Below are 121,896 nucleotides of genomic sequence, written 5' to 3'. Positions count from 1 at the left end.
CTTATTGCCCCCACAAACCGGGTCCTCATTTTACCCACCTTAGAAAGGATGGAAGGCTGAGTCGACCTTGAGCCTGGTGAGAATTGAACTCCCAGTAATTGCAGGCAGCTGGATGTTAAATGCTGCCTTAGTAGGAGGCATTAGCCTCCTACGCCACTCAGGTGTATGTTTAAAGGATCCGGCAGTTGAAAGATATTTGGTGGCAAACTGATTTCCGGAGACAAAGAGTTTTTTAGTTGCCTCCACCGCCTTTTCCACACAGGAGAACTAGTGGTTTGTTGTTGTAGTAGCAGCAGCTGATTAGGAGCGAGTCCCCGGACAGCCAGGGGGAAAACACGTGCGCGCAAGACTCGTAACCCACGCGTGTCTATAATTTCCCCATCTCAGGTTCCGCCGACCGAAATCTCAGCTGCGAAGCGTCTTTTGGAAACGAGGCGGGGCCTCCCTCGGTTCCTTCTCCTCCTTTTCCGGGAATGCTCCTGCTGCAGTAAACTGGGCTGGGCTGAGGGGAGTGGCCGTCTCCGGCGGATCAGCTGAGCGCTCGGACGAGCCAAGTCCGGAACCCCGACAGCTGGCCCCGTCTTCGTCCACCCCACCCGCCCCACGCCGAGAGGCCAAAATCTGCGAGCTTGGGGGGGGTAAGAAGCGAGTAGTGCACCCGGACTGAGGAGTGAAAGGGGAGGGGGGGGGTCCTGCTTCTGGCTGTCACTCTTCCCTCGCGAGCTGTGTGCGTGGCATAGCTCAGGTGGACGCCGCCCCGCTGCAATCCCGAGAGGGGAGGATTGGGGGACCAAAAGAAGCGGGGTGGGGGGTGTTGGCTCTCTTTGGTGGAGGTGGGGGGGGTGGAGGGAGGCAAGATAAGCGAAGACTCGCTGGGCGAGTTTCCTAGCTGAGCACTGAGGCTGCTGCGCTGGCCGGTAGTTCCGCATTTCCTCCCCCCCCTTACATTGGGGGAGCCGGAGGTTAATCTGCAGCCCTCCTCCTGCCTCAAGTAGCCCCCCCTCCCCGCGCTTCGCCGATCCTGCCCCGCCATATCCAAGGATCCATATCCTTGGATATGTTTTACTCCTGCGCTTCCCCTCGGGGTTTAGTCTCTCTGCCTGCTTTTCCTGCCCTTGATTTCCTGATGCTGTGGAATTTCGCCTCCCTTTCCTGCTGAGCGGGAGAGCCAGCTCTGCGCTGCCGAGACGGGTTTTTTTTGTGTGTTTGTGTGTGTTTTGCAGCATCCCTGAGAGGCGAGGAGCGAAGGGATTAATTGCGGGGTGCCTTGTGCCTGAGGACTGTTGGAGGAGGCCCGTGTGGTTGACCGCCAGGCAGGGGAAATTAGCCCCGTCCTTTCTGGCTTTTTTTTGCTCAGCGCCTCGTTTCTCTGGGCGGAGCGGTCATGTGAGGGTGATAATATTGGGAAAATGTGATTCTTTATCGGCTAAAAGCCTTTGGAGGAAGGGAAAACGGGATTAAGCCTGCCCGCGTGTAAACATACATCCGTGCATGGGTATTTTTTTTTTACAGGGAGTCTGAGTTCTTGTAGGTTGATGACCCTGCTGCTAAAGTCTCCCTTGTAGAAGTTTGGAATAGATAACATTGTTGGTACAAAGAAGCCAAAGACATGGAGAAAATCTAGCTAAATGCTATATATGCTATAGCAATGTATTGCTATAAAATACACTGTTAGTACGAAGAGGCCAAAGACATGGAGAAAATCTACCTAATGCTGTATATACTATAGCAATGTATTGCTATAGAATACATTGTTGGTACGAAGAGGCCAAAGACATGGAGAAAATCTAGCTAAATGCTATATATGCTATAGTAATGTATTCTATAGCAGAGGTCTCCAACCTTGGCAACTTTAAGACTTGTGGACTTCAAGTGCCAGAATTCAAAGCTGGCTGAGGAATTCTGGCACTTGAAGTCCACAAGTCTTAAAGTTGCCAAGGTTGGAGACCCCTGCTATAGAATGCATTGTTGGTACGAAGAGGCGAAAGACATGGAGAAAATCTAGCTTAAATATATGTGATCCCCAGGAGTGGAAAACACTCTTAATGGTACATGATCAATCAGTCATGAAAAGGCCCACACTTCTCAATTTTAAGTGAACCGGATTCCTTTTACAGTCACCCTGTCATATATAGGTAGGGGGGCTATATACTATAAAGGCTTTGGGTTTGTTTAACCATGGTTAATTAAAGTTGCAGTTGCCTGGGTTCACAAACCACCCCATGGCTTAGCATGTTAAATGAACCTTGTTTAGAAAAACTTGGTGTGGGTTTGGAAGGACCAAGGACTATGCAACTGTAGGATGTTGAAAGAGATGAGATAGGTATCTTTTACCCTCCCTGCCATTGTTTTTCACATGGATAAGAATTAGATTCTTAGATACTAAGATTCAGATTGCCTTAAAAGAGGCAAGACTAGTAGTAGGAAACAGAACAAATCTTTTTTAAATTGTTTATATATATAGGTGTATTTTCTGAATGTAGCTCATTCTTGTAACTTTACTCTTTCCAGTGAATGCTGTTAATCAGATCCTTTGGTTCTTCCTTGGAATTAATGCTTTCCAGTCTAGACTGCAAAGAGTGAAGTTTGACAACCTCATTCTGCCTCTTCTATCCCTACGCAAAACAGGGTGATTGGGAAAGTCTGCAGTGAAACTCTTTTGAGAGCTAATGTGCACATCTGTCAATGTAAAGAAGATTAGAAAGTGAGAAAAAAGTCTTCTGGGGGTAAAACTAGTTCACTTATTAAATTCACAATTATTTAAAATTAATAATTGGACTTGTTTGATTGGAACACAAATGTTTGAACCCAACTATACTATATTTGTGACATGCAAACCCAGCCTCTAGTATAAATTTATAATTAAGCATGTAACCCAGGATTAACTTAACCCTTGTTGTGTCTTTGGGGGGGAATTCTGTGGTGTTGGAAGCCTTATATTGTTTTAAGAGGAGATTAAACAAAAATCATGGCACAAGGTTATCAATAGCTCCTAAACTAGTTTGACAAAGCTTAATAAGCCCTTGCTTTTCAGTGTATTATGTTATCATTTATTATGATTGATTTATTGTATATATGTGTTTTTATATATATGTTTCCCCGAAAATAAGATCCTGTCTTATATTTTTTTGAGCTCCAAAATAAGCGCTTGGCCCTATTTTTGGGGAGGTCTTATTATTTTGGGGTGCATGGAGCAAGATGGGGCTCCTCTTATATATTTTCTCAGGTTTTCGCCGGTGTTTGTATGTAGGTCTTTGGTTATTCGGGTCTTCTCCCACGTAAAATTGGAAGTGTCTTGGCGACGTTTCGACGAAGTCTCATTCGTCATCTTCAGGCTGGTGTTCTCGGCTTCGTGCTTCCAGGAGCAATTGCAATTGCAATTGCTCCTGGAAGCACGAAGCCGAGAACACCAGCCTGAAGATGACGAATGAGACTTCGTCAAAACGTCGCCAAGACACTTCCAATTTTACGTGGGAGAAGACCTGAATAACCAAAGACCTACATATATATATCTGTGTGTATGTATGTATGTATACACACACACATACACACACACACATATATATAAATAGTAGTAATGGGTGCATCTTAGGTCTAGGATCAGAAGCAGTAAGTTTCTCATTGCTAATTGCTGGAAGGGCTGAACCACATCCTCCCTGTGTGGGAAATGAATGCTGGATTGACCAGAAGAGTTGCTCCTAGTTTCCTAAGCGGAAAAACAGGTTAGAAAAGATGCAAATAATCATCCTCCATATGGTTTTCCTCTCTTTCCATTTGTAGTCTTTTGAGGGCTTTTGATTCTTTTATTTTTCTAAAATCTGAGTGGAAGAGAAATTTCGGTTCATTTTTGCTGAGATGCTGTTTGAAAATTTAAGGAATGTTTGCAAAGTATTTAGGTAAGTACTTAAGTATTGTCAAGATCAAGGCTTAGTCAGTTTGGCATCTCAACTAGTTATTTGAATAAACTCCTCTGTTGAAAATTTGTACATTGCTGTTTATACATTTTCTCATCAATAGTGTAACTAATATTAAAAAATTTTTTAGATTGACAGCAATTCTAATTTGAGTTCCATTGAATAATATTAGGGACACCAAGGAATTGTGTGTGAATTTCTGCCGATTGTGCAAACAGTTTGCACAGCTAAATTTTGAAACATTAGCTGTTTTCATCAAATGATATTAAATTATAATGTGGTTAGTTTCATTTTGGCTTGGTATGAATCCACCCATACTGTTTTATAATGCATGATTTATAGAGTCATGTGTTATAGGCAAACCAGCCAACTGGAATTTATTTAGCAAAGTGCAAATAAATGAACAGTGGCATTACACTATCTATGAAGTCAGCCAAGGAATAGTATCTACATTTGACTTTGGTTGAGGCCCACGAATGTAGATGTCTTCCTCTTGGAAGACCTCTGAAGCGGGTTGGTGATACCATCCAGAGCATCATGGAAAATGTAAGTGCTACAGGGATATTGGCAGAAATCTCACATTCCTGTTAATCTTCAAAGGGAAACTTCTGTAGGATCTCAACTGCCCCATTAATGGAAGCTGCCTTTCAAATCTCAGTGAGACAACCATCCAGTATATTTGCCACTTGAGATGAACTTCAACTTTATAAGCCTTCTTTAAGTTCAGAAAAGTCTGGTGCCTAAATATTAAAACATAAATCTGTGACTTTAAAATTTCCCAATATATTTGTAAGATAGTCCATCAGCAAAATATCAGTGGAACAGCTTGCCTCCAGAAGTTGTGGGTACTCCATAACTGGAGTTTTTAAGAAGAGATTGGACAGCCATTTGTCTGGAATAGTATAAAGCAGAAATGTCAAATTCACGTCATGGCATCACATGACGTATCAGGACTTTTTTCCCCTTCACTAAACCGGGTGTGGGCGTGGCCACCACATGACGCATCCAGCCTGTGGGCTGGGAGTTTGACAGCCCTGGTATAAAGTCTCCTGCTTGAGCAGGGACTAGAAGATCTCCAAGGTCCCTTCCAGCTCTATTATTCTTAGTTAAAATACTTTAGTTGCTTTCTTTTTTCTAAAACAAAATCAGAACCTAATCCCCGCTTTAAGATAGTTAACTGTGTAAACAACATTTTGCTGATGCTTCTGGTTGTTGTATAATCACAATTCAGTTAAAGAGTTCTTTGTAATAATTAAGCTAAAATGAATATCTATTTTTAAAGTGCGCTTGTTTCACTCAAGTAATTTGCTGAATTGCTCCAGTGAACTTATTAGACTTTTCCTGAGAATTCTGGAATGTTACATATTGAACAGTCTAGTCCAGGGGTGTCAAACTCGATTTTGCATCAGGGTTGTGTTTGACCTCGGAGGGCCATGATGGGCATGGCCGGGGGGCATGGCCATGGTGAATGTTTGACACAGGCTCAAGATGCATTTTTTCCCCTTCTTTACTTTACTATAACCATTTTCCTATCTCTTCTACCAGATACTACTGGCAAACATTTATTACCTATTTTTCATACTCCACTAAACTTTTTATTTCTAAATTTATACCCTATTGTTTAATAGTAAATCGCTTTTCCAGGCATAAATAGCATAAATAACATGATAATACAAGATCTAACAGCAGAGGTAAATTTCCAGGATAGTAAATAGAAATGTCTGTCAATTATAGATTGTTGATTGTAGATTAAATGGGCCTACATTATGTAAAATCTGACGTTAAACTGTAGCATTAACATAGGATATTGCTTGTTTTCTATCCAGATCAGGCACTTACTTTGAGGCCACATAATTGTAATCCAGTTCAATGCCGCCCTGCAGCACTCTACCAGCCAAAAACGGGGCCTCGCACGGCCCATTTTTGGCCAGCAGAGGCACTGTGGGCCGATCTTTTGATATTTCCAGTCTGGCCCCACAGGCCAGATTTAAGCACCCTGTGGGCTGGATCCAGCCCGCGGGCCTTGAGTTTGACACCCCTGGTCTAGTCAGTACTATAGTATGATTTTAGGGATTTTATGGATTTACTACTTTTATTCCAGATTTCCTTTTTAAATTGGCTTTGGCTTCTAAGATTCTGAGAGGAATTATTAATCAGATTTGAAAAGATACCATGTTTTGAAAACGTTGAAAACCACCAGGCTGCAAGTGTACATGGTACACCTGAAAAGCCTTAAATGTAGATATGGGTTGCTTACAAAATGGCTGTGGAACTTGTTTTAGGTGTGAAAAGACTGCATTCATGCCTGACGATCAGAAGTATGCTGCTACTGTCTCCCTATAGCCATGATGACGAACCTATGGCACATGTACCACAGGTAGCACACAGAGCCATGTCGCCTAGCACGCTAGCTTAGCTCTGGCACGCATGCGCGCACTGGCCAGCTGATTTTCGGGCCTTCTGAGCCCACCAGAAGTAGGGAAACAGGCTATTTCCTGCCTCCAGAGGGCCTGGGGGGTGGGGAAGGCCCATTTTTCTTTCTCACCTGGCTCCAGATCCTCTCTATGCATCTGGAGATGGCGAAAACAGCCTTCCCCGCCCCCTCAGAGGTCCTCCGGAGGCCCAAAAGGCTCTGGAGGCAGGGGACAGCAAAAAAGTCACTTCCTGTCCAACCAGAAGTTGGGAAATGTGCCGTTTTGGGCCTCCAAGGGGGTGGGGAAGGTTGTTTTTGCCCTCCCCAGATGCATAGAGAGGATCTGGAGCCAGGTGAGAAAGAAAAACGGGCCAACTGGGGCATTGTGTTCCAGGAACTGGGGGGGGGGGGGTTGTTGCAGGCACATGCACGGGGCGGGGCACATAGAATTATGGGTGTGGGCATGCGCATGTGCACGAACCTCCCCCGCCTCCTGGCCCGCAATTGCAAAAAGGTTAGCCATCACTGCCCTATAGTATATAGAAGGAAATGTAGCAAGAGTAAATTCAAAAGGTATGGGGGATTAGCTGGTTAGTGGGATTAGTGGAATTATGATGTTATCAAGGCCCACACAACTGATGATCAGAGATCAAAGAAGTGAGACATTACTAAGGAATCCTTATGCTAATTTTGGGATAAATGCAAAAACTTGGAAGCTGCAGAAGGAATGTATAAGTTTCATTATATTGAATCAGAACCTTTTTGGATGATTTGAAGTGTCCCAGATTTCTTGGCCTCTGTTGAATTGTGATTTATAAGATGAATTGCCAATGGACTTGCTTAGATCAGGACTGGCCTCCCCACAATCTTTCATAGAGTGAAAGGCGGAGAGCACAGTTGAGAAATATGATGTTAGGCAGTGAGATATGTATCAATGTGAGAAAGGTTGCTCCACATTTGTTGAATTAGAGAAAGCACGTAATAAAGTGAATAGCTTTGGATTTTGGAAAGTTTTAGATGGAACTGGAGTGAGTTGCTGAATTCAAAACAAGACTATATGAGAGAAAAGCAAGTGAAAATAAATGTAAAACTTGAATACTGTTCAACAGTCAACAGGAAGGATAGGGCGTCATGGTTGTTTAATGTATTTATGAATAAAGTATAAAGGATGTCGTGATTTTAGAAGGGGACTGGGTGTGCATGCAACTGCGTGATCTTCATATTTATAATTGCTGTCATATTGTTGGCTAGCTCCTGAATAATTTGGAACATATAGTAGCTTGCATGATGCCAAGAAGCATTTAGATCTGAGAATTAATGTACCAAGAAGGCAAGGTAATTGGATATGACAAGAAATGTAGATCAATACAAAAGTGAGCGACCGGAATAGAAGAAGTGGTTTGTTCAAGGAAACTGCATGAAAGATTAACTCTCATAACAAATAATTGGAAGAAGTACCTAGTTGTTGGAGAGGGAGAGGAAGACTGGGAAAGATGGAATTTTTGAGTACTTGAAAATGATAGAGATGGAAAGTCCAAAGATGGAAAGAAAAAACCAATTGTATTGAAATGATGAATGGATATAGTGGAAACAAGGGTGAACTGCAAAGATAGAAAGGTATATTTGTAATATGCCACATTTTTGCTATTTCTTTATTTTTATTTACTTTGCTTTTTACCACAGTCCTTCATTTCCTCACCTTATTATATGTTGCTTATCCCAAAAGGGAATAGGGTGATAGGAATGGTGGTGGGTTTTATTTTAGAATAAAAATATTTTGTGTTTTTAAAGAAAACCTGCTGATTTTTCAAGATTAATATCTTACACAATAGGATGAAGGAAACCCTGACCTAATGAGTTCAATAAGTCTCTGGGAAACTTCTTTTACCTCCATAAGCCAATTCTGCAGAAATTTGCTAAAGACTGAAAACAAAGAAAGAGGAAATACCACCATGTGTAAAGATGACACTGTAGTAAAAGGAATTGAAAAAGAACTTAAAAATAGGTTTTAAAAATTGCAGCTTGTATCTTTATTGTGGCTTCTGCTATTATGTTTTTTTGAAATTGGATGGAAGGCTTCATAATGTTCTTATTCATCGGTCTTATACCTTCTTAGAAATATCTCAGCTACTTCTTGACATGTTTTCATTTATTTTTAAACGTACATCTGACAAATAGGTTTTAGCAAAGCTTTTTATGTACATGGAACAGGTAAATTTGCAGAGATAAACCTTCCTGAAATAGGCAAAAACAATTATGTTCTCTTTTATCCTTCATGATGTCTGAGCATTATATAATTCACTGAACCTGGAAGATAACAATTTGGGGGAAATTGATGTAGAAAGCAGAATAACAGAGTTGGGAGGGACCTTGGAAGTTTTCTAATCCAACCTCCTGTTCAAGCAGGAGACCTTATATCATTTCGGACAAATGGCTGCCCAATCTCTTCTTAAAAGCCTCCAGTGATAAGTACCCACAACTTCTGGAGTCAAGCCATTCCACTGGTTAATTGTTCTCACCACAAGAAAATTTCTTCTTAGTTCTAGGTTGGATCTCTGTTTGATAATTTAAATCTGTATTAGATGTGTATTTGTTCAAGCCCATCTTTGTATAGAAATGAGTTGGTCTTCTCTACATAGACAGTTTTTCAGAGTTGTGTCTTCCTTCCCCATCTAGCTGTCCTTATTTATTAGTGTGATTCTTTTGGGATTTGCTGGAAGTCTTAACTGTCCTCAATGTCTCATTCTCCTGAACTCTCCTTTTGCTCCCTTGCTAAGCTTTCATTCCTCCTTAGGGGTGCAAATGCCAACATGAAAGCAAATCTTTCAGAAGAAATGGGAAAGCCTACGAAAAATAAACCATATGGAATATGAAATGTAACTAAAACAGTAATTTAACATTTCTTTTAAAATGTTACAGCTAGTAAAAGGAAAGGAAATTGTGTACCAAATTATTTTTTTTTACATGGGAACCCAACAGTAATATTTGGGATTCTGGTTATGCAGATGTACAGTATTTATATATTTGGGAATTTGTTACTGTCTGTGGTGATTTTCAGTCTTCCAGGTCATGGTTGTCCCAAAGGTGCTTTTTCAAAAGGCAACTGGACTTTTTTGTTTTTTCCTGCAAGACGTTTCACTTCTCATCCAAGAAGCTGCTTCTGTTCTGAAGAAGAACTGAAGAAGCTTCTTGGATTAAAAGTGAAACGTCTTCCAGGAAAAAACAAGAATGTCTAGTTGCCTTTTGAAAAAGCACCTTTGGGATATCGGTTACTGATTTCAAGAAGGATTGGATTATTCTGATTGTAGAAATGTAGGAGATTGATAGCTACACATTTTTACCTTAGGTTTTTTATGTTTTGGCTAATCTGAAAGTGGAGGATATTCTATTATAGATTTTTATTATAGAAATATCCAGTAATGTGTATTTTTGGAATGATAACATGATGCACATATGTTTTATTCAATATGATATATTTTATTCAAATTAAGATGTTATGATGTATAGTATTGCTGTTATTATTTGTATTTATAGTTTTTGTTTTGTACCTTTCTTTTGATAATCTAAAATAAGATACTATTATACTATTAAATAACAGTATTGATATTGAAGAGAGTTGGAAGTAATCTTTATTTTTTTGTTATTCTTGTGTTTGTTTTTAATGTCAAATTTTAAACATTCCCTGTTGTTCCCATCTCTCATCTTTTCTCTTTTGTTGTAATTTTGTATTTTAACCTCCCCCCCCCATTATTATTTTTTTAGAAAGGGCTTCGTTAATGTGGGTTCTACAGCACAGTTCCTCATTGTGCATAAATCCTTAAACTGTGTTTGTTTATTTTCAGGTGTTGTTGCTTAGTGGTCCCTGAACTCTATGACTTTAGTGGGGTTATAATACACCATGGAGTATAATGCAAACACTGCTGGGGATGCTAACCAGCTGGCCCAACGTATAACGTCTAATATACAGAAAATCACACAATGCAGTAAGTTAACTACTCATATTAATGATTTTTTTGACTGATGCAAATTTAGAAACTTCATTTAAAAGAGATTTTAAATGTCCACAAGTAAATAGCATGCTGTCATTTTTGTAATACTTGACTTTATTAGTTAGGCAGTGATATTTTGTGCTTGTTGGGTGGTAAATGTTTGGCACTAGCTACTAATTAAACCTCTTGATAGTCTTATCTAAAGTATATATTCTGAGTGGTGAAGAATTAAGAGTGAATTCACCTTGTGTAATGTTTTTATGCTAAGAAAACACTGCAGTGGATAAAATTGGCCTAGAAAGATCCTTTCCCCACGTAGAATCTGAATATATGCCATTCAGTTTCCTCACTTAATTACCTGTTATTAAACCTTCTGGGGGGAGGGGGGAATTAAAAGCAGAAATTAGTTTTGCTGTGTTAAATGATGAAGTGCTAATTCAAGACAGGTATTCATATGTAAAAAGTAGAAAAAAGCAAAGCTCTTGTTAAAATAGAAGTATTGCAAGAATGTTTATGCTTCATATTAATTGGTGAAATGAATGTGATAAAAGGTGTCAGTATGAGATTTACACTTTTTATCCCCAAAACCTAAAGAAAATTAGCAGTGCACAATGGATAACTCAGTTTTATTTGTTTAGTGCATTTGGCTTCATATGAATGTAGATCCAGAATTTTATAAGAACAACACAAAATGTATATTATATAATGTTTTAGCGGTTGAATTTCATGAATATGTGAATTAGATTTCTACAGAAATTTGCTGGTGTTTGTGCTAAAGTTTTCCTGATGGTGTTTTCCCAATTCCTAACTGTTGATTCAGTTTGCTTTTAAGTACCATAATAGCCCAAGTGCTATTTTATGACGGATGTGCCCCAAACAGTCAGTTTCAATTGGTCTCTTCACCCAGTTTGAAGCAAACAGATCCAGGCAGAGGTATATTGTGATGAGTGATAATGGAGAAGATGTAAGACTATCAATGGCAGCATGTAGCAATTAGAAGAGGTCAGGAGAAAAGAAAATGCTCTCCATTTTAGTTTGTCTAGACCAGGGCTGTCAATTTGTGGCCCACAGGCCAGATGTGTCACGTGCTGGCCAGTCCCACGCCCGGTTTAGCAAAGGGAGAAAAAGTCACGATATGTCATGTGACGATGCCGTGACAACTCAAATTTGACATCCCTGGTCTAGACTAAGCACCATTTAAAATTGTCCAAACAACTGAACCATTTTCTGTTTTGTACCCTCCTCTATGTTATTACTTATTATCACCCAACTCCAGTGGATTCTAGCACATAACAGTATATCTAATTTACAAAATGTGGATTCTCTTCCAGTGTGGAAATACTCAACCAGATTTGATGATTGATAACTAGTTTTTATGAGGATCTGGTAATTTTTAAGAGACGTGTTTTTCAGCATCTCGGGCTCCAAATTATTATATAACTTTGTGATTAAATGTAGTAAGGAAGTGGAGTCCCAGGAGGAAGGGGTTGCATTCCAGAGGAGTAAGAGGCAACTCAGTCCAGATGTCATGTGTGAGAAAAATGCCCCTCCCTAGCAGTTCACAGCAGGGATGGGTTCTACTTACCTTTACTACCGGTTCGCAGCGGGGTCGCGCACATGCTTGCTTTGCTTGCACGTGCGCATGCGCAGAAGCATTTTGATGACATCTGGATTGGTGGGAGGAGCCTCCCACCGGTTTTACTACTGGTTCTATAGAACCGGTGCGAACCAGGGGCAGCCCCACCACTGGTTCACAGAGTATATTACAGTTCCAAATCGTAGAATCCTCAGTCTGTCAAAACTGTCTATAGGAGTGAAAACCATAAAGAACTCAGCTTGGGAGAATCACCATGTGCCATTCTTGATTTTGGGTTTGACATCTTAATGCCGATAAACTTCTGTCTATAAAATTACAATTCAACATTTGGATAACAAAGATCCTCTTTTGTGAGCTCATAAATAAATCTATATAATAGAAGAGTTGCAATAGTTGTAAGATTTTTTATTTAGACATATCTCCTTTTTAAAAATGGGAGTCCTTACGTTACCAGTGTAACACCATTCAAATGGAAGAGGGATACATCTTGGAAAACCCCAAAATTTTCAGAAATATAAAGAAGTCTGGTCAATTTAATCTGCAACAGGAGTAGGCAAACTGTCAGAGTTGTCTGATATTACAGTTTTTGAAATCTCATGCTAAATGACTGCTTTGCTTTGTTTTTCTAAAGGCATTGCTTTTCTTCACACCATCCTTTTGAATAGACACAATTTCTAATGAAACAATGTCCCTATTTAAAAATCTATACAAACCTTGGTTGTTGTTGTTTTAAAAAAATCATCTGTGTTATCACACACACACACACACACACACACACACACACACAATCCTTACTACTTGAATATCCTTGCTTCTTTTCCTGTTAAAGATTGGCATTCAACCATGTTGCTACCCTAGATTTTTAAAGCTGTGAATAATTTTAGTGAATGCTCATTAATTCCATTCTAAAACTATTGCAGGCTTATTATGCATATGAATAACAAGAGGAACAATGGCGCTTTCAAGAATAGTAGAGAGAGCAAACCAAGAGTGGACTGATCTGGATGGCATATTGAACAAAAACAATTGTTTTTTATTATGAGATTAAGAATAGCTTGCTCCCAGGATTATACATTTGTTCTTCCTTCTCCCATGTGGCCAGAGAGATATTGGAAAGCCTTCACTACAGGCTAAAATTCATCACAGCTCTCCAAGTCATTTGAAATAATTAAATGGAGCAGATAGTTTGTTTAGTTGGTAGATATAAGCAGAAGTGGGCTGCTGGGGGTTTGCAGGGGTTTGGGCGAACCTCTAGCTAAGAGTCTGTGCAATTCAGAGAACCCCCAAATCCCACTCCTAGCTGGCCCCACCCGCCCCTCCCAGAAGTCCCCACGCGGCCTGTTTTGGATGCAGGTAAGTGCAGGGTGCGTGCAGGGCACGTGCGGAGGCTCAGGGAGGGCAAAAAACGGGCCTACTGGAGGTTCGGGAAGGCCAGAAATGGGCCTGTTTCTGTGCGCACCCTCCAGAGGGCCTCCGGAGCCTGGGGAGGCTGTTTTTGTCCTCACGGAGGCTTGACAAAAGCCTCCAGAGCCCAGGAGGGGCAAAAAGCCTCCCCCCTGCTGTTGTGCAGAAGGCCGACTTGGCCACGCCCACCATGGCCACGCCCACCCAGCAACCAGGCAGAAAACTCCTTGCTAAAATTTTTGAAGCCCACCCTGGATATAAGCAAACTCCAACCACAATTTATGAATCTGATTTGTGATCACTTATTATAATCAACCAGTTTAAAATTCAGTTGGCATGATAATTTGTGGTTAGCCCAAAACAGAATTGAACCTTTCGGCTTTCCTTCTGACAAGCTTTCAGGACAATATGAGGAAGTTTATGAGATTGTAAATCTTTTCAGAATTAATTTTGAAGGTGCTACAGAGAATTCTACTAACAGGAATGTCTCCCCTAGTAGAAGTGGAGATTTGCATTCAGGCTAGGAACAGGACTTCCTGAACTACACAATTGATACACAATGAAGCATTTTTAAAATGTCTCTTTGTGAAGTATGTTCCATACTTTGTGAAGTATGTGAAGTTTAATGGGTTACTCAAAATGCAAACATTTTTCTAAAACTACACTTCTGAGTTATATCTCCCATCTGATAATAAGGACTGTCTGCTCCATCTAATCTGTATGAAAGCATTTATAGAGAGATAGGACCAAGTTTTTATCACTTGATCATTGTATTGTGTCAAAAAACCCACTGTGTTTCTTAAGACCTTCTGAAATTGCCAGATACCTTTTGATGTATATGAATCAGTAATCTGTTGCTCAATAGTAGAGTTAAAGTCCTATTTTCCAAAATAGCCAGTGACAAGTTAGTCCTGGAAAGTTGAAAAGCTTTGATATTAACTTTGTCCTTGTTTTGAATCCTTATGTCAAATTAATTAATTAATTTGGTCAAAGGCTGTTCTGATTGCCCTACATTGAATTCAGAGGAGCATTGCTATAACAGACCAGTATGTGACCTTTAAATATTATTTCAGATAACACAATAACAATTTAGCACTGTAGCATGCTAACAAAAAAAGAATAGACTAAAAATTACTCTCCCATGGATACCGACTTTTCAAAAGGAAAAGCATGTGTGATGTGTGACTAATTTAGTGTCTCAAGTTTTTAATCCATTCTAAAATGATCATGTTAAAGTAAAAGGTTTCTGAACACATTAATATACAGTAGTGGCCAAAATTGTGGAAACTTTTTGGGAAAAGTGTATTTTCTAAAACTAGCTAATAACACCACTTTTTGGGGGAGGAGTACTATAAAATTATATATCAATGGAAAGATAAATTAATCACGAATGTAATGCAATAACTTTTATGAAGGATTTGCTATTAGAATAGCAGTTACAGTATAAAGAAGAAAAGTGAAACACGTAGAAAAAACGAGATATACAAAAATTATCACCATGTCAGTTAATACTTAGTTGGGTAACCTTTAGCATGAATTATGGCCTTACAACGTCTTCCCATGGAGTGAACCAAGTCTTTTAGTTCTGCAGCTGCTATAATTTGAAACCAAGATTGAATGATTGCTTCTATTAACTGGGTTTTATTGCTGGGTTGCTTCTGACTAACAAGTTTCTTTAGACGGCGCCATAGATTTTCAATTGGGTTAAGGTATGGACTATTCCCAGGCCATTCCAGTAGTGGAATATGATTATCTTGAAACTCAAAAAAAAGTGATGTTATTAGTCATCAAACCTCAAAAATACACTTTTCCCAAAAGATTTCCACAATTTTGGCCACTACTGTACTGTGAAGGCCATGAAGAGTTGTCACATTTCTAGTGCTGCTTGTTCCAAAGATTCATAACCATTGAAGCAAAAGCAGAACAACTTAGAATAGAATAACAGAGTTGGAAGGGACCTTGGAGGTCTTCTAGTCCAACACCCTGTAGGCAGGAAACCCTACACCACTTCAGACAAATGGTTATCCACTTCTATTGTTCATTTTCTTAATTAAACACACACACACACACATCCTATCCAACACTAGCTGGACAGATTCCATTTGAGTTCCAAGTGCATTGAGAAGAGAGAGAGAGAACATTATGCACAATATGTTTATGGAGATTATCAATCATCAAGATCATGGTTGTCCCAAAGGTGCTTTTTCAAGAGGCAACTGGACTTTCTGATTTTTCTTTGGAGATGTTTTGCTTCTCAGCTTCTGGCTGGAGCTGAAGAAGCTTTTTGGATGAGAAGCAAAACGTCTTCAAAGAAAGAACAGAAAGTCCAGTTGCTTCTTGAAAAAGCACCTTTGGGACGATTATGCACAGTACTTCATTCTTTGCTATGGCTGCAAATGCCCTGCACTTAAGACATCCATCAAGACTTGACCATTACATCAAAGTTTAACCAGTCCCACGTGGACATTTTTTTCATGCCTCCTAGTACCGGTACTTTCACATCAAACTGCTGTTGCCTGATTCAGTTTATGTGGGTACTATCTCTTGTTTTGAGAGCCATCATCTTTTGTTGTGGAGTCCCGTTATCTTTTTCTTCTTTGATCTCTTAATTCTCCATTTTCAATTTCAGCTGAAATCCTCCTGAGCAATTCTTTCTGCCTCTATATCTTGCTTTGAATTTGGCATCTTTTATATGTGTGTAACAAACAAATGTTTACAAACGAATGGTGTAAAACTACAAAAAAAAAAAAAATTGTTCCATGGCTTTATATGTAATGGTTGACATTACATGCTACAGACAATAGCAGTTTTAATACAGTTTTAAAGAACTAATCTTCGACTTACGACCACAGTCGAGCCCAACATTTATGTTGCTAAGCGAGATGGTTGTTAACTGAGTTTGTTGTTAACATCGCAAAATGACCCTGGGACACAGCAGCCGTCATAAGTACATGTCAGTTGCCAAGTGTCTGAATTTGGATCACGTGACCACGGGGATGCTGCAAAGATCCTAAGTGTGAAAAACAGTTATAAGTTCTTTTTTTGATGCCGTTGTAACTTCGAACAGTCCCTAAATGAACTGTTGTAAGTCATTTATATATACACTACCTGTATATATTTAAAAGTATTTGTTAAGCTTGATTTGCTCTACCACCTCCTTTGCCTTCAACCACATTTTATTTAAATCAGAATTGTCCCATTTGTTTTCATACGTTGATATGTAAATATTTATCAATGTGACTCATTCTTATTTCACATGCAAATAACATCCAAACTGCTTGGGAGATTTGTTGTTTATGTGTGGTGAAATTGTGGACAGAAGACAAGATCCTTTCCACTGAAAAAGCAATTTAGTTCTGACATTTTGAAATTCAGCTCCCACTGGCCAATCATGTAGAAGCTCTAGTTCAAAATATCTGTATCTAGTTTGCACTAGAATCGATTGCCATTTATTTATTTAGGTTTGTAAGGCAATCCATCTCATTGTCATGACTCTAGGCTGCCTTTTTAAATTGCTGTGAGCTACCCAAACAGCATAACAACAAATATGCAATTGGAAATCAGGATAAAACTATAAACAACTATCAAAATCCAACATCAACTCAACTACTTCACAGGCTCCACCATATATTCCATCATTGTGAGAGAGTTTGCAGTGCTAAGCATCTTGGATGGTAATAATAAATGAAAGGAAGGCATTGTTACATGACAGTTGCTTTGAGAAATGATAGGGCATGTAGTGTCTTATTAATCTACTCGTGTGGGACCAGCCAGCATCACCTATGATTAGGAAGAGTGGAAGTTGCAACATCCAGAAGTTAAGACATCTAGAAGGCAACAGTGTTCCTCCCTGATTGAGGAACATAGAATGACATTGGGTTAACATAAATCTGATTCATGTTGATCAATTGGATCTCCTTAATTAAAAATATAATAGAACAAAGTTTGAACCTAGCCACTAACAGTTCCCACGCTCCTCCCACTATTCAACATTTGAATTTGTTCCTTTTTCAACTTCAGAACTCCAAAATTGGGAAAGTCCTTGGGTAGGAATGACAGGGTAAACACAGGCAATTAGATTATGCTGTTGACACAATTTTGTATCTAACCTTACTACTGTGATTTATTAACTTCTGAATCATTCTAGATTGAACAAGATTCAGTTCAAGGGTCATGGAACACTTAGCATGGAATTGACACAAGGAATTTATCTTTAAAAATCCACACGAATCAACGAAACTATGGTTCATTTGTATTTAAAATGGAGTAAGATGGATGGTATAATTAATTTCCCCTTAATTGAATAGTAATTTTACTTCTGGTCATAAAAATATTATAATTTTTATAATTTTTAGTTAATAAAATCTGCTCTTAAACTATATATATAGACTTCGTGGCAATTAAATTTCATCAGGAAAGAAGAAATCAGTAAAATTAAGGAGGCAAACCAGACAGGAAACATGACCAGATGAGCTATTTTTGTAAAGCTATATTAACAGAATCATGCAAATGTGAAAGTACAACTTTCCTACCATCTTTACATCCTAAGAAACTGGGGAGGGTCTTTTCTGAGCCTCTTGCTCTGCCCACTGTTCAACTCTGGGCTATGTTCTCTCTTATCTGACCATTCCCTTGGCAGCATCTCTGTACCCCATAATTCAAGGTCTTTCCCACATACCATTATAGAATGCTTCTTTACATAATTCTATTCCTTGGGCCTTTTAGCTGCCGCTGATAATCTGCTGTAGTTCTTATTTTATAAAATAAAGATGAACATATTGATTAGGTTCACATACCTTGATGAATCATAATGCATTGACTGAGGGTGTAGTAAACTTCAATTCCTATGGTTTACAGCTTAGTGTTATAGCTTATATGCATAGTGTTATGCCAACCCAGGCAATTATTTACTACATTAGTGCAATATGTGAATTTGGTCATTACTGTTGATAATAACCTATTAAGTGGATCAGAAGACACAGGAAACTTTATTTTATAAAATAGCCATATTACTATCTAAAATACCCCAAACATATTTCAATTTGATTAACAGTTTATGGTTTAGAAATGTCTTGGGTACTAACTTAATGGTTGCTATTATGTGTAGTACAGGAATAAAATGATGATGATCTTTAATGTAGAGTCGTCTGGTACCCTGAGGATCATTAACATCTTTTAGAAGTAACATTATGAAACTATTTTTCTCTCTTTATCTCAGTGCAGAACAAAGGAATAGTAATGATGTTTTATATGTGATGAACGTCAAGCCCTCATTCCTTAGAAGTTTTTTCAGTTTTATCTGTAGGGTGTAGTGTGAAAGTTTATGAAACTTCTCTGGAGCAACAGTTTTTAGATTGACTTTTAAGGACTTTCATCCTCATAGTTATATGCTGATCAATAATATTTTGCTGCTTGAGTTTCATAAGGATTAAAACAGCACTTCCTCTTCTTGCCAAATATTTCATCAGTGTACAGTATGTGTCAAGCCATTTTAGCCCTAGAAGGACATGGTTTTAAACAATCAGCATCATTTACAGTAAAATTAAGCGCTTCCACCATTTCACTTTTCTTTCTATATTCTTCTTGATGTACTTTTGAGTACAATTCTTGCACTAGGTGATGCCTTGATCATATTTGTAAGCAAGGACTGGCTTTTGCTGCAAACTCATTCTCTAGCCATGCTAACTTGATATGATGGGGGTTCAAGACATTTGGACTACATCAGACTGCCCACCCTGTTCTAATCCAGCATAGTTCTTTGAATTTTTTTAACCAATAAAAGCATAATTGGCTTGCTGAGTTTTCTCCACTTTAGCGGCCCATCCAATGTCTCAAATGCTAACGTTACACAGTAGAAGTCAGGGAGAGAAAGGGAGAGGTATAAGAATATAGTTTATAATTTATTTTCATAAGAATCTGGCTTTCAGTCAACCTTAACTAGATTCACTGTATCTAATTAAAACCACATTTTCAATCAGTCATAACATTTCCTTCAAGTCAAGCTCTTCTCCTGGCATCCTTGTTTACTTGGCAACATCTGGGAAGTACCGTAGTTTGCCATTGCCATCTGGCTGTTCCAGCTTCGCCTACACTGCTGATATCACCTGGAGATCTCCTATCCAAATGCTAATTGGGCTCTAACCTACTTAGTTTTAGAGCCTAGACAAGGTCAGCACCTATTTGTTCACATCAACAAAGAGACTGCTAAACTAACAAATAGAATGTTTCCTTGTAATTTAGCCTAATTTTATTTTTTTTTAAAAAAATTGCTCTGAATTTATTTAATAGAAGTTTATATTTCTTGGGCAAATTTTGACATGGAATTAATCTCTGAGACTGGAGAAAAATGCCCATCAGATGGCAATCACCCAGAAAATGTGCTAATGATCTGTATACCAGTGGTAGGCTGCTGCTGGTTCAGACCGGTTTGAACGAACCAGTAGTTCTGACCAGCGGCTGGGCCCGCCCACCTGCCCTGGTGCTATCACGTCCTATATAATCACTGTTTTTTTAATGCAGCACGCATGTGCGGAAGATAAGCGAGCATGCGTGCTGCTCACATTTTCGGTTTCAGGTGAACTAGTTGTTAACAGTATGTGATGCCCACCTATGCTGTATATCAATTCAGACCACATTGAATATGGGCAATCAATTAAATAAATGTAACATCCTTCAAAGATAGGTGAATTCTGAATGATAATCTTAAAAGCTAGGGTGTCATCTTATGCATTTCAAGCATTTTCAGTAGTTCTACAAATCATTTTTATATATTTTCTCTACCACAATCTCTGAACTCTTTAAGAATTAGTTTAAAATATTCTGGGAGGAATGAATACATGTTTAGCAGTCTTAAATTTGTTATTAACCTTCTTCTTTATTTTCATCTCGAAGGTGGGTGGCAAATAATAAATAATTTAAAATTTAAAAATACTGTAAAGCTGAAAAGACTTTAAATTCATATTTAAATATGAACTATTAAAATCCTGCTAAATTTGATTTTAACCATAGCACAAAATATGGTTAATGTAGTTTCACAAACCTAGGATATTTTGAACAGCATTCCCCACCCCTATCCCCTTGCAGATCAAATATTCTATGGCTTGGCACAATGATCCTGATTCATACTAATTTTCCAGGATGTATGTTAACCATGTTGAATTCTTGAGTAAATTTATTCTGATTCCCTCTGCCTTCAGTGTACCTGTCTAGTGTTCAAATTTAACACAGCTGGTCAGTATCAGTTTGGGGAGGACTACACCAATTTCAGGACTGGAATAAGTGAAATCTAAATTCAAAAGTAAAAAAGATTACTTGCAATTGATAGAGGTGTCCTTTCAATTTAACCATCCCTTTATATGTGTGATTACAAAATACAAATATTTTCATTCTTGATTTCATGTACCAATTGATGTATGTGGAAAGGGTTAATTCTAGTGAGCATATCCCATAATTTTGTGTACATTTGGATGACGTTTTAGATTTTTTAAGATAGGATTCCTAATCACAACATTAGGTCATCTCCACACACAATCCTTCTTTCCTTTTGTTAAATTATAAGTAATCTCTTTACATTTTAGGGGCTTGAGAACTAGATTCAAAATCTTTATTTGCCAATATTTGTGACAAATATCTGTAGTATAGTCATTGCCTGAAATAATACAGAAAGGAATCATCTGTACCTTGATATGGATTTGGGGCCCTTCTGGTCTATCTGTTTTGATGTACATCTCTTGTTCTTTTAACATAAGATTGAAGATATGGAATTATTGATATCAAGTAAGAATTTTCTTAAGCATTTGGTGTTTGTGTAGCATCAGTTCTACTTAAAGTGCTAAAAGATTTTTAAAATGTGATTTGAAAAGGTTCAGCTTTTGCTGGTTCAGTTGTTACCATTATCTATTTTATATAGTGTGCATGGGTATCACAATAGTTGTGTTGAATTTGGATTTTCCCCAACCCTGTTAACTGGTATGTATTTCTGAATTTTCAATTAGGGATTCATGGCATTGTAGTAGAACTGTACCACTTACAAAATCTCTTCCTCTTCCTCCCACCCCCAAACAGCTGCAGAAATACAAAGAGTACTGAATCAACTTGGAACCCCACAAGACACACATGAATTGCGGCAACAGCTGTAAGTGCTTCATGAGATGACCTTTCATTGGGTTGCATTGTAAATAACTTCTCAATAAGCGCTGGGATCTTATCAAAGTGTTCAGCATCTTGAAAACATTTGAGAACAAATGAGAGAGGGAGGGAACGAACATTTATCTGTTTATTGACATGTTAATACATCAAGTATATTGTTGGCATTGCCAAACACCCGGATGGAAACAAAAAAAAACCCTACTATTGAGCTAATAAAAATCATCAAATTGATTCAGAAAGTTTGAACTACATGTTTGCTACCTTCCACATTTATCATTGAATGTTACAATCAAACTGCAACAAACTCAGAATGAAGATTTTGTGAGCCTCTCTATGTGTATAAATACTAAATTTCTTTTGTGGAGTTTATGTCACCAATTTTGGTCAATTATTCTTTTTATGAAATGAAATCTGCTCCAGCACTATTCAGTTCTCTGTTCTTCATTTGCATTGAACTAAAGCCAGGAGTTATTTTGAATACATTCAGTAATAAACATCTATTTCCCAAAGGTTTATCTTAAAAACAGTTGACAGTGATACAGTAATGTTTGTAAAATAACCCAACAAGTCACCTGTAACTTTCTGTTCTAGGCAACAAAAGCAGCAATATACAAACCAACTTGCCAAAGAGACAGACAAATACATAAAAGAATTTGGAGTTCTGCCTTCAATAAGCGAGCAGGTATAGGAATGTAATGTTTGTATAAACATTTTGTTTTTTTATAAAGTTGTTATTCTTTAAGTCTGTGGTATGTGCTTGGAACCATTGATTCCTGAAGCAAATCCAGCAAAATATATTAAAAGAAGTTGGTGTATTTGTCATAATTAAGAAACTACATATTTCTGAACTGTTTGGATTATAAATTGGCCTGCTGATTATAATCATTGTAACAAGACAAGCTGTAAAATTGTGCAATCATCATATTGATCTTATTGGGCCTAAAATATACCCAGAACTGCAGTGAGTTTTTGGAGTTGACATATAAGCACTACAAGACCTGGTGGCCTAGAGTTGGAGCTCTAGCCTCACAATCAGGAGGTTGTGAGTTCGATCCTAGGTACAGCCACATGTAGGGTTTCCTGCTTGGGCAGGGGGTTGGACTAGATGACCTGCAAGGTCCCTTCCAACTCTGTTAATCTGTTACTTCATTGGTATATGGCACTAAGCTGAATTTGGAGCAAATATTTGTTGCTGTTTTATTTGGAATATGCAATTTTGTGACTGGTTACAAAAGAAAACATTTGCAACATAGCAGTCTAATAATAACCCTATAACAAATATTTAGAACTATCTTCATATCATAGTCTGTAAACATAGGCTAGGTTGCTATCTTGGTGAATTAAAAAGGTCCAGAATAGCTCTGTTTTTAAAAATTGCCTTTTTTTGGTGAGTACTTTTCTCTAAATGTGTGTTAAACATGAGAGAAATAAGGGTAAAGATTAAAGTAACCCCAAATTCTGAATACTTAGTCCAAATTTCTGAAACAGCAGATTTTCCATACCTGGTAACATCCATCCAAATTCCTGAATTTCAGCTAGTGTAGTGAATACCCTGTGTCTGGGGTACATCACTTCGAGAAAGGTCTTTTTGCCACATTATGGAATTGTAGAATTGCCTCAAGAAGGAACTTTTCTTCCTAATAGATAGGAAGCACACAAAATGAAAAACATGTCTTGTTTAATGTTTAGGATAAAACACCCAAATTGAAATGTCCCATCAATTTCTTTTAATTGGTTCTGTTCTGATGGGATAAATCTTGAAATTCTTTCAGAGATACCAATTAAATTTAGGATAAAGGCTGCAAAAGAAGGTGAAATGGCAGGCCATGCTGACTGCTACTGGACAATGTTGCTGAAACATCCATGAATATAGTGTGTTTTTAAAAACAGTTTGTAAAATATCAAAATAAATCCTCAGAAGTACCAGAGGAATACAAGTTTACTGTCACCCACTGAAAAAGCAGTTTGTTCAGATTAGAATCGTTATTGGTAGAGCTGAAGCCTTTAATTTTCAGCAAAGAAGTATTTTTAAGTTCTTCAAATAATTCCTGAACTACTGGAGTGACATATTAGTAGGACAGAAGCGCTAACATCTCAGCCGGTTTTTACTTAGCAGTTCTTCTTGCCTTCAGACAATCAGGCAGATATGCGCAAAATATACTTTCAAATTTTTTTCCCGTGAGACATTTTCTTAAAAGTTTTCATAAAAATGCAGCATTGTTTTGTTTGTTTGTAATAGCCATGTTATCCTACTAAGATCAGATATCAGGTTTGGCATGTCTCCTCCCCAAACTTTATTGTGATATTGTAAATGAAGTTCTTGTTTGAACATGTAAATGAATTGCTTGTGTGTGTGTGTGGTGTGATACTATTTCTTAACTTCAAGAATAACACCCCAAGAAAACACATCTCCTATGAGCTTTAACTGCAGTTCATTATCTGAATACAGGCTTAAGTTCCCTATAGCATAGAATCTTTTCAAAACAGCAATAATTTACTTGGCAGACACTCTTGTGTAAGTACTTTCATTTTCTCTTGGTATTTTTTAACCCATTGCTTTCTTCTCCATATTCTCTTCCACCTCATCCTGCCCTTCCTAAATTAATAGCAGTAATTGCCAACTCCTGCTTTGACCAGGCTGGAGAAAGAATTTTAACAAATCTTCACATAAAAAAAAAAAAGATGTGAGATTGGACTTTAAACCCTTGAAATGTGGATGTATTATTCTGAGATCAAAACAGGTGGCTGAAATGTTTTTCACATCCCTCGTGATAACTATTCTCTTGGGGGATTTTTATGTAAAAGACATATAGCATAACATTTGGTTTCATTTTGTTTGGGCTGTAAATAGCCTCCTGTGCTTTTGAGAAAGGAGAAGTTAGGTTATTCAAACTTTTTCATTTAAGTCCCTCCAACACACATGTGATAGAAACAGATGTTCAGCTTATCAGTGAATTATGTTTAATTAATTAAATGGTTAGTTAAAACAAATTTATATCACCACCCAACTCACACATAGTTGACTCCAGGCAGTTTACAACATATAAAAATCCAGAACATAAAAACCTATAATAGCAATAGCACTTAGACTTATATACCATGTCATAGTGGTAACACCATTCCTGCGCGAGCTGCACTGGCTCCCGGTGGTCTTCCGGGTGCAATTCAAGGTGTTGGTCGCCACCTTTAAAGCGCTCCATGGCATAAGACCTGGGTACTTACGAGACTGCCTTCTGCCTCCGATAGCCTCCCATCGACCAGTACGCTCCCACAGAAAGGGTCTCCTCAGGGTGCCGTCGGTTAGACAGTGTTGACTGGCGACCCCCAGGGGGAGGGCCTTCTCTGTGGGGGCACCTGCCCTCTGGAACGAGCTGCCCCCGGAGATTCATCAGATTCCCGACCTTTCGCCGCGCCCTTAAAACACTATTATTCCATCAAGCAGGGCTGGCCTAAAATATTATTTTAATGGGTTATTTTATTTTAGATTATTGGCCAAACTATTTAATAATTTTAAATTGTTTTTAACTTTTATATTGTTGGTTTTTATCTTAGCTGTACACCGCCCTGAGTCCTTCGGGAGAAGGGCGGTATAAAAATTTAATAAATAATAAATAAATAATAATAGTGCTTTACAGCCCTCTCTAAATGGATTTACAGAGTCAGCATATTGCCACCAACACTCTGAATCCTCATTTTACTGATCTCGGAAGGATGGAAGACTGAGTCAACCATGAGACAGTCCGGATCAAACTCCTGGCAGTGAGCAGAGTCATTCTGCAATTCTGCATTCTAACCATTGTGCCACCACAACTTCCTATAACCTTTACCCCCATGGCAGCAGCAATCCAATCCAATAATCAATTGCTCCTTCTTTATTTGGTCCCCAGGCCCACTGACAAAACCATGTTTTTAGGATCTTGGGGAAAAGCAACAGGGTGGATTGTTGATGTTCCATAGAGAAGAAGTTACCACTGAAAAGGTCCTTTTACCATGGTCCCACAAAATGTACTTCCAAAATCAATGGGACCCTGACTTCTTGAATATATCTTGCATTCCTATTTACCTATCTACCAGATGTAGTACGTAAGATAGAAGGACTGGAGCCAAAGAAACCCAGGTTGAATTATATACTTGTCAGTCCTCTTCTTGATGACTTTAGTTAGTTCTCTGCCCAAGTTACCCCCAGATGCAGCGATTAGAAGCAACTTCCATGTGCATCATCTTGAACTTTTAAAGCACGGATGTCAAACTCGCAGTGTCACATTGCCGTCACATCAGAGGTGGGTTTCTTCAGGTTCTGACCAGTTCTGGAGAACCGATAGTAGGAATTTTGAGTAGTTCAGAGAACCGGTTGTAAAAATTCTGATTGACCTCACCCCCATCTATTCTCTGCCTCCCAAGTCCCAGCTGATTAGGAGGAAACAGGGATTTTGCAGTAACCTTCCCCTGGAGTGGGGTGGGAATGGAGATTTTACAGTATCCTTCCCCTGCCATGCCCACCAAGCCACACCCACAGAACCGATAGTAAAAAATTTTGAAACCCACCACTGCGTCACATGATGTATCATGATGGTTTTTATCTCTTTGAGGAGCTGGGGTGGGTTTGGCCTGCGCATGACGCATCCGATCCTCAGGCTACTAGTTTGACACCCCTGTTCTAAAGAAAAGGCAGGATATACATGTGATTAATAAATATTCTAAGTAGTTTGGGATAGGAGCTACCAGAATATGGATACCTTTGGGTAAGTCACAATTACCCAAAATACATGTCTGTTTGAACTGGTTTGGCAGCCCTTAATAGCTGTCCCCATGTCCATTTAAATGTCTAAACATTTATACTTATACTAAATAATTATACTATACTTATTAATATCCAGAGATACTATAATAATAGTTGTCATAAATAATAATTATCATCGTTTAACAACCGCATAATCCCTTGTGGGGTGGAGTTTTAATGGCCAGATGCCCTCCCTGTCACCAATGCAGAGTTTTATTTAGCAGATATATTCTCAGTGTGCCCAGAGAGAAAAATATCTGCCTCTATCTAGGATCGAACTCACAGCCTCCTGACTGTGAGGCGAGAGCTCCCTCTAGGCCATTGCACCACTCTATCTTGTCATAAATAATGATGGTGAAGAAATTATTTTACTTGCATTTTAATGTGAACTTCATTTCCACTTCTCTATATTCTCTTTAATATAATTATATCCACATATCCCCATTATTCCACATTTTGCAATGCAGTCTTGTAAAAGAATGGAAGAAAATTTGTATGTGGGGAATGTGTATGAAAGTGAACACATTTTTTTTCTGCAAAATTAAAAAGAATTGCAAATAGGTACAAAATATTAATGATTTGGGTTTTGTGCTTCTTGGCTTCTTTTGTTTTATTAACTTTTATAATGTTGTAATTGTTTTTATTTTAATTCAATTTTGTTAACCACCTGAAGTCACCCATTGAAATGGGCGACCATCTAAATTGGATAGATGGATGATTAGATTAGATTAGATTAGATTAGATTAGATTAGGATTAGATTAGAGATAGATAGATAGATAGATAGATAGATAGATAGATAGATAGATAGATATCAGAGATATGAGTCAGAAGAAACTGAATTGAAATCAACATATTGTATATATGTACTTTTACATACATATACTTATTTAAATTATATATTTTATAAAATTACATAAAAAGAATTAGGGGAAGATGATTGCAGAATATTTTGTCATAGTGGCTGAATTTTTAAACATTCAGCCACTATAATTATAAATGAATTTTGACATTCATTTTAAAGAAGGGATTTGATTTCCGTTGGAATGAGACATGGAATTCTATAGGACAATTCTTTGCTGGGTTTAGACATTACGTTATTTGAAGAGTAGAACATGAATAAAATTAAAATTCTCCAAACTTCAGCAGATTAGTTAAAGAACTGATTGGCAGCGAAATTATTCAATGTATTTGTTTGCCTTCTTTGTTCAGCGACAGAGAAGAATTCAAAAGGATCGACTAGTGAATGAGTTCACCACAGCGCTTACAAATTTCCAACGGGTCCAAAGACAAGCTGCTGAAAAGGAGAGAGAATTTGTAGCAAGAGTTCGAGCCAGTTCTAGGGTATCAGTAAGTATAATTAATTAATCTACACTTGCACTAATTCTGGAAGATATTGAAAGAAATGGAATAGATGATACCATTTTTTTTTCTCATTACAACATATGTTTTAGAGTGCATGAAGTACAGTATTATCTGTGCAATCTGTTACTAAAGTCCATTTAGGAAATGCAATAACAATTGGTCAAACGCCAGATCTTCTGTAATCGCAATAAATTATACATTAGATAAATAGTTTGAGACAAGAGGAAATAATAACTTGAGAGATTTTGTTATGTCCAAGAATCAAGTCAGATCAGAATATAGTGGCATAGTGGCCCCAAAAGGAAGACACTCAGCCTTATTTTTGTCAGTGTGTGTGAGATTTACAGACACCTGAATAGAATAGTTAACACTGTGTAATGTGAAGCTATATGATACCCTTGCCTAAGTAAATATTTACACTAAGATTCTCTCCATATTTTTTTTCTTCTGTTCAATCATATCTGATTCTTAGACACTAGCCAAGTGTCTACAACAAGTGTCTAGACAAGTCTCTACAAGTTTTCTTGGCAACGTTTTTCAGAAATGGTTTGCCAATGCTATCTTCCTGGGGTTGAGAGAAAGTAACTGATCCAAAGTCACCTAACTGGCTCTGTGCTTAAGGCAGGACTAGAACTCTTAGTCTCTTGGTTTCTAGCTCAATGCCTTAACCAATACACCAAACTGTCTCTCTAATCATTGCTTTTGCTATATTTTTCTACGGAGTTGAAGTCTGCATTGAGCAGTGAATCCTAAGCCATTATTACTGAACTTGGAAGTGTATTAACTTTGTCCTTATTTAGGTGAATTTAAAACCAATAGAATATTTTATTCTCCTGCAAGGTCCCAGGGGTGGCCAAGAATGGGTTAAATTGTCTGTTTCCTGTTGAGACTGAGCTGTCTGTTTCTTTTAGCCACGCCTCCTGCCTCCACATTCCTGCCCCAGTTTCAGCTCGGTCTTAACCTGAACGAGACATTTCAAAGCATTCCTGGTCACTTCTGATCTTTAGGATCATCAGCTTTATAAAAAAAATTCTCCTTTTCTATTTTTCTGCCTTCCTTTAAGGATTAGAGGCGGCGGCTGGCTTTTAAAGCTGCTGCTTTAAGGACTTTACAGTCCTTGAGGGCTCATTTATTTTATTGGTTCGATTTTATTGGTTCAATTTATATGCCGCCCTTTTCCGGAGACTCAGGGCGGCTTACAATGCGTTAAGCAATAGCCTTCATACTTTTGTATATACCTGCTTAGTAGGGCTTTCACCACCACCCCCAAGCAGTGTTCTTTTTTATACAAAGTCAGTTTATTGCCCCCACAAACCGGGTCCTCATTTTACCTACCTCGAAAGGATGGAAGGCTGAGTCAACCTTGAGCCTGGTGAGATTTGAACTTGCAATAATTGCAGGCAGCTGATGTTACTTAACAGTGCTTTAGTCTGCTGCGCTACCAAGGCTCATTTTCCTCGCTGGAGCGAGAGGGAGTCCCTGCCTAGTTTTGGCTAGGCATACTCAGTGGCAGTGGCCTCAAGAGAGGCATGGAATCCCTACCCAGCGGCTGCTGGGCATACCTAAGAGCCACAGCGTCAGTGGAGGCCATTGGAGTCCCTGCTTAGTCTCAGCTAGGCACACTCAGAATTCCCTGCTAGTCTGATTGGCTTTAAGTCCCTGCCTGGTCTCGGCTAGGTATACTGATTGCAGGAGGTTTTGGGCTACAGGAGTCTGCAAACAGTTTGTAACCGCTGCATTTTTCAAATTGCAAAATGGAGGGAAGAGCTACTGGGCATAGAGCAAGAAGCAAGGTTCCAGTAATTCGAATCTGGCAACTAATGTTGCAGTGCTTCCAGAGGCCACTTCCCTAACTGGGGCTCAAGGGAAGCAAAAACATTCCAAAGCTTCTGAAAAAGATGCCAGCAGAAGACATAAGGCTTTGGAAAAACAATTTCACAGAACAGAGAAAGATCAATCCCAACACCTAAGAACACCGCTTAGGGGGGCCGAAAGCCCTAGTAAGCAGGTATATTCAAAAGTATGAAAGCTATTGCTTAATGCATTGTAAGCCGCCCTGAGTCTCTGGAAAAGGGCAGCATATAAATCGAACCAATAAATAAATAAATAAACACGCCCATGCTAGGGCTGAACAGGGTACTTCTCGCCCAGCTTCTTCCTCTTCTTCCTCTGAGAGATTGCTGACTAATCAGCGTGTAATTGTTCCACCCTTGTCACCAGAGGGTGCAAGTGAGGCTTCCTTTAACTTGTCTCCTAATACTAATGATTCTCTTGTGCAAGATTCTGTTTTCTGCCCAGCTTCTGCGGCTGCTCCTATTGCTGCTGCTACTGCTATTGCTGCAACTCAACATTCAGCTCCTCGAAGAGAAGTGTCAGCCACCTTCACACGGTCTGCAGCTGGTTTGAGACAAGGTGAGACCTATACTTCTGATTTACCTGCTGATCTCAAATTGCTCATTGCGCAAACTGTTTCTCAAGCAATTGCGGATAAATTGAGCAGTATTTCCAGGCCTGTCGCCCCTCCAGTTGAGGCTCTCACCAGTCTTCCCCATGGAGAACATTTGGCAAGAGACCTGTCTTACAGGCAGGAATCCCAATCGCATGATAAATCTTCTGATGGCGAAGATTCACTTATACAAGAAGGGAGGCAAGGAGTGGTAGATTTATCGGAGGATAAAGGGTTAACACCCGATGTGCCGGCCTTTTCCGGCCTCTTTCCTCTTGCCATGTTTAAATCTCTTCTGCACAAGGCACGTGTGTGACAGCAGGGATGGGGTTAGACCCCTCTCTCAGCTCACCAGGACCCACAAATCCCAGTGACCTCCTTTTCTCCAAGCTGGCCACTGTACAGGAGGATGTTCCGGCTCCACAGTTGTTCATTGATGTGGTGCAACAACAATGGGTGCTACCAGCATCCTTCCCAACACCAGGCGGTCTTGACCGTCGGTTTTACCAGCTGGCACCAGCATTGGAAAACCAACTGCTTTTCCCCACGGTAGATTCTCCAGTAGCATCTCTTGTCTCCCCCTCATTGGTGTCTGGCGATATAGCGGAGGGGCTGAAACCAGAGGATAAAAAAGTGGAATTGACATTGTGCAAGGCGCACCAGTCCTCAGCCTGGGCGATTAAGACCGCATCTGCAGCCTCATTTTTTAATCGCACTTCGTTACTGTGGTTCCAGCAGATGCAACAGAGGGTTCCACCCAGTGAAATCAGGCTCCACCAGGACTTGAATAAATTGATTGCAGCAACACAATTTTCTGCAGATGCAACATTAGCTGCAGCTAAGTATGCTTCTCGATCTTTGGCCTCCTCCATCACATCAAGGAGGATGCTCTGGCTCCGCAATTGGCAGGCGGATGCCAAGTCCAAATGGTGGTTGGCCTCAGCCCCTTATACAGCAGGCGCCCTCTTCAGGGAGGCTCTGGATCCTGTATTAGTTGAGAATAAGGACAAGAGGAAGGTCCTGCCATCCTCCCTTAAGAAGGGCAAGAGGCGCACAGCTCCTTATTATCACAGATCTTCATATTGGCCTGATTCCAGCTCTTCTTTTCAATGGTCTCAACAACCTTTTCCTCAATGTTCTGACCGCCAAACGGATAGGACAGGGTTTCGCACCCAGCCTAGGCAGACCCTCCAGAGCAAATGGCCTTTTCGAGGGGCAGGAGATTGTGCCTTTCGTAGATGACTACATGCCAAATACACCCATTGGTGGCCGATTGGCTCTTTTTGCGCCCCAATGGGAGATGATCACGAGGGTCCTCAATACAGTGAGGCTCGGCCTCAGCTTGGACTTCCTCTCCCTTCCTCCGAATCACTTTGTTAGCTGTTCGGTATCCTAAAGCAGCGAAAAAGAAAGTCTCCTGGAAACCGCCATCCAGCATTTGCTGGCAATTCAGGAACCGAGGACCAGAAGGGTTGGGGGTTTTACTCCACCCTGTTTATGGTTCCAAAGTCTTCAGGGGGATGGAGAGCAATTCTAAATCTAAAAAAATTAAATTTGTATCTGGTCTACAAAAGGTTCAAAATGAATTCCCTAACCATCATCCTAGAGGGAATTCGGGAGGGCAACTTCCTGGCATCGATCAACCTTACAGAGGCTTACCTCCATTTGCCAATCCTCCCAGCACATCATCAGTATCTCCGCTTCTGCTTCAAGCAGTCTCACTACCAATACAGGGCCTTGCCCTTCGGACTAGTGTCGGCGCCCCGGGCCTTCACCAAAGTTCTGGCAGCGTTAGCGGCTTATCTACGATCAATTCCTATTCATCTACAATGCTATTTGGATGACATTCTTGTGCAAGCGTCCTCCTTCAAGGAAACCAGGGAGGCGTTGCAGACAACAACCACCGTTTTACGACAGCACGAATTCTCCATGAACTTTCCAAAGAGTCAGCTGGTTCCGGCCACGAGACTCTTACACTTGGGGATGGAAATCAACAGACTTGGGACGGGTCTTCCTTTCCCAGGACCGCAAGGACAACCTGACATCCCTGCTCAGACAGGTAAGAGCAGAGTGTCGGGTCTCCATTGCCCTATTAGCATGACTGTTGGGGATGTTTGTGTCATGCATCTCGATAGTGCCTTGGGCTCGGCTGCATGCAAGAACCCTTCACTGGTTCCTGCTCCCATACCAACGGTCAGGCAACAGCAGCTCTCAGACCAAGGTATGTGTTCCCCCAGAGATGTTGCTCGCCCTCAAGTGGTGGATGTCTCCAGCGCTGGACAAGGGCTGTCTCTTCCCGGAGTCCAGTCGCATCACGATAACATCAGATGCCAGCCTCTTTGGCTGGGGGGCTCATCTTCAGGACTACAAGGCTCTGGGCCGCTGGATCCCAGCAGACCTGACCCACAACATGAATTGCCTGGAGCTTCGGGCGGCACACCTTGCCCTTCGCCACTTCAGGACCTTAGTACAGGGCCTGTACTTATCATTCAGTCCAGTTAGTTCAGTCTAGTACAGTTCTCATTCTTATGGACAACGTCACGGCCAAGGCACACATAAACTGTCAAGGAGGCACTCACTCCAGGAGTCTCATGACAGAAGCAGAGCTCCTGGGGAGGTAGGGGGAAAAGCATTTGCTTTCCCTCAACGTGGAGCATATTGCGGGGGCGGCAAACACTCAGGCAGATTGCCTCAGCCGGTCCACAATAGACAACACAGAATGGCAGTTATACCCCATGCTCTTCCTGGAACTGACAATCAGATTCAGTCAGCCAGTAGTGGACCTGTTTGCCTCTCAACAAAATGCTCAGCTTCCCAGGTATTTCACCAGGTTCCCGTCACAAGGGGCGGAGGAGACCAATGCCTTACGCAGCCCTTGGCCAAGCGGCCTAATTTATGCCTTTCCACCTCTTCCGCTGATCCCAGGTGTTGTCAGGAAGGTAATTCAGGAGAGGGTGGAACTCCTCCTAGTTGCCTCTCACTGGCCCAGGTGCCCATGGTTTGGAGACCTGGTGGGCCTCTCAGTCTCCCGGCCCTGGAGGATTCCTCAGAAGCGGATATCACTCAGCCAAGGTGCCTTGCAACATCCAGAGCCCCAGTGGCTCAACTTAACCATTTGGCACTTGAGCGGGGACTCCTGAGGAAGTGTGGGTTCTCTTCCAGGGTCATTGTAACCGTCCACGCCTCTCGCAGACCTTCTACGAATCATATTTACGATTCCACATGGGTAGCATTTATTACGTGGTGTGGGGCTAGGGATCTCAACTCCACCTCTGCTACAGTTTCACATGTTTTAGAATTTTTGCAGGACGGATTGGACAACAACACGCTCCGCAGGCTGGTTGCAGCGCTGTCCACGGTCTTACGGTGTGGGAAGAGGACATCATTGGCCCATGAACCTATTCTTATTAAGGGAGTTGCTAACCTCCGACCTCCGGTGGTCCATCGTTACCCCACATGGGATTTATCTCGAGTTCTTCAGTCCTTACATCGGCCCCGTTCGAACCTTTGCATACTGTGAGCTTGCACTTCTTAACATTTAAGGTGGCGTTTTTGGTGGCTATCACCTCTGCCAGGCGCATTTCCGAACTGGCTGCTCTTTCAGTACGTCAGGATTTGTGTATTTTCCATCCTAATAGGATTGTGCTCTGGATGGATCCATCATTCATCCCTAAGATGAATTCCATAGGGCTCAGGAGATCATCTTGCCTGATTTCTGCCCAGGACCTTCCCATGTCCTGGAGCGACGATGGCACACCTTAGATGTTAGGAGGGCTCTTAAGGTTTATATTATGAGAACATTACAGTCTCACAGGACAGAAGCTCTTTTTGTATCTTTCCATCCCTCATCTACAGGTTCCAAGGTGACCCCATCTACCATAGGCCCTTGGCTGTGGGCTTGCATTGCAGTGGCCTATCAGGTTCAAGCCTTACCATCCCCTAGGGGGATTACAGCCCATTCCACCCACAGTGCTGCCACATCTGCAGCATGGGCTACGCAGGCCTCCATTGAGGACATCTGCAGAGCCGCCATGTGGGCTTCCCCTTCACCCTTTATTCGTCATTATAAGATTGATGTCTGTGCCTCAGCTGAGGCATCGTTTGGATGAAGGGTGTTACAACGTGTTCATGGGGAGGCTTCAGGCTCTGGCCAAGCGGCTTCCTACCCGTGAATAGGGGGAGGCTTTGGTAAGTCCCATTCTTGGCCACTCCTGGGACCTTGCAGGAGAATAACTGTTGGTCTTACCATGATACGCCCTTTCTCTGCGTCGTCCCAGGAGTGGCCAAGCCCCACCCTCCTTCGCTTGGCCTGTGATCCGGGAACTAATGCATAAATGGTTTGAGTTGTCTTTACAGCTACGTCCTCACTGAAACTGGGGCAGGAAAGTGGAGGCAGGAGGTGTGGCTAAAAGAAACAGACAGCTCGGTCTCAATAGGAAACAGATGATTCAACCCATTCTTGGCCACTCCTGGGACGACGCAGAGAACAGGCGTATCACGGTAAGACCAACGCCTAATCTCTTCATCCCATACAATCTCCTGCACCTTCCCCTCTCCCCTAAAAAGGAGGATTGGGATATGGGATAAAACTGCTGCTGTGGATGGAAAGGATAATCTAAAATTGGATCACTCTTGCACTGATCCCACAATATTTAAAGGAATGTCCCAACCTTCTCTGATCCTGAAGGGTGTTCAGGATCACGATAATCAGAAAAGGCAATTTAGTCTTTAATCTGCAAAGAGTTCCTATTTTATATTACCATTGTAAGCAGTTGCAGCTAACCTTATCCCGGTTGTTTCTCCTTGCGCATTATAAGATCTGTCTGATATCCTAGACAGATATCCACTCTTGTTTTCTGAAAATAGAAAAATAAAACATTCCCAACCCACTCAGATGGCTAATCTCCAACCTCCGAGATATCCCATTTCTGTTTTGCCTTCATTCTCTGCCTTTCAGTTTTTATTATCACAATGCACATATATTCATGCGTATTTTTAATCAGAAAGATGTTCGGTGCATATATTTTTTTTTTGTCTTTTAAATTTTCTGTATTAAGCCAGCGTCTAAATCACATTTATGCTTGGATTTGGGCATCGCACAGTGTTGGATGCTTGTGGTACACAAATCTTCTAATATCAGATTCTAGAACTACATTTCCCCCTTGATCTCTTCTTGTTATATCAGAGTTTAATTTGGAACTACAGTTCAGTCCTCCAGATCTGTTCTTTTATCTGATTAAGTGCTGAACTCTTGCTGGTGAGCATTGAAGTACATTTGACTCCCCTTCCAAAGTTGTAATTTGTTATTTTTATATCACTTGACAGGGTGGTGCAGAAGACAGTTACAAAGAAGGAACCCTTGTATCTTGGGATAGGTAAGAAAAATGATAGAATATAAAATCATCACACTTTAAAAAAATTAAAGTATGAAAAAATCCCTGTATTTAATTTTATCACAATAGCAATAGCACTTAGACTTATATACCACTTCATAGTGCTTTACAGAACTCTCTAAGCAGTTTACAGAATCTGGGTCCTCATTTTACTGATCTCTGGAGGATGGAAAGCTGAATCAACCTTGAGCTGGTTAGGATCGAACTCCTGGCAGTGGAAGGCAGGGTTTTGCCTGCAATACTGCATTCTAACTGCTGCACCACCATGGCTTCTTATTAGAGATATAAATCCTTGCATCTCTAATAAGCAACAATAGTACAATAGGACTGCAATTTAAATGCAGAAACTCTAACCAAAATGCATCTCAAAATTTGTTTAAAAGAAGTCTTTAAGAAGTATCTTGTAGTTGGGATAAAAAAGGACACTGGACTTCTTTCATGAAAGATTGAACGATTGGATTCTTAATAAGTAGAAATATTTTGCTTACACCCATTACTTACTTAAGCCAATAAACACATACTGGGACTCCCAACCAATCAGAATGAAAAGGTGGAGCCATCCCAGAATACCAGCACCAGATTTGAAATTCCAACGTCAGTTAGTGCAAAATGACTACTGGCATAAGCCTGATGATGGCAGATGGGATTCTGCCGAAACGTCGCTTCTACCCTTTTAGGGATATATCCACAATTACACGGGAAGAAACCCGAAATATTAACTATACACACATACATACCCGTGAAAACTTACATAAACATATATATATATATATATATATATATATTCCACATACAACAGCCTAATAGTGCATAATGTACTATGTATGTGTAATGCATAATGTGTCCTGTGTATGTTTAACCCAAAGCCAACCTCAGACCCAAGTACTAGATGAAGAAATCACAGAAGATGACCTTCGGCTCATTGAAGAAAGAGAATCGGCCATTAGGCAGCTGGAGGTGAGCACTGGCTGGTGAGATCAAGAACAAGATGTTATTTATTATATTACCCTGTTTCCCCCAAAATAAGACATCCCCTGATAATAAGTCCAATCAGGCTTTTGAGCACATGGCAATAAGGCCAAGTGCTTATTTCAGGGTTCAAAAAAATATAAGACAGGGTCTTATTTTGGGGGAAACATGGTATGCCCATGAACAAGAGCTCGAGATGGAACTTGTTGCCCTTTAAGTTATTAGTTCCTATAATTAATGAATAAGTACTCCATTACTCAGGACATCACATATTTTCCTTTACAAGAGTTTAAAGTTTGCTTTTTTCATGGATACCAAAGTGCCATTAAAATGGTCTTTCATAATCTTGAATCTTGAGGATCTGCTAGGATGTCAATTCCCACTGGAAGTTAGAGTCTGATTCCTAAGACAAATGAATTTCCCCAGTTTTGGGATAAATACTGCTATAGAATAACCTAAGCATAATCCACACATTCAGTAGAGAACTTGCTAAGACAAAAATACACCCATTTGTACAGTAAAATCCAAAATCTTTGAATTTAATTAAGGCTATGGAACCAGAGGTACTAGATACTTCTGTCCCCTTTATTGTTGTATGATATAAACATGAAATTCTTCTAGAATACTCTTCTAGTATTCTAGAAAGGATACTTCCTGAGTATTCTTACTCAGGATGCCTGTGATTTTTAAATGATTTTATTGGAAGAATTAAGCCTAAAATTTTATTTTTAAAAAGGTAGGAAATTAACATAGTCACATTGATGCTTACATTAAGCATTTAAAACACATTCATTCTACTTTGTACTTCGTGATTTTTTTCATTCTATTTTTGCTTTTAATTAAACAATATGCACACAAATGTACAGAGGTTGCTTATGCTTGTGATATTGATACAGGTGACACACACACATACATAAACAAAGACATACCATATTTCACTGTTATCGATGTATAATCTCTCTTAATGAGCAATCCATTCATAGTTTTTAATCCTACCCTTTAAATTTACATTCTCCAGTGGTGGTTTTTCTACTTTTCTCAAACATACCATATTACAAATTGAAAATTGCTTCCAAACTAGCTGTCTCATCAAAACATCTTCATCCTATGGCTGTTTCCTCCCTTCTTTCTACTCTAAATTGCTTGCGGTTTATTTCTGTGATTGTATTGTTCGGTGTTGAACATTGTTTTAATACAGTTTCTTTCTTCATAGTCAGACATTCTTGACATAAATGAAATATTTAAAGATTTGGGGATGATGATTCATGAGCAAGGAGATGTGATAGGTAAGCGAAGGTCAACGTTTTGAGATCTTGCCTTTTTGCTGCGTTTGGGCATGCTAATTATATTGTATTAGCTTTTACAAGTAAAAATGTTGTAGCATTTGAGAAAAATCTAGAATTAATTAGGAAAAAGACTTGCATTAACAGGAAATTCGATACACCAGGATCTGAAGCAAGATTGATTTAAAAAGCTTAGTTGCCTCATGGGCCTTGAACATGTTATATAGCTAGGATGAGAGTTTTAGCTCAAATTACATGGGAGGGGCAATTGGTTATGGAATGCCTTGTTCAATTTCAGTATAATATCAGCTGTCATGCAGGTACCATCATGTACCAGCAGGTGCTCCATTTCTTTGGGAATGAGAATATTCAAGAGTTAGAATTGATTAAATTGTTCCCTAGAATTTTTCAGGATTACCTGAACCTTTACTTCTTGTAGCTTTACCCTACAGAGAGTTCAGATCAGAGAGTTAAAATGGTGAGGATGCATAGCAGAATTGTTAGAAGTATTCTAGTTTAATTAGAACTTAAAAAAAAAAATAACATGCACAAAATATATGAGCAATATATGAGTTTTTTTAAAGTCTCTTTTATTACATGGTTTATACATAGTTCATTTTATAAAATAGTTGCGATTATAATACAGGAAGTGAGATCCATAATAAAAAAGAATTACAGTATATTTGAAACTGTGCTTCAAAATAAGAACAACAACAATGGACTCTACTAAAATGCCAGTCATTTATAGATTCTTTTTCTCTCCACCACCCATAATTTACATGTATTCAGCGTAGCTTCTCCTCTTTTGAAGTGTTTAGTCTTTTTCTCTATCTTGATTCCTATTGTTTGAGACAGAAAACGCACATTTTCTTGGTATCAGGATACTGTTATTGGCATTTCCAGTAGCATCTGGTGCAAGTACTCCTCGACTTATGACCACAATTGGGACCAAAATTCCTGTTGCTAAGGCAGTTGTTAAGTGAATTGTGCCTTTTTGCCATGGTTGTTAATCACTGTATTTATTGAGTGAATCATATGTTCATTAAACAAAGCCAGTTAACCCCATTGACTCGATTTATCAGTAGCCAACTGGGAAGGTGATCACGTGGACCACAACCATTATACATACCCAGTTCCCAAATTTTGACCATGGGACTGCGGGAACAATACAACGTTTTTTTGTTTTTTTTTTAACATTTTATATTTTAAATTACTAACATTACAAACAACATGTACAATATTTCACCCTGTGCTATACATAAGAAAGGAAGATTTGGTTCTTCGGATATATCCTCATGATCGCCAAAATCCACGTTCTCGGGGTACAGGTACCGAAGCATCCAATTTTCCCAGTGCATAGTCCACAAATGGTTTCCAAATTTTCCAGAAAATGTCTTCTTTATAGTCACCATTTCTAATTTTAATATCACATGTCATTTTATCATTTAAAGCTAATTTCCACATTTCACAATACCATTCTTCTATTCTAAAATTCACATCTAATTTCCAATATCTGGCTATTATAATTCTACCCATTATAATCATAATTCTAATCAATTCTTTCTCATATTTTGTTGGTTCTATTTCCTTAATTAGCAACAGTAATATAGTTTCTGGTCTCAATATTATTGCTTTCCCCATCATTTCAAATATCATTTCCTCCAATTGTTGCCAAAACTTTTTAACTTATACAACGTTTATAAGTGCAAGGACTGGTCATAAGTCACTTTGTTCAGTGTTGTCGTAACTTTGAATCTCACTAAACAAATGGTTGTAAATTGAAGACTACCTGTATTGGAAGAGATGTGGCTCTCAGTGGCTTAATGCTCATGTTCTATGTGAATAAATAAAATAGGTACCACTTTGGTGGAGGGGACGAGCTGGTGCTCCATGCAGGCAGTCAGATTCCTACCCTCTGAACCTTCCTGGTTGCAGCATCCCATATGCAAGGGAACTCCAGAGAGGGAAGGGACTGCTTATTTTTCTTCTTGTGCAAAGCCAGGTTGCCCTCTTGTGGAACACTATGGGAAGTGTGCGAGCATTTCTTATAACAGAGCCGGTACTTTGGCAGCCAAACTACTAGTCTGCAATTGCACTGTAGTTTCCTGGCTAATGTAACAATGCCATATGCTAATAATAATAATACCTGTATTGGAACATGTACCATTGTCCTTGCTTTTAATTTAATATCTTTTCAAATAATTGTTCTTAGGATTTATCTCCAAAGCTACAAAATGGATCTAAAAATATACAGTCTCAGAGCAAGATGTTTCTGCATGCATGTCAACTGTAGAAGACAAATTGTAATGTTTTTTTCTCCTTTCTCAAAGATAGCATAGAAGCTAATGTAGAAACAGCTGAAGTCCATGTTCAGCAAGCAAACCAGCAGTTGTCGAGAGCATCCGAGTACCAGGTAAAGATTACCATAAGCAAAAGTACCACAGATAATTCTCATTTAGTAACTGCAATTGGTTCTGATGACATAGTTATTAAGTGAAATGGGTGCTAAGTGAACACGTGACACAGAGAGGAAGAGAGAGAGAGATGCTACCACATCACTGCTTGCTGCTTTTTCATTTAGATAAAGTTCTGTGGGGCCTTTGGTGCCATCTACCTTGATATTTTTCTTGCAGATGTTTCATTACCAAGCTAGGTAACATAATCAGTGAAACATCTGCATGAAAATAACCAAGTTCAAAGAGCACTAAGGATCCCTCCGTTCAACCCTAAACTACAAATATTCTCTTCTACAGATAACATTCTCTAGTATAATAATCTGGTACCTAGCATATTTCTTTGCCTCTTTTTGCCCTCTGGCAAGGCAGAGAGATTGTTTAAACAAGCTATCTCTTCCAGAGCTGTTTTTCTTGGCAGGACAATGCAACCTTCAAGAGTGCTAACTGCAAGATGACAAACTCAGCTTTGTGATCTTAGATGATTAGAACCCACCAGCTAGATGCAACTTGCCTGAAACTGACCAGACTTTAATCAGTTTCACACCAAAGGCTTTTCTTCTTGTAAATGTAGGCATTGGTTAGAAATTTAACTTTTTATTACCATGGTAAACATGGAGTGGTGCGGTGGCCTAGAGGTGGAGCTCTCTCCTCACAATCAGGAGACTGTGAGTTCAACCCTAGGTAGTGACAGATATTTCTCTCTCTGGGCACAATGAGAATATATCTGCTGAACAAAACTCCATATTGGCGACAGGAAGAGCATCCGGCCAGTAAAACACTCTGCTAGCTCCATTAAGTTGCCCAGACTCCACCCCGCAAGGGATTATGGGGTCGTTAAATGAAGATGATGATTACCATGCTAAACATGGACTAAGAGCTTAAATTTTGCATTTCAGATTAGGCATACTTTTGCACTTCTCCTGGCTTTCCAAGGCAATGCTTTCTTGCCTTGGAGGCCAAAGTTTTGATGTAAGCCAAGAATCTGTGTAGTCTGAATTTTGTCACTGCAGCTCAATTGCCTCTTCTTCCTTGAGCTTTTCAGCTTCAATAATTTGTCTCGGGACTGGCTGGATTGCAGGCAAGCAATGGTAGTTAATGATTTTACTGCATATTAAGGACACAATTTGCTGCATTACTAGCCAGAGTAATGCACTTATGTGAAGTTTTGTAAGTGCAGAAATCCTTCTCAATGACAGAATGCTATTTCTTGGGGAAATATAAACACTCCATTCAACTTTGGTTACGGGTAGTTCCTGTTTAGTGTCTGCCTTGTTTAAGGAACCATTCACAGTTATGATGGTGATGAAAAAGTAGCATTATGACCAATTTGTGATCCTGTAAAGTGAAGGAAAGATGAAGGAAGCTCATAAATGCAATCATGGTTTTACTTAGTGACTGTTTTTCTTAACAATGAAGTTGTCAATCTGAAATGTGGTTCTTAAGTGAGAAGTGCCTGTGCAATTATATTATTGTGCCTTTCATTTGTGAGAGTCCCTCAATGATTCAGCTATTTAAAAACAGTTTAACAATTCGCAGTTAACTTGCAGTTAGCACTCTTGAAGGTTGCACTGTCCTGCCAAGAAAAAAACCCTTTAACAATTTGAACAAAGCAATTGAAAGGCGAACAGCAGTAGATGCAAGCATTTTGTATTGACGTCAGCACCAAACTTACAATAACACAGTTAAAAAATCAACTTAGAGCATAAGGTCATAAGGTGTTAGATTCAGCTATTGCTATTTCACACTTCAGGTTACAAGTTGTGATGCTTGTGTGACTGAACTATTTGCCCTTTGAAAAACTCCGCCTGTTTAAAAGGGATGAGCTGGTGTCACTTTTCCTCTCAACAGTGTTTTTTCTATGTAGAGGCTTCCCGTACTGAGCCACATTGCCCCCCAGCCTTACAAGACAAGATGCACTTCGCAGAGTTGTACAAAACAAATTGTCAGTAACCCACAATTGCCAGTGCCATACTTAAACATTATGCCATACTTATCAATTGGAAGGCTTTAACTTCAGGAACCCCACAGTTCATACTAGCACAGCAACTGTACAACACTAACATTGATGTAAAATTCCAATGGAAAGTAAATTGGATTATCGATCATCCAGATTCTGGGAAAAAATATATCTGACCTGGCACAAAAATTATGTTGTGACCTAGGCTTCCTGAGTCATTAAAACACACGAGTAGTCCCAAAAACCACTTTTATTGCAACAGTTGTGAATTACGTTCATTCACAGCCGAGTCCCAATTAGTTGCAAAAAGTCCTCTGGGAGAAGTCCTTCAGGATAATCACCAACCTTTATCTCCCTTGACACTCTGCCAAAGACTACTTGGCAAAGCCACACGGATTCCAGAATCAAACAGAGATGCCGACTGGGAACAGAATTAACAACTTTGCTTTTCTGCAAAGTGCCCACGTGCCTTTGCTCCCCTTTTAAGCCTTATGGGAGGGGCCAATCATCTCTAGGCCTTACTCCCGAGTTGTCCCTTTTGTTTTAACTGTTCGTGCCTTCTGGCTGCTCTGCACATGCGCACACTAGGAACAGGCTCCTCCTCCTGTTCCTCAGGTTCCTCTGCCTCTCTGCTGTCCAACTCTGGAGGCTCCGGACTCCGGCATCACTCCCAGATGACCCTGACCCCATCTCTCCCTCCGACGCAGAGCCTCCTCCGGGCCTTCCCCAGACTCCAGGATTTGCCCATGTTCCTCCCCAGCCTCCTCACTGTCCAACTCCGCTGCCAGCTCCGCAGGCTGCTGGTGGACCACAACAAATTAGTGGATTTTGATGCTACCCACCAATGCTGGAAAACTCCGAATAGGATTCTCAACCTTGCATGGCATCTGTCAAAACTGTCTGTTTAAATGAGGCAGAGTATCTTCTCCTGAATGTGTCTGTGGTGCTCCTTGTCAGAAACTGGATTATTTAGTGACTAGCTGCCATTTGAGAGCTTATGAAGAAGGAAAAGCAGATTTTCTCCAACTAACAAACACTGTGCTTAATTGGATAAATGGCCTAGATCAGGAGTATCAAATTCAAGGCCCAGGGGCTGGATCCGGCCCATGGGGTGCTTAGATCTGAGCTATGGGGCTGCCCTGGAAACAGCGGACTGGCCCACAGTGCCTCTGCCAGCGAAAATGTGCTCCTGAGCTCTGTTTTCAGCTGCAACAGCCTCCTGCACCCCTCTGCCAGCTAAAACAGAGCTCAGGAGGCCGTTTTCACTGGCAGAGCACTCGTGCCACCACAGGCGCTTTCGACATGAGTGACGTCGAGCTGGCCATACCCACCCTGGCCTCTCAAGGTCAAACACAACCGTGATGCGGCCTTCAGTGAAATTGAGTTTGATACCCCTGGCCTAGATATTAATATATAGAAGACTTGTTCCATTCTCATGAACCAATGTATTTCAATTTAATTAATTTAATTTAATTAATTCAATTTATATGCTGCCCCTCTCCAAAGACTCAGGGCGGCTCACAATACATTTTTAAAAATTATTATAAAAAACATTAAAAAATTAAAAACATTAAAAACATTAAAAACTCATTCACACCATTCATGGTCGGGTCTCGCCAGATCACAAGAGCGAGATCAATGGCCCCAGGCCTGCCGGAAAAGCCAGGTCTTCACCGCTTTTCGGAAGGCCAATAGGGTGGGGATGGTCCGGACCTCAGGAGGTAACTGGTTCCAGAGAGCTAGGGCAGCCACAGAGAAGGCCCTCCCCTGCGGGCCCGCCAGCCGGCATTGTTTAGCTGACGGGACCCGGAGGAGACCAACTCTGTGGGATCTTACCGGTCGCTGAGAGCTATGCAGCAGAAGGCGGTCTCGAAGATAACCTGGCCCTGAGCCATGTAAGGCTTTAAAGGTAATAACCAACACCTTGAATTGTGACCGGAGATCGGAGACCAATAGGGAGCCAGTGCAAAGTTCAAAGTGTAACCTATAACTTATATATAACTTCTTGAATTCCTCATGCCTTACAAAATCAACTACATATTTCCATCATAGGGGCACCATAGTATTATGTGCTCCTTTTGTATAGTTTTACTACTGTTATCCATGTACAGGTAGTCCTTGACTTTACAACATTTCGCTTAGTGACCATTCAAAGTTACAGTGTTACTGAAAAAAAGTGACGTACAATTTTTTTTTTCACACAACCATTGTAGCATCCCCATAGTCACATGATCAAAATTTGTATGTTATGCAACTGGTTAATATTTATGACAGATATAGTGTCCCAGGATCAAGTGATACACCTTTTGTGGGTTTTTTTTTTTTTTTTGCAAGCAAAGTCAATGGGGAAGCCAGATTCACTTAACACCTGTACTCTGTATCATATGCTAAAAATATAAATTTGTGTAGAGGGAATCTAGGGCATAAAGGTCTAATATTGAAACAGGCAAAAGCAACTCATTGAAGCACTCATTTGAGAGAGCAAGGGGATGATCGCATATGATCAAATGTGTGTTTCTTTGGAAAGTTAAACTAATAGTATCCTTTTTTTTCTTCCCCCTCATTCAGCGCAAGTCCCGGAAGAAAATATGCATCCTCATTCTTATACTTGTAATAGGATTAATTGTCCTTGGGCTAATTATTTGGGCAACAGTGAAGACATAGGATCTAATTATTTGGGCAACAGTGAAGGCATAGGATCAATTACCCAAGAGGCTTCTGGTCATGTACCATTGTGAAAGCTGTTCAGTAAATGATATGTCAAACTTGATAATTTCTGCTTTATCGCATTTTTAATCCAAGAGTGCTTTTTCTTGGCTTCTGTATTAGGATTAATTTGAAGTTATCACTTATATCTAATTCACCAATATTTAACCCTGGGATAGGCAAGTTTTTATATAGTACCTCTCCTTTGCATTTCTTCTCCTCTGGGCCAAACTAGTTGGAATTCTGCATACGAGGACAATTTTAGCTCATTGGACCAAGTGGGTCAACCTTTTACACATGGATCAAAGGGGTTGTGCATGCAGACTATCAGTTGCCAATTTAAAATATCAATTTAACTGCAACTTTATCAGAACAGGTGTTTTTTTTTTTTTTTTACAAAGGCTGTCTTTCTGATAGAAATGTTATATGTCCCGTCTTTGAGATATCATGTCTCATCATTCATTGACTCATTCCATTAATCAGAGAACTGTCTGCCCATTTAGTTCACTCCGTGCCAAGCTTAGTTCTAATAGGTTCTTGGAGAATGCCTCTTGTCATTTTCCAAAATGCATTTTTGCTGTTTTTCTTTTGCTTAAAAACTGTGTTTTTCTATTGGCACATGTTTGGTGTATAAACATGATACTGGGTATCAGCAAGCCTGACCAATTCTCATTGAACCAAAAAGCTTGGGCAATGTAGATTCGTGTGTGTAACTTTACAGTTGTGACTTTGGGACACTTAAAACTAGTTGTTTGCACCTTAATTTATGCACTCCTTAGGTGGTTGAAGTTTAAAGTCTATGGGCAAAATTAGTGTGTATAGCTGCTTAACTGCACATTTACTGCAAATGCCCATAGTTTGCACTTCTCTCTTTGGAGAACTATTGTTAGTTATGTTGTGGAACACAACTGAATGAGGCAGTGGGAGCTCTGTGAGTGGATTGAGTCGTGGATATGAAATCCTACATTCCTGTGTATATTTGTGAGCCACAGGGTCCCCAATGAGTGGATGAAACTTGTAAACTGGGAGCGAAACATATTCAGATCATCTGGCTCCCTATTTGCATGACCTCAGATTAAAGGGTAAGATCTTGCGTAGAGCAATCAATAACGGTTTGAATTATACTTGAACTACTTCAATCAACTGCCACTATGAACAGCAGATCTTGTATCCAATTTTTAATAAAGCAATTAATCCTCTTTTTCTCATCATGTAACTACTTGGGTACTAAACCTTTTGATTTATGAAGAATTACATACAGTTTAATTGTCTCAAGATTAAAGGTTTTTAAAACTGCTTTTTTGGGTGCCATTTTGAGATAACTTAAATTTGAAAATTTGTTATTTTTGCCAGCTAATCAGTTCTTCGCTTTTTTAAAAAATGTATTAAATTGTACTGTATAAATTAAACTTATTAAATTACTGTATAAATGTTACATTTTTTTGTACAGCAGTTTGATAGAAAAGCAGCATTTACAGTATGAACTCTTGAGACTTAAGATTTTGAGGGGGGGGTGAACTAAAGCCAAACCTGGATGATACCATCTAAATAAAGATACCTTAAAAAGTGAAGCTGTTTATGTTTTATTGTTATATCTTACGTGTAACATTTTGAAAGGAAGTAATCATACGGTGAAACAAACTCCAGAAAAAGAACACCAACAAGGCTAGTAAAAATAATACTGCATCATTTGAATTTACTACAATTGTCCTGCTGGGGGTAGTGTTGTTACACTGATTCTCGTTTATAAATGGGTTTCTGCCATAAGGCAAACCTCTTATCTCAATGGACCATAGCAATTTAGATAAACATTATACATGCAATATTTCCCCTCATGCAGGGAGTCAACTACAATTCTGTTTGTCATTTTATAGAAAAAGATGTAAAAACTATATCACTAAGAACGATCTTGTCTATATTTTGAGCCTTGGGTGAACCAGAACACATTTTGATTGAGTTCCCTGAACAAATATAGGATTGCCTAGAAAGTTAATCTTGCATTCTGCTTACTATGGCCCAAAGATACATTACTAATTATTTCTGACACTCATGATGTCACCTCTATTTCATTCTCCACCCACTGCTGAGGCAATGTAGAATCATCATTAGTTGTTTGATTGTGGAAGGGATAACTAACTCATTTCTCAACACAAAACTTGTACAGGCAACATTGGGCACCTTGGAGACGTGTGTGTGTGTGTGATGTGATCTGAGACTGTGATCTGCTCAAGTCTAAATGGCCATTTAAGAATCTACCTTCCTGTCCAGTGACTGGCCAATACAAGTTTACATCCATTTTGTTTCAGCTATGTGAGAGACCCTCCCTTTAACTTCATTTTTCCCCCTTGTATTCTAGGCTTTATAAGTAGGAACATATACTTAAAGGGAGGCTAGTACTTTAAGAATCAAAGTTAATGTACTGTACCCTTAGAGGCCTCTTTAGGTCCAGGGCCAGCTTTAGATATTTTGATGGTGTAGGCAAAGACATATTCTGACACCCACTATAGCTTGGTTCAACTACTGATGAATTCCTAAATCATCATGGGATTGATTTATTTTTTAGCTTTATGCTAAAGATTTTCAGCCTTAGATAGTTTTTTTTCTCCCTGTGACATGTTCATTCTATTTACTGTCTCACCCAATTTGAATTGCATCACCTGCGTTCATAGGGCAATAATTTTGCAAAATTATATTTGATCCTTGAATGGGGTCACTGCACAGAGATTGTGCCATTACCACTTTCTACTTTTTTTTAATGTGTATGTCGGAAGTCTTTAACTTTGGCACCCCTGCCAACTGTCTAGGTTGCCATAGACCTAAAACCAGCCTTGTTTTTCAAGTCACTTTAATACATTGAGGCAACCTGTTGAGGCATGAAGTGCTAGCTAAAGGGCTGGGTGACTTTGCACCAGTCATTCTCTCTCAGCCAACCCTCCTCACAGGGTTGTTCTAGGGAAAATAGGAAGAGGAAGGAATATGAAGTCTGTTCACTGCCTTGAGTAGTAATTCTCAAGGCAGTGAACAGTAACAAAGGTGGGATTTTAAAAAATCTAACAACCTTCCCCCCCCCCTTTTCAAAATAAATTGTCTTTTCTGCTGTATCAAACATGAGAGGGAAGAACATTAAAGTCACTGCCAGGATAAACCATGTGCAATTCAGAGTGAATGCATTTCAGAGAACATGACAACGGATCACCTCTGGATGACTTGAGCAATAACGCAAATGAGCATGTCAATCTGAATTGAGTTCCTCCATCAACCAAAATTTGGTTGACTTTGGTGTACCCTAAAAGAGAGAGGGGGGCAAATGAGCTCTGTTGTTTCCAGTTGAAACTAGAATATTGGGGAAGATAGAGGGATACTTGCCATCCAGAGTCCCTTTGGATAGCGAGATAGGCAGCATATGCATTAAGTAAATAAATATTTGTCTATTGTTAAACTATTACTGGTGGTTTTGATAGATGGCTATCTCAAGATGCAGAAAAGCTCTAGTTGTGGATTTTTTTAAAATAATCCCAGTTCTGATTTCTTTAGCCAAACAATTATATCGGATACAATGACATTTATTTTGGTATGAAGGAAAAGCTTCAAAAAGTCCAACATTATCATAAAGTTTGGTTAGAGAGACCAGAATGCTTCTGCATATAATCTCTGGCATTCCTTGACTCCTGTCCTATTTGATTTTAATGTTTTTTTTTTTTATTTATTTATTTATTTATTTATTTATAAGAATGTCCCTTGGCTCTTTTATACCCATGATGTCATAACAAATATGGTGGATTGCTATAGCCTGCCAATTAGGAAACAAAGTAAATGAAAATTCAGGATTGTTAGAATATCCAGAACAACCCAAAAATATGGCAATAATCAACCTCATTGTCTTCTCTTAATGTCTGGTCTGTGACTTGCCACATGCACCAAGCAGCCATTTTTGAAAATCAGCAAACCCCTGAAGTTTATAAGGACACAAAGCACACTTTTAACATTCAATAGCTGCCAAAAGTTGTGTGGCACTGGATTGTACAAAGAGATTCTTGTTCCTTTACAACAGGGGTGTCAAACTTGTATTGTCACAGTGTTGTCACATGACATATCACAACTTTTTTCCCCGTCGGTAAACCGGGTGTGGACATGACCAGCATGTGACACAACCGGCCCACAGGCCGCGAGTCTGACAGCCCTGCTCTACAACTTCGATTGAAGAAGTGACTGCTCCAGTATAGTATAGTTCTTCATCCATCACACCCATCAAGGAAGAAATCCCTATTCTCAAGAAATTCAAAAGTCAAATTTGAATATTATTTTAGCAGTTCCAGTTTTTCAGACTGATATTTTGTCACCTGGAGAAAAATATTCCAGAACTTTATACCTTGATCTGTTTCTTAAATACAAGCTAAATCTATTTGTAACTACTAGTACTTGCGCATGAGTCTTTAACTTAGATAGTAAACCCAAGGATTGGCTCCCGCTACACTTTTAAGAGCACACAATTGTGTCCATTGTATCCATTGCTTAGGTAGCCTGGGGTTTTTTTTTTTAATGATTCGCTGAAGCCAACAAGATAGTTGCTTGGCCTTTGCGTGGCTTTCCACTGTAGAGTTTTCACTCTGAATGCCTTCCACATATGGAAAAGTGGAATAGTGCATTATATGCAGTCCTTTCAGTGACCTGTGCAGTTCAAGGAGAACAGTTGTCAATATGATGCATTGTAACATAGCCCAGTCTTGTTAAGTCTTCTGCTATTGTCATTATTCTGCCATCCCATGGGATAAATATTGTTTGCACACCTTGTACTCATCTAAGAAAGTAATATTTGTGTGTGTGTGTGTGTGTGTGTGTGTGTGTGTGTGTGTATCTTCTGTAGTTTGGGAGGTGGAAAGAAATGAGAACTGCAGAAAAGAAAGTATATCTTGTCTGTACAAGGTATTTGTATCTTGTGACCTAAAAATGTTGTGTCTAAGCAGCATCTGAATCCAGAGGTCCCTAGTCTAAATCCAACAATATTCACACAATCATCTATAGGCATACTATAACAAACAATAAACTAAAAAACTAACCTCATATGTCTCCCAGGTTTTTCTCCCATTTTCTATCTTCTGCAATTTCAATTGCAAGAACTGCTTCCAAATGACTATATTTTTTTTCCCCAGAATACTTCCTTGGTGTTTTCTTCTGCATATCCATGATCAAAGAACAATCAAATTGCATCATATTCATGATTAGTTTACAGTTTATAATATGAATGAGGAATTAAGGTTGTTGTTGTTTTAAAAAACCATTTGATTTCAACACAGTAAAGCCTCAGACATTGCATTTTAGTTCTTTAAGAGGAATTTGCATCTCTTTGCTTAAATTCCTAGCCCTTAAGTGTAAGAAGACTAAAACGATGGGATATCCAAATATTTTAGCCTGTATAAAAAGTATTGTAAAATGTTTTAAGTATCTTGCAACCCCAAGAAATGTCCACGCTTGCTTGAAGATAGTCAGTTTTAGATGAAGCTATGAAGCTAATGGTATTGACTATTTTTAAGAGAAAGCAGACCTTCTAGTGCACTTAAGGTCTCAACATGAAGCATGGCATCAATGTGTACAGGAAAAAGAATCGCATGTGGTTGCATATTCTTTGAACTTTGAGGGCAGGGAGGTTACAGAGATGTTTTTTCTTGCTGCAGTAATTACTGAAGCAAAAATAATAATCATTTCAGAGAGTGTTGTGTGTGTAGGCTTCACCTGTAGAAACACAAAGCTTCCTTGTATCCTGGTGCATGGGTGGAGTTAGAATAAAATTCTATGGTCTGAAACAGTCCTTTTTCTTATGCGTTGTCTGTCAAATTGCAATCCAGCAAAAGCAGAATTCACTAAGGTGAATCCAAACTCAGTCAGCGGACATGGTGGCTTCTGGATATATAGTGCACAGCATTTAAAGACAGATTATCACAATGAAAGTAGAACACTTCAAGAGTTGAAAAGGTGTTTATTATGGGTATTAAAGCCAAATGGCTGGTTAAATTCCTAACTTTTTAAGCACCGGTGAAGTAATCAGGATTACAGCCATGCCTTACTCCAGTATTATTCCTGTTACTTAGGATGTAAGTTTTCTTTTTTCTTTTGAATCATTTCTTAATTGTTTTTTGTTTTTTACATTGCAAGTACAAACTCTGGAATGGGCGTGTATATTTGAAATAGCTAACAATTAATAAAATGGGATTAAGGGTGGGCAGTCAGCCATGATCAAAATTACAATATAATTCAATTTACTTTAAGCTTTGATTCAATGAATATGTATGTGTGTATGTACAGGAGTTCATTGAAACTTCACTGATTATTTGAAGGCACTGGATTCAACAAGTTGATTTCAAGGTGGAATTTTTGTTGAAAGGCAACACAAACAACAATGGAATGTGTAGATGATTAAAAGTGAAACGCAAATTGAGGAAATGTAAAGTTCCTCCTTATTGAAGTTGCTGTAAGTTTCTGAAAGACTAACCTTAAATTATTACTGTTTTAAATGAAACCAAATAAGCACATTCACAAGGACTTGAAAATTTTGCTTTGGGGCGAAAAAAGTAATTTGGCTGAAATAAGTGGACAGGCGCAATGGTATGTGGGAATGGCCTTGGGAGACAGAGGGAAAAGCAGCAGCCAGGACAGATTAGAGGCAACGTAGCCCACAGGAGGAATTGCAAATGTCTCAGAAGTGACCCTCCCTGCTTCTTGGGCTGTCGAGGCAATAGGGGAAGAAATGTACTTTCAGATTTCCAAAATTCTATGAATGTAGCCCTACAACAGGGGTGTCAAACTGAAGGCCTGGGGCCAAATCTGGCATGTGGGGTGCTTAGATCTGGCCTGCAGGGCCACTCCAGAAACAGCAAAGGACCACCCCGCGGTGCCTCTGCCAGCAAAAATGGAGATCGGGAGCCTCTCCCGAGCTCTGTTTTTGTTGGCAGAAGCTTGCAGGAGGCTGTCACAGCTGAAAATGGTGCTCAGGAGCTCGTTTTCACTGGCAGAGCGCTCAGGCTACCATAGGCGTCCCCAACATGAGTGATGTCGAACTGGTCACGTCCATCCCGGCCACACCCACCCTGGCCTCCTGAGGTCAAACACAACTCTGATGTGGCCCTCAATGAAATCGAGTTTGACACCCCTGCCCTACAATAAAGCAGAATTAGTTTATCTGGCCATGCTTTTTAACTGGATTGCCTTGCAAGATCAATAATAGGTGAAAAGGTACCTATAGGCTGCTTCACTCCAAGAAGAAAGGCAGACAATTTAACTCAGAAAAGCAAAGATCATATTTCAAGGGTGGGCTGGTGAACTGAATATCCTCGACTGTAGTGGAATGAGGGGTCAGCAAGCAAACAAGCACTTTAAAATACCTCTACTGCAGATGCCGATAAATATATGCAGTTTGAGCACAGATGCTTGCTTCTTTATGCAACTGTTTTGAAAACATGTTGCAAGATTAAAGAAATAAATCTAACAAAAGCATTTGTTTCGTTAGAAAGCATAATAATAGAAATTGTTAGCATAAAAGCTTAAAGTTTTGGTGGTGGACATTAAAACCGTAAAAGAAGAAAAACCAATCAAATCCTGAAAAATCTCTTGAGAATCAGAAGGGAAAAAGGGAAATGAGGCAGATGTCTACCTGTATTACTTCCAAATGTTTTCAGCTTCAGGCAGAGACATATATAGAGATAAATGGTTTCCCCAATCAAATAAAGCAGATCTTTTATATCTCATGATGGAGGAGGAACTAGAAATGAGGGAGTAGACTGGCTTTTCTTTGAATTTGTGTAATGGATGGCAGCTTCTGCTCCATTGAGGCCCAAGTTTTCAAAACCACAGATCCTCCATATCAGTAGTGGGTTTCAATTTCGTTCGCTACCGGTTTGTGCTTCTGCGCATGTCCAGAGACATCTGGGTGGGTGGGCGGAGCCTCCCACCACCGCCACCACTACCAGTTTGCCCGATCAGGGGCAAACTGGTAACAACCAACCACTACTCCATATGCAAGTAAAGGTAGCATCCACAATACAGTCAGTGTGGGAACCGATGAGTGATTACAGGCTGGAGTGGCAAGACTGAAATCAGACCTAATACAAGTTGAGTCCCAAATCTGAATTCTGTGGAAATTGTAAAGATCAGAGAAAGGAAACTGATTTTGCCATCCACTATATTTGCAATTATAAATTTAATTTTATCTGTGGTTAAACCATTTATGGTAACATGCAAATGCAAATACCTTCAAATACTGGGAAAGAATTTCCTCTTTCTGACTCAGAATTTGTTTTCAGTTTTCAAACTTCAGAATTCTTCCCTGTAAGTACAGCAGTCAATGTTGAATGAGATGAATGTGGCCTTTTAAAGACTTGTTACATTAAAATATATTTGATTCACTTGACCCAATGCTCTCATATGTTCACACACACACACACCAAGGAAATACAATGTAATGATGTGAAATCTCAACCAGTTTTGGGGTTTTTTTTAGCAGCCTTATGTCCAACATTGGTGAGGATTTATATGCCACCTAAGAAAAGAGCTTTTAAAGCACAGGAGGAGAAAGGGAGAAAAATGCATTTCACTGAGAAATTAAGGATGACTTTGACACTGGATTTCATAGGCAACAACTATAGTTGTCAGTCACACCTGCTGTAAATTCTATGGGACTGAAATCATCTACAAGGAACTGAACTCATGGATCTTCACACTTCAGATGTGGTGAAAGAGTGGGTTAATCTGAGGGATATAAAGCTATTAACATTGGAAGGGCATGATCTGCAATTGGGATGGCAGTTATTTCCAGAGGCATCATATTAGAAATGCATTACTGCTAGCATGGACCAAAATTAAACAACAACCCTATTTGAAAGTGCCAGTATAATGGAGGCATGGATATATCCCAATGTCATAAATATGGACAAAATTATAAGATATAAGGACATATTAAACGAAAGGGGAGAACTAAAATCAAAACAAGAACTAAAAGGATTAGGGATTGACCTATCATGGTGGCCACAGTTGCAGATAAAATCCAGATATGAAAAAGACAGGCAGGAATATGGGTTTTATAATGAACCAAATGAACTGGACCAGATCTTAATGGGAACAGATCAAAAATTAATCAAGAGGATATACAGTTACTTATTGACTTACAAGTTGGAAGAGGAACAAGTAAAGGAAGCAATGATAATTTGGGCTAAGTATTTTGGTTACACAATAGATTTGGACACGTGGCAGAAATTATGGAATAGAAATCATAAACTTACAATGTCAACAGTATACAAAGAAAACCTCTATAAAATGTTTTATAAATGGGATTATTCACCTGCAAGATTAGTGAACATGTATAAAAACAGGTCTATTAAATGTTGAAAGGGTAATCAAACACTAAGCTCATATTACCATATGTGGTGGACATGTCCCAAAGCAAAATAATACTGGAAGAAAATATGCATATGGCTAGAAAACATCATAAGACAACACATAGATTTGAAACCTGAGACATTTTTGTTGGGCATGCTTCCAGGAAACTATAATAAGGGTAATACATATTTGGTTTTACATATCCTAACAGCAGCTAGGATGGTATATGCACAATGTTGGAAAAACCCAGAAATCCCTGCAGATGACATTATTATCAAAAAAAATCTGAAGTGTGCAGAGATGAACAGGTTAACCCTAAAAATTAAAGGAAAGAAGATTCAGATTATTTTATAACATGGGAATTATTTTACACATGATTAAATGACAGATATTGAGGTTAGAGGAGTGGAATTGGATGAAATAGGGTCTACATGAGAAAGAAAAACAAGCTATTATTTTGCTGGTTATATAATTGATACTTTGATGGAAGTTACTATATGTTGTAAAAATGATTGATATTATTGCATATTTGTTTATACATTACTGTATATTTGTTTATATATATATGATTATAGTGACGAGGATGATGTTTATATGTTAACACCATGGACACCTAGAGAATGCACTGCTCAACATAGAAATGGAATGTATGATATAAAACAATAAAAAATATTTCAAAAAAAAAAAAGAAGAAGAAGAAGCATGCCCAGATAAACTAATTCTGCTTTATTGTAGGGCAGGGATGTCAAACTCGATTTCATTGAGGGCTGCATCAAGGTTATGTTTGACCTCGGGGGGCCAGGGTGGGCATGGCCAGTTCAACGCCACTCATGTCGGGGACGTCTGTGGTAGCCCGAGCGCTCTGCCAGCGAAAACGGGCTCCCGAGCACCATTTTTGACTGTGACAGCTTCCTGCAAGCCTCTGCCAACAAAAACGGAGCTCGGGAGAGCCTCCCGAGTTTCATTTTTGCTGGCAGAGGCACCGCGGAGTGGTCCCTTACTGTTTCCAGAGCGGCCCTGCAGGCCAGATCTAAGCAGCCCATGGTCTAGATCTGGCCATGGGCTGTGAGTTTGACACCCCTGTTGTAGGGTTACATTCATAGAATTTTGGAAATCTGAAAGTACATTTCTTCCCCTATTGCCTTGGCAGCCCAAGAAATAGGGAGGGTCATTTCTGAGACCTTTGCAATTCCTTCTGTGGGCTAAATTGCCTCTAATCTCTCCTGGCTGCTGCTTTTTCCTCTGTCTCCCAAGGCCATTCCCATATACCATTGCACCTGTCCACTTATTTCAGCCAAATTACTTTTTTCGCCCCAAAGCAAAATTTTCAATTCCTTGTGAATGTGGTTATTTGGTTTTGTTTAAAATAGTAATAAAATAAGGTTAGTCTGTCAGAAGCTTACAGCAACTTCAGTTAAGGAGGAACTTTATATTTCCTCAATTTGCATTTCATTTTTAATCATCTACACATTCCATTGTTCTTTGTGTTGCCTTTCAACCAGTGTATATCATATCACAATATCTAAAGTAATATTGGCAATTCTGTGTGGGCTAAATTATAACATTGTTTTAACGTGCCTAATTTATCTCACATATTACATACTGGCCTCCCCTCTCTCAAGTAAAATCAAGACTCCCAGATAATTCTGGGTAGCTTACTGTTTTAAAAATAGGAACAATATAATATTCTTAGCATGATGAGTTATTTTTTCTGGAAGCAAAACTCCTTTTTCCTATGGAATATAGCAGATTCGTAGAATTGGCTAACAATAAACAGAACTGTTCTGGACAGAAGTGCCCTTCCAATGGATCAGACCAACAATCTTACAGTACTCTTCTTCAAGTTTGTTCCCTATTTTGATTGTACTAATCTTTCTCTCACTCTTTCTTTCTGCTTAGTGGCTCATTGCAATTCAAAGCGAGTTTGAGAGAAAAAGAAACTAAGCTTCCAATCAGACTTGGAAACTAAAAATAATAGACATATTAGAAAATTGATCATTAGGAGGTAGGTTTCACATGACCAATTTCATTCTTTGGGGGATTTCTAAGATGGGAGTAGCCAGATGTTATTATATGGAGGTCAAGCCCTCTACCAGGAAATTAGAGATCTTTACATTTGAGTTCATGATAAACAATGCAGTTGCTTTAGGAGACACCTGCATCTTAGTATTTAGCAGATATAGCAAAGGAGAAAAAAAAGGGGGGGTTCATGAACCCCAGAACCAGATGGTTTAAAATTGGCTTAATGCTATAATACTTCCCAAAGTGAGTATTAGATTTTGGGCAAATACGTTATTCTTATAAATATGTCATGTATGATACTGTAACTTTAATTGTGTACAGAATAGAATAGAATAGAATAGAATAGAATAGAATAGAATAGAATAGAATAGAATAGAATAGAATAGAATAGAGCAGAGCAGAGCAGAGCAGAGCAGAGCAGAGCAGAGCAGAGCAGAGCAGAACAGAACAGAACAGAATAGAATAGAATTCTTTATTGGTCAAGTGTGATTGGACACACAAGGAATTTGTCTTGGTGTATATGCTCTCAGTGTACATAAAAGAAAAGTACATACTTTCCTTAACTTCAATCTCTTTAAAAACCCTTTGCTTATCTTTAGATGTCAAAATGATGATTTTTTAAAATACAGTTTTCTACAAGAGAATTGTTGCAGCTATGGATTTGGCAGGTTTTTATAACTGATTTAATTTTAACTGATTTTTAATTTAAATTTTACTGTCAATATTAAAAAAAATATTTTTAAAGGCTTCCTTTTCCTGACTCTAGCTCTGTCCATTAAAAGAAGAACTGAGCACAGAAAATGTAGTAATTGTTGATTGTATCTAAAGTAGGTCTTTCAAAGCTCTCACTGCAATGAGAACTGCCTAAACTTTCTCTCTCGCACCCCTCCCTCACTCCCTATCCTGGTTTCCTCAACATTGCCAACATCTCCCATCATCTCTATTAAATGAGGATTATGGCAGCTGTACTTCAACACCTACCAAAGGTGCCACGCTGAGGAAGATTATCCTAAATCATCATTCATCTCAAGCCAAATGAAATATTGTAGAGCAGATAATGTATCTTTGGGGATGAACAACTAAGGTTGGCTATTTCTTTGCTCAAACTTGCAGCAACCCGAGAGTCATCTGGAACAGGGAAAAAAAAATACTGAGGGCTATAATTACTTAACCCTTTGTTGCCTGCAATTTTTCCACTTAAAATTCCTCAAGTAATTGTTAGGGAGCAAAAACTTTAAGAAACTTTTAGCCCAAACATGGGAAAGTAATATGTGTATGCTGTCTTGGCAAGGTTTTTGTCTTTAAACATTTTGAAATAAAAGCATGCAATCAAGATGTCCTTTTTCCCACTTACACAGAGAAGTTTCCAATGGCTTCCTTCCTTCCTTCCTTCCTTCCTTCCTTCCTTCCTTCCTCCCTTCCTTCCTTCCTTTCTCTCTCTCTCCTTTCCTTCCTTCCTTCTTTCCTTCCTCTCTCTCTCTTTCTCACTCTCTCTCTCTCTCTCTCTCTCTCTCTCTCTCTCACACACACACACACACACACACACAAACTAGATGATTCCACATCTGTAATGGCTAGCAAATTGTGTAGGTTTTGCCATTCCTAACAAAACATCATGATTATTTAGCTGTGCATCTTAACCCAAATAATTGGCATACTTAAGAAATGGCAAAATTACAAATTGAACTATATGGCTGAGCCTGTAAAAAAAAAAAAAAAGCAACCAGCTGAAGTCTGTACATGTTTAAGGTTGTATTCTGAGCAAACTATGATCATGTTAATTGGCCAATTATCATACTTGTATAATTAATTTTTTAAAAAATGGTATCTCAGTCTCATGATATATCCAGGAGTGATTTATGTTCACTTTTTTTAGTGTATCAGGTTATAGAAAAAATGCTTTTAAAAGCCTCTGACAATCCCAGTTGAGCCGCGAGATCATCAGAAGCTTTTTTTTTTTTACTTTTAAAAGCATTTTTTTCGGCTGAAGAGGTTGTAGGAAAAAATGCTTTTAAAATTAAAAAAACCAGCCTCTGATGATCATGCAGCTCAGCTGGGCATGGGGGGGTGGGGAGTGGGGCAGGGATTTTTGCTACCGGTTCTCCGAACCACCCGCCGCCATCGCTACCGGATTGGGCAATCCGGTCCGAACCGGGAGCATTTCACCCCTGATCTCTATGCATTCAGCAACTCTACTTATTCAAACATCCACTACAGTATGGGTAAGATTACAGATTCCATATATACAGGAACTTTCTGACATATATTCAAGGGGAAAAAAGCAACAGCAACTCTAAACTTTCTCTTCCCCTCCCACCATAAATATTATCAGTTAAACAGGTAAAAACAGGGTAGGATGAACATTGCCTGTGCCTTTGAGGGCTGGATGTGTACATGCATGCACACACTCGTGCGTAGTCTTATACCTGTCAAACTTATTTGCCATGCTCCAAGCAATATTCTTATTTTGCAGCAACCTTGCTTTAGAATACTTGTTTCCCAAGGCAGAGCGAGCTCTCTTTCGCAGAAGTGTCCTTGGAAGACACGCAACAATGGAAATGAGGCAGTCTTTGAACGTGATCCTTAGGATGAGGTGGGATATGAAGAGAGGTAGAAAAACATTATGATTTTCTACATGATGATCGGTCTAAAGAACATTGGAGAAATCTGGTCAAGATTACATAATTCACTAGGAATGAAGGATCTAGTGATGTTTAAGCTTGAGAAGATGGGATTGAATTGGGACAGCGTGACAGCTATCTTTAGGTACCTGAAAAGCTGTTCCATGACAGGAAGTGAACATCTGTTCTTCCTTGTGTAGGATAGGGGAAAAAAATGGAAATTTGAATATCAGGAAAACAATTTTAACAAAAAGAAATGTTTGAAAAGTTGAATTGATTAATCAGAAAGGCAGAGGTGTTCAACCTCAATCTTCTTTCTTTCCATTTGGAATAGCAATGGCATATTATTTTCAGGCAATTTTAAGGTAAATAAATGCCTGAAAGATTTGGGGGAAAAAGTCTTAGTGGCAGGCTAATTCCAATTTACTTGCCTTCAGTAGTCTGTGTACACAGATTTGAGCCATAAGAAAATTGTGCACACAAAAAGACATACATATATGAAGAAATCTATATTAATTGTGTGAAATATATATAATATATTTCAAGATATATATATCTTGAAACATATATTTCAGATAATTAATCTAGATTTCTCTGTATATGTATGCACATGGAAAAATCTAGATTAATTATCTGAATACAGACACACATATACATATATATATATATACACTGCTCAAAAAAATAAAGGGAACACAAGCAGAAGACATCCGAGATCTGAATGAATGAAATAGTCTTATTAAATACGTTGTTCATTACATACAGTAGTTTTGTGTTCCCTTTAGTTGTTTGAGCAGTGTATAAACTACTGTATGTAAAGAACAAAGTATTTAATAAGGCTATTTCATTCATTCAGATCTCGGATGTCTTCTGCTTGTGTTCCCTTTATTTTTTTGAGCAGTATATGAGAGACATATATGTCTCTCTTTGTGTGTGCACAATTTCCTTATGCCTCATACATATGTGTATAGTGTATTCTAGAAACTATGGTTACTGTGGATAAATGAACTCAGAATATATTTTGATTATTTAGATTTAAGTAGTCGTTCAATATATCCTCTTTAATGGGTCAAATGTATTCCCCAGAATTCTGCATTGCTCATACTTCTAGCAGCATTCTAATCCAGTCAATATTTTACAGAGTTTCCCTTCATTATCTTGAAATTTGCCCCTTTCACTTTTATTCAGAGATTTTTTCCCTCTTCAATGGATACAGTTCTGCAAGGCTTGCTAGCATCTAAACAAATTAGCACATAGGCCTCTGATGGAAATACACATTTTAGATCTAGGAAACAAGTGCGTGGAAAAAGCCTGCTGGCTTGAAGGCAATGCTCTTTGAAATGCTCGGGGGACACTCAAGTTTCAGAAACATGTTCAGAACATCTGCTCCATTGAACTATGAGCTGTGGATGAAGGTGTTTGAGATGAAGTCGTGAGGGCCTGCAACAGGAAATGTTTCAGATGAAAATGTCTACACAGCACAGCTTAGGAAAATTTCCAAATAGAAACCTAAAAGAAACCTAAAAGACAAATTGCAAAATTGTGACTTTGTATCTGATTCCAGCCCTTTGGCATTTGAATCGTGTACGTAAGAGAAAAATTCCTATTGATTTCTGAGAACTGTCTTCTTTTCATGATTTATTTTTCTAAGAAATGGTTTCATCTTTTTATTTCTATTATGACACTACTGATTGGTTACTTGAATATCCTGCCCATTATTCAGCTACAGACTATTCCCTTCTCTTAAAACGTGCACTTAAATCCAAGACCTCATTAAGGCAAATAATAATAAGTAACTGATTCACCCAATTGACTATATTATTTTATTTGGAAGTCTCTTCTGCTTTCTTTTGTTTCCCTTTTTCCAGCAAATCCATTTTTATACCCAGAGATTTGGCTGGTTTGTTTAATAAGAGATGTTTGTATTAAAACCTTCCTCTTGATTATGATTGCATGGTTACGCAGCTATGACCTACAATTCAGGACTGGCCAAAGATTAAGTTTATTATTTCTTCAGGCTGCTGGGAAGTCAAAAATACCTTACTTTCCACAGTAGAAGAACTCAGCTAGATATCCTAGAATGTGTCAAGATGTTTTCCTAGTTATGGCCTTTAATGATCTTTAATAATGGAAACTAGGAAAGAAAGGGACTAAATGAGTCTTCTTCCCTACCTGTAATAAATAAAATGAGACGTTACTCTTGACATGCAAAATTCTTACATCAGAAATAATATTTCCTATTATCAGACATCCAATTGCAAGCATGTTAATTAGGGCAATAAATACAGTCTGTTTGGAGCTTTCTGGGTACAATTTCTTTCACGTCAGTTTTATTTCTGATTATTTCCTGGGCATCTCCTTCTAAGTTTCTTTCAGTATAGAATGAGTTTCCCATTGGCCTTTTCTAGAACATTTTAAAATTTCCAGCCTGGCATGAAGACTTCAGACTGCCTGGATGAGAACTCTCTCATTTAAGTCAGTGGTGGAATTCAATTTTTTTTTACTACGGGTTCTGTGGGCGTGGCTTGGTGGGCGTGGCAGGGGAAGGATTCTGCAAAATCTCCATCCCCACCCCACTGCAGGGGAAGGATACTGCAAAATCACCATTCCTTCCCCATTCTTGGGGGGAAGGATATTGCAAAATCTCCATTCCTATCCCACTCTGGAGCCAGCCAGAGGTGGTATTTGCCGGTTCTCCAAACTACTCAAAATTTACACTACAGGTTCTCCAGAAGCTGCCGAGCTTGCTGAATAGCACCCTTGATTTAAATACTAAGGTCTTGTTCAGTTTCTGGGACCTGATAAAATGCTTTTACCAGCTGAAACAAAAGCAGAAATGAATTTTAAAAGTTTTTTTTAAAAAAAAAAATATGACACTTCATACATACTTGTCTTTGGGTCCTAATTTCAAAACTGACTTGAACTTATTTGGAAGCCATCCAATTCTGTTGGGGTAAAAAAAAAAAGAGTTTGGTAACTCTAAAATTCCATTGTTTAGTAGACAGATTTTACTACTCCAATTAATTAGCAGAAAAAATAGCAGTATATATGTATTTATTGATATTTACAATAGAATGTAACTTCAAAGTTGATGATGATGGCAACAGGAGGAAGGGCCAGAAAATGTTATTAACATTTCAAAGCATTGGTTTTGACCTATATTCCATGGCTCTGTAGCAATCATTTGTCCAGATAGAATATGCCTGGCCAGCATGTACATGCAAGATCCCATCCATAGGATAATTCAATCAGAATCAAATCTCAAAGCAATCCTTCTCAGTTGTGGTCTTCATGCATTGGAAATGGACCTGGTATTTTTCTATCAGTCTTCAGCTAGGTAGTTAAGATAATTTTGTCTGAACAAACATTGAGAGTTTGACTTCTCTGAGTTGTTTTGATTACTTTGTTTTTAAACTCTATTGTAAACTGCTTAGAGCTCGCAGCCCCTTGAACAGCACACTTAAATTTAGCGCACTTCACAATGGGGAAGACAGTGTCCCCTCCTCCTCTTGGAACCTATTATGATATGGAGCATTGGCCACAGCCGGGCCAGTGTCTCAGGGCGGAGAGAGTCATGCATCTCCCCGAGCAACCGAGGTGTATGCAGCACCAAGAACTGCTGGAGGAAGCACCCGCAAGATGAGAGGATAGTACAAGGGCGCTTCCCTCTCGCTCTGGAATACGGAGCGAGTCTCCATCCTTGCCATCGCCCTTACCTTCTCAGGCCATGCAAGGAATGACTGGGAGGGGAGGGCAAGGGGTGGGGCCGGCCAGCCGGCAGGGAGCCACAGCAGGGGGACAAAAGAGCCACATGTGGCTCTGGAGCCACACATTGCTGGGCTCACCTGGGCTAAATCATCATAAAGCAATTTCTTAAATAGGTTCAGCTGCAAGATTTACAGAACATTATCATAAGAATAGTAACTCAATAATGTGCTGTTAAAACAAACTTTATTTAATGTGGTGACAAAGATATTGTTTTGTTCCTTCTTCTGACAAGGCAGTTGATCCTGATGGTCTCTAGAAGAAGAGAAGAAAATCCTACTTCCAGTCTGGTGGAGCAACATACATAGGAAAAAGAAATGGTTGCAGTTGACTTTCTGTTTTCTTCTTTGTCCATCTGGTCTAATCAAAACTACACCTCTATTACGCAATTGGTGCTTTGTGAATTTCAACAGCTTGCTAGCCCTTGGGTTCAGCATTTGCTTTAGAAATTTTCCAAGATGCTATCAGTTATGATTTCAACATTTGTTTGAATGACTGGAAAAATAACTTTAAGGTAACTCTTCTATGTCTTAGAGAGTAAAAATTGATTATACATAGCAGCCCTTTCTGGTGCATAGAATTTATAGCAGTATCACATAATCTTCTGCAATACCAAGAGTTGTGGTTCTACCAAGAGCCTTGGTAGTACAGTGGTCTAAGGCACCCTGTTATTAAGCTGGTTATTAAGACCAGCTGCCTGCAATTACTGCAGGTTCGAATCTCGCCAAGGCTCAAGGTTGACTCAGCCTTCCATCCTTTCTAAGGTAGGTAAATTGAGGACCCAGTTGTGGGGGCAATAAGATGACTTTGTATAAATATACAAAAGAATGAAGGCTATTGCTTAGCACATTGTAAGCCGCCCTGAGTCTCCGGAGAAGGGCGGCATATAAATCAAATTAAAAAAAATAAAAAAATAAACATTGCTTTGCTTGAGTTCACCCTTTGAATTTTCCAGTAGTCAAATATAGTGTCTGAACTTTCAACATTCTTAAACTTTAACATTATTCAGAGTATGGTTACATTAAAAATTCTTTTAAAATGTATTTGTATTAAGAGTCTCATATATTTTATACACATTGCATAGAAAAAAAAAAAGGTGATGAATAAACCACTTTGGTATCCATTTTCCTAGGTAATTAAAGCTAGAAATGAGCACCTAATTAGCAGTTAAGATGAGTATGCATAATCAGTATTTTTCACAGGATTTTTACTTAAATCTTTTGGGATGCAGGTTTCACTCTGTTATGACCTGTCTTAGTTCTTAAGATACAATAGCATAAAATGTCAAAATAAGAAATGTTTCCACCCTGTATAATTGCACAATATGCTGTGACTTGTCCAGACTGCAGTTTACCTCATGGTTAACTCAATGCTAGAATAGTGGTAAACAGTCTGGATGGTAGCCCAGCCAGTAAAAATGGTAGTGGTTATGATTTGATTCGTTTTTTGGTATTAAGAGGTTTTTATTTTTTATTTTTTGCTAAAATCTCTCTTCTGAATCACCCTGATTATGCCCTAACCTGCTCATCAGCTTGTTGGATTTCCACAGAAGGAATCTGGCATGCCAAATCTCTGAGCCCAGCATCTGAAGAAAGTTTCTCCTTGCAGAACAAAACTTAGGGAAGTTTCACAGTAATGCTACTGTGTTGTCTTCTTCCATCACAGGCCCTTGCTCTGCTTCTGCTGAGCCTTTGAACCTGTCAACCTTGTGAAATAGTCCAGATAGGAAATAAACCCAGATGAACGAATTCGAATTTATTCATAGAATCTCACAAGTCTGAAAGAGTATTTCTTCCCTTGTCACTCTTACAGCCCAAGAAACCAGGAAGGGGCTCTTCAGAAACATTTGCCATACTCACAAGCTATGGCTCTTCCCCCTCTCTCTGACAGTCATTCCCACATGCCATTACACTTGTAGCCCTTATAATAGCATAATGCTTTTAATATTTACTGTTTAAAACCAGTTTGATTCTAATTTAAGATTGACTGACAGTGAGAACAATCAACCAATGGAACAGTTCACCTTCAGAAGTTGTGGGAGCTTCATCAATGGAAGCTTTCAAGAAGAGACTGGACTGCCATCTGTCAGAAATGGTGTAGGGTCTCCTGGTTGGGTGGGGATTGGACTAGATGATTTACAAGGTCCCTTCCGACTCTGTTAATCTGTTATGGTGCCTAATCTGTTATAATTCAGTATGCAGACTGATGTTGTCTTCAAGAGGCAATGAATCTCCTAAATCTTTCACCCCCCTCTGGGGAAAAAAAAATATTCAGCCTAGCTTTCCTGTCTCTGCTTAATTTCACCATTTTACAGGTTTGTTCAGCAAAGCGAAGCGGCAGGTAGCCCCTGTCCCTTGAATTGGCAGCAAATTGCGTTTAATTTTTTTTTTTAAAAAAATTATTATTTGCTTGCCAGGCAACAGGAGAAGAGCTCGTAGGATTTTCTGCCTCAAGGTGCCAAAATAACTTGGCCGCCTTATTCGGGGATCAGGCTTACGCCCCGTGATGTGCAGGAGGAAAATGATAAAGATGCCCTGTTGCCCTGTGCTTTAAGAAGCAAAACAAAGCCTCTCTCAGCCCTTCCTCAGCAACTGGGAAAGAGTTCCCAGCGTCAGGACCGGGAGAAAAGGGAAAGCTGCTTTTGCTGAACAAGCTGCTGAACTCTCTCCAGAATCGAGGACGGGCAGCCAGCCTTTCCATTGGTGGGCTATCCCGTCCCATGTTCCGCTGCTGCCCGTTTTTCCCCTCTCAGAAGGTGGCTTCTGCGAGTCCTTCGGCTCCCGCTCGCCACCCCGTCCGCTTCACGTCTAGGTTTCCACCTCCAGCTGCGCCACCCCGCTCCTTCGCTCAGCCCTCGAGGCCAGGCGAGACCCCCCGCCAATGAGGAGGCTCAGCGACTGGGGAGGCGTGAAGAGGCGGCGACGGCAAGAGCGGCAGCTTCAAGCCGAAGCGCAGCCCGGGCCCTCAGTAAAGGGCGCGCTGGCGCCAAGTCCGACTCTGCGTCCTGGAGCGCGCGCCGTGGGTAAGATGCGCTGCTGGCGGCTGCCGCTGCTGCTGCTGCTCTTCTTCTGGGCTTTGCCGCCCGTGCCCGGTGGGCGCCACTACCCGCACAGCGCCATGTTGGACGGCTCGTCCCGCTACCGGCTCTCGTGGGCTCACCAGGGCGACACCATCGCCTTCCGCCTGGAGGTGCGCACTCGAGGCTACGTGGGCTTCGGCTTCTCCTCCACAGGAGCTATGGCTTCGGCGGATATGGTGGTGGGCGGCCTCGACCGGGGCAAGCCCTACTTGCAGGTGAGTAGCGAGGTGACGGGGGGGGGGGAAGAGAGGGGCCGTGAGAGGGCCACCTCCTCTTCTCCAGGCGAGCCTAATATTCAGTGATAACTCCTGTTTCCACCTGAAGTTCGTTCATAAAGCTTAATACTTGAATTGGACATCAGAGCAGCGGTGGGACATCCTTCAATTCCGACTTTTGAGTTTGAGTCGGCTGGTCCAGCAGCCTCCCTCAGTATGTTTATTCGTTTAGTATCAAGCAGATTTCGAGTGGAGTTATTTAAACGCACACATGCATACAAATCCAATAAGTTTCTGGCATGGTCAATAAAAAGACAACTGCTACATTTGACTTTTATGATGACTCCCCCCCTCCTTCCCTTCCTCTCTTTCCTTCCCTCCCTCCCTTTCTTTTCTTCCCTCACTCCTTCTCTCTCTCTCTCCTTCTTTCCCTCCCTCCCTCCTTCTCTCCTTCCTTCCTCCCTCCCTCCCTCCCTCCCTCCCCCCCCTCAATTTCTTTGCAGGGAAGATCATGCAATCCTATGCTACTTGTCCCAGAGAAAGAGTGAAAGCCATTTTTAACAATAACAACTGGCTTCTTTTATCATTTCCTTGTATCAGTGATGCCTTTCAGACTTCGCTAAGTCTGATTGCAAAGTGACCAGCATGCCACCTAGCAAAGCCACAACGACAATGGAAGGGTTCCTGTCCATTTCACATATCAACAGGCAACAATTTCATCCCTTTTATGTTTTCAGTCAGTAAAGATGCATTTCAGCTTTATCTTAGTATCTTGAATTACACACTTCAGCATTTAGATGATATTTTATCATCATGTGCAAGGTTCTCAGAAGTAAGGGAGAATATAAGTACTGTTAATAACCTTTGTGCTTTGTGTTTGCACAACAATTTGAAATACTGTTGTTTGCCAAGTCTCTGGTAGTGGCCCCAGGGCGAAGGCAAATTAATTGAATAATGTCTGCCTTTCTTATTTAATAGTTAATTAGCATTCAAACTTATAAATGATATGGTAAAAAACATATGTGGACTGAATGAATGCATAATTTAATCTCTTAGAATCATGTAGCTGTGGAGTTGGAATCAACTACAAACATCATCTAGTCCAACCTCTGTTTTTAGGTCATAATATAAAGTACCATGTAATCTCTAAGTATTTATTTAAATGGCTCTAGGCAGAAAAGTAGCAAATATAGATGCAACTTCAGATCAATTCCATACTTAGTGCCATGATCTTTGGTTATAGTTCAGTTAGCAGCTAAATTCTACCAAAATGAGAGAACCTTAATCCTACCTTAAAGACAGTTGCATGGTTATGTATTTTGATTGATATTTTTCTCCATGCAGTAATTAAATACATATTTTTGTTCATAGTTTTAAGTGGGAAGAGCTGGTTGATTGGATATACTTCTAAAAAGTGAGATTCTCACAAGAAATCCTAACATAAAGTGAGCAAGTAGAACCACCTGGACAAGCATTTTGTCTATCTAGCTCTATAAGGATATATAAATATAAACAATAAATAAACAAACAAACAAACAAACAAACAAACAAATAAATAAATGGTAACTCTAACTTAGACCCATAGCATTAGGATGTATATTAGTTGGCATTAATGAATTGATTTTTCTGTTTAGTATCTGCAAATTTATCTACATTTTGAGTGGTATTAATGATTCCTAAAAATACTGAACAAATAACAAACCATCAGGTATTAGCTTCTTCAAAAACTACAGCATTTAAAAAGACATATGGCATAGAAACTAAATTCTAGACTTGTGAAAAATTAACTTTTAAAGGAAAATATATGCTGTTTCCTTAGAAATGTCATCTGAAAGTCAGATACTGATACAATGCAGCAGTGAATTTTGGTTCCTCAGTCCATCTACTTCAGTGATTCAGCTCTGCACTGAGTGCTCACAATAAGCTTCCAGATGTTTTCAGAATAGGAATTGATTATAGTGTCTTTTTATTTAAATATTTAATCACATTTTCTCCTTAGTTATATGTTTATTTCTATCCTTAAGTCAAGCAACTAGTTGCAATTGCTATTTATAATGTCATCAATATCTGTGGTGCTTTCCTTGTTTCAGTAGAATAAAAAAGACAGATCTCTGGTTCAGGGTAATTGCAGGTCATATCAATTCTGAAATAAAATATATCACTGAGTTGCCCAATTTATATTTCTGAGATGCAAGTTACCTTTTTAAATACAATAATAATAAAAAAAAGATCTTCCATTTACTAATAGAAGAAAATGTTTTCCTTCCAGTGTTCATGCTGGTTCTAGAGGACTTTCGTTGCAGTCAGTTAGTACAGAAATATGACTAGAAACCATGAGTTCTGGTCCCACCTTAGACATGAAAGCTGGCTGGGTGATTTTGAGTTAGTCATTTTCTCTCAGCCCAATTCACCTCACAGAGTTTTATAGGGAAAACAGGAGGAAGGAATATATGTTCCCGCCCCGAGTTGTCAATAAAAATAATAAATGTGGGATATAAACAAATAAATACATAAATATGTATACGTGTCTGTAAATTTTGGTCATTTATGACCAGATAATGGGTTGCTACACAAGAAGAATGTAGTTGATGCACACATAGAAACACAAATAGATACATACCAATTACATAAACAAGCCAGAATGTTCTTTTAAAAGGAATCTATTTTCTAGGTATCAGCAAAGATTCTGATAAAAACATAAATAATACTTTTTTGTGGGGGCTGTTCATGTTGTCACTATATTCTACCTGAGGTTACTGCTTTAAAATTTGCTAGGATAGAGTACAACTTAAAGGATTCTTCTGTTGCCTCCTGCAAATAGATCAATCAGGTTGAAGGGTGCAATTACGTTGTAAAGACTGAAACACAAAAAGGATCTTTCTAAAGGGCTGACACATTCTTCAAAGGTATGGCTGAGAGGGAGTGAACAGAGGATGATGTATTAATGATAAGCATTCTGGACTACAGAGTGGGAACCTAGCACTGCTTGGGAAGTGTAAAATCCATGTTTAAACAGCAGGAGTCTGTCAGATTATCACTATCATTAAGTGTTGTACCTTATGATTCTTGATGAACGAACCTTTTGTTTTATGTACACTGAGAGCATATACACCAAGACAAATTCCTTGTGTGTCTAATCATACTTGGCCAATAAAAAATTCTATTTTATTCTATTCATGTGATTCATAGGTTTGTGAACTGTATAACAAAGAAAAACTCAGAGCTGAGCAAACAGAAAAATACTATGAAAGTTTATAGAGCGATGTACTGTATAAGGCCAATCAGGAGCACGTTTTAAGGTCATTATGTGATGCAGATTGGTGAGGTTATTGTGAATATGTTAAAGTATGGAGAATCCAACCCCCATCAGTGCAGTGATGGAAAGATGTTGGCTGGATAAATATAAGATGCTGGCTGGATAAATATGGGTGCTGCCTCAGAGAAATTGCTCAATCTGTTCAGGCTTGTAGTTATATTATGCATGCAATATTGCCAAAGTAAATTTTTTACAGACTACTTGCCACAAGAATGCTCAAGGCAGCTCTAACCTTTGCATCTTTTTTTTCTTTTTTTTTTACTATTAAAAAGCCTTTAGGGCTTACTTGCACACTCCTTGAGTTTTCATTCCGCAGCTCCATACTTAACCTTCTCTTTCGTTGTCAAATCCTCTTTCTTTTGGTCTGGAATTGTGCATCCCTAACTGTAGCTCCCAGTATCCATTTTGCAGAGAGTAATCCTTCTTTATGAATGCGGGTTTTGTGTGATTTATTTAAGAAGGTTGCATTGTAAGGGCCTTCTGTTGAACTCTAACATAAAAATACATTTGAGGATTATTTTGTGAATAGCTCTTCATTTGTATATGAAAAATGCTATACTCATCACACTCACTAGTTTGCTGGTACCCCAAATAAAGAACATCTGCTTATCAAATACAGTATACGCATGGAAATCATTTTGATGTTATTAAGAGTAATCGGATTTTAAATAATGAAAAGCCGTGAATTGAACTCTGCTGTTTTATAAACATTTGACAAAGTTTTTAGCAAAGAAACAGAAAGATAGAACAAGGAGAAATGTCACAGTGGCATACATTTTAAATATCACCTGGTGCTTGGTTATAGATACTGCACGCCTTTGGGAAACTCACTGTATCTTTAGGAATCTTTTCTGGCATCTTAGCGTGAGGTTAAAAAAAGATTCTTAAAAATTCAGTGTGTTCCCCAAAGGCATGCAATATCTACAGCCAAGCACCAGCTAAGGCATGTTAACACTGCTCAGCTATTGGTTTTTTCTGCTAGTACAAGGGTCTTTCTGGAAGAAGTCATCATTTGTTATGCTTTCCTGCATATGATGTTTAAAGAACAGATGAAATACAATGCATACACAGGTCGTTCTTAACCTGTGAGAGATCTTGGGCAGTTTGGCTGCAAAGGCAAAGTCTTCTGCTTAATTTAAATGTATCCAGCTTGTATGTTTCTAAACATGATGATATTCCTTAATCACTCAATTCTTTTTCTTGTCAATTCAATTCAATACTCTGCATCAGACCCACTATGTACTGTATTTTGGAATTACATAGAATTTCATATTTGTAATATTGTAATAGTAAAATTGTGGTTCTCCAGACATTCATGTAGTGGACTTTGGATGTAATGGTCGAAAATTGTATTCAGATCTCACTCCAGAAATAACAAAGATCTACAACAGAATGGAAAATGTAAAAGAGTGCAGAGAAGAGGAACCAAGATGATTAAGGGACTGGAGACTAAAACATATGATGAATGGTTGCAGGAACTGGGCATGACTAGTCTAGTGAAGAGAAGGACCAGGGGAGACATGATAACAGTGTTCCAATATTTGAGGGGCTGTCACAGAGAGGAGAGACTCAAGCTATTTTCCAAAGCACCTGAAGGCCCGACAAGGAATAATGGATGGAAACTGAACAAGGAGAAATTCAACCTGGAAATAAGGAGAAATTTTCTAACATTGAGAACAATCAATCAATGGAACAGCTTGCCTTCAGAAGTTGTGGGAGCTTCATCATTGGAAGCTTTCAAGAAGAGTCTGGACTGCCATCTGTCAGAAATGGTGTAGGGTCTCCTGCTTGGGTGGGGGTTGGACTAGATGACCTACAAGGTCCCTTCCAACTCTGTTAATCTGTATCTGTATCTACATCTACCATTCTATTTATGCTCTTCAAGACATACAAACTACATCTATGGGAGAGACTGAGAGCTGGGAGAAAGGCAGGTAATGCACTAAGTTTCTCATGGAGGGAGAGGAAATGAGCTAATTTGAGTGGATTCAGAACCAGAGAAGAAGCAAAACATCTAGTAACCAAAGATCAAGTTAAGGAATACCAGTCTACTGAAAAAAGCTACTGTATGTTCCATGGTGATGCAAGATCACAAAAGAGGAGAATGACACAATGAAGAATCCAGATAATCTGTGCAGATTTCCATAGGGAGAAGAAGACTCAATTCTATCTACTTGGTGGAGATATCTGGAGTGAAAAGAAGACACAATTCTGTCTATCTAGTGCAGATATCCAGGGGGAGAAGCAGGTATGAATTTCACAGTTCTAGTAGCTGTGAAGGGCTGCCAGCTAAATTTAGTTAAAGCCCTTGATTAACTCTTTGGGGAATTTAGTTGCAGCTACATTTTAAGCTTGGCTGTCATGTTAACAGAAGCAATAATGTTGTAGAGGAGAAAGTTAATTTCATAGTAGTAGAGCAATTAGGCCACAAGGCGATTCACTACATTCCGTTGAACACAGGAGGAAGCAGAAAGTAAAACCCTATTTGCATACCTTACCTGAATTCCATTTGCATAATTAACTGGCAGAAAAAGTCAGTCTGATGCCTATTGTTACGCTAAAAATAGAAAAAGAATTTTCATTATTTATTTTGTCTGATCATGTCTAAGAGGTTCTGGCCCAAGTGATTTCCAAACTCTGCCCAGGCAATTGATTTAATTTATATTATTTGCATCAATTTACATCATTTATGTAAAATGATACAAAATGAAACTTTAAAAAAAACAACAGTGATGTAAACTCAGATTTATTGGTCACATTTTCCTTCTTTAGGTCCATTAAACTAACTTGAATAGTGAATCAATAACAAATAATCCTGACTCATTAAAACAAAATTCATGTAACATTGAAATAAAATAATGAAGGGTGTTTTAAAAATAGACAGTGGAAAACTTCCAAAGAATCTTTCAAAATGATGACATCCAGGGTCAGCAAATGATGCCCACTTTGGAATATACTTGGTAGAAGTGAAGTTTGTTAGTTAACTAGTGAGAGAAAATAATTTGGATTGCTCAGTGAAAAATCAATCTAATGTGTAATTAAATGGCAAATTCTGAATTGAGGATTATTAGGAAAAATGTAAAATGAAACTCTGAATATCACCATTTATTCTCCACAGATTTCTATCAGTTTTATTGTAAATTATAGAAGCAAAACAAAAATATTTGAAAAACAAAAAATATATTAAAAAGAGTCTTAATTAGAGAGATTATAGACTGAACGTATGCCAGAAAGGAAACTCTTTACCAACTTCCAGAAAGTTGTTAAGGAAACATGAAAACTGCTTTTCACTAAACAGATTTCACATTTAAATGCTGGTACCAAAAGGCCTGTTCCATAGCTTTAAACAAATTGATTCAGAAGTTGAACAAACAAGGACCAATTCATAAATAAGAAGCAGCCTTTCAAATATCCGGGTCTTAGATGTTTCAGTGCTTTAAATGTCATCACCACAAATACTATTTAATGCAAGTAATGTAAAATTGCTTTTTGGTTGAAGTTCACTTCTGGTAATTTACATAGAGACATATAGACAGAGTTTTCTTGGTTGATCGTGAAAAACTAAGCTGACCAGATTGATATAGAAATTGGTATATCCAGAAAGATCAGGGCTGTAGGGTTAGTCTAGGAAAAGGACAATAAAAGGTTCTTTGTACTGTTGCCAAGAAAACCACATGAATGTGTTCATTAAGTGACCAGCTTAATGAAGTCTTACACTTAGGCAAGAAAAACAAAAAGTACACATATAGACTGGGTGAAACCAGGCTTAATAGCAGTAACTGTGAGTGGGATCTTGGCATCTTAGTGGACAACCAATTAAATATGACTCAACAGTGTATGGCAGCAGCCAAAAAAGGCAATGCAATTCTAAGTTGCATTAACACAGGGATACAATCAAGATCAAGTGAGGTACTAATACTACTCTGTAAAGCCTTAGTAAGACCACACCTAGAATACTGCACCCAGTTTTGGTCACCACACTATTAAAAAAATGTTGAGACTCTAGAAAGAGTGCAGAGAAGAGCAACAAAGATTATTAGGGGCCTGGAAGCTAAAACATAATGAAGAATGGTTGCAAGAACTGGGCATGGCCAGTCTAGAAGGCCCAGAGGTGACATGAGAGTGTTCCAATATTTGAGGAGCTGTCACAGAGAAGAGAGCGTCAAGCTATTTTCCAAAGCACCTGAAGGCCAGACAATGGATGGAAACTGAACAAGGAGAGATTCAACCTGGAAATAAGGAGAAATTTTCTGACAAGTGAGAGCAATCAACCAATGGAACAGCTTGCCTTCAGAAGTTGTGGGAGCTTCATCATTGGAAGCTTTCAAGAAGAGTCTGGACTGCCATCTGTCAGAAATGGTATGGGGTCTCCTGTTTGGATGGGGGTTGGACTACATGACCTACAAGGTCCCTTCCAACTCTGTTAATCTGTTAATCTTAAACTATCAAGATCAATTAGAGACATCTTACTTTTGCATTCTATCTGGCAACAAATTGGAAGTCAGTGCAATTGAGGTAATTTATTTTCCCCATATGAAATTTATAGTTAGCACAAAAATTGCTGCATTATGGGCAAACTGGAATTTTTGAATATTTTTTCAGAAGCAGCCGTATGTAAAATGCATTGTAACAACTGAAACAAGAAGTAATTAAAGCATATTGTATGTTGTTGTAAACTGCCCAGAGTCACTAAGATGGGTGATGTAGAATTGAATAAAATAAATAAACAAATACTTCTACTTAACTAGGTTTCTATTCTCATGGAATAGACGACATGGGTGCGTTTCAGTCACTACCACCACCTGAGGCTCTGGATCATGCCCAAAGAATTTTCAGTACAACAAATAGGTTTTTGATGGGATTAATTTTTCATTCAGTCTCCAACCCATAATTTGGATTTTCCCTGAATGAACAGAGTGGGTTTTTTTTTGATGAATCAGTATGAAGAAAGTATGCAGATTTTGTCATAATTAACATACATTCCATTTATATTTTACATATATTTATATTTTTAGTAGTTTTTTTGAATGTGTAAAATCCCAGTAGCCATTTAATGGACATTTAGCTCTGTTAGAAATCCTACATTCTCAAAACCTTTTACTACTTTATTTTTTAAAAATTTTTTGGATAGGTAAGATACATACAATTTTGCATAATGTGGAGAAAGTTGGCATACATAGTCTGATTTAAAATACTGGAATGTAAAAACATATGAAACTGAATGGAAGATTCCCAGTAAATAAAATAAATTATTTTACATTTATTTAAATGCATTAAATATGGAATTTATTGCCAGATTATACAGTGAGGTTTAACTTTGAATAACGTTAAAATGGGTCTATATTCACGAAAATGCTTCACTTGTCATCCAAGAAGCTTCTTCAGTTTTGAAGAACTGAACTGAAGAAGCTCCTTGGATGAGAAGCAAAATGTTTCCAAGGGGGAAAAAAATCAGGAAAGTTCAGTTGCCTTTTGAAAAGCATCTTTGGGACAACCATGATCTGGATGATTGAGAATCTTCATAGATATTCACTTATATTCATGGAAATACACTATGGGCTGCAAATTGTGGAAGCTAAAAATAACTACTGATACCAGAGTTACTCACCAATTGCTGGAAAACAAAAGAAAGGGGCATTTCAGTTTACACCCTGCTATGAGCTTACAGTAATAGGATCTGCATCTACTTCACCATTGCAAAAAAGAATGCTGGTTTACAGTGATAGAGGATGGTATGATGCTACATAGATTTCTTTACATTCATAAAAGTTTCTTACTTCCATACCAGGGGTGGGTTCTACTTACCTTTACTACCAGTTCACAACGGGTTCGCGCATGCGCCTTGCTTCTGCACATGTGCAGAAGCTTCTGCGCATGCATAGATTGCCAATGATGGCATCTGGGGCAGTGGGCAGGGCCTCCCGCTGGTTTTACTACCAGTTCTTGCGAGCTGGTCCGAACCGGGGGCAATCCATACCCAACATAGCAGCCGCTGTACCAGTCCAATAATTAAAACGTTGCTAGCATAAAGGCTTGCATGTAGCATACAATTGCTTTAATCAAGGTCTCAGATAAACTTGGTAAGATTTTATGCTAGAGAGCCCTAAACAGTATTTTCTTATTACTGACTTCATTGTTAAAAGAAGGCAAAATCTACTGTAGGTTGCATGGATGTAGAGGATTACTTCTCTGTATAAACACCTGTTCAGGCCTATGAAGACAGCTGTCATTTTTTTTTCTCAAGGTTTCTTGTGCAGCTGTGCTCTCATTTTTTTAGGGCTAAAATAAAACTTATTTGCATCTTTTTTGCTACATCCTTAAGAAATTACTCCCTGCCATTTTGTATAGCAGTAATCAGAAACCATATCAACTGCAAATCCTTTTTTTAAGAGAACAAGTGCAGGGTCACAGCATTTGAGAAGCAATTCAGCCTCAATGCCTTCATCTATAAGAAATTATACACTAGAAATTTTATGATCTGTAAAATCATCTTACTATGTATTCCTGCAATTTCTAAATGACTTCTATTGAATGAAACGTATCGGATTCATTCATTCTATCCAGCAGCCTAGAATTGCCTATAGTAGGGTGTGATTGTATGTGAATGTGTGTATATAGGTTGATTTCAATAACTGCTACACAACATGTTAACTTTACCATAATAGAGATAGCCGACTTGCAAAATAGACAGCCCAATGTCTTCCAGATGTTTTATCTTCCAGCCTATAAAATGAGGACTGCAATGAATGAGAATTGTTCAAAATATCTGGAACGCAATGACCCAGGTTGCCATGTATGGACCCATGTTATTGAGCATCAAAATGGTGATGACAATAAATATTCCATTCAAGATAATATATAAACTGAGTTTTTGCCTAATTACAGGTAGGTTAAAAAATAGATCATGTAACAAAAAGTGGTTGCTTATCAGGGAAGTGACTAAATTTCAAACAAAAACTGTTGTGTCTCTGAAGTTCTACCAACCAGTGGTGTCATATAACTGCTGATTACTTCAGCTAGTATGATGTCACATTATTATTTATAAAAACAAGCTTGCAATACAATTGCTAAAATAAGTTCCTTACCACAAAGGGCTGCTAGATATTTCATTTTGCCCATAGATTTCCATTCTGTTGATTTTTGGGATTGATCTTGCCTATCTATTCTTGTCTTCCACTTACTGTAGCTTAAAAGCTTTGGGAGTGGAGACATTTACAGCAGTATCCTTTTATTTACATCTAAAAATTAAAAAAAAGATACATTTTAATTTTACTCAAATTTCTGTTAAAAAGAAAACACTCCTTTAAACGGTAGCTTTGCCACCTCCTTAAAACATCTGCAAATTTTATATCTCTATATGGTCACTATGCAAACTAGAAACAATTGCATAAAGTTCTTAGAAAACTCTTGGAAAGGACATTAAGCAATGTTATCATCCTAATCTCAAGGGAATGTGTTTTTGGAATAGCAATCACAAAAGTTGCTGAAATTGTGATGAACTGGATGGTCAAAAAAGCAGCTGCACTTTATAACACAGAATTCAGAGGTGAAGAGGTTAACGATAGTACATTATTAATGCAGCTTATTCCTAATATCGTCTTTTGCTACAATGAGGACTAGGATAATCTGTCCTTGAAACAGCAGGGAGACTCTCTAAAACATTTCTATAGTTTGACAAAATGAGGGGGTATACAATATCATATTCCATTTTAATGTTTCCTCTCTAGAGAGTATATATTAGGTTCACAATAAGTGGTATGCTTATTTCCTTATAAATAAGTGCATGGGAACTCAGAAAATGGATTTAGAGTTACAGTAGAAATATCATATTTCTTGATTTTACCCACCACCCAATAGAGAAAAACAGTAAAAAAGTACACACACAAAAATAGTGCATATATTATGTAGTAGCCAGAGAAAACCACTATGAAGTCATGTTGAAAGTGTGTAATGCAGAGATACACTATTTTTACAATTTGTTCTTGAGGATCATATTTTTTTCAAATATATGTTTGCTAAGTCCACTAATACCCTTACGGTTGCAAAATAGATACCTTTTTAAGTAAGGGTCTTTTATTATATCACAGTTATTGAATGTGGAATTTATGCAATGTTAATTATATTCAAAAGGATAGATTAAAAAAATAATTAGATTTTCACTCATTGGTTAATGTAAAGTATTTATTTGGAGAATTACAACACATTCTTTATACATTCTTTCCCACAAAATTGAAAAGGTTGTGGAGTTCAGAACATTTAAAAAGAAGAGCAGCAGGATAATGTTTTGATTTCTATCTTCAACAGGATTGCTTCACAAATGCAGACAGGGTACTGAAAAAAGATTCTCAGCAGGATTACCATCTGGAGTATGCTATGGAAAATAATACTCACACAATACTAGCTTTCAGCCGGCAGCTTCACACTTGTGACCCAAACGACAAGAGCCTAACGGTAAAGGGAAATGCTAAACCTAATGATGAATCTAAATTAGAAAAAAGAATGAAGAAGAGAGCTTAAATATTAGCTTCTCAGTCTAATCATTATGCTGATTATGCCATAATAAACAGTCTGTATTGCTGTATGTACTGATTAGGGTAGATACAGTTTAAGTGTCTCTTCTGATCTGTAATTCAGTGAGAGTTTATTCTGTTGTGGGGGCACGATGGCTCAGTGGTTAAAGACACTGAGCTTGCCAGCTGAAAAGCTGACAACCCAGATTTGAAACTCGAGCACTGCATTATGAGGTAAGCTCCTGTTTTTACCCCAGTTCCTGCCCATCTAGAAGTTCGAAAGCATGCAAATGTGAGTAGATAAATTGGTGGGAAGGTAACAGCATTCCATGTGCCTTGGCGTATCGTTATGCTTGCCACATGACCATGGAAGTTTCTTCAGGCAACCCTGGCTCCTTTGGCTAAGAAATGGAGATGAGCACAGCCCACTAGAGTCAGAAACAACTGGACAAGGGAACTGGGCTGAGGGCTGAGGAACTTTCTGGGACAGAATTTGAATATATAGACGATGTGGCAAGTTAAGAACAAAAGTTATAGGGTCTTTGAAGTCTGTTCTAGATAACAGCCTCACAGCCATACTAGCCTGTGTAGATTATGCTATAGCAAACCAAATGGAAGGTTACCTAAGGAGAAATTACTTTTGTATCAAAATAGTTTACAATAAAAATAGCAAAAAGCAAAATGTAAAATTAAAACGGGGAAATAATAATACCATTCAGATTTGAAACAATATACATTTACAATGTGTATTGATATAGAAGTATGATCAGTAGTATTTGAAACATGTGACCCATCAGAGGTTTCTGAACTTCTGAACCAGTGTTCTTCAACTTTGGTCATGCTAATAGCAACTATAAGCAATTCTAAATATCTAGAGGGTCATATGCTCCCCAAACCTTTGCAAGATGGAAAATATATTCAGTTGGCTATGATTAGATTTCTCTTTACATAACTCAGAAGCAGCTTTCTTTTTTTCCAGGAAAGCACAGTACGAGTAATATGGGCCTATCATGACAAAGACTTCAAATACGGAGGTCAAAATTACCATGGTTCTAATCGTGGAACGAAGAGTCTTCGTTTATTGAATCCTGAGAAGAATGCTGTAATCCCTCCTTCCCTGCCATATTTTGACTTGGCAAACCAAAACGTAAGTTACTTGGGTTAAGTATCAGTGTAAGAGGGACAGAACTGTATGCTGAATTGCCTGGAGGAAAAACAAACTTCATATTATATTAGTCTTTTCTTTCCATTTTATTAAGACAGGTGGCTATACCAGAACAAGACACGACCTATTGGTGTCAAATGTTTAAGATACCTATCCTGCATGAAAAGCATCATGTGATAAAGGTATGTGATCTAGCTAGTGATGCATACAGAGCTTTCTATTCGAAATTCCATTTCTTTCATGATGTGACTAACACATAGTCTTGGAAAAATATACTTTAAGAACTAGAGCATATTTATTGATCTGTAAACAATCAGCATTGTTGCAGTAGATTTCCGTTCTTACGTCATGCCAATGGTCTAGTCTTGAATCCTAGCTAAACATGTTTTTATAAAGAATTTGACCTGGTACTTTTAGGGAAAATGATAGCGACCAACAGCTTCTTCTAATTTGGATAAAAATTTGGAGTTTTGATGTTGCTGAAAAGTTGCTGAAACAGTTATTTCCCTGGTTTTATTTTCAAGACATTTCTAAGACCAATGAACTGTGCTATTGTTAACTTCATTATCATTTCTTTAATAACATATATTGATTGCTAAATATTCATTGATTTGGAGGGAAAATATTTATTTCAAAGTAGTTTTTCTGCTAAGAGGACTCTTGCTGTATTTAAGTTTTGAAATCAAGCAAAAAGTAGTTCTAAGTGCATATAGAAAAAAAATCAGTCATTGATCTAATTTTTTTGCTATGGAACTTCTCAATTCACACTGATGCCAGTAATAAAATTTTTCCCCTTTTTGCTGTTACCTCAATAAGAAGTGGATGGAAGCCAATTCCCAGTCACATTTTGCATAAATCAGGGATTTTTCCATTAATTATTAGGAATACGGGAGTAGGATCCATCTGTTATCCAAGTAAGAAGCATTCTCCTGTATATATAAATTTGATAAATAAATAAATAGGAAGTATGGGAAGCTGCCACTTGACACAATGTACTGATTCAATGAAAGGGAAGACATACATTTATTTTGTTACCTTCTCACCCAATCAAATTGCAACAATCTTTACATCCATATTTGGTTGCAACGTGGTCACTGATCTTCCTTTAAAATCTTGAGTATTTCCTGTTGTGCAGAACTGATACAGCTCTTAGCTGAAATCATGTATTGCTATATATAATTTTTTTCTGAGCATATATGACATCTCTGAACACAGAGGTTTGTTAGTCTTTCTTGAAAACTCAGAATAAATTGTGGGTGTTTTGTGGATACAGGGTTCCCCAATCCCCAGACTGTGGCCCAGTACCAGGCTGCAGCCTAATGGGAGCTAGGCCACATAAATTGTGGGCCGGTATGCGAGCGTGCAAACTCCATTTGTGTTAGTAGTGCACACGCGTGTGTGAAACTATCCCCTCTCCTCCCCTGCCACCACTGCTGCTGCCAGTCTGCAGAGCCAGAAAGGTTGGGGACTGCTGCTTAAATACATTATTAGGGATTTAGGGTTAAAAATCTTATGGCAATCCATAGCTACCGTATTTTTCGGAGTATAAGACGCACCTTTTTACCCCCCAAAAGGGGGTGAAAATTTAGGTGCGTCTTATACACCAAATGTAGCCCTGCCCACCCACTGGCCTCCACCCTTTGGCCTGTGCCTTGCAGCAGTTACCTTCTTGCAAGCAAACAGCAAGAAAAAACAGCCCCTTTCAGCTTCAACATAGGTTAATTAGCACAAGTTGATTAGATTGGCCTCCTGACTCTCAGCTGATTTGCTCTCAGCTGTTTTGTGCAGGGCTCTCCTGCTTGTTCCAAAGAGTGCTGGAGCAGATTTTTTTTCCCCTAGCTATGCTGAAAAAATGAAACTGAAAGTAAAGCAGGCTCTTTGCTGCAACGTGACAAAATGAGGCAGAGAGAGATTTCTTTTTCTTCACCAAAAAAAGGTAGGTGTAAACAATGGGAAATTTAGGGCAAAAGAGGAGAGTTCAAGATTTGAAAACACAAAAGAAAAAAAGCTCTATTTAACTAGGGAATTGTAATAATTGAGATACTATTAATTGTATATTGTGTTGAAAGCAGAAATGGTTAAGTTGTGGTTTGGAGGAATATATGGGGGAAATTATTTGGTTTATTATTATTGGTAAATATAATTAATTGATTTGTAAGAAATTGGATTGCATGGAAATTATTGGAATATTCATGTTCATATTGATTAATATACAAAAAAGATAGTGATAACTAATTGATTTATATAAAAATGTTGAATTTGTATTAAACAATTGTAATATTAAATAATTAATCAATGTGAGGATGGATATAAAAATAGATGACAATGGGAAGGGGTATAATATAGAATAGAAGGGAAAAATTGAATTTGATTAAGATTAGAGATGAGAATGAAGGGTAATATTGGTTTTTTTAAAAAAATAGATGAGGAATAAATATGGCAAAAAGGAAATATAGAAATTGTAAATAATTGAAATGACTAAACACTGTTTAAATTTGTGAACCAGCCAAATACTCTGTTCAAAGAAAATACATTGTATGTTTGTATGTGTGTTTGTCTAAAAAATTTAAAAAAACTTTTTAAAAAAAACAACCAAAAAAGGTAGGTGCGTCTTATACTCCGAAAAATACAGTAATTCGTTTTTCTTTTTTATATTTATTTTTATTAAAAAATATGTTTATAAAATTAACAAAACAATACTTAAACTTAAACTTTAAAAATTAGAAAATGATATCCCCCAAACAAACTGAAAAAGAAAGCAAAAAAGCTTTATAATATACCTTATGCTTTATAATTATCAATAGCCACTGGTTTACTGTACTAATCAATATATTACTATAATATGATCAGCACAGTACATCATTATAAAATTCTACAAAAGCTCTACCGAGTGCCTTAAACATTAGAGCAAACTAGCTTCATATATTCCTTCTATCATTCCTTGCTATCATTCATGCCATTCAAACCATTTCCTGACATCAGGAATAATACCACATTTCCAATTCCTCAATATGATTCTTTTTGCCACACCCTACCCATAAACCATTTCTGAAAAAAATCAACATTACCAGATTATTTCATAGATGGATTAATCCATTAATATATTAGTCCACAAATAAATTAATCCTATAATACTTCAGTGGAAACAAGACAACGAGCTGACTTGGTTACAACATTCCTTAATTTATTGTTTGTTTGTTTGTTTATTATTTATTTATTATTATTATCTATTTTATTTATTATTAAGCTAGAGAGAATTAATATTTGATGTAAATCATATGTCCTACAGTTTTTGGCATTGGGTGCTTGATTCCTGTCTCTTTAAGCCATAAACTGAATTATGTCATAAATAAAGACTCATGCTTTAATGTAATTTGGCTAATAATAATAATAACAACAGAATAACATAGTTGGAAGGGACCTTGTAGGGCATATAGTCCAACCCCCGCTGAAGCAGGAGACCCCATACCATTTCTGACAGATGACTGTCCAGTCTCTTCTTGAAAGTTTCCAGTTTCCCACAACTTCTGAAGGCAAGCTGTTCCATTGGTTGATTGTTCTCACTGTCAGTCGATCTTAAATTAGATCTTAAATAAGAATCAAACTGGTTTTTAAACAGTAAATATTAAAAGCATTATGCTATTATTCCTTATTATTCCTTAAACAATGGTTTAAGGAATAGAAGATCAATGAAACATTACCAGCATGGAAAAAAGAGGAGAAAAAAACGAGATTCAAGCAGATATAAGATATCTTTCAGAATTATTTTAATTATATGCTTTCATTTTGAATGAACAGCCCCAAGATAAGATGTTGCTAAGTACATAAAAATTCTTTGTAGATTATGAAGTTTTACAAATTTAGATCTGAGCTATATGCAGTCTTCACATAGTAGCCAATACCTCGATATGCAGGGAAATTTGATTTGTGGCTAAGTATGGTTTTGCATCATATTGCTTTGTTTACATAACTGATGCCAGAGGCAAAATTCCTTGCATATTATTTTTGCTGACACATAGTATTAAAGCCCTAGGTGTTCTAAAAGACAAGAAAGTACAGGCCTATATATATTACACACTCAACTCAAACTTTTCTAAAAAGCTGCCTTTGATTCTGTTTCATTTGATGATTGGAGAGCTTATTGTTCTTCTCTAAAGTAATTCATAATTGCAATATGATGATTGGCTCTCCAATCCCTTTCTTGGATCTCTATTTATTTAAATAAACACATGGAAGGTATAATTGCATGATGCTTATAGCTATAGACAAAGGGAATTCATTAAGATGGAATGGATACATAGGAATCAACTGAATACCTGTATGAACAATTTTTAAAAGCGTTGATTCCTGTTTGGGATGTGCTAACTCTGGAAAAAATTATGGTATTGTGTCTTTGGCACATAAGGCATGTGTATTGAAAGGTTTTTAGTTTCCTCGTTCCCTCAGGCATAAAGATTTTTAGTTCCCTAATCAAGCTTCAGGAATAAAGAGATAACCGTAATTAAATTAAGAAGAGATGCCCATGGTTAAAGATTAAGAAGCTCTCCCTGTTGTGTGTGTGTGTGTATACACATCTGCATAAATATTTACACATTTAAATACATGTTCACACATACACTATCTAAAAACTCATAGTCTTTAAAATAAATGGGAACAATAATTTGAAATCTGTACCTTTAATTAAATATTTTATTGTTTTTCTGTTTTAACAAGTTTTTTAAAAAATCATTTCATGATGTTTCATTTGTCAGTCTACATTACCTTGTTGAATCAATAATTTCTTTTAAAAAAATTAATGGATGCTAAAAGCAAAATCGTAATTTCATTTTTTTGTGAGATACAGTGTATGAGGAATTCAAGTTTCAAGGAAATATTTTGACTTGCCAGATCATTTTCAAATAGCTTTTTCAGTTAGCACTTGATTCCAGATTGAGTGATTCAAGTCAAGAAACAAATTATTTTCCTTTCTCTGATTTTAAAAAAAGAAAAAATGTATAGAATATGATTCAGTAAAAAGGCATTTATCAAGAACTTAATTTTGTAGCCCAAAATTGCAAAATTTCAGATGCCATGACTGAAAAATCTGATCACAAAAATCTAACAAAGTTTACATTGCTTACAGGAATTGATACCTATTTAGATCTGGTAAATTTCCAAAATCAACAGATAGCATAATTGCTCTTGGTCCTATTCTGTTATCTTTAACCATGCTAATTACACTTATTTAGTAAAGTTTTGGAAATTGCAAGTACTTATTATTATTCAGTTTTCAAAGAAATCACTAGGGTCCTTATTTTCTTTTAACTTTCTATTATGTTATTTATTCTTTCATAGTCTATTCAAACTCATTCTACATTACCTTTTAGAGTGCAAATAAACCCCATGGAAAAAAATACATATGGTAAATGAAAACTAATTTTCTTTTAGATTAGATTACTCATAGGTCAATTACACAATTCAAATTATTTGGGATCAGTTTACTCCCTGATACATTAAAAATTAAAATGTTTTTTGTTACATTTTAATATTTACTTTTTCACCTGCTTGTGGGTAATTTATCTTCATGTAATGCCACAAGACTGTTTTTCTCTAATTCAGTTAATTCTCACCTTTCTCTTTACTGTTCAGTGCATTTTTGCCCATATTATAATAAACTGGACTCTGAGTGTAGCTTGAATTCTGATAAATTCATGAAGACATTAATATATTTTGCTTGAATACAAAACTGGGTTTATTTCAGATTTTTGGAAATTATTCTTAGATTTCCAATCTAGTCTGCTCCTTTGGATTCTGTTTCCCATCCAATAACTAATCCTGTCCAATTTTGCCAAAGTTTTTGAGATTAAGTTAATTCAGGTAGGTATTCAAAAGTACTTGGCCCTTTAGTACAACAAATGCTGTTCCCTAGCTTTCCTTGTGCACCACCGCTGCACCACCATCCTTCTCATTCTTATCCATAGCTTCTACTTTTTATTGTTTCTAACCCAATAAAAAGAAGTGGAAAGACATTTTATAAAGAATCTTAGCTCCTGCCTGTCCATCAACAGGGCAACCCACTGAAAACAGAATAAAATAGGACCAAATTTGGAATAGTGGACAAACCTGACAAATGAATGATTTAATTAGAAAATGAGCAGAGAATGCAAGGAGGGAAAATCCCAAACATTCTCTTTTTTGTTGTTGTTGCTGTTGTGTTTTTACAATTAAACAAATTTTACTCACATCTTATGCATAACTGTGACCATTTACATAGCATAACATTCCAGTTCAAATACATTCTATACATTTTTACTATACATTTTAATTCTACTTCTATTTTGTCTATTTCTTTTCCATTTTTCTGTTCTCAATCCAGTCGTACCACTTTTCCCATATTGCGTACTATTCCGAATCTATTTGTCCTTTCAATTGTCAACTTGTCCATTTCTGCACAATCAAATATTTTTTTAATTACTAAACCTTCGTAAGATGTGTTTGTATTTCTCCAGCATTGTGCAAAAGCTATCCTTGCTGCAGTTATTATATGTAAAATGATGTATATTATTCTTTTTTCATATTAAATCCCAAACATTCTCATGCATCCACATAGGCAGGGTTTCTCTTCTTGTGTGGTGTTTCACCCTTGGGGAAGTACAGACAGAGTCCAGGAAAGGTGTGAAGAATTTTTAGTTGTAAATCCACCTCTCCCAAAGTTTTCATTGTATTGTTTTCATTGTTAATTTGTATTGAGATTTTGGAGAGAGATGTATATGAAGATTTCACTAAAGATTCTTATGATGGCAAAGGTTTAGAATCCTGATATTGGGGAAGTAGTTCAGCATGTTGGCAACTGCTCAGTTCTACACTGCTCACAGTTCTTCCTTCCTCCCAGCCCTCCTTCCCAGTGTTACACATACCTCTTGAGTCCCCATGTGTACATATACACATGAACAGACATACAACAGGTGGAGAAATGCACACATCACTCAGAGATGCAACACACTCTTCGGTACAAAAAAGAAAATACAGAAATGTAAACATCAACCCTGGGCCACTGGTGGCAAAGCATTAGAAAGAAATCTGGACTATTCTGCATGCTTTATCTTATTCTTCTTTTTAATTTCTGCTTCTGTATTTCCTTTGTCTTACTACCTTATCTGTACTGCTGCTTGTGAGAATGCATCTCTAACAATTTCTTCTAAATGTACAATGATGCTAACCCTAGTGTTGAATTACAGAAGAGGAGCAAAACAGAAAAAAATCCACAACTGTCCCTATTTTTAATGCTTTGGGGTGAATCATAATGCAAACAATGGCTATTTAGAATTCTCCCCGTGAAAAGATTAGTGGGCAGTCAATCATGTAATATATATTGTATACTTGATATGGATCAATTTCGTCTAGTGTAAATGCAGCTGGAATAGGGGGCCCTTTGTATGTTACCCTAGCTTTGTGGGAACCATTGTTTTTATGGATGACTCTTTTGCAGCTGGGGTAACTCTTTCAATGACATAAATACTGGGATGCAAAGGCACTGATTGCATGACATTTCCCTTGTATACCCTACCAACATCAGGAATCTCCCAAATTTCCATTCATAATCTATATAACTGATCAATGTTTAAACCATTTAAACTTCTGAGGTGGTCAATAATTGTAATTATTAAATATACTGTTAGCAGAAATGTGTTTGTTTTTTCTGACAGAAATGAAATAAAATAATTAAGTTGGTTGATTCCATGGATTTTAATAAGAATTTCAATGCTTGCATTATATTTGTGACACTGTTTTAGTGGTTTTGCTTTATATTGTGTAGATATACTACATGTATATAATTCTTATATATTTCAAGATGCAGGTTATCAATGAGCAGCAATACAGTATAAAACAGATACTATGCTATTCAGTTGTCAGTTTTGCAAGAAACATCATAATCCCACATAATTAGAGATACAATTGTATTTCACAGAGGTAAACCAGTGCTAAAATGAATTTTTTCCAAGATTATCAAAATGTATTGAAATATTACTATAGGTAACTGATTGAGCAAGCAAGCACTCTAGGTAAACATTGATTTTCAGATAGGTGTCCTTTGCATTATTCTTACTAAAACAATCATTCTCAAAGACTGATCACTGGTGATGTGCAGATAATCAATGGGAAGTCTTTATGGCCTCTCTATGTTTATTTCCAGTTAACTTCCCAGGGCAGCTTTCACTCAATCCCTGTGTTCACTGCAAGTGAATTGATTCACAAAAATGCATCAGTGGTTGAAAGGTGGTTCATTGTAAAATAGGAGTGATATTGCAAACAGCAACATGAGTACTAACATTCATAAAATTGTTAGCGGTGAACAGGCTTTGAATCTCTATGTATGAAGAGGGAATACAACAATGATATGAGAGAGAGAGAGTGATATATATATATATATATATATATATATATATATATATATATATATATATATATATATATATATATATATATATATATATATATATATATATATATATATATTAGTTAATTGTAGTTAATTTTAAAATCTTGTATGAAAAGTCGATGTTACAAAATTTTTACTCATTGATAACTGTTAAATCAAAATCTTTATTTAGCTTTTTTGCTGCCTATTTTAAATACTTTGAGTTCTTAAACTTATAATTAATTTTTCTTTTGTTCAGACTTATAGATAAAATTTACCCAATGACTTTTCAAACTTGTTGTTCTGAAGATCTCTAATAGTTTTAAGATGCAATTTTCAAAAGTGATTAGAAATATGAATTTTTAATGCACTAAATCATTATAATTGTGCAGAAGTTGTACAACATTTTTTAACTTCATAGACAGAGACTCTGTAACAACTTTCATCTCAAGAGGTGTAAACTTGAGGCAGCCTTCACCAACCTGGTGCTTTTTAGAAAAATGAATCTTTAAGAGTTCCCAGCCAGCTAACTGGGGACTATGGAAGATGCAGTCTAACAAATTTCAAGGTTAACAAACAATGAGTTACGGAACCAGCTTCTCTTATTAAGAAAGCCTCTTATAGGACATCTTACAAAATGGCATTAATGACTCTATGAATGGCCTATTACTACTCTTGGCTCTTCCAACTCTGACCTTATATAAAAATATGGCTTTCAGTAATCATGAGCTGACTCAGCTTAATGTTCCTATGTCACAATCATGTTATTGTGCAATTTTGTTCTTGAACACATTCTTTAGTTAATTAGAGTGTTGGAGAGACACTAAATATTGCCTAGTGCTGTAAGAATTATAAATGTGCACACACTTGAAACCCTAGGAGAAAACAGTGAGAAGAATTCATTCCATCCCAAGGATTGAACTACTTTCCAGAATTTCTGGGCTCTGCATTTTCAGACTTAAAACAGGAATATACTGATCTTAGAGTACAAAGGTCCTCCTTTTATGCTCTTCATTCTCACCACTTCCTAAATTTTCTCTTGATAATTTTCTTTTCAAATATGAATTAATTGTCTTGCTGCAATCACTTACTTCTCCCTACTTTTTCTTCACATGTACATTCATTACTAGATTTGAACTTAACTGTGGTATAACATCATTTTATATCTTTAACTCATGGTTGTTACAGGCCATCAAAGTCATTATTAACATTGCCTCTTGTATACTAAGTTGTCTGGAAATCTGTGTGGGCACACTAGTAAAAAACTTTTAGATGTCTTAAATTTGATTTTTCTGTCAGCTATCCTACCTCATGTGTGGTAAAGTGCTATAAATATCAGGAATGTAAGTGGTTTCTCATTGAAAAACAAGTTAATTAATCAAAGGTCTTAATTACTTCTGAAAACATGCTTACTGAGAAGGCAAATACAGGCTCAAAAACATTTCAGTGAGAAATCATACACAATTTGAGTTTTAGTTCAACTGAAATACAACTCAGAAAAGAGAGGAAGATCCTAGCTGCATAAATTAAGAAAATATTTGCAAAAACTACTGAAATACACACGTCAATGATTTTCTATATGAATACATGCCATCTATAATTAAGATGATAAAAGGGTAGTGTTATAAAAAAGTAGCAGCTTGATTTTCAGTGACGGGAAATGCAAGATCCGACAAGACCAGTTGTCAATGTTTTATTTTGAATATTTATCTGAGAAAGTGTTAGTGTGCGGGAGGGGGGGTGTTGGCCTACGTCGGGATGGAAAATCTAGTACTGTAATTTATTTGTAAATCTAAAACCAGGCCTAATGTAGCTGTGAAGGCCAAAAGGTGGGTTTGATTTTTACCATTATTTCATCTGTGAATATGCATGAACTACAAAATTATGTCACCCACCTAGTGGGTAGAAACTAAGTGTATAGAGACTACAGGTGAATGTTCTACAGGTAGTCCTTAACTTATGATTGGAAACTTAATGACCATTTGCATTTATGATGGCTATGGCCCCCCTGTTGTAAACAGTCACACCATTTCCCTCCTGTCAAGATTGTTGAGTTCACTTAAAAACTGGTCATGTGGGCACCTCTATTTACAACTGTAATGACTTATGACTGTATTTCCAATCTCAGTGGCACTCATAAATCGAGGACTACCTAGCCTATTAAAAAAGTAAAACATGCACTTGAGGATCAAACTATATTCATTACCATCTGAAGGACCTGTTGTACATATTACAAATAGCTCAAGAGGTGGAGAGTAATACAGAGAGAAAACTGGGGACTGCTATGTCGCTGTCTTCTTAAATCACACATGTATTTGTATGTATCAACCACACATAATCTGCCTCAATTAGTGCATCTCTCTTTGGAAGCAAGCTGTTCAATTCAGTATGGTGAGTTGTTCTGCATAAATGAAATAACCTATTGAGATTGGGCTGATTTCACTCAATTGGCCATTCCTTTTGTGAATCTGATCAGAGTGATACATCTGATGCTTCTCAGTGGAATTCTCCTCCACATGTTTAGATGGATTGGACTGAGAGAGAAAATGATTAGCCCAAAGCTACCCAGCAAACTTTCATGACTTAAAGTAGGACTAGAACTCACAGTCTCCTGGTTTCTAGCCTGATGCTGTAACCACTAGACCAAACTTTCCTGGGGAATTATGAATACTTTCAACATTGCTTTCTAAATGCAGAGAATTTGTCCCTAATACCTAATTTGGATATTTGACTGAAAACAGAGAAGCAATTCAGAAATATAATCTGGAGAATGCCCAATTTTGATGACCTTAAATCTCTTTTTTCATATGGCTTATTCTACATGTGATACAAACTAGAAATGCATGTAAGATTAATGTAATCAAGTGCCTATATGAAAAGTGCATCTGAGATATTCAGTTGTAACCCAAATATGAATTATGTAAAAGGCAAGAGTTGCTTTACTTTGTATTGTTTGATAGTAACAGTAGACACATAGCTAACCAAAATTTGTGAGAGCTACATGCCTTTCTGTTGCCCTCCACTTCATTCTACGGTATGCTGCTACTGAATTGCCTTTAAATCTATGAAGATAGAACAGATAGATGTTCCTATGTTATTCAGGGTTTTCCTAGATAATGTTTCTTTAATTTTTTAAAAAAACTGGATAAGGATGAATATGAATAATGTTCCCTTATAATTTATAAGACTGATTATTAAAGTGACCTACAATATATATTTTTTTTAATTTGATTTATATGCTGCCCTTCTCCGGAGACTCAGGGCGGCTTACAATGCGCTAAGCAATAGCCTTCATTCTTTTGTATATTTATACAAAGTCAGCTTATTGCCCCCACAACGGGGTCCTCAATTTAACTACCTTAGAAAGGATGGAAGGCTGAGTCAACCTTGAGCCTTGGCGAGATTCAAACCTGCAGTAATTGCAGGCAGCTGGTCTTAATAACAGGGTGCTTTAGACCACTGTACTACCAAGGCTCTGTATTTTTATAGATTTTATAGTAGTATATGCTGGAAAATTCCTATTTGTCTCTCTCCAGTTTTGCAAGTCACTTAAAAAACTTTATATTTGCATGCAACATAAGATAGGAAGTTTGGTTTTTACTACTTGTCCCAAGTGTCTCAAGTAGTTAAATAATTCATATATTTATTATGATTATTATGAATATGATTATTCTAGCAATCAATAGTGCTAGTTTATAAAACCTACAAAATGATCTCAAAGAAAGACATTCATAAAACCTTTGCATTTGGTGGGAGGGAAAGAGATTTTTCTTTTAATAAAAATATGAGCAGGCAAATAATTATTAGAATCTTGATGTTCAAGGAACTGGGAATGAAAGCATATGAATAGCCAACTTTAGTAATGAGTCATCACTTTGAAGATAGTTGTTTTTTAAAAAAAATTGTGGCAAAAAGCATAACAAGTGTTAGTGTCCTAAAGAGGCAGGTGGCTGTTGCACAAGTTTGGATAAGTGTCCCATTTATTTCAAGCAGAGATCAGTAGAACATTCCCATAACCTTTACACTGATTCCTTTCTTATTTTGTTTAGATGTTCTGAGCTCTTTTGGATTCTCACCCTTTAAAAATTCTATTGCACATCATGTGTGGGTGGATTTGTTTATATTTCCTCCACCATAGCATTCAGTAACAAAAGCACCATGCATTTTATGGCAGCTTGACTGCAGCTTTCATCTAAGTTTGTTCTTTTTCTTTTCTCTCTCTCTCTCCCTCTCCCTCCCTCCCCCCCCTCTTTTGGCTCATATACATTTTATTTTATACAGGAGAGCGTGAAGGATTAGAAAATAATGCCATGCTGAGATGCAATTAGAAATTAAATACTCGGCATTAAACACTGATTGCAGTGCTGTTTTGCCTACATATCAAGCAAATTTTAAACTTTAATAGTTCAGACAAACTGAAAGATCTGGGAGCCTTAGTCTAAATCCTTTCCCAGTCCCCAGAATTAAGTGATATTACAGAGGTCTTGCTATCGGTTCTAAAAACTGCACAATTTGACAGCATCATATCTTACCTGTATTTCATATCCCACTTTCAGTATGCAACTCTGTCTTAGAGTTAGGGTTGTATCCAATGCTTGGACTACCAATTGTGGCCCTTCCCCTCCAAAAATGGGAAATATGGAAGTTGTAATTGGAAATACATGGAAATGTCATTAGACTAAGGAGAGGGGAAGAAATATATAACAACCAGAATGTCACTTTGAAACAATGCTTAAGAAGGAAACATAATTTCTTTTTGTTTATATGTTGTATAAATGTTTGTTGTGTGTATGTCATGTTATGTTTTTTTAATATTTATACTCTAATAAAAATTTAATTTTTTTAAAAAAGAAAATACATGGAAAGTATTGGATTAGGTTTAGTTGACTTAATATATAGAGTCCCTTGGATTTCAAGGAGATAAAATCAGTCAATCTTAAAGGAAATGAATCCTGACTGCTCTTTGGAAGGAGATACTGAAGCTGAAGCTCAAATACTTTGGCCACCTAATAGGAAAGGGCTGATGAGAAAAGACCCTGATGTTGGGAAAGATTGAAGGCCCAAGGAGAAGGGGACAGCAGAGGATGAGATACTTAGATAGTGTCATTGACTCAATGAACATGAATTTGGGCAAACTCTGGCAGACAATGTAGTATGGCGGGGGGGGGGGGCTGGCATGCTACAGTCCATGATGTTGTGAAGAGTTTGACAGGACTTACTGACTGAACAACAAGGATGTTTGTGCAGTTTGCATTTTGGCTTCTTCATAACACCATTTAAGCATTTTGAAAAATTATAATTGAAAATAATGAATGAATGACTTAATATTTTAATTAGACATGCTTCAAATGTTTCTAATATTCCCTTATTATATTGACAGGTTGAACCACTCATTCAGAAGGGTCATGAAAGTATAGTGCACCATATTCTTCTCTATCAGTGTAGTAGCAGTCTGAACGACAGTGTTGTGGATTATGGCCATGAGTGCTATCACCCAAACATGCCAGATTCATTTCTCACCTGTCAAACAGTCATTTTTGCTTGGGCTATTGGAGGAGAGGTAAGATCAATTCTTATTTAAATGTCTTTCTCAGATAATGCAAATATTTCTTCAATTCACACTTTAATTTTGGGGAATGTGTAATTGCATGGGGAGGGGGGGGGGTTGGCAGGATTTTGCCATTCTCTTCTTCCAGAACTCTTTGAGTTCTTAGTTTAGTCAAAAGCTCTGAACTTCCGAAGTGGTTTCCACAGCCGAGTGCTAGCTAGAGATACACACCGCCATTTATTTTCTAAAATTAAGCCAAATTTGGCACAAGTTTGAATTTACAATAAATGTTTTTAAAGTTTTTTTTATTAGTTGGAGTGGTTATAGAACTATTATATCCTTATTTTAATTGGGGAGCAAACTTGATGTTTTGAAAGATAAACAAAATCAAAATCATAACGTAAATGTATTATACGTAATGTAATTGACTATTATTTTAAAATGAATATTTGTACTTTTTGCTTTACCGCATCAATAGAATAATCAGTTAGGCTGGAGGTGGTAATATACAGGTAGTCCTCCCCTTACAGCCATTTGTTTAGTGACTGAAGTTACACCAGCATTTTAAAAAGTGACTTATGATCATTTTTCACACTTACAATCATTGTAGCATATCTACAGTCATATCATCAAAATGTGGACATTTGGCAACTGGCATGTATTTATGATGGTTGCAGTGTCCCAGGGTCATGTGATCACCTTTGTGACTCTCTAACAAGCGAAGCCAACGGGAAAGCCAGATTTACTTAACAACTGTGTTACTAACTTAACAATGACAGTGATTCATTTAACAACTATGTCAAGAAAGTTTGCAAAATGGGGCAAAACTCACTTAGCAACTGACTCACTTAGCAACAGAAATGGCAGATTCAGTTGTCAAGAACTACCTGTAGTGGGTGGTCGAAACTGAATAACGTTAAAAAATATTAAATACGCTTGGCAGGTTTTTCTTGGCCCTGTATTTGCTCTTTTAGTATACAGTATTTCCTTGATACAGAAAACTGTTTCTTAATTTTCATCTTTGCTACCAACAAGTATGCATTTTTAAGTAGAATAGTAATGCTCTTTCATTGACTTTTCAGTTTTCTTTCTGTTTATTCACTTGTTAAGTGTTTGTTTTTATTACTGTATAAAGCCTTTTAATAAGGGTTTTAATAAATTATTTTTCAAAGAATAGTAATGCATGATTACCAATTGTTTTCTGTTGAATGATGGGAAAACATGTCCATATAACATAGAAATGTTAACATATAATAGTATAATATAAATAAATCTACCAAACTGGAGCTAAATATGTGCTCAGAATAAAAAAACCAAAATCACATATATGCTTGCTGCTAACATATGCTTGCTGTGATATGAGCCAATTCTAGGAGATTTGTTTTCTGTATAAAATTATATCAGTAAAGCTACATATAGTTAAAATGAGATTTAAATGTTTATACCATTGAATCTGTTTACTTATGTTGATATCTTTCCAATCTCAGGGTTTTATCTACCCTCCTCATGTTGGCTTATCCATTGGAACAGCATTAGACCCTCAATATGTGCTAATGGAAATCCATTATGATAACCCTTCATATCTGGAAGGTATGTTCCCTCACCTGTTAAAATGTGTTGAATGTGTATATTCCTTACAAAAACATGTATCTTGCCAGTTATCTAAATCTGATACAATTGTACTTCCTTAATGCCAACATTCATAAATCTAGACATGAGGATTTTAAATGGGATATTTAAAATTAAAATCATTACTTTTGCACTCCATTTGAAAAGAAGGCAGGAATATTTATCTATTTTCTAAGATAGCTAGCTAGCCTTAGGCTCTACAATCTGACAAGTCTGTTTGTTTACTTTTGTGCCTTTAAGTCTTTCATTTTTTGGGTAGCAACATGGAAAAATCAGGGGTGGGCGTCAAAAATTTTAGAAGGGGTTCTCTGCCCGGTTGCTGGGTGGGCGTGGCCTAGTCGGCCTCCTGCACCACGGCAGGGGAGGGCGTTTTGCCCTCCCTGGGCTCCGGAGGCTTTCGTCGAGCTTCCGGAAGGGCAAAAATGGCCTCCCCAGGCTCCAGAGGCCCTCTGGAGGCTGGAACCCAAATTTCCAGTAGGCCCGTTTTTTGCCCTCCCTGAGCCTCCCCATGCGCCCTGTACTTACCTGCATCCAAAATGGGCCATGTGGGGACTTCTGGGAGGGGTGGGGTGGGCGGGGCCACCCAGGAGTGGGATTTGGGGGTTCTCCGAACTGCACAGAATCTTAGCTAGAGGTTCTCCCGAACCCCTGCGAACCCCCAGCAGCCCACCCCTGGGAAAAATCCATGTAATGTTCAATACACCAAACTGGCTCACCCACAAAACTATAAAAGTTGTTATAAGCCATCGTTTCATTTATGTTTGGGTTCTTTGGAAACTGTACTGAACTGTTCACAGGGGATGCAGGTAGAGCGAATGTGTCTTGGGATGTCATGATGTATATCCATGACTTACGTTTTTTTCATCCAGTGCTATGATGTAAATATAAAAAGTCAATCATTAGATGCAACATATATTCCTTCATTTTTTTTTCATTATCATAGTTTATAACAGATGCTCATGTTTATACTATATGTTTAAGTCATAGTAAAAATGAGCATTTGAAGGAAAAATGATAGGACTGAATGCTACATTACCTAATATCTATACTATGGAAATAGATGTATTATTGTTTAAGGGTAGAATTGGCTGCACTCTTTGCCCTTGAACAGTGGTGTGATTTTCAGTAGATATTTTAGTTAAGAGTGCCACCTTCTCTGCTTTGATGAACTATCTGTACCCAGATCTCTATCACAGTAGACAGTAGGAATCCCTTTTCCCAAGGCAGCTCAAAAGTTATCCTCTTCTGCTTGATTGGCATGGCAAATTTCCAGATTTCCAAAACCGAATGGACAAAGCAGAATGTCCATGGGGCAAAGATACTGGAGTGGGTTGCCATTTCCTTCTCCAGTGGATCACATTTTATCAGAACTCTCTGCTATGACGTGTCCGTCTTGGGTAGCCCTGTATGGCATAGATAATAGCTTCATTGAGCTATTACCTTCACCATTACAAGGCAGTAATCCATGAAGGAGGTATTTTGGCCACCTAATGAGAAGGAAGGACTCACTGGAGTAGAGCCTAATGCTGGGGAAGATTGAGGGCAAAAGAAGAAGGGGATGAAAGAGAACGAGGTGGCTGGATGGAGTCACTGAAGCAGTTGGCATGAGCTTAAATGAACTCGAGGATGGTAGAGGACAGGAAGGCCTGTCCATGGGGTCACGATGGGTCGGACATGACTTCGTAACAAACAACGACAACAAAATTTCTCATGATTCTTATGTTGTTGTTTTTTTTCTGGGAGACCGCTGCAAATGAGATATGCCTGCAGAGCTATGTTTCTGTACTGAAAGATCTCTCACAAGAACGGTAGAACAACTAGGTTATAGATTGTATTAGAAAGCTGCCATCTGGAAAAGCCCCAACAGAGGCATAAAACTGAGCATAAATGTTTGTGCTGGTCAAAAAAGTCTAGACATTTGTTTTACTTCACTGCTTTCTTGAGATTTTGCTGAGATTTTGCTTAATTGGCATTTAAAAAAAATCAAAAAATTTGTTTAATCCATCTAAACTCTAATTCCTCCTTCTCCATGTTATTGCTGTAGCCCAAGTAACTAGGTTCCAAAAGTAAATTCAACCAATAGGGTCTTTTATGCTGCATTGTAATGAGCAATTGCTCTTTTCTTTCTAGGGATGATCGATAATTCTGGACTGAGGCTATTTTATACTGCAAATTTAAGGAGATACGATGCTGGAGTTATTGAAGCAGGGCTTTGGGTCAGCCTGTTCCATAACATCCCACCAGGCATGCCTGAATTCATGTCGGAGGGCCACTGCACACTGGAGTGTCTAGAAGAAGTATGTTTCCTGACTAGTGCAAATGTGCCTTTTGTGGAAAATAGGCAGTTTCAGCATCTTTGTAAGAAATGGTGTGTATTATTTCAGTAGTCCTGGATCGGGTCTAGGACTTTTTGGCTTGGTCTCTTCGCCTTGCCTGTTTCATCTTAAAGTTTTCACCTCTGTGTTATTAGCCACAAACTTTTCTTCTCGGCTGACCCGCTCCCAGTCTTTCACCCTTGCACATTGGCCATCGCCCCTCCATGGGGCCCTGGCGAAGGGACTGGGATGGTGGGGCCGTGGCCGATGTGCCGGGGCGAAAGGCTGGGGGCAGGTCAGCCGAGGAGAAAAGTTTGTGGCTAATAACGCAGAGGCGAAAACCTTATGGTGAAACAGGCAAGGTGAAGAGATCGAGCCGAAAAGTCCCATTCCGTCCTAGATCAACAAGTGGACTTAGTTCAGAAGAGGATTTGGGATAGCGATGGTGCCATCAATTGAAAATGCCAATCTGTTTTGGAAAATAGCAAATAAGGACAGGCAAATTATGTTGGAGCATGCCATTTAGTTTCTTTGGTTTGTCAGTAAAGATGGATAAATGTTCATAAATATATTAGATCCAATTTCTTCATTAGTCTTCCTGTTTTTAAAAAAAACCTTCAAAATTTGCTCTTTTGTATACTGTACCTTTTCCTGTGCATACATTTTTGCTCAGAAATTCCCTCTATATTTGCCTGTGAGCATCCATTGTTAATCTACGAATCAGAGACAATTAATTCTATGGAGGAGAAATTAGATCTGCTTATTCAAAGACTCTCATAAAATTATTTCCCTTATTTTATTGTCACTGCACCATTATAAATAGCTTCAAAAATCTTTTTTAAGCCTAACACAAATGATGATTAACATTTTTTATATTTGTAAGATGCAGTAAGCATTGTTATAAAATTTTCATTGTTTAAATCAAAGCATTTTATTGTGTACTTAGCTAAGCTTTCTTTAGCTTAAGAAAGGAGAAGGTTCTCTGCTGAATATCTCTAAAGGGGCATAACTCGTATTAATAATCCAGGAGCAAATGTGCATGTGAATGTGTGCCTGTGTTCTTTTGCTTAAAAGCTCTTACTAGTTCATTTTGTGTTGGTGGGGGAGCTTCCATCTAAGAAATTTGAAAACAATGAGTGGACAATATCATTTTGAAAAATGAAAACCAAAGGGACTCATTTCCCTTGTGGTTAGAGATGATAGGAGTTACAGTCCAATACCATCTTACCCACATGTGTTTTAAATGAAGAGCAGGTGGGAGAAAATGAAACAAAATAGACTATGGAATTGATTTATCAGATAGACCTAATAAGCGGATGTAAGACATGGTTTGTTTATTTCCTTTAACCCTAAAATCTGATATTTTGTAGTATTTGCACAGATTGAGGATGTTTTAGGAAAGCCAAAGAGAATTAAAATGATTGTATCTGACGCTACATGATAGGAGAGTGCTTCAAATGTGATGTGAATATTGCTCAATAAATCTACACATACCTTCTTCTCTAGTTAAGATATAGAATTTTATATCATTTGAAAAATATTTGTTTCATATTTGAAATTGCCATACATTTGTTCTTGTGTAAAATTTAGTAGCCAGAACTGAATCAAATCTACTCATTCAATAAATACTTTAACATCCTATCTGTAAATATGAAAAGCCAAGTGAAGACCTTGTAAACATATAGGCTAAATTTTAGTATCAACACCTTGGATTCAAAGGCAGAAAGTTACTCACATGCAAGGATGCCCATGTAGCATTTCCCTGCAACTTATTAAACCAGCTGCATCTTTGATCACTTTATGGATCTGAAAACTTTATGGATTTTTTTTTTTTTTTGCTGAAAAAAGTTTTGCTGAATTTGTGATTTACAGGTTTGAGGATTAGAAAGAGTAATTTATAGAAAGAAGAACATTGTATGTAACCTTGGAGACAGGGTGACATATAAATGCATTTATAACCACTGCCAAAAAGATCAGAAGTTGTTTCTTTATAATCTTTTCTCCTTCCTTCCTTCCTTCCTTCCTTCCTTCCTTCCTTCCTTCCTTCCTTCCTTCCTTCCTTCCTTCCCTCCCACCTGCTTGCTTGCTTGCTTGCTTGCTATAGTTTTTCTTATTCACCATTCTTTCTTATTTTCTTTGCTTCTTTGCTAATATTTGTATTGTTTTTATCTTCTTAAAGATTTATTCCCTAAAATTATATTTTTAAAAAAACAGCTGCTTCTTTTTCTAATATCACACTGTAGCATGATCCCAGGGGGAAAAACATTATTGGCTGATTTCAGACAAGTTACTTTTGTACCACTCTGTTCTCTTCTGAAGCAGCTTTTGCCTTCAAATGCTGACCAGTTATAGTCCATGTGTTCTGCTAATATTGAATGTGTTCTCTCATTGGTCTTTTCCAGGCTCTTGATGCTGAGAAGCCAACCGGGATCCATGTCTTTGCTGTTCTTCTCCATGCACATCTTGCTGGCAGGGCATTAAGGATGCGCCATTTCCGCAAAGGCAGTGAACTACAACCGCTGGCTTATGATGATGAATTTGACTTTAACTTCCAAGAGTTTCAGTATTTGAAAGAAGAAAGGACCATCTTGCCTGTATGATGTTTGTTTCCTGTTTTTCCTAGCTTTATTGCCATTTTTCTGTTTCTATCGGCCAAATTGTGACTATTTTAGGTTATATTTGGGTTCAAAGTTTCAAATACCCATATTCATTCTTGTGTGACATACATATTTACCCTTTCTGAGAGAAAAAGAACTGAAGAAGGATCAGAACTAAAGAACAAGTGGACAAAGGATGAAACATTTCTTTCACCTATGATGAATGTGATCTAGCAGGAAATTAAAAGTTCATACGCTTATATGTACTTCGTTTCCCCCTCCAACATTTTAATCTGATTTTCTTTAAAGGATATATTTCTCCTTGGGGTATTTTCTGTTTTTGTTACTGCGAACAGTTTTTATTTGCTTGGTAAGTAAAACGTGAACTAGAGTCAGGAATCTCCTCCTCACATCAATCTGTCATCTCTAGTCAGTGATACCCTGCCTGGTCAGCTATAGGCCTTTTAGGATGTCCAGGGCTGACAAAAAGGCAGTGTAGTTGCAAAGTGGAACATTTATCATCTGCAACAATGCTATTAATATGAGCTAAGAACATTAATTATTGCTTCAAAAACCTTTAATCCGAACAGATTATTCAGAAGCAGGATTCTTTTTTAAAAAAAATACTTCACTTATGTTATAGTTTCCCTGAAAATAAGCCCTCCCCCCCCAAAATAAGCCCTCCTTGAAAATATTTAAATGCATGCACAGCCGGTCCCCGCCATTTCCTCTGGTTAGGGTTAGGGAGACAGAGCTGGAAATCAGGTAAGATGGCAAGAGGATCCCTGTCTTGCTCCATGCGCCCCAAAATAATAAGACCTCCCCGAAAATAAGGCCAAGTGCTTATTTTGGGGTTCAAAAAATATAAGACAGGGTTTTATTTTCAGGGAAACACAGTAGTATTATTTCTGAAATTACAGATATCGAATCAGCCCAAAATTTATGTTGCTAAGGGAGGCAGTGAGTTTTGCCCCAATTTGGGACCTTGCTTGCCATGGTTCTTAAGTGAATCACTGCAGTTGTTAAGTTAGTAACAAGGTTGTTAAATGAAACTGGCTTCCCCGTTGACTTTACTTGTCAGAAAGTCACAAAAGGTGACATGACCCCTATAACCAATTGCCAAGCATCCGAATTTCAAACATGTGACCAAGGGTATACTGCATTGGTCATTAAGTGTGAAAATGTCATTGTGTCATTTCATTTCATTTCATTGTGTCATTTCAGTGTCATTGTAACATTGAATGGTCACTAAACAGAAGGTTGTAAATCAAGGACTATCTGTATTATTCTAGAAAGTATAATAGAAGGCAGTCTATCAAGGTTGCTTTAATTTGTATTCTAGCACAGAATTAGATGGCACTAAATGTTCTTTCTAAGGCAGGGGTGTCAAACTTGCAGCCCACGGGCTGGATACATTGTGCGCTGGCCACGTCCACATCCAGTTTAGCGAAGGGGAAAAAAGTTGTGATATGTCACGTGACGACTCCGTGACGACACGAGTTTGACATCCCTGTTCTAAGGGATAAAACTTGCATTGTGATGTCATGATGCAAACTCCACAACTTACATATTTGATTGCAGTGCTGAGATACAAATATAAGGGTAGATTTGCATTGTGATATCATAACACAGTTTTCTTCACTTTTTCATCTTCACAGTTTATATCAGAAGCCAAGGTTTCCAACTCCAGGATTTTATTATTCTATGAAACAATAAAAGTGGATTCACATAATGCTTTGGTACAAAGTAGCCCGGGAATCCACATGTATCCTCCCAAATCTTTAAGTGCATATCCAGAACCCTTTAAAAAAATTATATATTATAATTTTCAATGTAGAAGAAAGAAATTGTTAGAGAAGGTATTCATATTCAATATTTTAACTTAAATTAAACCCATGTTAATTTTTTCTTGTTTTTGCTTCTTTTTGTCCTACCTTCACTTCTTTGTTGAATGTAATCTCTCTCTAAAGTCTGCCTAAACCTAAATTTTATAATCCTCTAAGAGCTATTCTTCACTCTAGAATAATGAAAAATGTGCTGCTTTTGCTATTTTGCACAGTATAACAATGTTTTACCCATGATTACAAGACTTAAAAATGTTTTTCTGATCTACCAAACCTTGTTTCGTGTAACAAGCAAAAATGGTCCAAGTGATCATATGAATCAGATTTTAAGGCTATTTGTCTTACATTCCTAGTCTAAGTGCTATTATTTCTTCCTGTTTTCAGACAGTGGTGTGCTTTGCTGTAATGCTGGATTCTTGGGTGGGATGTGTGAGGGGGGTTGGGGGGGAAATCTTGTTGGAACTGAATCCAAAATATCTGAGTTGGGAAGGCTAATATAGAAAAAAAATTGTGAATTTCTTTTGACATATTGGCTTCTAAGGAAAACAAGAAGCAGGAAATAAAATTCCAATATAATCCCAAAAGTTATTTTCATAGTATAATTGTTAATGTGCATAACAATATGGATCAATAATGCAACATTTCAGCTTGCATTTTTAACTTTTATTACTTCATAGCAAATTCTTCAATAATGTGACCATGTATGTATGCGTAAATTACAGTGACTCAAATTTGTAAGAGTGTCTTTCTTGACATTGCATTTCAGGGAGATAATTTAGTTACTGAATGTCACTACAGCACTCTCAATCGATCGGATATGACCTGGGTAAGAAATTTTATGACCTGGCTTGATGTGGAATGAAAATAGAGTAAAATTAACATGTTTAAGTAAATGTTGGATATTATTAACATGTAAGCATTATTATTAAGAAATAAGATTGATTTTTATGTAAATTTAGAATATTTCATTTCATCCAGTTTCTTCCGATAGGTCAACAGTAGCATGGCAGATTCCTCCACTACTGGAGACTTTAGGATAGAGGTGTCAAACTCAATTTCATTGAGGGCTGTATCTGGGTTGTGTTGGACCTCAGGGGGCTGGCCAGGATGGGCATGGCCAGGTCAACATCACTCGTGTCGGTGCCTGTGATGGCTCGAGCGCTCTGCCAGCGAAAATAGGCCCCCAAGCTCTGTTTTCGCCCGCGATGGCTCCTGAAACCCTTTGCCAGTGAAAAGAGAGCTTGGGAGGGCCGCCTGCAGGTCTCCCAAGCTACATTACCCCCGCGGGCCACATCTAAGCACCTCATAGGCTGAATCCGGCTCCCGGGCCTTGAGTTTAACACCCCTGCTTTAGGAGTAGCTCATTCAAATAACTGAGAAAGATGCCTAGGATGCCAAGTTAATTAAGACCAAATCTTGAGGAAACAAAATCAGATAAATGAACCACTAAACCAGTGTTTCTCAATCTTTACAACTTTAAGATGTGTGGACTTCAACTCTCAGAATTCTCTAGCCAGCATGCACTAGAAACATAGCACTAGACTCAGATTGGATTGCAGTTTTACTGTAATTTAATATTCCTTTAAATAAGCTACCCTAAGTGAAAGATGAACATTGTGATTTAAAAAATTTTTAAATCATTATTCACCATGCTCAAAATTTGAGTTTGCTTCTACATTAAGGGTTCTAAATTAGTTTTAAGGCAGAGATTCCATGCTGTCTTACACAATCTCAGTTTAAAAGGAATGTTAAAACCAAAACTTTATTTCCCTTCAAATAATGTGTATATAAACTTTAAGAAAGCAAAACAAGTTTTCCGCATAGATAATACCTGCTTGTTTCTAAGGTGCTATCCCATCTCTCATAAAGACTTGAATTCCTTTTACATTAAAAAATTCCACCTGCCAAATCTGAGAATTACAACTGTGCAAGCTAAGCAAAAGTTATTTCAAATGGTGGTAAATGTATTGCACTATATAGTTTTTTCATGCAGGCAGAAACCGAATCTCCAAACAGTGTCAGAAATTAGCTAAAATTAGCTTCTTTTAGTCACATATAATTTCATATTATTCGTAATGGTGTTTCATTTTTGTGTAACTGTCCAATGCTGATGCTGTTCTTTTCTTGGCTGCCATTTGAGATGTTTGCCATTTGTTCATAGTGGTAATAACTGGACTTACAGTTAAATGCAGAAAACAGCGAGAGGCAGCATTGGGTAGTATTAGGGCTGAGTTCAGAAGCAATCTTTGAAGCCTGCATTGGTGATTTGTTTTTCTGTTCTCAGGGTGGTTTTAGCACCAGAAATGAAATGTGCCTATCCTATCTTGTATATTATCCAAAAATAAATCTTACTCGGTGTGAAAGTATTCCTGACTTAATGGAGCAACTCCAGTTCATTGGTGTTAAACAAATTTACAGACCAGTGAGGTAAGTAAGCATACTACAGAACTAATACTTGCATTCACTGTCATTTGAATAAATGCTGAAAATTGTTTTTGATATTACTTTCTAGGGAAGGCTTATCCCAGGGGTGGGTTCTACTTACCTTTACTACCGGTTCGCAGTGGAATCGCGTGTGCGCAGATAGCCTATGACAACATCCGGGGCGGTGGGTGGAGCCTCCCGCTGATTTTACCACCAGTTCTTGCGAACCGGTCTGAACCAGGGGCAACTCACCACTGGATTATCCCTCTGAATGTATTGCATTTATCAAAAAGATAATGGTCTATCTTTAAGAAAACTAATTGGTGGCTTTTCATAATCAAATTGGTGGTGGGGACATGGAGGCCTTCCCCTGGTCATGGCCCTGGACCACAGTTCGTGCATCTGTGCCATAAGCCAGGGGTGAGGAAGACAAGGAGTAGGAACTGGGCGTCTCATTAATCAAGTAGCTTCCTGAAGGGTTAGGAACAGACCTCATTCTGATTCTGATGAATGGGCTATAAAAAGACCTTCACTTTGGAACAGGCTCAGAATGGAAACAATATGCATGATAGGCTGGTATGTTTGTTGAATGGCTTTGGTCTATTCTGAATCAAGCCAGAGGAAGGATATTCATCAGGATTTATCTATATAATAAACATTGGCTGGCCTACGTGATGAAAGTTTCTAGTAGCTGCAGCAGCAAGAAACTCAGCAGTGCTTCTTTAACTATTTAAAGTTTTGATATTTTTATGTCTCAGAATAAAATATACTGTTGACTCTTACAGCTGTTTTTATATTACTGTTCCCAAGAGCCTCGTACTACAGACTGATCGGCACAGAGTCTTTCAGAGAGCTGCATCCTCAGAGAATAATACTTGCAGACTTCTTCTGTCTTTTTATAATCTCTCCTGACAGCTAAGGGAAAAAAACACATGTTCTGATTTAGAGCCTACAATTAATCTTTCTAATCTCTGCAAGTAGACAGGGTAATAAGTGAATCGCTTTCCAAAAGGAACATTTATACCATTGTTAACAAAAATGCACATTTGACCCAAGAAAAGACAAATGGTTTAGGGAGTTCAAAAAAAGGAAATATTGCTTTTAAGATAAATTTAAAAAATTAGTAATAGTTCAAGTTTGCACTCCTCCAAAGTTCATGAGTTCCAGTTTAAAATAAAGCTTAATGCTTTAATTTTATTTTGTGACATGTCTGTATATCTATTTTATTAAGTAATGTACTTAACAAAAAGAAAATGTGCAACCTGTCCACAGGTACTTGAGGTCTATATAAATGTATTTATTTTTTTAAAAAAAATAATGTGTTAACTTGAGAAGTTCTATCTAGATTGAATTTTTTCCAAATGTTTGTTTTGCTATGCATTGTTCTTAAAAATTGAAGTTTTCAGCCCTGTTTTTGCTGTTGGGTACCTGTTTCCTGTTTAGCTTTTTTGCTCTTTTCTTTTCTTTCTTCTCTGTCTTCCTGCAATATCATAGGACATGATAGCATTCACTATGATTTCTGAGAAAATATGTATAGGTCTATTTGTGGTAAAGGATTTGTATAATTCCTACTGCTAATAGATTGCTTTGGAAAGGGGAAGAAATAGTAGATTGATCATGCTTCAACTTATAAAACATTTATTTATTTAGATAAATGAAAATGAATGTTCTTCATAATCTGACAAATCTGAGGCTATGCCCAATATGCATATTATAGTTTTTGTATACTTTTTCCATCTTGATTCTCCCGTGTATTTAGCAAATCTATTTCTAAGGGATTTATTCTCCAAACCACTAGAGAAGATGTTAGGAAGAGAAACATAAAAGGGGGGAAACTGTAGTCACATCTTGAACAGACCCATAAGTATAAATATCTCAGTAACAGTTTGGAATGTATTTTTCTTTTTATATGTAGAACCTGGCCATTCATTATCAAGAGTCCAAAACAATACAAAAATCTGTCTTTCGTGGATGCAATGAACAAATTCAAATGGTCCAGAGAACAAGGTCACTCCTATAATGACTATGTTCTTAAGTTACCATTAAATGTAAGGTGTACCAAGACGGAAAATGCAGAATGGACTGTAAGTTGATTTCTCTGTTTTCCTTTGTGATTGTGAGATCAATTGCATGGATTATAGGACATGTGTATTCTAAAATAGCCCTGTTAAAAAGATGAATTAACAGTTTTATGTAAAAAATCATTCCAAATAAAGGCTGTACCATAGTAACCATTGTGCATATTTGAAGGACAGAATAATGTAGATGAAACTGTAATATTGACTGAAAACTCATGTGAGGCAAATGTTAAGTATATCATAACAAGGTATGTGGATCTAAAAAATTAATGTATCAAAGATCAAGATAATTCTGTTTGACAGGCAAAACTGAGTAAATGATTTTATGTTATATTTAAATAATGGAACAATAGAGCATATAGATGAATGGTGTATTTCGGTAGAATGTTTACCACAGATGATGAAACAGAGAAAATTTAAGATACGCAAATACTGGTAAAAATGTAATGGGTAATATGTGGCTCATAATCTGCAGTATGAATGTCTGTTAACAGAAGCAAAAATACCTATGGATGACAGGCAATTCTGCCCATTTTGTTATATAGAAATGAAAGCAGGGAGAGTGGCATCTTCAAGCTTTTGTCTCTTTAAGCACCACCAGTGAAGGAAAGCGCAGCACCGTCTGAGGCAATTACTGTTAGGATTTTTTTTTTTCTTGATGTCCCACTGAAATTGATTTCCTTGTAATTTAAAGCTGCTCTTTCTTGTCCAATCTTCTGGACAGTTTCTGCTCTGTTGATCTTCTGCAAACCAGTCCTTCAGATAGTTGAAGACAGGTGTCATCTCTCTCTCCAAAGCCTTATTTTCTCCAAGTTAAATGTACTTAATACCTTTAACTGTTCCTTTCAAGTAAAGGAGTAGGGCTTCACTTGCCCTCCTATGCTTGCCTTCTAGCAGATTTTACCTTCCCTGTAATTGTCTGCTTTTACACCTTCTAAATTGCATTAATCATATTGAAAAAAATTAAACAATTGATTATAGCAGTGGTCCCCAACCTTTTTATCGCCGCGGCCCGCTGAGCGCGCGCAGGGGTGGGGGCACGGCCCAGGAGCTTTTGCGCACGGCCCATTGCGCACGGCCCAGGAGCCTTTGCGCTGCAGCGTTCATGTCCCCCGGCCGCTGCGCGGCCCGGTGCCAGGTACTCCACGGCCCGGCACCGGTCCGCGGACCGGGGGTTGGGGACCACTGGATTATAGCAATTAAACATTGCTATATATTCTTTTGTTTTTATATTATTTGATTGTTGGTATTTATAGTGATAATGCCTTCCTAAAAATGTAGCATAAATGTATTTGAACAGAGGGAAGCTAAATTCAAGCTAGCCATGTGTCTAAATTAGTAGATAATTCATTTCATTTTTATTTCAGATTCATGGAATGATGGCTTTACCACCTGAAATTGAAAGGCCTTATACTACAGAGCCAATTATATGTAGCTCATCTTCCTGGTTAAATGCCAATTCCTTTTTAACTGTGTTGATTGTAGTGCATATCTCAATCATTGCTTCAAGGAATCACGAACCTTTTGTACAATTGTAGATTATATTCACTTGTGATATCTGTGCCATGCAAGTCCTCAAATGTTTGCACCATCACTCTTGTAGATTTATTTTTTTTACATAGTAATAAACTAATTTTTTTTACAAATACTGTGTTCATCTCATTTGAAACAAAACATTACAAAAATATAGTCTTTTATGTATATAAGGTCCACTGGTTTGCGATATCCGGCTAAACTAGTCGATATATAATTTCATTTGTTAAATTCTGGCATATCACTTTATGATTCTAAAAGCTGCTCTGTATTTAGATATCAAGGAAATAAACTAAACTTTATCTATGTAACCTTATTAATCATGAAGTCTGTTCTTATTTTGCCTTTGCTTTTGAGACCTGCAAGTTACAAAATGACATAAGATTGTATTTTGTCAGTCCCAACTGGGCATGTAAATTATTCCTAGTCTTTTCAATAGAAGTCGTAAATAGTTCTGGAAATTGATCTTTACTATGTTCCTGTGCTCTAGATATGTGAAATAATACATTTGGAAGGCCTTTGTTCATCATTCTATTTTGTCTGAACTGGGACTCATATGTCTCTCTGAAATCTCCTTTCCTTAATTTAGATATCTACTAGTGATGTAGTATGACATCATAATTGTTGCTATTTGGAAAAAGGTATCAAATGTTGTATATGTTAAGTGGCTATGTTTAATATTTTAAATCTACTAGTGACACATTTTATAGCTTTCAAAGCTGGAACTCTTGTAAATGAATGAAGTACGACACAATATAAATACAACTGGTGTCACTCCAATGGAGTTAAATCAGGGAGAACATGTTTCTGGGAATATCTTTAATTCCTTTGTTGTTAATAATAGAGGAAGATTGTTGAACAGAAAGGCTGTATTAAAGTAGCAATTTACGGAAGAAAAAAAGAGAACATTAATAACATTCACAAGGTCTACTTCCTGGCTCACACCAATTTAATATCATGTTGACCCTAACTTTTCAATACAATAGCAGAGATGGTTATCATCAACATATTCGATTTGGCTGCCCTACTACTCATAAGTTCAATGTTCATTTTAGAGCAAAGGTCAATTTATTTTTCATTATGTTTGAAATATACTTTAAAATATTAACAATTCTACTGGCGATTCCTTCCTGCAAAAACTCATATGCTGGAAGACTATTGTCTCTATTCACAGACACAAATAACAATGTAGAGTATGTCCACTGTGTTCTACATTGATCAAACCATATGTTTACTGTGTTCAGTTATAAGTACTGTGTTTAGGTATAAGTACCATACCTTAATAAGAATTCTGGCTAAGTCGAATAGGTTCAGAGAAAAGCAAGAAAGAAAATCACTAGGATCAGTACTATTGTAACAGCTATGAGAACTTAGAGCCATAGTGGTACAGTGGTTAGAATGCAGTACTGTGGGCTACTTCTGCCGACTGCCTGCAGTTTGACAGTTCGATTCACACCAGCTCAGCCTTCCATCCTTCCGAGGTTGGGTAAAATGAAGACTCAGATTGTTGGGGGCAATATGCTGACTCTGTAAACTGCTTAGAGAGGGCTGTAAAGCACTGTGAAGTGGTATATAAGTCTAAGTGCTATGTTATAGTATTGCAATTATGAATGGACTTCCCCTTTCTACTTTATCTTTCTGTGAACTAGGAAACAGGTTGTCTGAGATATTTTCTCAAGTTATTTTCTTGACTTTGACTCAGTCTTCTTTTATTTGATTATTGCCTTGCTAGAGGCTCTTCCACCTAAATTTCAAAACTATTCACTCTTCCCACTACAGAAATTAAGTCTTAGTTATTTGTTCGTTTGTTTGATTTTTATCCCACCTTTATTATTTTATAAATAACTGAAGATGGTGAATATACCTAATAATGAAGAGAGACTGAAACTGGAAATGTTTAGCCTTGAAAAGAAAAGATTCAAGGAGGAACACTCATTAAATATTTGAAACGCTATTTGTAGCCATGCTGAAACCTGCAGTGTAGAAGGTTAGAATCCAAATCCTCTGCTCCTGGAGACCTTTGAGACTTCACAGTGTCTCATCTGGTTAGTAATTCTTGCTGCCATCAGTAATTAAAGGCATGTCTCACTTGGCATGCAACTCCATTGTCAGTATGGAAGAGAGACAGGGGTCTCATATGCTGTGCTGTCTTTCTGATGATTAAAAGGTCAACCTTTAGTCTTTCCTTCTTTCTTTAAGAGATATGTTAATCTCAGGAGATAAACAAGATCAAACTTTATTTTTAAATATGAAGTGAAATATAATCTCCTTTTTAAAAAAACTTTATAGGTGCTAAAATGCAGATCTTCAGTGTGGAAGAAGGTAAGTACAGAGCTGCTCAAATCACTAGCAAATTAGCTAAAGAAAACTTCAAAAGAAAATTTAATCCTCCAAATAGAGCAAATGTAAAGAAAGATTCTCCAAAGACACTGGAGAGGTTCAAATCATTACAGAGATTTAGCACAACACAAAAAGAACCCTAGGACAAATGCCTAGTTTTGCACATGTCACTTATTTCTGTTAAAGATGATGAAAACCCCACTTCTAGCCATTGTTTTCCTATACTGCATCCAGCAGAGGGAGGAGTTGCAACAATCTGACTTTGTACATGATAAAAAGCTATATCTCAAAGGGATTGTGGACCTTGAGCTTCAGCCTGCAATCTGATGCACAAGTTGCATTCACAACAATATCATACAGAAGGTCAACATCTATTTTGCTGTTCCATAACGCAAGGCAGAAAGCAGGTAGTCCTTGACTTATGACCGGTTGTTTAACTACCCTTCAAAGTTACAATGGCCTCAGAAAGGGTGCTTTATGGCCTGTAAAGTACTTTTGGCCATCGTAAAGCATCACTTTGCTCCTCCCCCTCACATATTGCATCTGGATGCTTGTTTGGACTTGTGACCAATTGCCAAGTGTCCCACAATCATGTGATTGTCATTTGCAATCTTCTCTCGTGGTTTCCCTAGAAAGTCAATGGAAATTTTCAAGCTACTGTTATCTGTCAAGAGGATTCTCTCATTTTTAGGGGCTGGCTAAAAGAGCTGTCTGCCACATAGAGCTGAGATTCCCTCCCAATAGGTCAGCTTTTTCTGAGACCATCTCTATGTAGCTGTTCAGGCATTCCTTTAGATCTCCTATAGAATGGTATAAAAATATTGGTTCCTATATTTGTTATAGGCATGTGTATATGTTTATGTAAATGTATAATGTATATGGAGAGAGAGAGAGAGAGAGAGATGTCTTGTTAATTTCTCTTATGCTATTTCAGAGAAATTGACAAATTAGTGATAATTTTTTAATGGTATGGACTCCATACCATAAAACAGGGGCATAAAACTCACATCATCACGGCGGCATCACGTGATGTATCGGGACTTCCCCCCCCCTTCGCTAAACTGGGTATGGGCGTGGCCAGTGCATGACACATCCGGCCCATGGGCCAGGAGTTTTACAGCCCTGCTCTAAAACCTTAATGCCCCTTATAATAAAAAGGCAGGGAGGTGGGAAGAGGATCAATTTCTCTATTTCTGATTTACCATTGGATCTATTTATTTTCTATTGGAATGAAAAGATTGAATATGTGTTTCTGTGGCCACAAATAGAGACTTATTAGTTGGAATTTTTAAAATCTTGGCAAGTATACTGTCCTAATTATAGTCAGAGTTCTATTGTGTTTCCAACAATGAAAAGTATTTAGATATTTGTTTTAAAGAAAGAAATTAAATTTTGATTCTGTTCCCATAGGAAACTTGCTCTTTGGAAAAATCATTTTAAAATAGTGGGGAAAACATTTTTTTTCTGCAAAGTTTGGTTAGAAAGGGGATTATTATCCCAGCTCAACCCAACAACTTCTGAATGGCAATGGATTCTTATAATATGTATTTGTTATGGGTTCATTTTATTCTCCCTTTGGGAAAGAAGTCTTCCATCGCACAAAACACACTCACACACAAAGACATCTGATTAGGTCAGTTTTCTATCTTGGCATTTAACCTCGATGGATGACCAATCAGAACAAGCAGCCTTTTGTTTCAAATAGTGCATTTATATATGTTACAAAAAGTCTTGTCAGAGTTATTTCGGTAAAGCAGTGTGACATAATCTGTCTCCATGGCATGAGACCAGAACTTCCATTATTTTCTTGGAATGGAAGGAAAAATCTGATAATTAGCTTAGTGGGTTTTTTTAAAAAAGAGAGAGATAATCACATACTGTCTAACCTTTGTTCATGGTTACTGGTACTGGTGATATTAGAAACATGGGAACGATCAGTAATGTCTCCTAATGAATTCTTCCTGGAGAATGAACTGAAGAAATTGAAGAGGCCATGAGCATTGTACACTCAACAATGTAATGCGATTTTTTAAAGAGTTATCAAGAATACTGAACAATTATGGACTTCTGAAAGTCCATGGTTAAGTTATTGCAAATTGCTGTATCTATAGTACTATAGTAACTAGCAATGAGGGAAGGGATTTATGATCGTGATGCAGTTTGATATTGGAATGTGACCATTCTACGTTCATGGAAAGGTTGATAGAAGAATTTCAAAGAACCTCTGGAAGGTTCTCACACACAGGTCTTCTTCTCTGAATTATAGAGAGCAGGTAAAAAAATAAATGAATTGTTTATTTAAATAAAATTATGCAAAAAGAAAAATTTAAAAACTAAGACTAAATTTACTATTCCTACCTATTTAGAAGTTTAAAAAAAAAAAAAGTTTACATAATTTCTAATATTTTTCAATTTTTTTTCTCGTCATTGAGTCTTTTTTCCTTCGAAAGACCACACTTTACATGTTTTTATCCATCTGGTTCTTCATACATAAAGCAAGATAAAAAGAAATTATTAAGCAAACATTCTTGTAAGGACCAGGGTTCTTCCATTTCATTTTAAAATGTATCAGACTTTTTTTTTTTTGCTTTTTCGTCTAATTTCTCTGGTCTTCAAAACTTTTGAATTTTTTTTAAAGAAGCTAAAACCTCACAGAAGGGTGGTAATTGGAACGCAGGCCTTAATAGATAATTATAGGGTCAATATTTTCTGTTTGTTCTGGGTTATCTTACTAAAAAGCAAAGCGGGTGCTTAATTGTAGTCAGTAATTAATGGCATATTGCTTTTGAAGGCAGGGGGCTCCATTTTCAAACCATGTTTAACAATATTTTTACTTTTATAGGGTTACTAAATATATTGAGTTTCTCTCACTGAACCTTTTCCAGAAAATGGTTGAGTGAGTGAGGATGAATTAATTGATACTTCATCATAATTCCAAGAATTTTAGCTTGCTTTTCCACATCTTGTCAGTTGAAGTATCAGACTTCCTTATCATCTGTTATGGTTCGTAATAAAAGACAATATTTCAATTAATACAAGGAGCTGAGGGGGCACAGTGGTTAGAGTGCAGCACTGCAAGCTACTTCAGCTGACTGCTAGCTGCAGTTCGGCAGTTCAAATCTCACCGGCTCAAGGTTGACTTAGGCTTCCATCCTTCCGAGCTCGGTAAAAAGAGGACCCAGATTGTTGGGGACAATGTGCTGACTCTGTAAACCGCTTAGAGAAGGCTGTAAAGCGGTATATAAGTCTAAGTGCTATCGCTATTGCTAATATTGCTTAACGATCGGTAGCCACTTCTTACAGGGAAACATAAATTTTCTTCAGTTTGTCAAAATCAGACGTCCAAGAAATCTACTACATCTTAAAGAGTATTACCACATGTGACAGGTATCAACTGTTCATTAATTATGAAATCACTTAATAAAAAGTGTATTCAGTATGCCTTACATGGTCAAGGGGAGAAATACCTGAAAAAATAATGTATGCCATGTAATATACATAATAGGGTGAATAAAAACAGCTATTCCTTGCAATATTCTCCATATTCTCTGCAAGGTTATAAAGCCTGTTAAATAATACTGAGTTGTGTCACACTTCCACCTTTGGATGCCACCTGTAAAGACCTAGAGAAGACTTTAATGCTGGGAAAGGTGAAAAGGAAAAGGAGAAGGAGAAGAAGTAGGAGAAGGGCAGGCAGGTGGATGGACTCATTTACAGCACAAATGTATTCACTATTGAAAGACTAGGTTAGGGGCAGATCTTCGTGGAGAAAATCTTCTTATGTGGTTGCTAAGAATGGATAATGATGATGGCACATAATCAATCAATCAATTATCCTCTCTGCTACAGTAGGAGTGGAATCCAATTTAAATTATTAATAAGAACAATTATCAAGAATTCAGAGCTTACAATGTAACACACGCATAAAGGAAAACTGCAGATTCTTGTGCTATCTTATTGATTATGTTTATGTTTGTTTATTGTTTATCTTATGGTTAAGTCTAGAAAGTGGGAGACCGTAGTTCAAGTTCTGCCTTAGTTATAAAAGCCGGCTGGGTACTTTGGGCCAGTCACTTTCTCTTAAAATCTCTCTCTCCCTCCCTCCCTCTCTCTCCCTCTCTCACACACACAGATATAGACATAGATATGGATGGTACATATTGCTACCTATCTATATTTTATCAATACATAGTTGTATTTCTCTATTCATCTACCCCAGGATGTCAAACTGGTGGCCCGCGGTCCGGATGCGTCACGCTCTGGCAGTGGTGGGTTCCAACCGGTGTTACCACCAGTTCTCTTCGTGCATGCGCTTTGTGTGTGATCACTGCCAAACTTGCGCTCCAAGCAAACGTGTTAGGTTTCTGCTCAGCTGAGGTGCGGCAATCCACTCTGCCGCGCCTATCACCTGGGCTAAAAACCAAGAAATAAAGGTAGGAATAAAGCAGGGGCGGGCGGGAGGGCCCAGCTCCCAGTCACAGAGAACCGGTTCGGTGACGTCACATCATCACCTCTACTGGCTTGGCCGAACCGGGCCGAACCGGGAGCAACCCACCACTGCGTTCTGGCCACACCCACCCCAGCTCTGCAAAGGGGAAAATGTTGCGATACGTCATGTGACGGCAATGTGATGCCACAAGTTTGACACCCGTGATACACCACACTATACATTCACTTTCTTGTTACACAAATTTCTAGCTTCAGAGATAGAACTAATTGCAAACAGGTTATAAATGAATGACTGTTTTGTTTTGTGAATGAATGCTGCCACCTTATGGTAAAAGACATAAATGGAAGTGTGAATAATTGTACAATCTCAGCAGAGGGTATTTCCAAATCAATCTCTTTTTTTATTATTATTCAGCTGGATTGTGAAATGTTTCTGATGGGAGCAGGAATTGTAAAATAACTGCATTGTGAATGCAGTTAGTATAAAAAAAAATAAATGGTTTGATCTCATAGTTCAGCAACATACCAGATATTTTGATTTCTGGGAAAAGCCATTCCCAGGTTAATATTTTATGTTTCAAAAGCTGCAGAAATGCTTTAATAGAATAGTCAAAGTTGTTGAATGGGGAACTGGGCCTCTCACCCTTTAGCACTATCTTAAATTTTGACTATTTAATTTCAAGACTTCTGAGACACTTATGCACATTCCCACATACCGTTACATTGCCTGCTTGCACCACAATCTCTAATGCAAGAATGTAAGTTGCAGTTTTTCAATAATTATATTATTAGACATGAGACTTCACTTATCCCCTAGCTCCCCTTGGAGATGCTCGTGCTGATATGCTTAAACTCTCCCCTTTAGCCTGTTTGATTTTTCCCCCTTTTCTTTTCCCCTACCACAAGGAAAGAAAGTTCAGAGATGCCAGCTTTTGATCACAGCATGTTACTTCCTTAATAAATCACCCTTGTCCTTTTAGCCTTTATGTGTCTGATTCTAGATAGTTTTAATTGGCTTCTTCATGCTCGCCCCAGGGAGCCCATATTCTTAATTCTATTTAAGAAGTCATAACGATTTAAACTGTCAGAGGTTACGTGAGGTTGATATATTGTTGTTTGGTTAAATTGTCACAGTTGAACTTGACTGTTTTAATTATGTTTACTATCCGATCTAATCTCCAGGATACAATTACACTGATTAACCCCCTCCACAGCCACATGCACCACATTCTTGAAAAATTCCTTTTTTTACTGAAATGTTGTGTCTCCGCTACAGGGAGGGAACCTCATGGTGTTCACAATATAGTTGTCCTCAGAGTATGTACTGCATAGAGTTTAAAGTGAGAAGCACAACCAACACTGAAATAATAGCCCTATGTTTTTGCAGACAAGAAGGAAGAGAATAGGGAGCAGAGGGAGAAGTCCATTCTGACAGCATGAATTAGCTGGAACATTGCTAATTTTGAAATACCCATTATATTTCTATATGAATGGGTGAATGAATCATAGGAATGCTGCAGGTGGGTTCTACTTACCTTTACTATCCGTTCGCAATGGGGCCGCGCATGTGCACTTGCTTTGCTTTGCTCGCACATGCTTTTCTGTGCAAGCGCAGAAGTGTTCTGATGACGTCGGGGTCAGTGGGTGGAGCCTCCGCCGGTTTTACTACCGGTTCTATAGAACCGGTGTGAACCGGGGGCAACCCACCACTGGAGTGCTGGTATCCATGTATTCAACTGTTCTTATGTGTGAGGGAGAATTGACAGAGGATGGCAATATGTAATGGTGATAAAGTTAAGAGTCAGAAAGAGATTCAGCAGAGAGAAAGCTCATAAAAATTGTAACCTGCTTCTGATCTTTTAACCCACGGGTGTCAAACTTGATCACGTCACATATCGAGATGTTTTTTGCCTTTACTGAGGCAGAGTGGATGTGGCCTTTGCATGATGTGTCTGGCCTGCAGGCCGCCAGTTTGACAAGCCTGTTTTAACCTAACCTAATCAATCAATGGGCTTGATCTTGGGCCAAAGTGTTTAGGAAGCTTAGCAGAAAGAATATCTCAGTTTCTAATTTGATGCTCAATTCTATAAGTAACAGAAAAATCCATTATTTTAGAAAGTATCTATTAAATATTGGGCCCATTGTTCACAAATCCTGAAAGTGGATATGTTTTGATCCTAAGTAACATGAAAAATATTTATATTTCCTACCCTGACCCAAATTTAGGAAATAAATATTTGCTCACTAGTACTCCTTGTGGGAACCTGCAACAGGGAACTTTATGTACTGTGAGTGGTTTGAAATGACCAATCAGGTTGCCATGGTATCTTCCGTTTAGACATTTGAGTGTTTAATTTTCCTTCAGACATTCTTGTTTTCCTGTTACAGTGATGCTTTGAAATGAAGAGCAAAACCCAATATTATTTCTTTTCCATTTATGCTATAATTGTCCCCACCAGGAAACCAGGAATTCAATAGCACTGCAAATTTATTCCTTGAAGCCTATACAAGAATCTAATCAACTAAAGGTCAAGGCAAATGGGCACAGATAAGAATAAGTGGACGTCAAAGGGGGGGGGGCTGGATTTAGGTATCTTTTAGGGTCATAGGGACTCCAGAGTAATGATATGTTTGACTCTGCCCTCAGCCTCTGCCTGATAATTTCCTACAATAATATGCAAAAGAAATAGAAATATCAGTGTAAGTGTGGTTGTAACTGCATATATATGTATTTTTTTATTTTTTTATTTTTTTATTATTATTTGTTATTATTATTTATTTATTCCCCAGAGTCACTCAGGGGAAATGGGTGGTATAGAAATTTGATAAATAAAAAATGTATACATATTTTAAAAATGGGATTTTGAATACACAGATTAGTCAAGATCTGTGATCATCAAGATTAGTCCGGATACCCCTGGGAAATATACACACTTATACAACATGACCTAAAAAGAACTATTAAAAGATAGATACATAAAGATAGATACATTCAGCTTTTGCACAAGATAAATTTTGCTTCTGTAGAATCATATTGATCCATCTTTATGTTTATAAAGAACCCGTTCAAAGGCCGAAAATGAACAGCTGATTTGCATTCCTGGGTAACAATGTTCAAATAAGTCGACACTTTTTATCATCTTGTTATAGGATGAGCTTTGATCTATTTAAATGTGAATGCCAGCTCCGTGGGGAGAAAAATGGAAAAACTGGAGGATTCTAAATCAGACCAAGGTGAGCAGATCAGGCATATCAGGCCATATGTAAACTGTCTCTTATAGGTAGCAAAACAAGATACTTTCTTGGTCTTGATGCATCTACATTTATGGTGTGCGTGAGTGTGTGTACAGTTAGTAGTAGTTAAATTTAAATCCACTCTGAACCCTACCCTATATCAGTTCCCAATTTAAATTTGGAATATGCATAGAGTCCACAAGAAATTCAAATAATTGGGATAGATCTGGATAATGTGGCATACAATGCAATCTTACCAAAGAAAAGAACAAGTGGTCTAATGAATCCTATTATAATCCAGATGTCAACCCTGAAGTGAACCTGGCTGAGGCCATCTTGGAGGCTTCAGGATTGCTACACAACAGAGGGAAGGGGGAAATAGCTAGATGGGGGTATGATAGCTAAAACAATAAAGTTTTCCTGTGGGAACTAAGGACATTGTCACAGGTGGCTGGCCAGAGGAGGAGTGAAGTAACCAAGCAACTGGCCAGCAACTGGATTGGACAACGTGACCTGGGGGAAAGGGGAAACTTTTACTTTTTAATTAGGTGAAAGCTGCAGGAACTTTAGAGTTGGTTTTCACCAGTTGTGCCAATATGATGTTTCCAATAAATTGTACTTTGAGGAATTCACCTGACTCAGAGTTTTCCTTTCTATGGGTACATTACTTGGAACGTTGACATTAACCTGACTCTTGACACCAGAAGCTTCAAAGAACTCAAACTCTGATCAATTGTTCCAATGACAACGATGTACCTGAAAGACCCACAAAGGAACAAAGCACTTGCATAAAATGTCACGATAGGAAAAGAAGAAAGAGGAAAGGATGCAGTTAAGAACTGGTCCTTTCTCAATTTAAAAGGACCCTAGATAATTTTTTTATCTAATAAGAGAAATGTTTGCATGCTTCATCTAGGAATATAAATTTGTACAGGTACAGCTCAAATATCAAACACATTGCCTTCCCTAGGTTTTTTTCCTGGGGTTTTAGCTGTTTTGCCTGAAGTAGATTTCTAAGAAATGCAACCCCATTAAAAGGATTGCCTCTCTAGAATTTCTTCTAAAGGTCAACAAAGGTGCTGCTGTTTATGGGGTCTACCATCCGATCAGCATGAGTCTCTCTAACAATGCAGCATTTTGGATAGATGGTAAGGTCATGGGGACAGAATATCTAGGACAGTGATGGCTAACCTTTTCTGGACTGAGTGCCCAAAGTTCATGTACCCGAACCACCAAAATGCAATGCGCATGCGGCCCCTGTGCATGTGCCCTGCCCCCATGCATCTGTGCATGCCCCCGCATGGTCCCCATCCCTGCGCATGCATGGCAGAGACCCAAAGACCAGCTGACTGGTGGGAGGCGCACGTGCATGCGCAGCAGAGCTAAACTGGGGCAACGGCTTGCATGCCCACAGAGAGGGCACTGCATGCCACTTCTGGCATGTGTGCCATAGGTTTGCCATCACGGATCTAGGACATTGTCTGGGCAGTGTAGCTTTATTGTGTAATGGTACGTAATCATAATGGCAGAAATCCTATAATTCAGTATTGTCACTACAATAACTTCATTATAACTTGAATTATTACAAACTAGGAGTGAGCATAGACTATCCAATTTGTATTAGAGACCTGATTCAGAAACAGCCTAGAATAGAATAGAATAGAATAGAATAGAATAGAATAGAATAGAATAGAATAGAATAGAATAGAATAGAATAGAATAGAATAGAATGAGTTGGAAGGGGCCTTGGAGGTGTTCTTGTCCAACCCCATACTTAAGCAGGAAACCCTATACCATTTCAGACAAATGGTTGTCCAAACTCTTCTTAAAAACTTCCAGTGTTGGAGCATTTACAATTTCTGGAGGCAAATCATTCCACTGATTAATTATTCTAACGGTCAGGAAATTTCTCCTTAGTTCTAGGCTGCTTCTCTCCTTGATTAGTTTCTACCCACTGCTTCTTGTCCTGCCCTCAGGTGCTTTGGAAAATACTTGACTCCCTCTTCTTTGTGGCAGCCCCTGAAATATTGGAATACTGCTATTATGTCACCCTAGTCCTTCTTTCTAGATTACTCTGGGATCAAAATGGCTGACTCATACCTAGATCCACAGTAAGATTCAGAGAAATTTCCATAGTTTAACTTAGAAAAAATATGAATGGATGTCATGCTTGAGTTTTTAAGAGGAATGTATCATGTATAGCAACCTGTGATATATTAGCATTTAATTGTAAATCTGCCACATTTTGAATCAACATTAACCTGGTTATTTCTGATATTTTGTTTCCTGTTGAAATGTTCTAATTATGAGTGTTACAAATGTTAATGTGCAAGGGAAAGATACTATAAATATTGTGAGAATAAAGAAAATTGTAAGGCTGCATGTATACATGGGGTCAGCTTAGAAATGTTAAAAGTAGATTGAGGCTTGCTTATGGCTGAATAATTTATTTAATTTAGAAAGATTCCAGCATGCCTAATGACTGGCAGAAGATGTTATATTTCTCCATATAAAAGCTTTCTGCCAGTCATCAGGCATGGTGGAATCTTCCTAAATTAAATAAATTATTCAGCCATAAGCAAATCACAAGCTCTATTATATGGAGAGGGGAAAAAAAGGAAAAGTGACTGCAAAAAAAAAAGAAGAAGATTATTTTGTTAATCATGTGTAGGAAGGTGTTTGGCAGAGTTCTGATGAAAAGGAGTGAGAGGTGACTTAGAGCAAATTTTGAATGTGGAACAAAGCTCTTTGTCAGCCAGGAACATATTTTTACTCAAATTCATCTTCATTTTGGAGGGGAAAAAATCATGATTGACCATTGGGGGGCGCTAGTGATACAGTGATTCTACCTCAGCTGATTAAAACAGTAGGATTATGGTACTCACATAAAAAGAAGCTGAGAAAATAAAATGAAAAAATTAAATGAGTCCAGAAGTAATTCTGATGCTATCCTGCAAATCTTTATGAGATAGGAGTATTAGAGAATGTCTCATTGATTGCTGAAGATTCCACTATGTGGTTTTTAAACAGATTTTTGGTTTTTTTTGAAAAAGGGTCAAAACATAAACTGGAATGATTACATTAAATAAAGAACAAGGTGATTTTTCCAACTGCTTAGCAGATGGAAGAATACTAGCATCAGACTCTGATGTACAGTATAATACTAGCATTAGACATCAGAGCTCAGTTTTACTTTTAGACTCAGATTCTCTGTTGTTTAGTTTAAATAGTTATACTTTTGAATTTTGTGACTTATTGAATGTCATAACTTGGTTGAAATGTGATATAGGAAACAATAGTATTATTATTTCCCATATTTGCTCAACATATTATAACCTATACTATAGTAGGCATACTATAAATTCGGTCTCCTATTTTGATCTTAGCAGATAAATTTCTTTGTGTTTGATCAAATGATATAAATTTTCACTCTATTTTTGACCTCTGATTACTTAACCTTTGACTGTTAATCTGAATTACAAACAAGACTGTGTGCTGTTGCATTTAATAGCCCAGGAACTATAAGGTAAGATCCAGATGAGATATTGGCTGGAAGGCCAAGAAAGAAGTTAGGTAGGTAGGTAAGTAAGTAAGACAGACAGACAGACAGACAGACAGACAGACAGACAGACAGACAGACATGATCTTGACCAGGAGTCCAAGTAAATATATAAGTACAAATATTCATAAATCTATTATGAAAGGTAGATTGTTGGACAATTTTAATTGCCTAATTACTGATAATTTAGTGTTATCTAAATAGCAGTGGTGAGAAACTTTTTCTTAGAGGTGAATGTGACAAAGCTGCTCCTTTTAGAGAAAACGAGTTGCTAAAATCCTCCATATCTGAATGTTACTGAGCCAATGTCGTCCACATCAATCTGTCATGTTGACAGAATAATACAACATTTGTGGTGCTAGCATCACAGACCTTACACCTGCGATCTGAATTTGACACTAGTACTAGTGACACTAGTACATTAGTGACACTAGCACACTAGTACCTACAGCATTGCACTATGACATCTTCACACGTTTTTCATCATGTGTCATCCAGTTCAGCCAGCAGAAATGTATTTATTCAACCTCAGCAAAGATCTAAACTCTTAACTGACAAAAATGAGACAAAAGGCAAGCAAGAACAGGGAGAGAGAGACATGAGCAACAGATAACATTTCGATTACCTATGTATCTTTATCAAAAGCTACAGAATTTTTCAGAGTCACTGGAAACTGGGCATAATTAGCATGAACAGTTCCAAAGGGATGGGTCTTTGGTTATTCCAACTCTGTATACTGTACATCAGGGGTCCCCAACCATTAGTCCTTGGCTTGGTACTGTTCTGTGGCCCATTGGAAACCGGGCCACACAAAACCATCCCCTCCGTAGAGCTGAAAAGGTTGGGAACTGCTACTGTACATAAAGACAGCAGAGTAGAGAGAGAAAGTAGGATCCTTCCAGATGATCCTTCCTCTTTCTGCATCATGAAGAAACAATTTGGTGAATGGGAATGATGTTATCTTTACCTACTGCCCAAGTCAAATCTGCTTATTCTGTTTAAAGTTAATGTCACCACTGAAGTCTCTTTTTCCTTATCCTTTCCTCCAGTAGTGGTATTCACTTACCTTCG

General features: G+C 37.9%; 2 protein-coding genes across 3 annotated transcripts; both read left to right on the top strand.

Annotated features, from left to right (window-relative positions):
• The first annotated feature begins 260 nt into the window (after window positions 1-260).
• Window positions 261-46,389, top strand: STX7 (syntaxin 7). 2 transcript variants are annotated; one of them, XM_087887120.1, is made up of 10 exons: window positions 261-638; window positions 10,170-10,310; window positions 21,382-21,451; window positions 22,057-22,147; window positions 27,456-27,593; window positions 35,380-35,429; window positions 36,314-36,404; window positions 37,630-37,702; window positions 40,030-40,112; window positions 44,681-46,389. In XM_087887120.1, the coding sequence occupies exons 2-10, from the start codon at window positions 10,226-10,228 to the stop codon at window positions 44,774-44,776; spliced, it is 777 nt and encodes a 258-aa protein (XP_087743246.1). In that variant the 5' UTR covers window positions 261-638; window positions 10,170-10,225; the 3' UTR covers window positions 44,777-46,389. The 2 variants fall into 2 exon arrangements, with proteins under 2 accessions (XP_087743246.1, XP_034274717.1); XM_034418826.2 differs by lacking the exon at window positions 261-638 and adding an exon at window positions 9,127-9,203.
• Window positions 46,390-64,500: 18,111 nt separating this feature from the next.
• On the top strand, window positions 64,501-107,559 carry MOXD1 (monooxygenase DBH like 1). The gene is made up of 12 exons (XM_034418825.3): window positions 64,501-65,886; window positions 77,507-77,653; window positions 78,692-78,859; window positions 78,976-79,059; window positions 92,656-92,835; window positions 94,311-94,413; window positions 96,583-96,749; window positions 99,170-99,361; window positions 101,975-102,034; window positions 103,493-103,635; window positions 105,548-105,716; window positions 107,078-107,559. Exons 1-12 carry the CDS (start codon window positions 65,473-65,475, stop codon window positions 107,246-107,248), a joined length of 1,998 nt encoding a protein of 665 aa, XP_034274716.2. The 5' UTR covers window positions 64,501-65,472; the 3' UTR covers window positions 107,249-107,559.
• Window positions 107,560-121,896: the final 14,337 nt, after the last annotated feature.

This window comes from Pantherophis guttatus, chromosome 1, assembly GCF_059756535.1.
Source record: "Pantherophis guttatus breed Tessera chromosome 1, ASM5975653v1, whole genome shotgun sequence".
Taxonomy (NCBI): domain Eukaryota; kingdom Metazoa; phylum Chordata; class Lepidosauria; order Squamata; family Colubridae; genus Pantherophis; species Pantherophis guttatus.
The sequence above is the reverse complement of the archived record's forward strand: the minus strand, read 5'-3'. Positions and strand labels throughout refer to the sequence as shown.

Coding starts and splice junctions, on each gene's coding strand:
- MOXD1 (XM_034418825.3), top strand. CDS start 65,473: ATGAGGAGGCTCAGCGACTGGGGAGGCGTGAAGAGGCGGCGACGGCAA. Junction 78,860..78,975: donor TTGACTTGGCAAACCAAAAC/GTAAGTTACTTG, acceptor TTATTAAGACAG/GTGGCTATACCAGAACAAGA. Junction 102,035..103,492: donor ATCGATCGGATATGACCTGG/GTAAGAAATTTT, acceptor TTCTGTTCTCAG/GGTGGTTTTAGCACCAGAAA.
- STX7 (XM_087887120.1), top strand. CDS start 10,226: ATGGAGTATAATGCAAACACTGCTGGGGATGCTAACCAGCTGGCCCAA. Junction 22,148..27,455: donor TGCCTTCAATAAGCGAGCAG/GTATAGGAATGT, acceptor TTCTTTGTTCAG/CGACAGAGAAGAATTCAAAA. Junction 27,594..35,379: donor GAGCCAGTTCTAGGGTATCA/GTAAGTATAATT, acceptor ATCACTTGACAG/GGTGGTGCAGAAGACAGTTA.